Source organism: Heterodontus francisci, chromosome 15, assembly GCF_036365525.1.
Source record: "Heterodontus francisci isolate sHetFra1 chromosome 15, sHetFra1.hap1, whole genome shotgun sequence".
In the NCBI taxonomy this organism is placed as follows: domain Eukaryota; kingdom Metazoa; phylum Chordata; class Chondrichthyes; order Heterodontiformes; family Heterodontidae; genus Heterodontus; species Heterodontus francisci.
Window position 1 is genome coordinate 1604668 of NC_090385.1, and position 132440 is coordinate 1737107.

Genomic DNA, 132440 nt, shown 5'->3' on the forward strand with positions numbered 1-132440 from the left:
GGCTTGGGGATTTATCCACTTTTAAGCCCGCTAAAACAGCTAATATTTCCTCCCTTTCAATGCTAATATGTTCAAGTATATCACAATCCCCCTCCCTGATCTCTACACCTACATCGTCTTTCTCTATAGTGAACACCGATGAAAAATAATCATTTAAAACCTCACCAATGTGTTCCGGCTCCACACACGCATTGCCACTTTGGTCCCTAACGGGCCCCACTCTTTCCCTAGTTATCCTCTTGCCCTTAATATACTTTAAAGGTTAAGTAAGTGGGCAAAAATTTGGCAGATGGAGCATAATGTGGGAAAATGCGAAGTCGTTCACTTTGGCAGGAAGAATAAAAAGCAAAATATTTAAATGGAGAGAGATTACAGAATGCTGCGGTCAAGGTGCCTTCGTACATAACACATAAAAAATTAGCATAATAAAGGCAAAATACTGTGGATACTGGAAATCTGAAATAAAAACACCGTGCTGGAAATACTCAGCAGGTCTGGCAGCATTTGTGGACAGAGAAACAGAGTTGTTTCAGGACGACCTGAATTTAATACAAGTATGAGGTGATGTATTTTGGTAGAAGGAATAGGGAGAGGCAATATATACTTAATGGCACAGTTCTAAAGAGTGTGCAGGAACAGAGGGGCCTAGGGTGCATGTGCATCGATCTTTGAAGGTGGCAGGACATATTGAGAGAATGGTTAGTAAAGCATGTGGGATCTTGAGCTTAATAAATACAGGCATTGATTCCAAAAGCAGGGAAGTTATGCTGAACCTTTATAAATCTCTGGTTAGGCACCAACTGGAGTATTGCATCCAGTTCTGGTCACCACACTTCAGGAAGGATGTGAGGGTCTTTGGGAGGGTGCAGAGGAGATTTACCAGAATGGTTCCAGGGATGGAGGATTTTAGTTACAAGATTAGACTGGAAAAGCTGGGTTTGTTCTTAGAACAAAGGAGATTGAGGGGAGATTTAATAGAAATGTACAAGATTATGACAAGATTAGATATTTTTGACAAGGAAAAACTGTTCCCATTAACAAATGGTACAAGGTCTAGAGGACACAGTTTGAAGGTTTTGGGTAAGAGTTGCAGGGGGAATGTGAGGAAGCACTTTTTTCCACAGCAGGTAGTAATGACCTGGAACTCGCTGCCCACAAGGGTGGTGGAGCAAAGACAATCAATGACTTCAAAAGAAAATTGGTTGACCACTTGAAGGAAATAAACTTGCAGGTCTATGGGAATGGATTGAGTGAATGAGCCTGACTGGATAGCTCCGTGGAGAGCCAGCATGGACTCAATGAGTCCATGGCGTAACTGACTGTACAGGGCGTTGGTGAAACTGCACCTAGGGTACCTCGGACAGTTTTGGTCTCCTTATTTAAGGAGGGATATACCTGCATTGGAGGCAATTCAGCGAAGGTTCCCTCGGCTGATTCCTGGGATGAAGTGGATGGCTTATGAGGAAAAGTTGAGTAGGTTGGGCCTATACTGATTGGAGTTTAGAAGAATGAGAGGTGATCTTATTGAAACAGAAAATTCTTAGGGGGCTTAACAGAATAGATGCTGAGAAGATGTTTCCCCTCATGGGGGAAATCTAGAACTAGGGGCATAGTTTCAGAATAAGGGGTCTCCCATTTAAGACAGATGAGGAATTTCTTCTCTCAGAGGGTCGTGAATCTTTGGAATTCTCTAGCCCAAGAGAGCAGTGGAGGCTGGGTCATTGAATATATTCAAGGCTGAATTAGACAGATTTTTGAACTATAGGTGAGTCGAGAGTTATGGGTAACCAGCAGGATCATCAGCCATGATCATATTGAATGGCAGAGCAGGCTCGAGGGGTCGAATGGCCTACTCCTGCTCCTATTTCTAAGCCAGGGCAGATAGGGCCTCTTAGCCACTGCTTCTCCACTTCTCCTCCTCCTGCACTTGTTGGTTTGCAATTAAGGGTGGTGGCATTGTGGAACAAGCAGCAGACCACCACAAATCTGGATCTTGTTCTGTAACTGTGCGCAGGTTCTTGTCCGGAATCATGAGCCGCAGCGGATAGATTGCCATTGTCACCCAATAGCCAGCCTGTAACTTGGCAGTTTGGAATAAAGGTGACACAGTGGGCTCACACAGATGGAAGAGTTGCGACTGCTGCCTGGATAGTGGGCACAGACCTGCCTGTGGCCACAAACTCGCTGCATATTGAGGGAGTGGAATCCCTTGCATTTGATAAATATACCAGGATGCTGATGTGTGTCCAGTCAGTGGCACCATGGGGAAGTCTGCCATGTGAGTTAAATTATGAGGACAGGTTGCATACTTGTATTCCCTCACGTTTAGGAGGCTCGAGGGGCTGAATGGTCTCCTTCTGGCCCTATTTTCCTGGGGGAGTGCAATTCTTTGTAACACTGCATTAGTAATTCATTTTAACAGTAGGAATCTTTTATTAAAATTTGACTTATTCACAAATATTTTCAGCAGATCACTGACTTGGCAATACAGCAAACCAATTCCGGGCATTAAATCAGCTGATGCCCATTTGGTGCTGTAAGAGATGGAATTTGGTGTCTATAACTTCAGAGATTGTTTTGATTTTTCCTTTTGTATTTAGACTAACAAAGTATCTGTTCTTTAAAGGATTTTATATTTCCTTAATCAGATTGAAAATCTCGGCCTGTACATTTTGTTGGGAAGGTCTCCATCTCGTGGTAAAGTTTGGTGGTGCAAGTCTCAGTCAAATAAACATGGGTTTTAGTGAGGTTTTTTTTCCATTCATTTCAGGATCAAACATTTATAATTTGCATTTACTGAATATACAATGTGAATGCCTCAGAATGCCCTTGATATAAAAGGATGGGTTGATTCTGGACAAAATGCATAATGCGGAGCAGGAAATTGTGGGTGTCACTCGTATTTTTCCCACTAATTATATTTACAAGGCACATTAATATTAAATTGACTGTTTCAGCATTTTAAAATGCTCTTAAATTTAAGAAACAGAAGAATATTTATGGGAGCTGATGAAGTTGTACAGAAACCAGGATCCCAACTTGGTGTAAAAACAGAAAGTGCTGGAAATACTCAGCAGGTCAGGCAACATCTGTGAGAGAAACAGAGTTAACGTTTCAGGTCAGTGACCCTTCATCAAAACTGGCTCAAAGCTCATTACATTTATAACCTTTGCCAGTTTTGATGAAGGGTCACAGACCTGAAACATTAACTCTGTTTCTCTCACAGATGCTGCCAGACCTGCTGAGTATTTCCAGCACTTTCTGTTTTGATTTCAGATTTCCAGCATCTGCAGTATTTTGGTTTTATCCCAACTTGTTGTAAGGATCAGCAATCATATTAACAGTGAAAGGCTGTCAAAGAAGTGGTGATGCTGATTAGGAACCAAAATGGAGGTTTATTGGCAGAAGGCATGGCTGAGATACTAAATGAGTACTTTGTATTGGTGTTTACCAAGGAAGAGGACTTTGCCAAAGCTGAGATAAATGAAGAGTTTGCTGGGATGCTGGACAAGATAAAAATAGATGGTGATGATGGCAGATTCTTTGCAGGCGAAGATCATGGGAAGGCTTGTCTCTGTGGGAGTTGGCATGTTCATTAGTGACTGAAGATACCAATTCTTGATCTGCAGGCTCTTGTGTAGTTGGGGCACAAGGACTTCTGGTTTGGAGGGGTTCTGGTATACGCAGACTCCTTCTATTGTCTGTGCCTTTCTTCAGCAGCCTCGTGTCGGTCTGTTTCAAGCGTGTAGGCTGCTTTCCTGGTTGTTGTGTGCCAGCTGTCTCTGTCGGTAACCTCCTGCTCCCACGCCTGTTGATCAATGTCAGCTAGAGAGAGCTGTCTTTTCAGCTTGTCTTTGTAGCGTTTGTAAGGTGCACCTTGATCTTGATTACTGGAGCACAATTCACCATAAAGCACTGCTTTAGGCATTCTGGAATCCTCCATGCGTGACACGCTGAGTGCAACTGACATTGTACAAGAATGCATTTAATGCTGGGCAGATTGACTCTAGTTATAGTCACGCGGAGAGATTTGGGCGGTTCCCACTTTTTAACTCCCACCTGACAGCAGGAAGTGTGATTTCTTATGAGGGTTTAAAGCCTTTGGTGTTTTACTTCTATCTAAAGTCTAGTTTTTCTCCAATTTCACAGTTAACTAAAAATTACTCCTTAAATTAAGAGAAGTTAAGTTTTATTCCAGCCTTAAAACAAGCTCTCTGGGAGCAGCTCCAGCTAGTTACTTAGGTACCTGGCTTAAACTGGTTTTCAGAAGCTTGAATCAGTTGTTTTTCAGAAAGTATAAAAGCAGAGCTTCCTCAGAATTACTTTGTCTGCATTGAGTGCATAGAGTGTAACGTGGGAATTTGGTGAGTGTGGAAGGTCAATGAGGGAGGTTCTCCTTTCTTTTTCTACCCTTTTCAGTCTCCAGTAGCCGGCCCTTTCTTTGGTACAGGGGAAGAAGCTGATGTTATTCGACTTATTCTAATGGTAATAAAAAGTTTTTAAAGTTACGATATGGCAGGTCAGCTCGGGCAAGTGGAATGTGCGTCCTGCGGTATGTGGGAAGTCATTGACGTACCACGTGTCCGAGACAAACACATCTGCAGGAAGTGTCACCGGCTGCAGAAGCTTGAGCTCAGGGTTTCAGAACTTGAGCGGCGGCTGGAGTCATTGTTGTGCATCCACAAGGCGGAGGACTACATGGATAGCACATTTAGGGAGGTGGTCACACCGCAGGTTAGGAGCATGCAGGCAGAGAGGGAATGGGTGACCACCAGGCAGTGTAAGAGAACCAGGCAGGTAGTGCAGGAGTCCCCTGAGTCTATCTTGGTTGCTAATCAGTTTTCCATTTCGGATACTGGTGAGAGTGATGGTTCCTCAGGGGAATGCAGCCAGAGCAAAGTCCATGGCACCATGGGTGGCTCAGCTGCACAGGAGGGGAGTAAAAAGAGTGGAAGAGTAATAGTGATAAGGGATTTGATAGGGGATCAGACAGGTGTTTCTGTGGCAGTAAATGTGACTCCAGGATGGTGTGTTGCCTCCCTGGTGCCAGGGTCAAGGATGTCACGGAGTGGCTGCAGGACATCCTTCTGGGGGAGAGTGAACAGACAGAGGTCATGGTCCACATTGGTACCAATGACATTGGTAGGAAGAGGGATGAGGTCCTGAAAGCAGATTTTAGGGAGTTAGGAAGGAAATTAAAAAGCAGGACCTCAAGAGCAGTAATCTCAGGATTACTCCCAGTGCCACGTGCTAGTGAGCATAGGAATAGGAGGATTGATCGATTGAACACGTGGCTGGAGAATTGATGTAGGAGGGAGGGCATCAGATTTTAGAGGTGGGACCTGTATAAGATGGACGGGTTAGACCTTAACAGGACCGAAACTAATGACCTCGCAGGGAAATTTGCTAGTGCTGTTGGAGAGGGTTTAAACTAGCTTGTCAGGGGGGGTGGGAACCTGAGGGGGAGCTCAAATTGGAAAGAAGTAAAGCTGGTAAGTAGAAATGTAATGAGTGACATCAGAAGGCAGACGAAACAAAGGCATCAACTCGGCTTAGAATGCAGAATAATGTCAAGAAGACAAGGTTAAGGACACTCTACCTGAATGCATGCAGCATTTGCAACAAATTTGTAACAAGTTAAAGGCACAAATAGAGGTAAATGGGTTTGATCTAATTGCCAGAATGGAAACATGGCTACAGGGTGACCAAGACTGGGAACTAAATATTAAAGGATATTCGACATTTAGGAAGGACAGGGAAAAAGGAAAAGGAGGTTAAAAGCAAAATACTGCAGATGCTGGAAATCTGAAATAAAAACAAGAAATGCTGGAACCACTCAGCAGGTCTGGCAGCATCTATGGAAAGAGAAGCAGAGTTAACGTTTTAGGTCAGTGACCCTTCTTCAGAAGGAAAAGGAGGTGGTGTTGCGCTGATAATAAGGGATGGAATCAGTACATTAGTAAGGGAGGATCTCAGATCGGAAGAACAAAATGTGGAATCTGTTTGGGTGGAGCTAAGAAACAACAAAGGGCAGCAAACATTGGTAGGAGTTGTTTATAGGCCACCAAACAGTAGTGGTAGTGTGCGGCATGGTATTAATCAGGAGATTAAAGAAGCAAGTAGCATGGGTAATACAGTAATCATGGTTGACTTCAATCTGCATATAGATTGGGTAAACCTAATGAGCACTAATGCTGTGGAGGATGAGTTTCTGGAGTGTGTTAGGGATGGTTTTCTAGAGCAGTATGTTGAGGAACTGACTGGAGAACAGGTTATTTTAGATCTAGTATTGTGTAATGAGAAAGGGTCCATTAATAATCTTGTTGTAAAAGAACCTTGAGGAATGAGTGACCATAATATGATAGAATTTTACTTTATGTTTGAAAGTGCGATAGTTCAATCTGAAGCCAGGGTGTTAAATTTGAACAAAGGAAATTATGAAGCTATGAGGGACAAATTGGCTGAGGTGGATTGGGAAAATACTTGAAAAGGTATGACAGTACATAACAGGACAAGTCCAACGCGGCCAATTACCACTCCATCAGTCTACTCTCAATCATCACTGAAGTGATGGAAGGTGTCATCAACAGTGCCATCAAGCAGCACTTGCTTAGCAATAACCTGCTCAGTGACGCTCAGTTAGGGTTCCGCCAGGGCCACTCAGCTCTTGACCTCATTACAGCCTTGGTTCAAACACGGACAAAAGAGCTGAACTCAAGAGGTGAGGTGAGAGTGACTGCCCTTAACATCAAGGCAGCATCTGACTAAGTAAGGCATCAAGGAGCCCTAGCAAAACTGAAGTCAATGGGAATCAGGGGAATGCTCTCCACTGGTTGGAGTCATACCTAGCGCAAACAAAGATAGTTGTGTGTGTTGGAGGTCAATCATTTGAGCTCCAGGACATCATTGCAGGAGTTCCTCAGGCCCAACCACCTTCAGCTGCTTCATCAATGGCCTTCCTTCAATCATAAGGTCAGAAGTGGGGATGTTTGCTGATGATTGCACAATGTTCAGCACCATTCGTGATTCCTCAGATACTGAAGCAGTCCGTGTAGAAATGTAGCAAGACCTGGACAATATCCAAGCTTGGGCTGATAAGTAGCAAGTAACATTCACGCCACACAAGTGCCAGGCAATGACCATCTCCAACAAGAGAGAATCTAACCATCTCCCCCTGACATTCAATGGCATTATCATCGCTGAATCCCCCACTATCAACATCCTAGGGGCTACCATTGACCAGAAACTGAACTGGAGCAGCCACAAAATACCGTGGCTACAAGAGCAGGTCAGAGGCTAGGAATCCTGCGCCGAGTAACTCACCTCCTGACTCCCCAAAGCCTGTCCACCATCTACAAGGCACAAGTCAGGAGTGTGATGGAATACTCTCCACTTGCCTGGATGGGTGCAGCTCCAACAACACTCAAGAAGCTCGACACCATCCAGGACAAAGCAACCCGCTTGATTGGCACCCCATCCACAAACATTCACTCCCTCCACCACTGACGCACAGTGGCAGCAATGTGTACCATCTACAAGATGTACTGCAGCAACACACCAAGGCTCCTTCGACAGCACCTTCCAAACCTGCGACCTCTACCAACTAGAAGGACAAGAGCAGCAAATGCATGGGAACACCATCACCTGCAAGTTCCCCTCCAAGTCACACACCATCCTGACTTGGAACTATATCACCGTTCCTTCACTGTCGCTGGGTCAAAATCCTGGAACTCCCTTCCTAACAGCACTGTGGGTGTACCTACCCCACATGGACTGCAGCGGTTCAAGAAGGCAGCTCACCACCACCTTCTCAAGGGCAATTAGGGATGGGCAATAAATGCTGGCCTGGCCAGTGACGCCCACATCCCATGAATGAATATTTTTTAAAAAGCAATAGATACTCTTTAAAGAAATATTACATAGTTTACAGCAACTATACATTCCTTCAAGGCTCAAAAACCCCGAAAGAAAAGGCAGTCAACCATGGCTAACAAAGTTAAGGATTGTATAAAAGAAAAGGCCTACAAAGTTGCCAGAAATAGTAGTAAACCTGAGGATTGGGAGGATTTTAGAATACAGCAAAAGCGGATGAAGAAACTGATCAAGAAAGGGAGAATAGAATATGAATGTAAGCTAGTAAAAAAACATAAAAACGGACTAAAAGCTTCCATAGGTACATAAAAAGGAAACGTTTGGCTAAGACAAATGTGGATCCATCACAGGCAGAGTCAGAAGAATTTATAATGGTGACTCACGAAATGGTAGAGAAGCTAAATGATTACCTTGTGTCTGTCTTCACTGAGGAAGATACAAGAAATCTCCCAGAATTAGAGATCCAAGGGATTGCAAAGCATTAAGGTAGATAAGTCCCCAGGGCCTGATGGGATCTACCCCAGAATACTGAGGGAGGCAAGGGAAGAAATTGCTGGGGCCTTGACAGAAATCTTTGCATCCTCATTGGCTACAGATGAGGTCCCAGAGGACTGGAGAATAGCCAATGTTGTTCCTTTGTTAAAGAAGGGTGGCAAGGATAATCCAGGAAATTATAGGCCGGTGAGCCTTACGTCAGTGGTAGGGAAACTATTAGAGAGGATTCTTCGGGACAGGATTTACTCCCATTTGGAAACAAACGAACTTATTAGCGAGAGACAGCATGGTTTTGTGAAGGGGAGGTTGTGTCTCACTAACTTGATTGAGTTGTTTGAGGAAGTGACAAAGATGATTGATGAAGGAAGGGCAGTGGATGTTATCTATATGGACTTCAGTAAAGCCTTTGACGAGGTCCCCCATGGCAGACTGGTACAAAAGGTGAAGTCACATGGGATCAGAGGTGAGCTGGCAAGATGGATACAGAACTGGCTCAGTCATAGAAGACAGAGGGTAGCAGTGGAAGGGTGCTTTTCTGAATGGAGGGATGTGACTAGTGGTGTTCCGTAGGGTTCAGTGCTGGGTCCTTTACTCTTTGTAGTATATATAAATGATTTGGAGGAAAATGTAGCTGGTCTGATTCGTAAGTTTGCAGACGACACAAAGGTTGGTGGAGTTGCAGATAATGATGAGGATTGTCAGAGGATACAGCAGGATATAGATCGGTTGGCGACTTCGGCGGAGAAATGGCAGATGGAGTTTAATCCGGACAAATGTGAGGTAATGCATTTTGGAAGGTCTAATGCAGGTGGGAGGTATACAGTAAATGGCAGAACCCTTCGGAGTATTGACAGGCAGAGAGATCTGGGCGTACAGGTCTACAGGTCACTGAAAGTGGCAACGCAGGTGGATAAGGTAGTCAAGAAGGCATACGGCACGTTTGCCTTCATTGGTCGGGGCATAGAGTATAAAAATTGGCAAGTCATGCTGCAGCTGCACAGAACTTTAGTTAGGCCACACTTAGAATATTGCGTGCAATTCTGGTCGCCACACTACCAGAAGGACGTGGAGGCTTTGGAGAGGGTACAGAAGAGGTTTACCAGGATGTTGCCTGGTCTGGAGGGCATTAGCTATGAGGAGAGGTTGGATAAACTCGGATTGTTTTCACTGGAACGACGGAGGTGGAGGGGCGACATGATCGAGGTTTACAAAGTTATGAGTGGCATGGACAGAGTGGATAGTCAGAAGCTTGTTCCCAGGGTGGAAGAGTCAGTTACTAGGGGACATAGGTTTACGGTGAGAGGGGTAAAGTTTAGAGGGGATGTGCGAGGCAAGTTCTTTACACAGAGGGTGGTGAGTGCCTGGAACTTGCTGCTGGGGGAGGTGGTGGAAGCAGGTACGATAGCGACGTTTAAGAGGCATCTTGACAAATATATGAATAGGAAGGGAATAGAGGGATACGGACCCCGGAAGTGCAGAAGGTTTTAGTTTAGGCAGGCATCAAGATCGGCGCAGGCTTGGAGGGCCGAATGGCCTGTTCCTGTGCTGTACTGTTCTTTGTTCTTTATTTGTTCTTTGTTTGGATTAGGGGGAATGAGGAATTGAAGGAAATTAGTATTCGTAAGAAGGTTGTATTAGAGAAATTAATGGGGCTGAAGGTTGATAAATCCCCAGGACCTGATATTCTACATCCCAGAGTGTTGAAAGAGGTAGCTATGGAGATAGTGGATGCATTGGTGATCATCTTCCAAAATTCTATAGATTCTGGAGCGGTTCCTGCAGATTGGAAGGTAACAAATGTCATCCCACGATTTAAGAAGGGAGGGAGAGAGAAAACAGGGAATTACAGACCTGTTAGCCTTACATCAGTCATTGAGAAAATGCTAGAATCCATTCTAAAGGATGTGATAAATGGACACTTGGATAATAATGATCTGATTGGGTATAGTCAACATGGATTTATGAATGGGAAATCATGTTTGATGAACCTGTTGGAGTTTTTTTGAGGATGTTACTAACAGAATTGATAAAGGGGAGTCGGTGGATGTGGTATACTTGGATTTTCAGAAGACTTTTGATAAAGTTCCCCACAGGAGGTTGGTTAGCAAAATTAAAGCACATGGGATAGGAGGTAATATACTGGCATGGATTAAGGATTGGTTAACAGGCAGAAAGCAGAAAGTAGGAATAAACGGGTCATTCTTGCATTGGCAGGCTGTGACTAGTGGGGTACCGCAAGAATCAGTGCTTGGGCCCCAGCTGTTCACATTACATATCAATGATTTGGATGTGGGAACCAAATGTAATATTTCCAAGTTTGCGGATGACACAAAACTAGATGGGAATGTGTGTTGTGAGGAAGATGCAAAGCGGCTTCAAGGGGGATTTGGAAAGACTTAGTGAGTGGGCAGGAATGTGGCAGATGGAATATAATGTAGAAAAATGTGAGGTTATCCACTTTGGCAGGAGGAATAAATGTGCAGAGTATTTCTTAAATGGTAGGAGATTAGAAAGTGTAGATGTACAAAGGGATCTGGGTGACCTTGTCAATAAGTCACTGAAAGCTAACATGCAGGCGCAGCAAGCAATTAGGAAATTTATCGCAAGAGGATTTGAGTCCAGGAGTAGTGAAGTCTTGCTTCAATTGTATAGAACATAGGTTAGACCGCACCTGGAGTACTATGTGCAGTTTTGGTCCCCTTACCTTAGGAAGGATATTTTTGCCATAGAGGGAGTGCAACCAGACATATTCCTGGGATGGTGGGACTGTCCTATAAAAAGAGATTGGGGAAACTGTGCCTGTATTCTCCAGAGTTACAAAGAATGAGAGGTGGTCTCATTGAAACCTACAAAATACTTAAAGGGACAGACAGGGTAGATGCAGGTAAGATGTTTCCCCTGGTTGGTGAGTCTAGAACCAGGGGACACAATTTCAAAATAGGGGGGAAGCCACTTAGGACAGAGATGAGGAGAAATTTCCTTACTTAGAGGGTTGAGTTTTACATCCAGTTTGAAAGAGAGAAGAGTGGATCTAAGACTAGTATCTTAACCTTAAATAAGGGTAACTACGTGGGCATGAAAGCTGAGCTAGCTGAAGTGAACTGGGTGACCAGGCTTGGAGATAGATCAATAGAGAAGCAGTGGCAGCCATTTAAGGGGATATTTCAGAAAAGTCAGGATAAGTACATTCCTACTATAAAGAAAAATTCTAAGGAGAGGACCCACCTTCCATAGTTAACTAAAGAAGTTAAGGAAAGCATCAAACTTAAGGAAAAAGCATATAATTGCACAAAGATGAGTGACAGGTCATACGATTGGTCAGAATATAAAGAACGGCAGAGAATGACTAAAATGTTAACCAGGAGAAAGAAATTAGAGTATGAGAGGAAGCTAGCTAGAAATGTAAAAACAGAGAGCAAGAGTTTCTACAGGTATTTAAAAAAGAAAAGAGTAAGTAAAGTGAATGTTGGTCCTCTAGAGTGAGAATGGGGAGTTAATAGTAAATAAGGAAATGGCAGATGAAATGAACAAATATTTTGCTTCTATCTTCACTATGGAAGATACAAAAAACATTCCAGTAATAGCTGTAAATCAGGAGGTAGAAGGAAGAGAGGAACTTGGTGAAATTACAATCACCAGGGAAGCGGTACTGACCAAACTGATGGAGCTGTGGGCTGACAAGTCCCCGGGTCCTGATGGGCTTCATCCTAGGGTCTTAAAAGAGGTGGCTAATGAGGTAGTAGATGCGTTGGTGTTAATTTTTCAAAATTCGCTAGATTCTGGAAAGGTTCCATCAGACTGGAAAGTAGCAAATATAACCCTTCTATTCAAGAAGTGGGGGAGGCAGAAAACAGGTAATGTAGGCCAGTCAGCTTCTGTCTGTCGTGGGGAAGGTGATAGAATCGATCAATAAGGAGGCGAGAGCTGGGCACTTAGAAAAGCTCAAGGTAATTGGGAATAGTTAGTATGGTTTTGTGAAAGGGAGATCATGTTTAATCAATTTATTGGAGTTCTTTGAAGGAGTCACATGCGCTGTAGATAAAGGGGAGCCCGTTGACGTACTGTACTTGGATTTCCAAAAGGCATTTGACAAGGTGCCACATAAAAGGTTACTGCACAAAGTAGGAGCTCATGGTGTAGGGAGTAATATATTAGCATGAATAGAAGATTGGCTGGCTGGCAGAAAACAGAGAGTATGCATAAATAGGTTGTTTTCTGATTGGCAGGATGTGATGAGTGGATTCCCGCAGGGGTCTGTGCTGGGGTCTCAACTTTTTCTAATTTATATCAATGATTTAGATGAAGGGAGCGATGGCATGGTAGCTAAATTTGCAGATGACACAAAGATAGGTAGGAAAGTATGTTGCGAAGAGGACATAAGGAGGTTACAGACTGATATAGAGAGGTTGAGTGAGTGGGCAAAAATCTGGCAGATGGAGTATAATGTGGGAAAATGTGAAATTGTTCACTTTGGCAGGAAGAATAAAAAAGCAGAGTATTACTTAAACAGAGAACGACTGCAGAACTACGAGGTGCAGAGGGACCTAAGTGTTCTAGTGCATGAGTCACAAAAGGTTAGTATGCAGGTACAGCAAGTAATAAAGAAGACTAATAGAATACTATCCTTTATTACGAGAGGAATTGAAAATAAAAGTAAGGATGTTATGCTTCAGTTATACAGGACATTGGTGAGACCACATCTCGAATATTGTGTGCAGTTCTGGTCTCCTTATTTAAGGAAGGATGTGAATGTATTGGAGGTGGTTCAGAGGAGGTTTACTAGATTGATAGCTGGAATGAGTGGGTTGTCTTACGAGGAAAGGTTGGACAGACTGGGCATGTTTTCACTGGAGTTTAGAAGAATGAGGGGAGACTTGATTGAAGTTTATAAGATCCTGAATGGTCTTGACAAGGTGGATGTGGAAAGGATGTTTCCTCTTGTGGGAGTCCAGAACTAGGAGGCACTGTTTTAAAATTAGGGGTCGCCCTTTTAGGACACAGATGATGGGAAATTTTTTCTCTCAGTAGGTTGTGCAACTTTGGAATTCTCTGCCTCAGAAGGTGGTGGAGGCGGGGTCACTGAATATTTTTAAGGTGGAGGTAGATAGATTCTTGTTAGGCAAGGGAATCAAAGGTTATCGGGGGTAGATGGGAGTATGGAATTCGAGACACAAACAGATCAGCCATGATCGTATTGAATGGCAGAGCAGGCTCGAGGGGCTGAATGGCCTACTCTTGCTCCTATGTTCCAATGTTCCTATTAGCCTGGTCTCTGGATTACTATTGCAGTGACATTACCACCAAGCCATCACCTCCCCACAACTGCATTCACTCACACATTCACTCATGTGTGCATACACACAAGAGATGGATAGAGCGGACAAAGGGGTAAGCGATTATAAGTAGTGGAGGGTGGGGTGGGGTCACGGTAAGCCTGTCGAATCCTCTTGGAAGTCAAGCTCCTATTGGTTGCCTGAGGTGTTTGTAGATTACTCTCTTGGGGGAGGGGGTGGGGGAGGGGTTGGGGGAGCGGTTGTGGGGAGGGGTTGGGGGGGAGGGGTTGTGGGGAGGGGTTAGGGGGGAGTGGGGGGGTTGTGGGGGAGGGGTTGTGGGGAGGGGTTGGGGGGAGTGGGGGGGTTGTGGGGAGGGGTTGGGGGAGGGATTGTGGGGAGGGGTTGGGGGAGAGTGGGGGGGTTGGGGGAGAGGTTGTGGGGAGGGGTTGGGGGGGAGTGGGGGGTTGGGGGAGGGGTTGTGGGGAGGGGTTGGGGGGGAGTGGGGGGGTTGGGGGAGAGTGGGGGGGTTGGGGGAGGGGTTGTGGGGAGGGGTTGGGAGGGAGTGGGGGGTTGGGGGAGGGGTTGGGGGGAAGTGGGGGGGTTGGAGGAGAGTGGGGGGGTTGGGGGAGGGGTTGTGGGGAGTGTGCAGCAGGAGGGAAAAAATGCAAAGTGACATCAGAGTGAGAATGCAAGCAGGGAAAGAGGAAGCCGCCGGGGTGAATATACTGGTGAGCTTTTAATTTAATCTAAATCAAATATGAAATAAAGACTTGATCAATTCATTGGTATATAAACTAAGGTGGATTTTAAAATTTAACATAGAGAGTGAGAGAGAGATCAGCAGGGAGTGTATTGGTTCAAATTAGGACCTGGGAAATTAAAAATATTCAATTGGGTAGTGAACAGTAAGTGTTTTAATAAGACTATAAACACAGAGAAGGACTAGATGTATTAATTAAAATTAATAGTTTAAACAGGTTACTAATTAGATGGTTAAAAAAGGGACTGAGAGTGACTTGAACAGATTGCTGGGGGTCAGGGGAGTTGGGTGAGGAGGGGAAGCAGGTTTTAGTTTTAGTTTTAGAGATACAGCACTGAAACAGGCCCTTCGGCCCACCGAGTCTGTGCCGACCATCAACCACCCATTTATACTAATCCTACACTAATTCCATATTCCTACCACATCCTCACCTGTCCCTATATATTTCCCTACCACCTACCTATACTAGGGGCAATTTATAATGGCCAAATTACCTATCAACCTGCAAGTCTTTGGAGGTGGGAGGAAACTGGAGCACCTGGAGGAAACCCACACAGACACAGGGAGAACTTGCAAACTCCACACAGGCAGTACCCAGAATTGAACCCGGGTCCCTGGAGCTGTGAGGCTGCAGTGCTAACCACTGCGCCACTGTGCCACTTTGCTTTTTCTAACTTTTTCACCTGTAAGATTTGGTTCTTACTACAGGGGAAGAAGCTCGACGTCTGGTGAGCCTCTGGTAAGTGGTTAAGGTCTATTCTATTCCTAAGGTTTAAGATAGCACAGTGGTTCAAGAAGGCAGCTCACCACCACCTTCTCAAGGGCAATTAGGGATGGGCAATAAATGCTGGCCTGGCCAGCGACGCCCACGTCCCATGAATGATTAAAAAAAACAGTGGTAAGGTTAATAAAATATATAAAAAAGGAAAATAAATCATTGAATAAAATAATTAAGTATTTAATTAAAACACATTAAGGATGGCAGGACAGGTGATGTGTCACAGTTGCAGCATGTGGGAGCTCCTGGATCCCAGTGTGATCCAAGGCAAACACGTCTGCAGTAAGTGTTTGCGGCTCGAGGAGCTTCGGCTCAGAGTCACTGGGCCAGAGGCCGAGCTGCAGACACTGCGATACATCAGGGAGGGGGAAAGTTACCTGGGCAATTTGTGCCAAGAGGCGGTCACACCGGATAGGATCCAGTCATCATGGCCCATGTAGGTATCAATGACATAGGTAGGACAAGGAAAGAGGTTCTGCATAGTCAGTATGAGGAACTAGGCATCAAATTAGAAGCAGAACCTCAAAGGTAATAATCTCATGGGTGGCAGGTCAGAAAATTGGACAGAATATTGAAAACAGCAAAGAATGAGGCCATTCGGCCCATCATCTCCACACTGGCTCTCTGAAAGACCAATTCCCTCAGTTCCATTCCCCCGCCTTCTCCCCATAACCCTGCACATTCTTCCTTTTCATATAACTGTCCAATTCCCTTTTGAATGCTTCAATTGAACCTGCCTCCACCACATTCTCAGGCAGCGCATTCCAGACCTTAACCACTCGCTGTGTGAAAAAGTTTTTCCTCATGTCACTTTTGCTTCTCTTCCCAAATACTTTAAATCTGTGCCCTCTCGTTCTCGATCCTTTCACGAGTGGGAACAGTTTCTCTCTATCTACTCTGTCCAGACCCCTCATGATTTTGAATACCTCTATTAAATCACCTCTCAGCCTTCTCTTCTCCAATGAAAACAGCCTTAACTTCTCTAATCTATCTTCATAACTGAAATTCCTCATCCCTAGAACCATTCTCCTGAATCTTTTCTGCACTCTCTCCAATGCCCTCACGTCTTTCCTCAACTGCGGTGCCCAGAATTGGACACAATACTCCAGCTGAGGCCGAACTAGTGTCTTATACAAGTTCAACATAACTTCCTTGCTCTTGTACTCTGCTCCTATTAATAAAGCCAAGGATACCGTATGCTTTATTAACCGCTGTCTCAACCTGTCCTGCCAACCTCAATGACTTATGTACATATATACCTAGGTCCCTCTGCTCCTGCACCCCCTTTAGAATTGTACCCTTTATTTTATATTGTCTCTCCATGTTCTTCCTACCAAAATAAATCATTTCACATTTCTCTGCATTGAACATTATCTGCCACCTGTCTGCCCATTCAACCAACTTGTCTATTTCCTTTTGAAGTTCTACACTATCCTCCTCACAGTTCACAATGCTTCCAAGTTTCATATCATCTGGAAACTTTGAAATAGTGTCCTGTACACCAAGGTCTAGGTCATTAATATATATCAGGAAAAGAAAGGATCCCAACACTGACCCCTGGGGAACTCCACTACAAACCTTCCTCCAGCCCAAAAAACATCCCTCAATCACTATTCTTTGTTCAGCCAATTTCGTATCCATGTTGCTACCGTCCCTTTTATTCCATGAGTTACATGTTTGCTCACAAATCTGTTGTGTGGCACTGTATCAAAACCCTTTTGAAAGTCCATGTTCACCACATCAACAGCATTGCCCTCATCAACCCTCTCTGTTACCTCCTCAAAAAGCTCCAGCTAGTTAGTTAAACATGATTTTCCCTTAAGAAATCCATGTTGGCTTTCCTTAATTAACTCACATTTGTCCATGTGACTATAGATTTTGTCCCAAATTATTTTTTCCAGAAGTTTTCCTACCAACAAAATTAAACTGACTGGCCTGTAGTTGCTGGGCTTATCTGTACACCCTTTTTTGAACAAGGGTGTAACGTTTGCAATTCTCCAGTCCTCTGACACCACCCCCAAGTCTAAAGACTGAAAAATTATGGCCAGTGCCTCTGCGATTTCAACCCTCACTTCCCGCAGTATCCTTGGATGCATCTCATCCGGCCGTGGTGCTTTATCCACTTTAAGCACAGACAGCCTATCTAATAATTCTTCTTCATCAATTTTAAACCCCTCTAATGGCTGACTTACCTCCTCTTTCACTATTGCTTGGGTTGCATCTTCTTCCTTGGTAAAGACAGATGCAAAGAATTCATTTAATACCTCAGCTTTGCCCTCTGTCTCCATGTGTAAATCCCCTTTCTGGTCCCTAATCTGCCCCACTCCTCCTTTTACCTCTTCTTCTTCTTCTTTGGCCTCCTTGTCTCGGGAGACAATGAGTAAGCGCCTAGAGGTGGTCAGTGGTTTGTGAAGCAGCACCTGGAGTGGCTATAAAGGCCAATTCCAGAGTGACAGACTTTTCCACAGGTGCTGCAGATAAAATTGGTTGTCGGGGCTGTTACACAGTTGGTTCTCTCCTTACACTTCTGTCTCTTTTCCTGCCAACTGCTAAGTCTCTTCGACTCGCCACACTTTGGCCCCGCCTTTATGGCTGCCCGCCAGCTCTGGTGATCGCTGGCAACTGACTCCCACGACTTGTGATCAATGTCACAGGACTTCATGTCGCGTTTGCAAACATCTTTAAGGCAGAGACATGGACGGCCGGTGGGTCTGATACCAGTGACGAGCTCGCTGTACAATGTGTCCTTGGGGATCCTGCCATCTTCCATGCGGCTCACATGGCCTTTTACCACCCTCTTACTATTTATATGCTGATAGAAAACTTTGGGATTTCCTTGTATGCTAGCTGTCAGTCTCTTTTCATGCTCTCTCTTTGCTTCTCTTATTTGCTTTTTCACTTCCCCTCTGGACCTCCTATATTCAGCCTGGTTCTCAATGGTATTTTCTACCTGGCATCTGTCATAACACACTTTTTCTTCTTTATCTTAATCTCTACCTCTTTTGTCACCCAGGGAGCTCTGGATTTGTTTGCTCTACTTTTCCCCTTCGAGGGAACATACCTTGACTGTGCCCGAACTGTCTCCTCTTTGAAGGTAGCCCATTGTTCATCTACCGGTTTTCCTGCCAACTTTTGACTCCAATTTATTCACCCCAGCTCCATTCTTACCCCATTGAAGTTGGCCTTCCCTCAGTTAATTATTCTTACTCTGGATTGTTTTTTGTCCTTTTCCATAGTCAGCCTAAACCTTATGATACAATGATCACTGTCCCCTAACTTCTCTCCTACTGACACTTGATCCACTTGGCCCATCTCATTCCCAAGAACCAGGTCTAGCAGTGCCTCTTTTCTCATTGGACTAGCAACATACTACTGTAGAAGATTTTCCTGAACACACTCTAGGAACTCTTGCCCCTCACTGCCCTTTACACTACTATTATCCCAGTCTATGTTTGGATAATTAAAATCACCCATTATAACTACCATATAATTTTTGCACCTCTCTGTAATTTCCTTGCAAATTTGTTCCTCCACGTCCTTCCCACTAGCTGGTGCCCTATAGACAACACTAAACAATGTAACTGCACCTTTTTTGTTCCTTCGCTCGAGCCAAATTGATTCTGTCCTCGACCCCTCTGGAACATCCTTTCTTTCCAGCACTGCAATGCTCTCCTTAATCAATACTGCCACCCCTCGCCCTTGTATCCAGGAATATTTAACACCCAGTCCTGCCCTTCTTTGAGCCAGGTCTCTGTTATAGCCAAAACATCATATTTCCACATGGTAATCTGCACCTGTACCTCACCAGTCTTACTAACCACGTTCCGTGCATTCACATACATGCACATTAACCCTGATTCAGGCTTTATTGCTCTCTCGCTTACACTGACCCCACCTAATAATGTACTATTCCCTACACTCGTGCTATCTATCTCCCCCAGTATTCTGTGCACCTTGGTATTCCTCTCTAATACTTGCTCCTGGTTCCCACACCCCAGACAAATTACCAGTTTTGCTTCCCTCCAATCTGAGCTCCCTCTCAGGTTCCCACCCCCCTGACAATTTAGTTTAAATCCTCCCCAAGAGCACTAGCAAATCTCCCTGCGAGGATATTCGTCCCAGTCCTGCTAAGATACAACCCTTCCATCTTGTACAGGTCCCACCTGTCCCAGAACCAGTCCCAATGTCTCAGAAATCTGATGCCCTCCCTCCAACACCAGTTCTCCAGCCACCTGTTCAATGGCTCAATTCTCCTATTCCTTTGCTCACTTGCACGTGGGACTGGGAGTAATCCTGAGATTACTGTTTTTGAGGTCCTGCTTTTCAATCTCCTTCCTAGCTCCCTAAAATCCGCTTTCAGGACCTCATCCCCCTTCTTACCTATGTCATTGATACCAATGTGGACCGCGACCTCTGACTGTTCACCCTCCCCCAGCCTCTCCATGACATCCTTGACCCTGGCACCAGGGAGGCAACACACCATCCTGGAGTCACGTTTACTGCCGCAGAAACGCCTGTCTGTTCTGCTAACTAACAAATCCCCTGTCACTACTATAATAAAAGCAAAATACTGCGGATGCTGGAAATCTGAAATAAAAACAAGAAATGTTGGAAATACTCAGCAGGTCTGGCAGCATCTGTGGAGAGAGAAGCAGAGTTAACATTTCAGGTCAGTGACCCTTCATCAGAACTGGCAAATATTAGAAATGTGAAAGGTTCTAAGCAAGTAAAGCAGGGGGTGGGGCAAGAGAATAACAAAGGAGAAGGTGTTGATAGGACAAGGCCACAGAATAGCTGACCAGAAGGTCATGGAGCAAAGGCAAACAATATGTTGATGGTGTGTTGAAAGACAAAGCATTAGTACAGATAGGGTGTTAACGGACTGAAAATTGAACAGCCACATGAAAAAAAACCAGTGGGTAAGCAAACTGAACAAACTAAGATGAAATGAAATAAACATACAAAAAAAATGTTAAAAATGTAAAAAAGAAAAAATAACTAAAAATAAAAGTAAAATGGGTGGCCCGTCATGCTCTGAAATTATTGAACTCAATGTTCAGTCCGGCAGGCTGTAGTGTGCCTAATCGGTAAATGAGATGCTGTTCCTCGAGCTTGCGTTGATGTTCACTGGAACACTGTAGCAATCCCAGGACAGAGATGTGAGCATGAGAGCAGGGGGGAGTGTTGAAATGGCAAGCAACCGGAAGCTCAGGGTCATGCTTGCGGACTGAGCGGAGGTATTCCGCAAAGCGGTCACCCAGTCTGCGTTTGGTCTCCCCAATGTAGAGGAGACCACATTGTGAGCAGCGAATACAGTATACTACATTGAAAGAAGTACAAGTAAATCGCTGCTTCACCTGAAAGGAGTGTTTGGAGCCTGGGATAGTGAGGAGAGAGGAGGTAAATGGGCAGGTATTACACCTCCTGCGATTGCAGGGGAAGGTGCTGTGGGACGGGGACGAGGTGGTGGGGGTAATGGAGGAGTGGACCAGGGTGTCGCAGAGAGAACGATCCCTTCGGAATGCTGACAGGGGAAGGGAGGGGAAGATGCGTTTGGTAGTGGCATCACGCTGGAGGTGGCGGAAATGGCGGAGGATGATCCTTTGGATATGGAGGCTGATGGGATGGAAAGTGAGGACAAGGGGAACCCTGTCACGGTTCTGGGAGGGAGGGGAAGGGGTGAGGGTAGAGGTACGGAAAATGGGTCGGACACGGTTGAGGGCCCTGTCAACAACAGTGGGGGCGGAATCCTCAGTTGAGGAAAAAGGAGGTCATATCAGAAGCACCGTCATGGAAGGTAGCATCATCAGAGCAGATGCGTCGGAGACAGAGAAACTGGGAGAATGGAATGGAGTCCTTACAGGAGGCAGGGTGTGAAGAAGTGTAGTCGAGGTAGCTGTGGGAGTCGGTGGGCTTATAATGGATATTAGTAGACAACCTATCCCCAGAGATAGAGAAGTCGAGGAAGGGAAGGAAAGTGTCGGAGATGGACCATGTAAAGGTGAGAGAAGGGTGGAAATAGAAAGCAAAGTTGATAAAGTTTTCCAGTTCGGGGCAGGAGCAGGAAAGGGCACCAATACAGTCATCAATGTACCGGAAAAAGAGTTGGGGGATGGGGCCTGAGTAGGACTGGAACAAAAAATGCTCGACATATCCCACAAAAAGACAGGCATAACTAGGACCCATGCAGGTACCCATACCTTTTACTTGAAGGAAGTGAGTGGAGTTGAAGGGGAAGTTGTCCAATGTGAGAACAAGTTCAGCCAGGCGGAGGAGGGTGGTGGAGGATGGGGACTGGTTGGGCCTCTGTTCAAGGAAGAACCGGAGAGCCCTCAAACCATCCTGGTGGGGGATGGAGGTGCAGAGAGATTGGACGTCCATAGTGAAGAGGAAGTGGTTGGGGCCAGGAAACTGGAAATTGTAAAAATGATGTCGGGCATCAGAAGAGTCACGGATGTAGGTGGGAAGAGACTGGACCAGTGGAGAAAAGATAGAGTCAAGATAGGAAGAAATAAGTTCAGTGGGGCAGGAGCAGGCTGACACAATGTGTTTGCCGGGACAGTCCTGTTTGTGGATTTTGGGAAGGAGGTAGAAGCGGGCTGTCTGGGGTTGCAGGACTATGAGGGTGGAAGCTGTAGAGGAAAGATCTCCAGAGGAGATGAGGTCAGTGACAGTCCTGTGGACAGTAGCTTGATGTTCGGTGGTGGAATCATGGTCCAGAGGGAGGTAGGAAGAAGTGTCTGTGAGTTGGCGTTGAGCTTCTGCAAGGTAGAGGTCGGTACGCCAGACAACAACAGCACCATCTTTGTCTGCAGGTTTGATGACCCTGTCGGGGTTAGATCTGAGAGAACGGAGTGCCTCAAGTTCAGAGGGGGACAGGTTAGAGTGAGTGAGGGGGGCAAAGAAATTGAGATGACCACTGTCTCGCCGACAGTTTTCAATGAAAAGATCAAGAGCGGGTAAGAGGCCAGGGGGAGGGGTCCAGGGAGAGGGAGAATGCTGGAGACGGGTGAATGGGTCTGCTGGTCGGGGGGAAGACTCCTGGTCAAAGAAGCGAGCCCGGAGGTGAAGGCAACGGAAGAAGAGCTCAACGTCATGCCGAGCGCGAAATTCATTGAGGTGGGGACGTAAGGGAATAAAAGTGAGACCTTTGCTGAGTACAGAACGTTCAGCATCAGAGAGGGGGAGGTCCGAGGGTATAGTGAATACACGGCAAGGGGTCAGATCAGAAGTGGTGAGGTCAGAGGGAAGTGAAGGGGAAGAAGGATCTGGAGGGGCATTAGACCCCATCAGCTGCTGGAGCTTGCGTTCCTTAACACCTGAAAGGAAGAAAAAAAGTTTTTTGCTAATGCGTCGGATGAAACAAAGACTGAAATGAAACTGCGGAGTAGAACAGCTTTGAGATAAGGTGAGGCCGTGCTGCTGGAGAGAGAGGTTCAGTGTGTGCATGTGGTGGCACATGGCACTAAGTGTGGATCTCAGGATGCGGCGAGAGTAGCAGTCCCCTGTCACTACTGCTCTTCCACTCCTCTTCCTCCTCTCCTGTGTAGCTGAGCCACCTGTGGTTCTACAAGCTCAGCTCTGACTGCACTCCTCTGAGGAACCATCCCCCTCACCATTATCCAGCAATGAAAACTGATTAGCGAGTGAGATCACATCAAGGGACTCCTGCACTACCTGCCTGGTTCTCTTAGACTGCCTGGCAGTCACCCATTCCCTATCTGCCTGCATGCTCCTAAGCTGCGGTGTGACCACCTCCCTAAATGTGCTATCCACGTAGTCCTCCACTAAAAGATTGATAAGGAGGGAAAAATTAGAATACGAGAGAAAGTTAGCTAGAAATATAAAAACAGATAGCAAGAGTTTCTATAGATATTTAAAAAAGAAAAGAGTTAACAAAGTTAACATTGGTCCTATAGAAAGTGAGTCTGGGGAATTAATAATGGAAAATAAGGAGATGGCAGATGAATTGAACAGGTATTTTGCATCAGTCTTCACCATAGAGGATACAAGTAACATCCCAAGTAGCTGTAAATCAGGAAATGGAAGGGAGGGAGGAACTCAAGAAAATTACAATCACCAGGGAAGTGGTACTGAACAAATTGTTGGAGCTGCAGGCTGACAAGTCCCCGGGTCCTGATGGACTTCATTCTAGGGTCCTAAAAGAAGTGGCTAGTGAGATAGTTGATGCGTTGGTTTTAATTTTCCAAACTTCCCTAGATTCGGGGAAGGTTCCATTAGATTGGAAAACAACGAATGTAACTCCTTTATCCAAAAAGGGAGGGAGACAGAAGCAGGAAACTACAGGCCAGTTAGCTTAACATCTGCTTTGGGGAAAATGTTAGAAGCTATTATTAAAGACATTATAGCAGGGCACTTAGAAAAATTCAAGGTAATCAGGCATAGTCAACATGGTTTTGTGAAAGGGAAATCATGTTTAACTAATTTATTGGAGCTCTTTGAAGATGTAATTTGTGCTGTGGATAAAGGGGAACCAGTGGATGTACTGCACTTAGATTTCCAGAAGGCATTTGATAAGGTGGCACATCAAAGGTTATTGCAGGAAATAAAAGCTCATGGTGTATGGGGTAACATTGGCATGGATAGAAGATTGGCTAGCTAACAGGAAACAGAGAGTAGGCATAAATGGGTCATTTTCTGTTGGCAAGATGTAACGAGTGGTGTGCCACAGGGATCTGTGCTGGGACCTCAACTTTTTACAATTTATATAAATGACTTAGATGAAGGGACTGAAGGTATGGTTGCTAAATTTGCTGATGACACAAAGATAGGTAGGAAAGTAAGTTGTGATGAGGACATGAGGCTACAAAGGGATGTAGATAGGTTAAGTGAGTGGGCAAAGATCTGGCAAATGGAGTATAATGTGGGAAAATGTGAAATTGTCCATTTTGGCAGGAAGAATAAAAAAACATATTATCTAAATGGCGAGAGATTGCAGAGCTCTGAGATACAGAGGGATCTGGGTATCCTAGTGCATGAATCACAAAAGGTTAGTATGCAGGTATAGCATGTAATTAGGAAAGCTAATAGAATGTTATTGTTTATTACAAGGGGGATTGAATACAAAAGTAGGGTGGTTATGCTTCAGTCATACAGGGCATTGGTGAGACCACATCTGGAGTACTGTGTACAGTACTGGTCTCCTTATTTAAGGAAAGATGTAAATACATTAGAAGCAGTTCAGAGAAGGTTTACTGGACAAATACCTGGAATAGGCAGGTTGTCTTATGAGGAAAGATTGTACAGGTTAGGCTTGTATCCACTGGAATTTAGAAGAGTAAGAGGTGAATTGATTGAAACATAAAAGATCCTGAGGGGTCTTGACAGGGTGTTTCTGGAAAGGATGGTTCCCCTCGTGGGAGAATCTAGAACTAGGGGTCACTGTTTAAAAATACAAAGTGATTCCTGACAACGCAGCCTGCCACTGAAGTCATCAGGCTGTGCCGCGGTGCGCACATGCGCAGACGGTCTCCTGCTCTCTGCGCATACGCTGCGTTCCGGCTTGCCAGGACTGGTTAGCGCATGTGCCGATGACGTCATCGCGTGATGTGTGCATCTTCGGGCAACGCCTGGTTGGCCTCTGCAGGCATTCACGCATGCGTCAAGCTTCGGCGCGAGTTTCTGAAAGTGGAAGGAGGAGAGGGTTTCGTCGGGCATTTTCTCGCAATTATTTAGTTGTTCTGGAGATTTCAGTCTGCTTCATTTTTATTAGAAAGAGGAGATTGCTCCAAGGTAAGTTGCTCTGAAAACATTTCCATTGTCTGGGGCACTACATGTGCTCCAGTCCACTGCACTGCACTAAAATCTTTTCCATTGTCTGGGCCTGTGTGCAATCCAGCAAACAGCTTTCCAGCTAAACGGTCACTTTCATTTCTGTATAGTTTCAATGGAGTGCATTCTGTATTTCTTATCTCATCTCATGTTTCCCTTAATAGCCTTCCTGAACTGCAAACGTCGATGATGGCAACTTCAGTAGATTCCACAGAGCAGTTCTTTGCCACCTTCACAACCAAGGAGTTCGAGTGTTTTGACAACTTCAGCAGTAAACTGGAGATGTTTCAACAGCTAGCATGGTCTGCAGGCACATCCTGTGATGTGCCTTTTTTAAATAAAATTTATTATTTAGAGTTGCAGCACTGAAACAGGCCCTTCGGCCCACTGAGTCTGTGCTGACCATCAACCACCCATTTATACTAATCCTACATTAATCCCATATTCCTATCACATCCCCTCAATTCCCCTACCTACACTAGGTACAATTTACAATGGCTAATTTACCTATCAACCTGCAAGACTTTGGCTGTGGGAGGAAACTGGAGCACCCGGCAGAAACCCACACAGTCACAGGAAGAACTTGCAAACTCCACACAGGCAGCACCCAGAATCGAACCCAGGTCACTGGAGCTGTGAGGCTGCAGTGCTAACCACTGCGCCACTGTGCCGCCCTATGTTATGTTATGTTTTACTGTGTTAACAATGCTGTTTAAATGCGATTTGCTGTTGTGCTTACAGGCAACGGGGAGTCTATTTAAAAAAGTGAGCACCCATACGCTTGAGAAGGAGAACAAGAGAAAGCAAATCGAAATTCCCATCATTTTAAGTATGCCTCAGTGAGGCTGTGCTGTGTACACTATGGGCAGCCAAGCATCCGTTCTACTGGGGTGAGACCGAATCAGAGGTAGGTGCTGCGGTCATTACATTTCCACTTGTGTAGCGTGTCAGTCCTGTAAAGCTGTTCCTTGATGCGCATCGAACCAAGATTAGATTTGCAGAATCAATACAGCTCGCCAGTGAGATCCTGTGCCCACAAAGCCACGTGTATGCACCCCCCCCACCCCCCCCACCCCCGGTCTGTTTAAGTGTCTACGGACTGCCTTCATTGTGGTTTCCTGGATGGAGCAATGGCTGGTCGACCACCTCTGCACAACCTCCTCCGCAATGCGAAACAGGTGTGCACCAGCTTTAGGGACCTTGTCATGGTGCGCATGTAAACTGCTGCCAACAACACACCTGGGGATGGCTGATGTTTTGGTGAGGGCACGAGGAACTTGGGCATGCTCATTGAATGTCTGTGTAACTTTTCAGGTATCTCGCCCTGGGCTGTGAGGTCTTCATCAGTGTGAAATTCAATACGAGCAAGAACAATCTGTGTGTCAGCTCCTACCATCTTGTACATACTGGTCATGTTTTGGATCCAGAATGTTTACACTTCTATGCAAGGAGACGACAACTGAACCAGGATGAAAGGCAGAAGGTAGAAGAGTTGGTCAAACTGCAGGCTGGGAACAAACAGCTGAAGGATTCTATCGAGCGTTCATTCAATAAGACCGTGACCCTTAGTGACATTAGAAATGTAAAATCCCGGCTCAAAACAGGGGATGACAGCATGGATGCACTGTGTGATACGCTGGAGAAGATTCAGCAGGACGGAGCTGCAGTGCGGGTTGGCCTGCAGGGAAGCAACATCCTCTACATTGCCTTCATGACACCAGCCATGAAGGCCCACATGCAGGCCTTTCCTGAACTGCTGTTCATGGACGGAACGTACAAAGTGAACAAATGCAGCTACCCTCTGCACCAGGTGATGGTGCAGGACAATGTTGGTAGGGGCAGGGCTGTGTTCTATGCCATGGTGAGGAATGAGACGGCTCAGATGCTGGACGAGATTGTGGGTGTTTTTGTTGATTTCATGGGATCCAGAGCCTGCCGTGTGAGATCAGCCATTGTGGATAAAGACATCAATGAGATCAATGCGATCAGGAAGCATCTCCCAGCTGCAACGGTTCTCCTCTGTCAGTTCCATGTGATGCAGAGAATGAGCAGGAAGATCAGCAGCTACCCACTGAATGGTGAACTGAGGGATCAGTTGTTTATGATCTGCAAGGAAATGGTTCATGAACCTTTGGAGGACAAGATCACAAGTTGTGTAGAAAGGATTGGACACCTCTACCCACCCCTGCAGGACTACCTGCTTACAAACTGGATTCCACAGAAGGAGATGTGGGCAGCATGTTCACGCAGTAAAGTCCTAACATTTGGGAACAACACCAACAATCGCATTGAGTCAGAGAATGGCAAGATAAAGCACCTGCTCCACTCCTCCTCATCCATGAAGGAATGCATCTCAGCGCTGATCTTCCACAATAGTGTCCTGGATCGGGAGCGTGCCTATTCCACATTCCTGCAAGGAGCCTCTTTCAAGCGCATCGCAGAGGCGCCAGCAGACCTACAATCATTTTACACGGGATTCACCGTCATGCTATGAAGCTGATGCATCAGGATCATAGCCACATTCATCGAGTACATGTCAAGACGCAGGATGAAGGCACAGTGACTGTGATTTCTGGTGCCAAACAGTACACACTGCAGATACATGATGGCCAGGCTACCTGCAGCTGCATCTTCTCCATTCAGACTTTGTTACCCTGCAAACATGCTATTGTTGTGCAGAGGCATCCCGGTCTGTCTTTGGAGAGGCTTGCCCCCAACTGCCGCTGGCGTGCATCTCAGACACCCACGAGGACAGGATTGGCTGATGCCATTGTGATTACAGAGGAACAGCCAAGGCCCCTCAGCTACAATGAAAAATACCGCTTGCTTTCAGATCAATTGTATAAGCTACAACAGGCCGTTCTGCAGAGTGGAACGGCAGCATTCATGCAGAAGCTGGACTGGCTGCGGCAACAGACTCTCCACTGGCAGCAAGGACTGGCCGATGAGATGGAGCCAATTAATTTGCCCAACAATTGCCCGGAGGCATCTTTGAATGGAGGTGGCCAAGAGTTGGACATCAGTCACGTGCCACAGTCCATGGATGCTGAACGTTTCACCTCCTGGCCTAATGAGCTGATGGACCAAACGTACGCCTGCCTGATCACAGCTCCACTTCCCCCACCTGCGGTACCCTCTCCTTGCTGTTCAGTTACACAGCCGCCTGTTCCTGCACCCATCCGAGCAGTGCACATGGACACACAGTCACCTGTTCCTGCACCCATCCGAGCAGTGCACATGGACACACAGTCACCTGTTCCTGCACCCATCCGAGCAGTGCACATGGACACACAGTCACCTGTTCCTGCACCCATCAGAGCAGTGCACGTGGACACACGGTCACCTGTTCCTGTACCCATCAGAGCAGTGCACGCGGACACACGGTCACCTGTTCCTGCACCCATCAGAGCAGTGCACGCGGACACACAGTTACCTGCTCCTACACCCATCAGAGCAGTGCACGTGGACACACAGTTACCTGTTTCTGCACCCATCCGAGCAGTGCACATGGACACAGAGCCGCCTGTTCCTGCACCCATCAGAGCAGTGCACGTGGACACACAGCCACCTGTTCCTACACCCATCCGAGCAGTGCACATGGACACAGAGCCGCCTGTTCCTGCACCCATCAGAGCAGTGCACATGGACACACAGCCACCTGTTCCTGCACCCATCCGAGCAGTGCACATGGACACAGAGCCGCCTGTTCCTGCACCCATCAGAGCAGTGCACATGGACACACAGTCACCTGTTCCTGTACCCATCAGAGCAGTGCACATGGACACAGAGCCGCCTGCTCCTGCACCCATCAGAGCAGTGCACATGGACACACAGTCACCTGTTCCTGCACCCATCAGAGCAGTGCACGTGGACACACAGTTACCTGTTTCTGCACCCATCAGAGCAGTGCACATGGACACACAGCCACCTGTTCCTGCACCCATCCGAGCAGTGCACATGGACACAGAGCCGCCTGTTCCTGCACCCATCAGAGCAGTGCACATGGACACACAGCCACCTGTTCCTGCACCCATCAGAGCAGTGCACGTGGACACACAGCCACCTGTTCCTGTACCCATCAGAGCAGTGCACATGGACACAGAGCCGCCTGTTCCTGCACCCATCAGAGCAGTGCACATGGACACACAGCCACCTGTTCCTGCACCCATCAGAGCAGTGCACATGGACACACAGCCACCTGTTCCTGCACCCATCAGAGCAGTGCACATGGACACACAGTCACCTGTTCCTGCACCCATCAGAGCAGTGCACATGGACACACAGCCACCTGTTCCTGCACCCATCAGAGCAGTGCACGTGGACACACAGCCACCTGTTCCTGTACCCATCAGAGCAGTGCACATGGACACACAGTCGCCTGTTCCTGTACACATCAGAGCAGTGCACGTGGACACACAGTTACCTGTTCCTGCACCCATCCGAGCAGTGCACATAGACACAGTCACCTGTTCCTGCACCCATCAGAGCAGTGCACATGGACACACAGCCACCTGTTCCTGTACCCATCAGAGCAGTGCACATGGACACACAGCCGCCTGTTCCTGTACACATCCGAGCAGTGCACATGGACACACAGTCACCTGTTCCTGCACACATCAGAGCAGTGTACGTGGACACACAGCCGCCTGTTCCTGTACACATCCGAGCAGTGCACATGGACACACAGTCACCTGTTCCTGCACACATCAGAGCAGTGCACATGGACATACAGCCACCTGTTCCTGCACACATCCGAGCAGTGCACATGGACACACAGTTACCTGTTCCTGTACCCATCAGAGCAGTGCACATGGACACACAGCCACCTGTTCCCGCACCCATCAGAGCAGTGCACATGGACATACAGCCACCTGTTCCTACACCCATCAGAGCAGTGCACATGGACATACAGCCACCTGTTCCTGTACCCATCAGAGCAGTGCACATGGACATACAGCCGCCTGTTCCTGTACACATCAGAGCAGTGCACGCGGACACACAGTCACCTGTTCCTGCACCCAATCGAGCAGTGCACGTGGACACACAGTCACCTGTTCCTGCACCCATCAGAGCAGTGCACATGGACACACAGCCACCTGTTCCTGCACCCATCCGAGCAGTGCACATGGACACACAGTCACCTGTTCCTGCACCCATCAGAGCAGTGCACATGGACACACAGCCACCTGTTCCTGCACCCATCCGAGCAGTGCACATGGACACACAGCCACCTGTTCCTGCACCCATCCGAGCAGTGCACATGGACACACAGCCACCTGTTCCTGCACCCATCAGAGCAGTGCACATGGACACACAGCCACCTGTTCCTGTACCCATCAGAGCAGTGCACATGGACACACAGCCACCTGTTCCTGTACCCATCAGAGCAGTGCACATGGACATACAGCCACCTGTTCCTGCACCCATCCGAGCAGTGCACGTGGACACACAGCCGCCTGTTCCTGTACACATCAGAGCAGTGCACATGGACACACAGTCACCTGTTCCTGCACCCAATCGAGCAGTGCACGTGGACACACAGTCACCTGTTCCTGCACCATCCGAGCAGTGCACATGGACACACAGCCACCTGTTCCTGCACCCATCCGAGCAGTGCACGTGGACACACAGTCACCTGTTCCTGTACACATCAGAGCAGTGCACATGGGCACACAGTCGCCTGTTCCTGTACACATCCGAGCAGTGCACATGGACACACAGCCACCTGTTCCTGCACCCATCCGAGCAGTGCACATGGACACACAGTCACCTGTTCCTGCACCCATCAGAGCAATGCACATGGACACACAGTCACCTGTTCCTGTACCCATCCGAGCAGTGCACATGGACACACAGTCACCTGTTCCTGTACCCATCAGAGCAGTGCACATGGACACACAGCCACCTGTTCCTGTACACATCAGAGCAGTGCACATGGACACACAGTCACCTGTTCCTGCACCCATCCGAGCAGTGCACGTGGACACACAGTCACCTGTTCCTGCACCCATCCGAGCAATGCACATGGACACACAGTCACCTGTTCCTGTACCCATCCGAGCAGTGCACATGGACACACAGTCACCTGTTCCTGTACCCATCAGAGCAGTGCACATGGACACACAGCCACCTGTTCCTGTACACATCAGAGCAGTGCACATGGACACACAGTCACCTGTTCCTGCACCCATCCGAGCAGTGCACGTGGACACACAGTCACCTGTTCCTGCACCCATCCGAGCAATGCACATGGACACACAGTCACCTGTTCCTGTACCCATCCGAGCAGTGCACATGGACACACAGTCACCTGTTCCTGTACCCATCAGAGCAGTGCACATGGACACACAGCCACCTGTTCCTGTACACATCAGAGCAGTGCACATGGACACACAGTCACCTGTTCCTGCACCCATCAGAGCAGTGCACATGGATACACAGCCACCTGTTCCTGTACACATCAGAGCAGTGCACATGGGCACACAGCCACCTGTTCCTGCATCCATCAGAGCAGTGCACATGGACACAGTCTGCTGTTCCTGTACCCATCAGAGCAGTGCACATGGACACACAGCCACCTGTTCCTGTACCCATCAGAGCAGTGCACATGGACACACAGCCACCTGTTCCTGTACCCATCAGAGCAGTGCACATGGACACACAGTCACCTGTTCCTGTACCCATCAGAGCAGTGCACGTGGACACACAGTCACCTGTTCCTGCACACATCAGAGCAGTGCACGTGGACACACAGCCGCCTGTTCCTGTACACATCAGAGCAGTGCACATGGACACAGTCTGCTGTTCCTGTACCCATCAGAGCAGTGCACATGGACGCACAGTCACCTGTTCCTACACCCATCAGAGCAGTGCACGTGGACACACAGTCACCTGTTCCTGCACACATCAGAGCAGTGCACGTGGACACACAGTCACCTGTTCCTGCACACATCAGAGCAGTGCACATGGACATACAGCCACCTGTTCCTGTACCCATCAGAGCAGTGCACATGGACACACAGCCACCTGTTCCTGTACACATCAGAGCAGTGCACATGGGCACACAGCCACCTGTTCCTGTACCCATCAGAGCAGTGCACATGGACACACAGCCGCCTGTTCTTGTACACATCAGAGCAGTGCACATGGACACACAGTCACCTGTTCCTGCACACATCAGAGCAGTGCACGTGGACACACAGTCACCTGTTCCTGCACACATCAGAGCAGTGCACGTGGACACACAGCCGCCTGTTCCTGTACACATCAGAGCAGTGCACATGGACACACAGTCACCTGTTCCTACACCCATCAGAGCAGTGCACGTGGACACACAGTCACCTGTTCCTGCACACATCAGAGCAGTGCACGTGGACACACAGCCGCCTGTTCCTGTACACATCAGAGCAGTGCACATGGACACACAGCCACCTGTTCCTGTACACATCAGAGCAGTGCACATGGACACACAGTCACCTGTTCCTACACCCATCAGAGCAGTGCACGTGGACACACAGTCACCTGTTCCTGTACCCATCAGAGCAGTGCACATGGACACACAGTCACCTGTTCCTGCACCCATCAGAGCAGTGCACATGGACACACAGTCACCTGTTCCTACACCCATCAGAGCAGTGCACGTGGACACACAGTCACCTGTTCCTGCACACATCAGAGCAGTGCACGTGGACACACAGCCGCCTGTTCCTGTACACATCAGAGCAGTGCACATGGACACACAGCCACCTGTTCCTGTACACATCAGAGCAGTGCACATGGACACACAGTCACCTGTTCCTACACCCATCAGAGCAGTGCACGTGGACACACAGTCACCTGTTCCTGTACCCATCAGAGCAGTGCACATGGACATACAGCCACCTGTTCCTACACCCATCAGAGCAGTGCACATGGACACACAGCCACCTGTTCCTGCACACATCAGAGCAGTGCACGTGGACACACAGCCGCCTGTTCCTGTACACATCAGAGCAGTGCACATGGGCACACAGCCACCTGTTCCTACACCCATCAGAGCAGTGCACATGGCCCCACAGTCACCTGTTCCTGTACACATCAGAGCAGTGCACATGGACACACAGCCACCTGTTCCTGCACACATCAGAGCAGTGCACATGGACACACAGCCACCTGTTCCTGCACCCATCAGAGCAGTGCACGTGGACACACAGCCGCCTGTTCCTGTACACATCAGAGCAGTGCACATGGGCACACAGCCACCTGTTCCTACACCCATCAGAGCAGTGCACATGGGCACATAGTTACCTGCTCCTACACCCATCAGAGCAGTGCACATGGACACACAGCCACCTGTTCCTGCACCCATCAGAGCAGTGCACATGGGCACACAGCCACCTGTTCCTCCACCCATCAGAGCAGTGCACATGGGCACATAGTTACCTGCTCCTACACCCATCAGAGCAGTGCACATGGATACACAGCCACCTGTTCCTGCACCCATCAGAGCAGTGCACATGGACACACAGCCACCTGTTCCTGCACACATCAGAGCAGTGCACGTGGACACACAGCCGCCTGTTCCTGCACCCATCAGAGCAGTGCACATGGGCACACAGCCACCTGTTCCTACACCCATCAGAGCAATGCACATGGGCACATAGTTACCTGCTCCTACACCCATCAGAGCAGTGCACGTGGACACACAGTCACCTGTTCCTGCACACATCAGAGCAGTGCACATGGGCACATAGTTACCTGCTCCTACACCCATCAGAGCAGTGCACATGGGCATACAGCCACCTGTTTCCCCATCTGCCCTTGAAACAACCATGCAGAGCCTTGTGAGACTCCGCAATTGCCAGCTGCTGCCTGTCAAGCAGAGAGGGCATCCAAAGGGGTCAAGCACTTGGGGAACATTCAGCAAGAAGAGACTGAGCACTAAAGGAAACAAGCATGCCGTGTCCAGTGGTAGCACAAATGTGAATGCTCTTGCTGCGTACACAACTGGCGAGGTGGGAGTGCAGCCACACCATTCTCCATCTTCAGTGTTGCTTTAAGGCAAAGATAGATAAGAGTGAAAGAAATGGAAGATGATGCTGATAGTAGTAGGCAGGATTAAATGGGAGTGGATGGGAAGGCGCACGAGTAGCATAACCACTAGCAGGGAACAGCTGGGCTAAATGGCCTGCTTTATGTTCATAGTACAAAGGAAATGTGCTTCTTTTTCCAGCACCCTCACATCATTCATGTTTTCCCTGAGAGCAGCATTGAACCATCACGAGATAGGGGCAGTAACATCATCCTGCCTCCTACAGCTGAGGTGGGTACTAAGTGATTCATTGGCGGTGTTATCAGTACATGCCTTTACTGCAGAGCATAAAGCATGTTAAACAGTAATTTCATTAGAGGGAGGGAAGCTCTGACACTGATGTTCTTACCTTATTTCTTTTCATGTAAAACATGCCCTCGAGAAAACAATCCTTGAGACTTAAGGACGGCATTCCAGCAAAGGAGGCAGTACAGGAGAGGACGCAAGGATGTGCTGATTCCTGCATCTGAGGTGGGTAATAAGTGCTTCATTGGCGACGTTATCAATTGGTGCCTTCACTGCAGAACTTAAAAAGATGTGCACAACAGTAATTTCAGTGGATGGAGGGAGGGAAGCTCTGATACTGATTTGCTTTATTTCTTTTCATGTAAAACATGCTGTCGAGAAACCAATCCTTGAGACTTAAGGTCAGCATTCAAGCAACGAAGGCAACTGGATCATGCTGCGGAGCTTGTCACGATGTGGAAAGGAACCTTGCATTTATGGATGAAGTGGGAGCGCACATTGGGATGCGTTTGGGGAACATTCACCAAGAATAGACTGAGCTCAGACTCTTGTGACTTTGCCTTCTTCACATGGACAATACAGTAGTGCAATAGAGAGCCAAGCGTTCATTCACAAGGCTCTCCAGGAACAATCTCTTTAGTTCTGCATAGCAGAGACTCGACCTGTCTGTTTCAGGGGAATGCTGGCAACACAACACTCATGTATCCATGCACAGCAGTGCCTCGAATGTTTAATGTACTTAACAACATTTCTCAATAATTAAACCTGAAATTGTTGAGGTTTTTGATGCTATTTGCAACTGCACATCAGATATTCAACTGTGGTGTGGTCCTTGGTGGGGAGGTAGAGGGGGTGGGGGAGAGGGGGGTAGGGGCGAGAGGGGGAGGAGGGGGTGGGGGGTAGATGGGGGTGGAGGGAGAGGGCGAGGTGGGGGGGAGAGAGGGGGTGGGGGCTGGGGGTGTAGTGGGAGGGAGTTAAATTCAGAAATGCCTGAAGAGGGGGATGCAAAAGGCAGGGAGCAGAGAGCTGCAATGCCTGAAGTACAGTTGAGAAGTAGGAGAGAAAGCGGCTGGATGGGGAATCTGCAGCTGGAGGGAATGGCTGGATGGAGGGGGCCGGAAGCGAGAGGCCGTTAGAGAGCCACGGGGAGCGAGCAGCTGAAGACCCTGGTGTCGCCGGGTGCGGGGACCGGCCGGTACGTCTTTTGCTGTTGCAAGTTTATGGCGCATGCGCAGAAAAACGCACTCCTCCTCCCTCCCCCCACCTCCTGCCGCTCCGCTTCGCTCCCCCCCGTCCCTGGCCCGTTAGCGCGCCCACTCCCCAGCCCCTCCGCTCCCCCCAGGCCCGCTCCGCTCCCCCCCCCCGTCCCCGGCCCGCTCTGCTGCCCCGGCCCCTGCCTGCTCTATGCCTCCGGCCATTGTGTGCTGCCAGGTGTTTAGGTTCGGTTGTGTACATGTGATTATTTGAGCAGCGCCATCTTTAGTCCTGGCAGCTGCCTGAAGTCGCAGACTGTGACGTTTTAGTGGCACAGGCTGCATTTGCGCATGTGCCACTGCAGGGCCACCTAGCGGTAGCATTGTCAGCAAATGCAGCCTTAAAAATAAGGAGTCACCCATTTAAGACAGAGATGAGAAGAAATTTTTTCTCAGAGGGTCGTGAGCCTTTGGAATTCTCTTCTTCAAAAGACGGTGGAAGCAGAGCCTTTGAATATTTTTAAGGCAGAGGTAGATAGATTCTTGATAAGCAAGGGGGTGAAAGGTTATCGGGGGTAGGTGGTAAAGTGGAGTCGAGGCTACAATGAGATCAGCCATGATCTTATTAAATGGCGGAGCAGGTTCAAGGGGCCGTGTGGCCTACTCCTGCTTCTAATTCATAAGTTCATAGAAAATTAACAGTCACTTGGACAAGCATGGACTTCTTAAAGGAGAGCCAGCATGGAGTTGTTGAGGGCAAATCATATTTGACTAACTTGATTGAGGTTTTTGATGAGGTGACAGAGAGGATGGATGAGGGCATTATAGTTGATGTTGTGTAAATTGAAGCCCATGGGATAAAAGGGGCAGTAGCAGCATGGACACAAAATTGGCTATGGGATAGAAAACACGATAAAAGCAAATTACTGCAGATACTGGAAATCAGAAACACAAACAACAAATGCTGGAAATACTCAGCAGGTCTGGCAGCATCTGTGGAGAGAGAAGCAGAGTTAACGTTTCAGGTCAGTGACCCTTCTTCAGGTTCTGGTAAATGGTACAATATTAAAGGGGGGGGGGGGCAAGAACAGAGAGAACTGGGGGTGTTTGTACACAAATCTTTGAAGGTGGCAGGACAGGTTAACAAAGTAGTTAATAAAGCATATGGGAACTTGGGCTATATAAATAGAGACATAGAATACAAAAGCCAGGAAGTAATGCTAAACCTTTATGAAAACACTAGTTCGGCCCCAGCTGGAGTATTGTGTCCAATTCTGGGCACCACTCTTTAAAATTAACATGAAAGCTTTTAGACAGGGTACAGAAGAGTTACTAAAACAGTTCCAGGGATGTGGGATTATAGCTACATGGATAGACTGGAGAAGCTGGGGTTGTTCTCCATAGAGCAGAGAAAGACCAAGAGGGGATCTGATAGAGGCAAAATCATGGCGGGTTTAGATGGAGTAAATGAAGAGAAACTGCTTCTGATGGCTGAAGACCAGAAAATCCAAACTTAAGGAGATTGGCAAAGGAACCAGTGGCACCATGAGAAAAAACTTTCTTCCACAGTGAGTGGTTAGGATTTATGATGCACTGCCTGATAGGGCAGTGGATACAGTTTCAACAGTAGCCTTCAAAAGGGATTGGCTAAATACATGAAGGAGATAGTCATTTGGTAGTACAGAACTTGAGTATTGCTGAAAATAGAGACATGTTGTCGAAGCTTTTCATCTTGCACTCATCAGGACAATCCACAAGAATACCAATGTAAGGGAAAACAGCTTTATACTGTATGAAAAGAGAGTGCTGATTGGTTGACAAGTGAACTCTGATTAGTAGAGGCATTGCCATGGAGAATGCATCAGTTTACAATGACTGACAGTTAACTGCCAAGCTTTGCTTGACATGGAGCTTTTAGTGGTGTAAATACCTTCTGTACATAAACTACAGAATCTGTGCAGTTTTATTTCATTTGTGACACTGAGTACTGACCATTAGTGTGTTGACCATACACAACGATTAATAATAGGAGGAGGCAGGCATCCAGCAGCTCAAGCCTGTTCTGTCATTTAATGAAATCATGGCTGATCTGTACCTCATCCCCATTTACCCACCTTTGCTCCACATCCCTTATTACTATTATTTAACAAGAATCTACTGATTTCAGTCCTGAAAATGTTAATTGAACCCCAGCCGCCATAGCCCTTTGGGAAGAGAATTCTGGATTTCCACTAACATTTTGTGATAAGAAATGCTTCCTGATTTCACCCCTGAATGGCCAAGCTCTAATGTTAAGGCTATACCCCCTTGTTCTGGATTCCCCACATCAGAGGAAATAGACTCTCTGGATTGACCATACTGTAACCTTTTAACATTGTAAAGAGACAAAAACCAGCTATACTCAAGAGAACCTGTCTGCATAATTTAACTCTTTTTTCATCAGCATCATTCTGGAGAATCTGGGCTGCCAGTATATCGTTCTTGAGGTGTGGTGCCCAGACTGAATGCAGTACTCCAGATGGGCTCTGACCAAGGCTTCATATGGTTGTAACATAACTTCCACACCCTTAAGATAAAGGTCAACATTCCATTAGCTTTTTAAATTATTTTTTGTACCGTTGTCTTAAACCCCTCTCCCCTCACCTCCAACAATAAGTGCGAGGAGCTCATGGACTTCTTTGTCATTAAGATCGAGACCATCCAATCAGCTGCCTCTGCCGGGTCCCTTTCTTCCACTACCCCATCTGGTCAAACTTCCTGTAAAGTTCCCCCTGCCCTCGCCCTAAATTCACATCTTACTGCAGTTTCTCTCCTGTCTCCCCTCCTGCCGTCTGAGCTCATCTTGTTCATGAGACCCCCCTCCTGCTCCCTTGATCCTATTCCCACTAAACTGCAGACCACCCAACTTCCCCTCCTAGACCTCATGTTAGCTGATATGCTAATAGTCCTTTCTCTTAAGGTGTTGGCCCTCTCTCCTTTAAATCTGCTGTCATCACCCATCTCCTCAAAAAAAAACTAACTCTTGTGCCCAGCTTCTCCAGAACTCCATTTGAATCCCTCCAATCTGGTTTCCGCCCCTGCCACAGTACTGCAACAGCTCTTACCAAAATTACAACTAACATCCTCTGTGACTGTGATAAAGGTAAACTTTCCCTCCTCATCCTTCTCCATCTGTTTGCAGCCTTTGATATAGTTGACCACACCATCCTCCTCCAACACCTCTCCATCGTCATCCAGCTGGGTGGGACTGCTCTCACCTGGTTCCATTTTTATCTATCGAATCGTAGCCACAGTATCGCCTACAAAGTCTTCTCTTCCTGCTCCCGCACCATTACCTCTGGTGTCCCCCAAGGATCTATCCTTGGCCCCCTCCTATTTCTCATCTACATGCTGGCCCTCGCTGACATCATCTGAAAGCACAGCATTAGTTTTCACATGTATGCTGATGACACCCAGCTCTACCTCACCACCACATATCCTACATCCTGAAGTGGATGAGCAGAAATTTCCGATTAAATATTGAGAAGACAAACCATTGTTTTCATTGCATTGGAGGCAGTTCAGAGGAGGTTCACTAGATTGATTCCAGAGATGAGGGGTTTGTCTTATGAAGAGAGATTGAGCAGTTTCGGCCTTTTCTCTCTAGAGTTTATAAGATTGAGAGGAGATCTAATTGAGGTATATAAGATGGTTAAGGGGATTGACAAAGTAGACGTAGAGAGGATGTTTCCTCTTGTGGGCCAATCTAGAACAAGAGGTCATGGTTTTAGGATAAGGGGTAGCAGATCGAAAACAGAGATGAGGAGAAATTACTTCTCTCAAAGGGTCGTGAGTCTGTGGAATTCACTACCCCAGATGCCGGGACATTGAGTAAATTTAAGGAGATAGACAGATTTTTAATTAGTAATGGGTTGAAGGGTTATGCAGAACAGGCAGGAAAGTGGAGTTGAGGCCGAGATGAGATCAGCCATGATCGTATTGAATGGCAGAGGAGGCTCGAGGGGCTGAATTGCCTCCTCCTGCTCCTTGTTCTTATAAGCTTCCGACCTCATATTTGCGCCATCACTAAACCATCTCCATAACATCGCCTGTCTTTGCCCATTTCAACTCATCTCCTGCTGAAATCCTCATTAATGCCTTCACTACCTCTAGGCTTGACTATTCCAATGCACTCCTGGCTGGTTTCCCACATTCTACCCATTGTAAACTTGAGGTCACCCAAAACTGCTGCCTGTGTCTTAACTCGCACCAAGTCTTGCTCACTTATCACCCTCTGCTCACTGACCTACTGTTCCCAGTCAAGTAACGTCCTGGTTTTAAAATTCTCATCCTGGTTTTCAAATCCCTCCATGGTCTCACCCCTCCCTATCTCTGTAATCTTCTCCAGCCCCAAAACCCTCTGAGATATCTGCGTTCCTCTAATTCTAGCCTGTTGAACATCCCTAATTTTAATTGCTCCACCATTGGTGGCTTGCACCTTCAGTTGCCTAGGCCCTAAGCTCTGGAATACCCTTCCTGCATCGCTTTCCTCCTTTCAGACGCTCCTTTAGACCTACCTCTTTGACCAAGCTTTTGGTCATTGGACTTAATATCTCCTTATGTGGCTAGTGTCATATTATGTTTTATAATGTTCCTGTGAAGCACCTTGGGATGTTTTACTATGTTGAAGGCACTATATAAATACAAGTTGTTGTTGTCCACAGTGATTTCTGCACTTGGACCCCTAAATCTCTGCTTCTCCACAGTGTTAAGCTGCTGAACATTTTGAAAATACTCTGATCCAACTTTCTTCAGTTCAAAGTGGATAACTTCACACTGAACATCAACTGCCCGTTTTGTAAACTTGGATCTCTATTCCTTCATCCAAATAATTACTAAAAATATTGAAAAGCAGAGCTCCCAGAACAGATAATCAGTGGGGAAGCTCAGTCATCCATCACTTTCTAGTCCGACACATACTAGTCACTCTCTAGCACCTCACGTAAGTAACCACCACCATCATCTGAACTTGACTGAGTGATGATCCAGTTTGTGAGGTAGGAATGAGAGTCTGTATATATTTAATTGCTTATTAGCTGCATGTCCTCCATTTGTTGATTTTTGTAACAATTATTTGGTTCTGAAGAATCATGTAGAGTAATGGAATCATACGGGATTGTTACAACAGTGTGGAGACACAATAGTTACAAACACACATCAGTTAAAGGAGTCAGAAATTGCAAAGCACCATTCTCACTTTGACAGTTAAAAAAAAGATGTTCTCAAAAATAACTTTATTAAAATGTTTAAATAAATTGTATAAATCATGATGTAAACATTTACAAATTGTCATACTGGTACTTGTCAAAAAAAACATGAATGACCTTTAAACACACAAAGCCTGCAGAATGTAAGTTTACACAGCACAGCTCCCTTGCCTATGAGTTCTCGAAGGGGCAGTGTGTCTCACTGCTTGTAGTTTGCCTCCCTAGTTTATTTCCAGACACTCAGTGGTCACAATCTGCTTGCTGTCTTCATAACAGTTTATAACACAATTTAGCTCACATTCAGTAACTCAGAATTTTAATCAGTTTTTTTTTTACAGAAGACCTGACAATTGTTTGAAATGATTTCTTTTTAAATACGTTTATTGCGTTGTGGAGAAGCCTTCAACAACAGAGCAGCCTTGGCACACAGGTAGTTTCCTTTTGACACAGATCGGAAATTACTCTGGTTAACCTGCTCAGGGACAGCAGTTAAAGGTTTAGACACAGGCCCATGCAGGAAGGGTGGGCAAATCACCGCACATCTCCTTCCCCAACAACTCGCCGTTCAACTCCTTCCCCCAACAAATCACCGTTCAACTCCTTCCCCCAACAAATCACCGTTCAACTCCTTCCCCCAACAAATCACCGTTCAACTCCTTCCCCCAACAAATCACCGTTCAACTCCTTCCCCCAACAAATCACCGTTCAACTCCTTCCCCCAACAAATCACCGTTCAACTCCTTCCCCCAACAAATCACCGTTCAACTCCTTCCCCCAACAAATCACCGTTCAACTCCTTCCCCCAACAAATCACCGTTCAACTCCTTCCCCCAACAAATCACCGTCAACTCTTCCCCCAACAAATCACCGTCAACTACTTCCTCAACAAATCACCGTCAACCCCTTCCCCCAACAAATCACCGTTCAACTCCTTCCCCCAACAAATCACCGTTCAACTCCTTCCCCCAACAAATCACCGTTCAACTCCTTCCCCCAACAAATCACCGTTCAACTCCTTCCCCCAACAAATCACCGTTCAACTCCTTCCCCCAACAAATCACCGTTCAACTCCTTCCCCCAACAAATCACCGTTCAACTCCTTCCCCCAACAAATCACCGTTCAACTCCTTCCCCCAACAAATCACCGTTCAACTCCATCCCCCAACAAATCACCGTTCAACTCCATCCACCAACAAATCACCGTTCAACTCCTTCCCCCAACAAATCACCGTTCAACTCCTTCCCCCAACAAATCACCGTTCAACTCCTTCCCCCAACAAATCACCGTTCAACTCCTTCCCCCAACAAATCACCGTTCAACTCCTTCCCCCAACAAATCACCGTTCAACTCCTTCCCCCAACAAATCACCGTTCAACTCCTTCCCCCAACAAATCACCGTTCAACTCCTTCCCCCAACAAATCACCGTTCAACTCCTTCCCCCAACAAATCACCGTTCAACTCCTTCCCCCAACAAATCACCGTTCAACTCCTTCCCCCAACAAATCACCGTTCAACTCCTTCCCCCAACAAATCACCGTTCAACTCCTTCCCCCAACAAATCACCGTTCAACTCCTTCCCCCAACAAATCACCGTCAACTCCTTCCCCCAACAAATCACCGTTCAACTCCTTCCCCCAACAAATCACCGTCAACTCCTTCCCCCAAATCACCGTTCAACTCCTTCCCCCAACAAATCACCGTTCAACTCCTTCCCCCAACAAATCACCGTTCAACTCCTTCCCCCAACAAATCACCGTCAACTCCTTCCCCCAACAAATCACCGTCAACTCCTTCCCCCAAATCACCGTTCAACTCCTTCCCCCAACAAATCACCGTTCAACTCCTTCCCCCAACAAATCACCATCAACTCTTCCCCCAACAAATCACCGTCAACTCCTCCCCCAACAAATCACCGTCAACTCCTCCCCCAACAAATCACCGTCAACTCCTCCCCCAACAAGTCATCGTCATCTCCTCCCCCAACAAGTCATCGTCAACTCCTCCCCCAACAAGTCATCGTCAACTCCTTCCCCAACAAATCACCGTCAACTCTTCCCCCAACAAATCACCGTCAACCCCTTCCCCCAACAAATCACCGTTCAACTCCTTCCCCAACAAATCACCGTCAACTCTTCCCCCAACAAATCACCGTCAACTCCTCCCCCAACAAATCACCGTTCAACTCCTTCCCCCAACAAATCACCGTCAACTCCTTCCCCCAACAAATCAGCGTCAACTCCTTCCCCCAACAAATCACTGTCAACCCCTTCCCCCAACAAATCACCATCAACTACTTCCCCCAACAAATCACCGTTCAACTCCTTCCCCAACAAATCATCAACTCTTCCCCCAACAAATCACCGTCAACTCCTCCCCCAACAAATCACCGTCAACTCCTTCCCCCAACAAATCACCGTCAACTACTTCCTCAACAAATCACTGTCAACCCCTTCCCCCAACAAATCACCGTCAACTCCTTCCCCAACAAATCACCATCAACTCTTCCCCCAACAAATCACCATCAACTCCTTCCCCAACAAATCACCGTCAACTCTTCCCCCAACAAATCACCGTCAACTCCTCCCCCAACAAATCACCGTCAACTCCTCCCCCAACAAATCACCGTCAACTCCTCCCCCAACAAGTCATCGTCAACTCCTTCCCCAACAAATCACCGTCAACTCTTCCCCCAACAAATCACCGTCAACTCCTCCCCCAACAAATCACCGTTCAACTCCTTCCCCCAACAAATCACCGTCAACTCCTTCCCCCAACAAATCACCGTCAACTCCTTCCCCCAACAAATCACTGTCAACCCCTTCCCCCAACAAATCACCATCAACTACTTCCCCCAACAAATCACCGTTCAACTCCTTCCCCAACAAATCACCATCAACTCTTCCCCCAACAAATCACCATCAACTCCTCCCCCAACAAATCACCGTCAACTCCTCCCCCAACAAATCACCGTTCAACTCCTCCCCCAACAAATCACCGTCAACTCTTCCCCCAACAAATCACCGTCAACTACTTCCTCAACAAATCACCGTCAACCCCTTCCCCCAACAAATCACCGTCAACTCCTTCCTCAACAAATCACCATCAACTCCTTCCCCAACAAATCACCATCAACTACTTCCCCCAACAAATCACCGTTCAACTCCTTCCCCAACAAATCACCGTCAACTCTTCCCCCAACAAATCACCGTCAACTCTTCCCCCAACAAATCACCGTCAACTCCTCCCCCAACAAATCACCGTCAACTCTTCCCCCAACAAATCACCGTCAACTCCTCCCCCAACAAATCACCGTCAACTCCTCCCCCAACAAATCACCGTTCAACCCCTTCCCCCAACAAATCACCATCAACTACTTCCCCCAACAAATCACCGTTCAACTCCTTCCCCAACAAATCATCATCAACTCTTCCCCCAACAAATCACCGTCAACTCCTCCCCCAACAAATCACCGTCAACTCCTTCCCCCAACAAATCACCGTCAACTACTTCCTCAACAAATCACTGTCAACCCCTTCCCCCAACAAATCACCGTCAACTCCTTCCCCAACAAATCACCGTCAACTCTTCCCCCAACAAATCACCATCAACTCCTTCCCCAACAAATCACCGTCAACTCTTCCCCCAACAAATCACCGTCAACTCCTCCCCCAACAAATCACCGTCAACTCCTCCCCCAACAAATCACCGTCAACTCCTCCCCCAACAAGTCATCGTCAACTCCTTCCCCAACAAATCACCGTCAACTCTTCCCCCAACAAATCACCGTCAACTCCTCCCCCAACAAATCACCGTTCAACTCCTTCCCCAACAAATCACCGTCAACTCTTCCCCCAACAAATCACCGTCAACTCCTCCCCCAACAAATCACCGTTCAACTCCTTCCCCCAACAAATCACCGTCAACTCCTTCCCCCAACAAATCACCGTCAACTCCTTCCCCCAACAAATCACCGTTCAACTCCTTCCCCAACAAATCACCATCAACTCTTCCCCCAACAAATCACCGTCAACTCCTCCCCCAACAAATCACCGTCAACTCCTCCCCCAACAAATCACCGTTCAACTCCTCCCCCAACAAATCACCGTCAACTCTTCCCCCAACAAATCACCGTCAACTACTTCCTCAACAAATCACCGTCAACCCCTTCCCCCAACAAATCACCGTCAACTCCTTCCTCAACAAATCACCATCAACTCCTTCCCCAACAAATCACCATCAACTACTTCCCCCAACAAATCACCGTTCAACTCCTTCCCCAACAAATCACCGTCAACTCTTCCCCCAACAAATCACCGTCAACTCTTCCCCCAACAAATCACCGTCAACTCCTCCCCCAACAAATCACCGTCAACTCTTCCCCCAACAAATCACCGTCAACTCCTCCCCCAACAAATCACCGTCAACTCCTCCCCCAACAAATCACCGTTCAACTCCTTCCCCAACAAATCACCGTCAACTCTTCCCCCAACAAATCACTGTCAACTCCTTCCCCCAACAAATCACCGTCAACTCCTTCCCCCAACAAATCACCGTCAACTCCTTCCCCCAACAAATCACCGTCAACTCCTTCCCCAACAAATCACCATCAACTCCTTCTCCCAACAAATCACCGTCAACTCCTCCCCCAACAAATCACCATCAACTCATTCCCCAACAAATCACCATCAACTCATTCCCCAACAAATCACCGTCAACTTCTTCCCCCAACAAATCACCATCAACTCATTCCCCAACACACAAACCAGCAGGTGGGAGGGGAAGACTAAATGAGTTATAAACTAAATTTATGACCCCGGTTTTCTCACTTTATTTGATGTGCTGATCGTTCTGATATTGGCAACATTAACCCCTGCCCCCCACCCCTATATCTCAACCAAGTGACCATACACTGTGTGCATCCAGACGGTGGCAGTTGACATGCTATTTGACTATGGAAGGCATCACAATTGCTGCCGATACTCTGAATCCAGCTTTCCTTTGGTTGGGACCCTGAATAGAAATCGTAGATGCCTGGCATTTCCCCAGCTGAGGGGGACTGACGCCCAGTTGTTGCATCTAAATCAAAGGACCTCGGTGCAGGGAAAGGAGAGCAGACTGACCCCCTTTGGAGAGCATTGGCCAATGTGAATGCCATTCACTGATATCTCTGTATGACCCTAGGAAGGGGATAGCATGCAAGAGATCGGTGACCCCTCTTGTAACCTGTTTTATGATCCTGATCATTGCTGAGTTTCATCAACTTGGAAGGCATCTTGTGCATGGCTCCAGAACCCCCTGGGACAGTCATTGACACAGACATGTCTGTGCCCAAGTCTTCAAGCCAGATTCCTTTTCAGCTACTTAAGCCTATTCTATGAGCAGGTGTAGCGCACTGTGCTAATCTTATACTCAGTACTGGCTCTTACAAAACTAAATGCACATTAAACCTAATCTCAAAATCAACTAAATAAGGTGGAACTATTTCAATAACCTATGAGGAAAATTAATGTTCCCTTTAAAACAACCTGCGTCTTCTACTTGTATTCTGTATGGTGAGGGAGGGCTGGCTGTTGTATTAACCTGTCAGACAATTATACAGTGCAGACACATTGGTTCCAAAAGGAGGAAACATCACAAAGTGCTTTACAACTAGTGAAGTAATTTTGAAGTGTAGTCACTGTTGTAATGTAGCAAACACGGCAGTCAATCGATGCACAGCAGGAGCCCACAAACAGCAATGAGACAAATGACCAGATAATCGTTTTTGGTGAGGTGATTCAAGGACAAATAATGGCCAGGACACCAGGGAGAACTCCCCTAATCTACTTTGAATGATGCCATGGGATCTTTACGTCCACCTCATCAGGCAGGTTAACATTTCAACTGAAAGACCGATCTTCCGACAGCGCAGAGCTCCCTCAGTACTGCCCCTCCGACAGTGTAGTGCTCCCTCAGTACTGCCCCTCCGACAGTGTAGTGCTCCCTCAGTACTGACCCTCCGACAGTGCAGTCTCCCTCAGTACTGACCCTCCAACAGTGCAGTCTCCCTCAGTACTGACCCTCCAACAGTGCAGCACTCCCTCAGTGCAGTCTCCCTCAGTACTGACCCTCCGACAGTGCAGTCTCCCTCAGTACTGACCCTCCGACAGTGCAGTCTCCCTCAGTACTGACCCTCCGACAGTGCAGTACTCCCTCAGTACTGACCCTCCGACAGTGCAGTCTCCCTCAGTACTGACCCTCCGACAGTGCAGTCTCCCTCAGTACTGATCCTACGATAGTGCAGTACTCCCTCAGTACTGACCCTCCGACAGTGCAGTACTCCCTCAGTACTGACCCTCCGACAGTGCAGCACTCCCTCAGCAGTGACCCTCCGACAGTGCAGTGCTCCCTCAATACTGACCCTCCCAGCAGTGCAGTACTCCCTCAGTAATGCATTGGGAGTGTCACCTTGGATTATGTGCTCAGGCCTCTGGAGTGTGGCTTGAATCCATGACATTGTAACTCAGTAGGGAGAGTTCTGCCCACTGAGCCAAGACTGGCACTGTGGTTTCAAGTAGAAATTTAGGCTTTTTGATAACCATCCTAATTAAAATTTGACAAGTGCACTTAATGAAGTAAAAACAGAAAATGCTGGAATTACACAGCAGATTTGCTAGAATCTGTGGAGAGAAGAGTCAGGTTACAGTTTCAGGTGTGTGTACACCCATTGTCACAACAGCATATAGTGCTTTGCACTGCTGAAGTGCTTGTTTTTAAAATCAATTTCAGCACAGTACACTTTACTGGGTACTGCCAATCCTTGGCAGCGTTACATGTGCTGTTGTTCAGGAATACTCACTAGTTTTGCTCAAGGGATCAAAGCTTTTCCTCAGGATCTCACCTGCTATGGAGCACACATTATTACATGATTACATAGCAAAGCTGAACAAGGAGTAAAAAGTAACAAATAATGTTCCATTTAATAAAAGTTCTATACACGAATGAAACCGTTTATCCAAACTTATTCAGAGCAATTAAAACAAAGAAAGCTTATTGACTTGGTGTTTTGAGACAATGAGACTCTACAGTATTACAGCTGAAAGTCTTGTCTCAAAGTCTTGCGTAAACATTAAAATACACAAAATTCTGATAAATCCATGCCGTTTGCAACAAGTGCTTCTGCTGATTGCCTTCAGATTGTGAAAATGGTAACAGGCCCCCAGGGGAGCAGCCTGTGCCCCGAATTAACAAATGGATCAGTCCATGCTCTCCCTCCTTCATTTCACCTTTTCATGTTCGTAGGATAACCATGGTCACAAGACCTGAAATAAACAACATTCTGTTTTTGTTCAGAAAGGAGAACATGCATCCCAAAGGACTTTGCATCCAACGAAGTGCTTTTCAGATACAGTCAATGTTATGTAGGAAAATGGCTGCCAATGTGTGCACAGCAAGATCCCACAAACAACAAATGAAACAACTGATCATAATCTGTTTAGGTGCAGTTGAGGGAGAATGTGTTTCCAAAACCAGAGCAAACGCTCTATTCCTCTCCGAATACTACAACAGGATCTCCTCGTTCAATCTGGACAGGCAGACCAGGTCTCAGTTGAACATCTCATTTGAAAGAAAACTCTCCTGACAAAAATAGTTTAACTTTGTATTGTCCCCTTTAATTCAGTAACAGTACAGAAGGAGATTAAAATTCAGCTCATTCTCTAGCTTATGTTTCAGAGTAGTTAGCTGTCTCGATGCAATCTGGATGAAACAATTAAACATGCTGTGTGATTAGTTAAGTGATGGGTTTGACTTGCAGCTGTTTGGATTTAAAATTCGGTTGGCAATTGATGGTTTAGTGTTTTATCATCTCAATGCTGTGTGGGACAGGACCAGTAGCTAAAGCAACTCTTAAGCAGATGTTTCTGTTTGTTTTCCAAGGTACCATGGCAAGTCTGAACAATCTCAAGTCCCACCAACTAAGCCAAGTATTTCACCACATCAATGAATGAATTAAAACATGATATTCACTGTCATACTGTGAATAGCACATGAATTGGGACCAATTGGTGACCGGACAGGTAACTGGATGGTATATTTATCTTGGGCTGATATCAGATATACGACACCTGAAAGATGTTAATGACCATCACACCCTGTATCTCACTGGCTGAATGCCTGAAGTACAAGTCTTATTTACTTTGTCTGCCAAACTGTGAAATGATTTAGAATTCAGGCTATTGAACATCTCTCAATTTCTATTACTTGCTTTCAGATCTTATTATAAAACAGCTGTGGACAGTAGCAGGTTGTTACCATTCATACCTTGAAGTACTGAAGTCTCTAAAGTAGGAAGAGGCTGAGAAAGTTTTGTAAAGTTGTACTGTGGGTGGAGATCAATGAGGGAAGACGTGATCACTGCTAACAATGGCTTAGATGAGCACAGAATCACAGAAACAGCTCAGAGGGATTCCATTCAACCCATTACATGAATATAGGTGCTAGTTCTTCAACTTGCACTGTCCCATTAACCTGCTCTTCCCCATGCCCTTTTATATCTTACAGGGACTGAATGTTAGCATAGATCTTACAGCATAGAAGCAACCTGTTTGGCACATCCTGCCAGTGCTAGCTCTTCATCTGGACCCAAGTACTCCAAACCCATTTCCCAGCTCTTCCCTGTATCCTTTTCTGATCCATATCCAATTCCCTTTGATATATTACAGTTTCTGCCTTAATAACTTATTCATTATCCTTCTCCTTAGTCCCTAAATCGTCTGTACAGGTAGAGGATTGGTGTTTGCTGGAGAGAGGATTTTGGCAGAGGTTTCTAAGAATGGAATAATATATTGAGGAAATTTGATCATAGCAAGTATTAACTTTATTGTTATGCACAGAGGGAGCAGTGATGAAATAAACAGTGAAATAGAAGAATTATGAATGTAAAAAAAAGCCAACTGCTAAACAAAACCACAGGAACATGAACACTTATACAACAGTCAAAATGGAGCACTAGTCATGTGACCCCTCCTGTACTGAAATCTACAAACTTGTCTGCAACAATGGAACTCGCTAAACTGTTTGAAAAAGCTCTGGGGAGAAACTTTTGAAATTGAAAAGAATACTATTGCATATTGGTGACTTCTATCTACATGAATTAACTAACAAAGGGTTCTGGAGACAGACTGACTCACAGCCCAAACCAAAAATGAACAGGTATGAAGTAGCCACATAACAGAATTGTACCCCATCCAGACATCAATAGATAGCCATGGATTCCGCATCCTGGCCCATTGTGTCATACCAGGGGAGAAGGCCATGTGCCAACTAACAAACTCCGTGATGGATTTTGACATTAAAACGTAGCCCTCTGGCGGGAGAGTGAGATAGATGGATATCAAACGAACATCACAGAAAGCAATCCAGCCAGAGGCTGTGAAAGAGATCCAGCCAAGCAAGAGGCAGCCCTGCTGCTAATCCTACACTCCAACCTGCTGCAGCAGAGAACTGAAAGTGACCAGCACCTCTAGTCTGAAGTCTGAATCACCAGAAAAGCAACATCACCTCAACAAGTTCAAACCGATAAACACCTAGGCCTGTGCCTTTAAGAGAGACAGTCCTCCTGAGAAAATTCAACAGGTTTACTGTAAACCATAAAGATCTACCTCACTTTGAACTTGAAACCACTTACCTTTTTCCTCTCTATTTAACTATTCTTGTGTATGTGCGTGAGTGAATGTGTGTGTGGGTGAGGTTGCAACCAGTTTGGGAATTGTGTAGAAATAGTTATTTTTTTAACCTATGAGAAAACCTGTCATTTGTCTGTTTATTTGACCCTAGAAAAACACTTAAGGGCTTACTCAAAATTTTTTAACAAAACACGATTGCAGTAAGTTGGGAGGTGGACAGTGGGACCCCCCCCCACACCCCTTATCACCTGTTCATAACACTATCATTTGTGACAAAAATAGTTATTGGATTGTTGTTTTGCCACAAGTTTGCAGGAAGTTCCAGGCATTTGTAAGTATATTCCTTTAACAGGACTAAATGGATGGTTCTTTCAAAGGGCCGAAAGAATTGTGATGGACCAAACGGCCTGAATGCATGCTGTAAAATTCTAGGATCACATGCCATCAAAGGCAAACATACAACAATCGCACCTTTGTGCAAACTATTGCAAAATTAGTGAAGTGTTGGTGTTTATAGCACAGCACTGGATAAACATTTTCAGGCACTTCTCCACAAGAACACAAGAAATAGGAGCAGGAGTGGACCATACGGCCAATCAAGCCTACTCCGCCATTCAATACCATCATGGCTGATCTTAGGCATCAATTCCACTTTCCTGCCAGATTGCCATATCTCTCGATTCCCAGAGAGACCAAAAATCTATCTATCTCAGCCTTAAGTGTCTTCAATGATGGATCATCCACAACCCTCTGGGGTAGAGAATTCCAAAGATTTACAACCTTTTGAGTGAAGTAATTTCTCCTCATCTCAGTCCTAAATGATTGGCCTTTTATCCTAAGACTGTGCCCCCGTGTTTCGGATCAGCGGAAACAATCTCTCAACGTCTACCCTACCCCTTCAGAATCGTCTATGTTTCAATGAGATTGCCTCTCAATCTTTTAAACTCCAAAGAATATCAGCCCAATTTACTCAGCCTCTCATCATAGGACAACCCCCTCATCCCAAGAACTAATCTTGTTAAACTTCCCTGTACCACCTCCAATAAAAGTATATCCTTTCTTAAATGTGGAGACCAAAACTGCACACAGTATTCCAGATGTGTTCTCACCAAAACCCTGTACAATTGTAGCAATACCTCTTTATTCCTGTACTCCAATCCCCTTGCAATAAAGGCCAACATGCCATTTGCCTTCCTAATTGCTTGCTGTACCTGCATGCTAACTTTCTGCGTTCCTTGTTCAAGCACACCCAAGTCTCTTTGAACATCAACATTTACAAGTTTACACCTTTTAAAAAATATTCTGCTTTTCTGTTCTTATGACCAAAGTGAATAACTTCACATTTCCCTACATTATACACCATCTGCCATCTTGTTGCCCACTAACTTAACCTGTCTATATCTCTTTGCAGCCTCTGTATCCTCCTCACAGTTTACCTTTCCACCTACCTTTGTATCATCAGCAAACTTAGAGACATTACTATAATAAAAGCAAAATACTGCGGATGTTCCGAAGAAGGGTCGCTGACCCGAAACGTTAACTCTGCTTCTCTTTCCACAGATGCTGCCAGACCTGCTGAGTGATTCCAGCATTTCTTGTTTTTGTGTTAGAGACATTACTCTCTGTCTCTTCATCTAAGTCATTGATATAGAGTGTAAATAGCTGAGGCCCCAGCACTGATCCTTACAGCGCTCCACTATTCACTGCCTGCCATCTTGAAAATGTCCATATATGCCCTCTCTTTGCTTCCTGTTCGTTAAATTATCAAGGGGTTAGGAAGCTAAGAGGGAGTGCAGATTGGAGAGAAACAAAACTGTTACAGGAAGTAAAGAAGTAATAAATGAAATTGGAAGACAGATGAGATGAGTGTAAACATCAAATAGGATCGGAATGAAGAATAATGTTAAGACAAGGTTAAAGGCACTCTATCCGAATGCACACAGCATTCGCAACAAGGTAGATGATTGAGTATGATTTAATTGCCATTACGGAGATGTGATTACAAGGTGACCAGGACGGGGAACTGAATATTCAGGGATATTCGTCGTTTAGGAGAGATAGGTGGAGGGGAAAAGGAGGTGGGGCAGTGCTGTTAATAAGGGACGAGATCAGTAAATTAGTGACAAAGGATCTTAGATCAAAGGAGCAAGATGTGGAATCAGTTTGGGTGGAGCTAACAAACAGAAACGGGCAGCAAACATTGGTGGGAGTTGTTTATAGGCCACCAAACTGTAGTGGTAATGTTGGGCACTCTATAAATCAGGAAATTAGAGCTGCATGTAGTATGGGCAATACAGTAATAATTTAAGTATAGATTGGGTAAACCTAATTAGCACTAATGCTGTGGAGTATGCATTCCTGGAGTGTGTACGAGATGGGTTTCTGGAGCAGGATGTTGAAGAACCAACTAGGGATCGGACTATTTTAGATTTAGTATTTTGCAATGAGAAAGGGCTAATTAATAATCTTGCTGTAAAGGAGCCATTAAGAAATAGTGACCACAGTATGACAGGATTCTACATTAAGTTTGAAAGTGATATAGTTCATTCTGAAACAAGGGTCTTAAATCTGAACAAAGGAAACTATGAAGGTATGAGGGGCATGTTGGCTATGGTGGATTGGGAAAATACATTAAAAGATTTGATCATAGACAGGCAATGGCTAGTATTTAAAGAAGTATTACACAGTTTACAATAAATATACATTCCTCCAAGACACAAAAACCCAACAAGAAAGGTGAATCAACCGTGGCTAAAAAAAGTTAAAGATTGCATTAGATTGAAGGAAGCAGCTTATAAGGTCGCCAGAAAAGTGGTAAGCCCGAGGATTGGGAGCAATTTAGAATCTAACAAAGGAGGACCAAGAAACTGATAAAGAAAGGGAAAAGAGATTATGAATGCAAGCTAGCTAGAAACATAAAGGCAGACTGTAAAAGCTTCTTTAGGTACGTGAAAGGGAAACAATTAGCAAGGACAAATGTGGGTCCATTAGAGGTGGAGACAGAATGTATAATGGAGAAAAGGGAAGTGAGAGAGAAACTAAACAATTACTTTGTGTCTGTCTTCACAGAGGAAGATACAGAAAATCGCCCAGAAATACTAGGGAACCAAGGGATTTGTAAAAAGGAGGAACTGAAAGTAAGTACTATCAATAAAGAGGAAGTTAGAGTCATAGAGTCGTACAGCATAGAAACAGGCCCTTCGGCCCACCACGTCCATGCCGACCATAATGCCTATCTATACTAATCCCACCTGCCTGCATTAATTCCATATCCCTCTATGCCTTGCTCATTCAAGTACCTGTCCAGATGCCTCTTAAATGTCGCTACTGTCCCTGCCTCCACCACCTCCTCAGGCAGCTCATTCCAGATACCCATTATTCTTTGTGTGAAAAATTTACCCCTTTGATCCCCTTTAAACCTCCTCCCTCTCACCTTAATCTATGCCCTCCAGTTTTAGTCACCCCTACCATGGGAAACAGAGTATAAAAATTGGCAAGTCATGTTGCAGCTGTACAGAAACTTAGTTAGGCCACACTTAGAATATTGCGTGCAATTCTGGTCGCCACACTACCAGAAGGACGTGGAGGCTTTGGAGAGGGTACAGAGGAGGTTTACCAGGATGTTGCCTGGTCTGGAGGGCATTAGCTATGAGGAGAGGTTGGAAAAACTCGGATTGTTTTCACTGGAACGACGGAGGTGGAGGGGCGACATGATAGAGGTTTACAAAGTTATGAGTGGCATGGACAGAGTGGATAGTCAGAAGCTTTTTCCCAGGGTGGAAGAGTCAGTTACTAGGGGACATAGGTTTAAGGTGCGAGGGGCAAAGTTTAGAGGGGATGTGCGAGGCAGGTTTTTTACACAGAGGGTGGTGAGTGCCTGGAACTTGCTGTCGGGGGAGGCGGTGGAAGCAGATACGATAGCGACGTTTAAGAGACATCTTGACAAATATATGAATAGGAAGGGAATAGAGGGATATGGGCCCCGGAAGTGCAGAAGGTGTTAGTTTCGGCAGGCATCAAGATCGGCGCAGGCTTGGAGGGCCGAATGGCCTGTTCCTGTGCTGTACTGTTCTTTGTTCTTGTTCTATCTACCCTATCTATGCCTCTCATCATTTTATATACCTCTATCATGTCCCCTCCCAGCCTCCTTCGCTCCAGGGAAAACAGACCCTGCCTATCCAATCTCTCTTTATAACTCAAGCCCTCCACACCAGGCAACATCCTTGTGAATCTTTTCTGCACCCTCTCTAATTTAATCACATCTTTCCTGTTGTGCGGCGACCAGAACTGCACACAGTAATCCAAATGCGGCCTAACCAACATTATGTACAACTGTAACATGATGTCCCAACTCTTGTACTCAATGCCTTGGCCGATGAAGGCAAGCATGCCATACGCCTTCTTCACCACCCGGTCTACCCTGTGTTGCCACTTTCAGGGAACTCTGTACTTGCACCTCAAGGTCTCTCTGCTCAATAACACTCCCCAGGGCCCTGCCATTCACTGTATATATCCTGCCGTGCCCTGGTTTAACTTCCCAAAATGCATCACTTCGCACTTGTCTGCATTAAATTCCATTTGCTAATCCCTTGCCCACTTGATCTATATCCTGTTGTAACCTTACACAACCTTCTTCACTGTCCACTATACCACCAGTTTTGGTGTCATCTGCAAACTTACTAATCATGCCCCCTACATTCGCATCCATGTCATTAATATATATGACAAACAACAGAGGGCCCAGCAGCAATCCCTGTGGCACACCACTGGTCACCGGTCTCCAATCTGAAAAACAACCCTCCACTACCACCCTCTGCCTCCTATCACCAAGCCAATTTTGTATCCAATTGGCTAGCTCACCCTGGATCCCATGTGTTCGAACCTTCTGGACCAGCCATACCATGCGGGACCTTGTCAAAGGCCTTGCTAAAGTCCATGTGGACAACGTCCACCACCCTGCCCTCGTCAATCCTCTTGGTCACCTCCTCAAAAATCTCAATCAAATTCGTGAGACATGATTTCCCACACACAAAGCCGTGCTGACTATCCTTAATCAGACCTTGCCTTTCCAAATGCATACAAGTCCTGTCTCTCAGAATTCCTTCCGATAACTTTCCCACCACTGATGTAAGGCACACCGGCCTGTAGTTCCCTGGTTTATCCCTGCTGCCCTTCTTAAATAAAGGCACAGCATTAGCTATCCTCCAGTCTTCCGGTATCTCACCCATGGCTAACGATGATACAAAAATCTCTGCCAGGGCCCCAGCAATCTCCTCCCTTGCTTCCCATAGGATACACCTGGTCAGGCCCTGGGGATTTATCCACCTTAATGTGCTTCAAAACCTCCAACACCTCCTTTGTAATGTTGATATGCTCCAGGATATCGCTGTTACCTCCCTTGAACTCACTAGCTTCCATGACCTTCTCCACGGTAAATACAGACGAGAAGTATTCATTTAAGACCTCGCCCATTTCCCGTGGCTCCACACATAGATTACCACACTGATCCTTAAGGGGCACTACTCTCTCCCTAGCTACCCTTTTACTCTTAATATACTTATAGAATCTTTTAGGATTCTCCTTTATCTTACCTGCCAGGGAAATCTCATGGCCCCTTTTCCCCCTCCTAATTTCCTTCTTAAGTGTACTCCTACATCCCTTATACTCCTCGAGGGACTCGCTTGATCCCAGCTGCCTATACCTGACATATGCCTCCTTCTTTGTCCTGTCCAGACCCTCAATATCCCTCGTCAACCAAGGTTCCCTAAACTTGCCAGCCTTGCCCTTCCATCTAACAGGAACATGCTGGCCCTGAACTCTTCCTATCTCACTTTTAAAAGCCTCCCACTTGCCAGACGTCCCTTTACCTGTAAACAGCCTCTCCCAGTCAACTTTTGAGAGTTCCTGTCTGATGCCATCGAAATTAGCCTTCCCCCAATTTAGGACTTCAACCTGAGGACCAGTCCTATCCTTTTCCATAACTATCTTGAAGCTAATAGAGTTATGGTCACTGGTCCCAAAGTGCTCCCCCACTGACACATCAACCACCTGCCCATCCTCATTTCCTAAGAGGAGGTCGAGTGTAGCCCCTTCTCTAGTGGGGCCATCCACATACTGCTTCAGAAAACTATCCTGGACACACTTAACAAATTCTTCCCCATCTGATCCCTTAGCACTTAGGCAGTCCCAGTCAATATTAGGGAAGTTAAAATCACCTACTATTACAACCCTATAATTGCTACACCTATCTGTGATTTCCCTACATATATGCTCCTCCAATTCTCTCTAACCATTGGGGGGCCTATAGTAAAATCCCATCAAAGTGATCACCCCTTTCTTATTTCTAAGTTCTACTCATATGGCCTCGCTGGACGTTCCCCCCGGAACATCCTCTCTAAGTACTGCCGTGATGTCCTCCCTAAACAATAGTGCAACTCCCCCTCCTGTCTTACCTCCACCTCTGTCACGCCGGAAGCATCGGTACCCCGGAACATTGAACTGCCAGTCCTGCCCATCCCTCAACCACGTTTCCATAACAGCTATAGTATCACAATCCCATGTACCGATCCATGCTCTGAGTTCATCTGCCTTACCTGTAAGGCTTCTTGTATTAAAGTAAATGCAGTTTAGCCTACCAGATCTTCCACGCTCCCTGTCCTGCCCCTGCCCGGCATGCCTACTGGACTTGCTTGCTTTAACCTCTACATTTGCCTCAACTACCTCATTAGAGAGACTGCTACTTAGGGTCCCACTCCCCTGCCAGACTAGTTTAAACCCTCCTGAGTAGTACTAGCAAACCTCCCGCAAGGATATTGGTCCCCTTCCAGTTCAAATGCAACAGGTCACCTCTGCACCAGAAGAGATCCCATTGATCCAAATGGCTGAAGCCCTCCCGCCTACACCAGCTCTTCAGACACGCATTCATTTGCCTTATCCTCCTATTCCTACCCTCACTAGCATGTGGCACAGGCAATAATCCTGAGATTACAACCCTAGTTCTCGAAGAATTAATTGGATTGAAAATTTATAAATCCCCTGGACCAGATAAGCTGCATCCCAGAGGTTGTATGGAGATAGTGGATGCATTGGTGGTCATCTTTCAAAATTCTACAGATTCTGGAAGGATTCATAGATACTGGAAAGTTGCAAATGTTACCCCACTATTTAAGAAGGGAGTGAGAGAGAAAAACGGAGAACTACAGATCTGGTAGTTTGGCATCAGTAGTAGGGAAAATTTTAGAATCTATTATAAAGGATGAGATAACTGGACACTTGGAAAATAATGATATGATTGGGCAGAGTCAATATGGATTTGTGAAAGGGAAATCATGTTTGACAAACCTGTTGGAGTTTTTTGAGGATGTTACTTGTAGCATAGATGAAGGAGAACCAGTGGATGTGGTGCATTTGGATTTTCAGAAGGCTTTTGATCAGGTCCCAAACAGGAAGTTAGTAAACAAAATTAGAGCACATGGATTGGGGGTAATATACTGCAATGGAATGAGATTTGGTGAACAGACAGAAAGCAGAGAGTAGAAATAAATGGGTTATTCTCAGGATGGCAGGCTGTTACTAGTGGGGGTACCGCAAGGATCAGTGCTTGGGCCATGGCTGTTCACAATCTATATAAATGATTTGGATATGGGGACCAATTGTAATATTTCCAAATCTGCTGATGACACAAAGCGAGGAGGGAATGTAAGTTGTGAGGAGGATGCAAGGAGGCTTCAAGGGGATTTGGATAGGCTAAGTGAATGGGCAAGAACATGGCAGATGGGATATAATGTGAATGAGTGGCTGAACAGCTGGTGTAGAAGGGAGGGTTTCAGGTATCTGGACCATTGGGATCTCTTCAGGGACAGAGGGGACCTGTACAAGAAGACGGGTTGCATCCAAACTGGAGGGGCACAAATATCCTGGCTGCGAGGTTTGCTAGCGTCACTCGGGAGGGTTTAAACTAGTGTGGCAGGGGGGTGGGAACCAGAGCAGTAGGACAGCAAGTGAAATAAATGAGGGGGAACTAGTAAATAAGGCCAGGAAGACTGAGAGGAAGAGCAGGCAGGGAGATGTTGCGGAGCACAACAGGACTGGTGGTCTGAAGTGCATTTGTTTCAATGCGAGAAGTATAACAGGTAAGGCAGATGAACGTAGAGCTTGGATTAGTACTTGGAACTATGATGTTGTTGCTATTACAGAGACTTGGTTGAGGGAAGGACAGGATTGGCAGCTAAATGTTCCAGGATTTAGAAGCTTCAGGCAGGATAGAGGGGGATGTAAAAGGGGTGGGGGAGTTGCATTACTTGTTAAGGAGAATATCACAGCTGTACTGTGGTAGGACACCTCGGAGGGGTCGTGCAGCAAGGCAATATGGTTGGAGCTCAGGAATAGGAAGGGTGCAGTCACGATGTTGGGGGTTTACTACAGGCCTCCCAACAGCCAGCGGGAGGTAGAGGAGCAGATATGTAGACAGATTTTGGAAATATGTAAAGGTAACAGGGTTGTAGTGGTGGGTGATTTTAACTTCCCCTACATTGACTGGGACGCACTTAGTACTAGGGGCTTGGATGGGGCAGAATTTGTAAGGAGCATCCAGGAGGGCTTCTTGAAACAATATGTAGATAGTCCAACTAGGGATGGGGCTGTAATGGACCTGGTATTGGGGAATGAGCCCGGCCAGGTGGTCGAAGTTTCAGTGGGGGAGCATTTCGGGAACAGTGACCATAATTAGGGAACCATGGATGACAGGTGAAATTGTGAGACTAGCTAAGAGGAAAAAGGAAGCAGACATAAGGTCTAGGAGGCTGAAGAAAGACGAAGCTTTGAAAGAATATCGGGAATGTAGGACCAATCTGAAACGAGGAATTAAGAGGGCTAAAAGGGGTCATGAAATATCTTTAGCAAACAGGGTTAAGGAAAATCCCAAAGCCTTTTATTCATATATAAGGAGCAAGAGGGTAACTAGAGAAAGGATTGGCCCACTCAAGGACAAAGGAGGAAAGTTATGCGTGGAGTCAGAGAAAATGGGTGAGATTCTAAACGAGTACTTTGCATCGGTATTCACCGAGGAGAGGGACATGAAGGATGTTGAGGTTAGGGACAGATGTTTGATTACTCTAGGTCAAGTCGGCATAAGGAGGGAGGAAGTGTTGGGTATTCTAAAAGGCATGAAGGTGGACAAGTCCCCAGGTCCGGATGGGATCTATCCCAGGTTACTGAGGGAAGCGAGAGAGGAAATAGCTGGGGCCTTAACAGATATCTTTGCAGCATCCTTAAATACGGGTGAGGTCCCGGAGGACTGGAGAATTGCTAATGTTGTCCCCTTGTTTAAGAAGGGTAGCAGGGATAATCCAGGTAATTATAGACCGGTGAGCCTGGCGTCAGTGGTAGGGAAGCTGCTGGAGAAGATACTGAGGGATAGGATCTATTCCCATTTGGAAGAAAATGGGCTGATCAGTGATAGGCAACATGGTTTTGTGCAGGGAAGGTCATGTCTTACCAACTTAATAGAATTCTTTGAGGAAGTGACAAAGTTGATTGATGAGGGAAGGGCTGTAGATGTCATATACATGGACTTCAGTAAGGCGTTTGATAAGGTTCCCCATGGTAGGCTGATGGAGAAAGTGAAGTCGCATGGGGTCCAGGGTGTACTAGCTAGATGGATAAAGAACTGGCTGGGCAACAGGAGACAGAGAGTAGCAGTGGAAGGGAGTTTCTCAAAATGGAGACGTGTGACCAGTGGTGTTCCACAGGGATCCGTGCTGGGACCACTGTTGTTTGTGATATACATAAATGATTTGGAGGAAAGTATAGGTGGTCTGATTAGCAAGTTTGCAGACGACACTAAGATTGGTGGAGTAGCAGATAGTGAAGGGGACTGTCAGAGAATACAGCAGAATATAAATAGATTGGAGAGTTGGGCAGAGAAATGGCAGATGGAGTTCAATCAGGGCAAATGCGAGGTGATGCATTTTGGAAGATCCAATTCAAGAGTGAATTATACAGTAAATGGAAAAGTCCTGGGGAAAATTGATGTACAGAGAGATTTGGGTGTTCAGGTCCATTGTTCCCTGAAGGTGGCAACGCAGGTCAATAGAGTGGTCAAGAAGGCATACGGCATGCTTTCCTTCATCGGACGGGGTATTGAGTACAAGAGTTGGCAGGTCATGTTACAGTTGTATAGGACTTTGGTTCGGCCACATTTGGAATACTGCGTGCAGTTCTGGTCGCCACATTACCAAAAGGATGTAGATGCTTTGGAGAGGGTGCAGAGGAGGTTCACCAGGATGTTGCCTGGTATAGAGGTCGCTAGCTATGAAGAGAGGTTGAGCAGATTAGGATTATTTTCATTAGAAAGACGGAGGTTGAGGGGGAACCTGATTGAGGTGTACAAACTCATGAGAGGTATAGACAGGTTGGATAGCAAGAAGCTTTTTCCCAGAGTGGGGGATTCAATTACTAGGGGTCACGAGTTCAAAGTGAGAGGGGAAAAGTTTAGGGGGGATATGCGTGGAAAGTTCTTTATGCAGAGGGTGGTGGGTGCCTGGAACGCGTTGCCAGCGGAGGTGGTAGGCGCGGGCACGATAGCGTCTTTTAAGATGTATCGAGACAGATACATGAATGGGCAGGAAGTAAAGAGATACAGACCCTTAGAAAATAGGCGACATGTTTAGATAGAGGATCTGGATCGGCGCAGGCTTGGAGGGTCGAAGGGCCTGTTCCTGTGCTGTAACTTTCTTTGTTCTTCTTTGTTTTTAGTTTTAGAGATACAGCACTGAAACAGGCCCTTCGGCCCACCGAGTCTGTGCCAACCATCAACCACCCATTTATACTAATCCTACACTAATCCCCTATTCCTATCACATCCCCACCTGTCCCTATATATTTCCCTACCACCTACCTATACTAGGGGCAATTTATAATGGCCAATTAACCTATCAACCTGCAAGTCTTTGGCTTGTGGGAGGAAACCGGAGCACCCGGAGGAAACCCACGCAGACACAGGGAGAACTTGAAAACTCCGCACAGGCAGTACCCAGAATCGAACCCGGGTCCCTGGAGCTGTGAGGCTGCGGTGCTAACCACTGCGCCGCCCCACAGAATTGTTCTATAATTCCATAAGTTTTAAGGTACTTGTGGATAAGGATAAGAGTAGTCCTTGGGTGAAGGTGTTAAATTGGGGGAATGCAAATTATAACAATATTAGGCAGGAACTGAAGAATTTAGATTGGGGGCGGCTGTTTGAGGGTAAATCAACATCTGACATGTGGGAGTCTTTCAAACATCAGTTGATTAGAACCCAGGACCAGCATGTTCCTGTGAGGAAGAAGGATAAGTTTGCCAAGTTTCGGGAACCTTGGATAATGCGGGATATTGTGAGCCCAGTCAAAATGAAAAAGGAAGCATTCGTAAGGGCTGGAAGGCTAGGAACAGATGAATCCCTTGAGGAATATAAAGACAGTAGGAAGGAACTTAAGCAAGGAGTCAGGAGGGCTAAAAGGGGTCATGAAAAGTCATTGGCAAACAGATCCCAAGGCTTTTTATGCGTATATAAAGAGCAAGAGGGTAACTAGGGAAAGGGTTGGCCCACTCAAGGACAGAGAAGGGAATCTACGTGTGGAGCCGGAGGAAATGGGCAAGGTACTAAATGAGTACTTTGCATCAGTATTTACCAAAGAGAAGGACTTGGTGGATGATGAGCCTAGGGAAGGGAGTGCAGATGGTCTCAGTCATCTCATTATCAAAAAGGATGAGGTGTTGGGTGTCTTGCAAAGCATTAAGGTAGATAAGTCCCCAGGGCCTGATGGGATCTACCCCAGAATACTGAGGGAGGCAAGGGAAGAAATTGCTGGGGCCTTGACAGAAATCTTTGCATCCTCATTGGCTACAGGTGAGGTCCCAGAGGACTGGAGAATAGCCAATGTTGTTCCTTTGTTTCAGAAGGGTAGCAAGGATACCTTACGTCAGTGGTAGGGAAATTATTAGAGAGGATTCTTCGGGACAGGATTTACTCCCATTTGGAAACAAACGAACTTATTAGCGAGAGGCAGCATGGTTTTGTGAAGGGGAGGTAGTGTCTCACTAATTTGATTGAGTTTTTTGAGGAAGTGACAAAGATGATTGATGAAGGAAGGGCAGTGGATGTTATCTATATGGACTTCAGTAAAGCCTTTGACGAGGTCCCTCATGGCAGACTGGTACAAAAGGTGAAGTCACATGGGATCAGAGGTGAGCTGGCAAGATGGATACAGAACTGGCTCAGCCATAGAAGAGAGAGGGTAGCAGTGGAAGGGTGCTTTTCTGAATGGAGGGATGTGACTTGTGGTGTTCCGTAGGGTTCAGTGCTGGGACCTTTGCTCTTTGTAGTATCTATAAATGATTTGGAGGAAAATGTAGCTGGTCTGATTAGTAAGTTTGCGGAACGCACAAAGGTTGGTGGAGTTGCTGATAGTGTTGAGGATTGTCAGAGGACACAGCAGGATATAGATCGGTTGGAGACTTGGGCGGAGAAATGGCAGATGGAGTTTAATCCAGACAAATGTGAGGTAATGCATTTTGGAAGGTCTAATGCAGGTGGGAAGTATACAGTAAATGGCAGAACCCTTAGGAGTATTGACAGGCAGAGAAATCTGGGCGTACAGGTCCACAGGTCACTGAAAGTGGCAACGCAGGTGGATAAGGTAGTCAAGAAGGTATATGGCATGCTTGCCTTCATCGGTCGGGGCATAGAGTATAAAAATTGGCAAGTCATGTTGCAGCTGTACAGAACTTTAGTTAGGCCACACTTAGAATATTGCGTGCAATTCTGGTCGCCACACTACCAGAAGGACATGGAGGCTTTGGAGAAGGTACAGAAGAGGTTAACCAGGATGTTGCCTGGTCCTGAGGGCATTAGCTATGAGGAGAGGTTGGATAAACTCGGATTGTTTTCACTGGAACGACGGAAGTGGAGGGGCGACATGATAGAGGTTTACAAAGTTATGAGCGGCATGGACAGAGTGGATAGTCAGAAACTTTTTCCCAGGGTGGAAGAGTCAGTTACTAGGGGACATAGGTTTAAGGTGAGAGGGGCAAAGTTTAGAGGGGATGTGCGAGGCAAGTTCTTTACACAGAGGGTGGTGAGTGCCTGGAACCTGCTGTCGGGGGAGGTGGTGGAAGCAGGTACAATAGCGACGTTTAAGAGGCATCTTGACAAATACATGAATAGGATGGGAATAGAGGGATACGGTCCCCGGAAGTGCAGAAGGTTTTAGTTTAGGCAGGCATCAAGATCGGCGCAGGCTTGGAGGGCCGAATGGCCTGTTCCTGTGCTGTACTGTTCATTGTTTGAGTGTGAAGTGATCCAGTTTGTTAGAAAAAACAGAAAGGTAGAGTATTTCTTAAATGGTGAGGTTGATTTCCAAAGAAACCTGGGTGTCCTTGTTCATGAGTCACTAAAAACTAGTATGCAGGTGTAGCAAGCAATTAAGAAGGCAAATGGTATGTTGGCCTTCATTGCAAGGGGATTTGAGTACAGGAGTAAAGATGTATTGCTTCAATTGTATAAAGCCTTGGTGAGACTGCACCTGGAGAATTGTGTACAGTTTTGGTCTCCTTACCTAAGGAAGGATATACTTGCCATAGAGTGAGTTCATCAGAGGTTCACCAAACTAATGAGAAGAGATTGCAGAAACTGGGCCTGTATTCTCTAGAGTTTCGAAAAATGAGAGATGATCTATCAAAACTTACTAAATTCTGACAGGGCATGACAGGGTAGATGTGGATAGGATGTTTCCTTTGGCTGGTGAGTCTAGAACCAGGGGACACAGTCTCAGAATAAGGGCAGGCCATTTAAGACTGAGATAAGGAGCAATTTCTTCACTCAGAGGGTGGTGAATCTGTGGAATTCTCTACCCCAGGGGGCCGTGGAAGCTCAAACATTTAGCACGTTCAAGACAGAAATCGATAGATTTTTGGATACTAATGACATCAAGGGATATGGGGTATTGGGGAAAAAAGTAGAGGTAGATGATCACCAACGATCTGTTTGAATGGCGGAGCAGGCTCGATGAGCCGAATGGCCTACCCAGCTCCTATTTCCTATGATGCTTGGATAACCAATCCTCTCTCCATGCTAATATATCACCCCCAACTCCATGAGTCCTTTATCTTGCCTATTAACCGTTTATGTGGCACTTTATCGAATGCCTTTTGGAAATCCAGGTATACTACATCTACTGGCTCCCTCCCCTTTATCTACCCTACTAGTTACATCCTGAAAAAACTCTAATAAATTTGTCAAACAGGATTTCCCTTTAATAAAACAATGTTGATTTGTTCTAATCATGCAGCCAGAACCAAGAATCCTGTGGTGTTTAATGGTTTCCCAAGTTTATGCAAATCTCTTTATAAAGACAAATGAAAGTAACATTTGTAGTGTACATTAATGACTTAGACGTGAATATAGGAGGTATGATCACTAAGTTCGCAGATGAGACGAAAACTGGTGGTGTTGTAAATAGTGAGGAGGAAAGCCTTAGATTACAGGATGATATAGATGGGCTGGTAAGATGGGCGGAGCAGTGGCAAATGGAATTTAATCCTGAGAAGTGTGATGTGTTGCATTTTGGGAGGACTAACAAGGCAAGGGAATATACAATGGATGGTAGGACCTTCGGAAGTACAGAAGGACCTTGGTGTACTTGTCTATACATCATTGAAGACAGCAGCACAGGTAGATAAGGTGGTTCAGAAGACATATGGGATACTTGCCTTTATTAGCCAAGGCATAGAATATAAGAGCAGGGAGATTTTAATGGAGCTGTATAAAATGCTAGTTAGGCCACAGCTGGAGTACTGTGTACATTTCTGGTCACCGCACTATAGGAAGGATGTGATTGCACTGGAGAGGGTGCAGAGGAGATTCACCAGGATGTTGGCTGGGCTGGAGCATTTCAGCTATGAAGAAAGACTGGATAGACTAGGGTTGTTTTCCTTACAGCAAAGAAGGCTGAGGGGGGACCTGATTGAGGTATACAAAATTATGAGGGGCACTGATAGGGTAGATAGGAAGAAACGTTTTCCCTTAGCGGAGCGATCAATAACCAGGGGGCATAGATTTAAGGTAAGGGGCAGGAAGTTTAGAAGGGATTTGAGGAAAAGTTTTTTCACCCAGAAGGTGATTGGAATCTGAAACACACTACCTGAAGGGGTGGTAGACGCAGGAACCCTCACCACATTTAAGAAGTATGGCTGGCACAGAGACGATGGGCCGAAGGGCCTTTATCTGTGCTGTATAACTCTATGTCGAAGAGACTTAGTAGTTGGCAGGAAAAAAGACAGAGGCGCAAGGGGAGAGCCAACTGTGCAACAGCCCCAACAAACAAATTTCTCTGCAGCACCTGTGGAAGAGCCTGTCACTCCAGAATTGGCCTTTATAGCCACTCCAGGCGCTGCTTCACAAACCACTGACCACCTCCAGGCGCGTATCCATTGTCTCTCGAGATAAGGAGGCCCAAAAGAAAGATAACTCTATGACTCTATGAACATACTGCATTTCTGGACATAGAAACAAGTGTTGCCAGAGTTTCCCAGTTATTGAAATAGAGGGTGTTCATGCTTACTGCTACTCTAAAGATGGGGAAAGATTTAGTGTAGAACCATAGATGTTGGAGCCTCCTCGATTGAATCTCTGCCCTTAAACTTCCAGTATCATTCAGCACTCAATTCAATTTACTCCTCTATGTTAATGTAAAATGTGCTTACCTAAAACATAAGCAGCAACTAACTTCTGATTGACACTTAAGTGGAGGTAGACAGGCACCAGAGATTCTGCTTCTCCAAGTGTCGGTAACATTAATGCTGCGATGCAGATGATTCCCAGGAAGACAGTAAGTAAACTAGGTCCCGAAGAGGCAGTTCTGGATTCTGAAAATTAATTAGATGTTATGAGTGATGTATAGAGTCATCCAGGAGCAACTATCTATACAGCAGAGGCAGAAAGAGGTAAAACATTGATATTGTGCTAGGACTTTAATCTTTTCACTGGAAAACTAGCCGGTGGGTCTGAAATGGTTTCATACTCACTGGTATCAAACATAATTGGTATATTCCACAAGCACAGCGCTTAAAGTCACTCCTATTTTTCTTGAAATGCTCTGTTGGTGCAGAGAAAAGCCAAAGGGCTCCCCTGATGGAGCATTACATTCACTTACTGAGCATCAGTCTTGGCCAAACTTTTATCACCCTTTGTGTGCAGAAATGTTTCCTGGAATCATAGAATGGTTACAGCACAGGAGGCGGCCATTTGGCCCATCATGTCTGTGTCAGCTCTCTGCAAGAGCAACTCAGATAGTTCCACTCGTCTGCCTTTCCCCATAGCCCTACAAATTTTTCCTCTCCAAGTGCTTATCCAATTCCCTTTTGAATGCCTCGATTGAATCTGCCTCCCCGATACTCTTAGGCAGTGCATTCCAGATCCTAACTGCTTGATATGGAAAAAGATTTTCCTCATGTCACCAATGGTTCTTTTGCTAATTAGCCTCTGGGTCTGGATCCTTCCGCCAATGACAACAGTTTCTCTCTATCTACTCTGTCCAGACCCCTCATGATTTTGAACACCTCTGTGAAATCTCCCCTCAACTTTCTATTCTTGAAGAACAGCCCCAGCTTCTCCAATCTATCCATGTAACTGAAGTCCCTCACCCCGGAACAATTCTTGTGAATCTTTTCTGCACCCTCTCTAAAGCCTTCATGTCCTTTCTAAAGTGCGGTGCTCAGAACTGGACACATAAATGATTCAGAGGAAGGTATAGGTGGTCTGATTAGCAAGTTTGCAGACGACACTAAGATTTGTGGAGTAGCAGATAGTGAAGGGGACTGTCAGAGAATACAGCAGAATATAGATAGATTGGAGAGTTGGGCAGAGAAATGGCAGATGGAGTTCAATCAGGGCAAATGCGAGGTGATGCATTTTGGAAGATCCAATTCAAGAGTGAACTAGACAGTAAATGGAAAAGTCCTGGGGAAAATTGACGTACAGAGAGATTTGGGTGTTCAGGTCCATTGTTCCCTGAAGGTGGCAACGCAGGTCAATAGAGTAGTCAAGAAGGCATACGGCATGCTTTCCTTCATCGGACGGGGTATTGAGTACAAGGGTTGGCAGGTCATGTTACAGTTGTATCGGACTTTGGTTCGGCCACATTTGGAATACTGCGTGCAGTTCTGGTCGCCACATTACCAAAAGGATGTAGATGCTTTGGAGAGGGTGCAGAAGAGGTTCACCAGGATGTTGCCTGGTATGGAGGTCGCTAGCTATGAAGAGAGGTTGAGTAGATTAGGATTATTTTCATTAGAAAGACGGAGGTTGAGGGGGAACCTGATTGAGGTGTACAAAATCATGAGAGGTATGGACAGGGTGGATAGCAAGAAGCTTTTTCCCCAGAGTGGGGGATTCAATTACTAGGGATCACGAGTTCAAAGTGAGAGGGGAAAAGTTTAGGGGGGATATGCGTGGAAAGTTCTTTACGCAGAGGGTGGTGGGTGCCTGGAACGCGTTGCCAGCGGAGGTGGTAGACGCGGGCACGATAGCGTCTTTTAAGATGTATCTAGACAGATACATGAATGGGCAGGACAAAAGAGATACAGACCCTTAGAAAATAGGCGACATGTTTAGATAGAGGATCTGGATCGGCGCAGGCTTGGAGGGCCGAAGGGCCTGTTCCTGTGCTGTAATTTTCTTTGTTCTTTGTAATACTCCAGTTGAGGCCAAACCAATGTTTTATAAAGGTTCGCCATAACTTCCTTGCTATCGTACTCTATGCATCCATTTATAAAGTCCCTGATCCCGTATACCTTATTAACCACTTTATCAACCTGCCCCGCCACCTTCAACAATTTGTGCACATATACCCTCAGGTCCCTCTGCTCCTACATCCTCTTCAGAAATGTACCTTTCCTCATTCTTCCTACCAAAATATATTACGTCACACTTCTCTTCATTAAATTTCATCTGCCACATGTCTGCCCACTCCACCAGCCTATCTATGTCTTCTTGAAGTCGATCACTATCTTCCTCACAGTTCACAATACTTCCAAGTTTTGTGTTATCTGCAAATGTTGAAATTGAGTCCTGTAATCTTCAAATTTGCTGGCAAGACTATTATACGACACTTTATCAAACACTTTTTGGAAGACCGTGTACACCATATCAACCGCATTACCCTCATCAACCCACTCTGTTACCTCAGCAAAAAACACAATCAAATTAGTTAAACACGATTTGTGCTTGACCAATCCATCCTGGCTTTCCTTAATGAAGCCACATTTGTCCAAGTGACATATAATTTTATCTCTGGATTATCATTTCTAAAAACTTTCCCACCACCGAGGTTAAACTGACTGGCCTGTAGTTACTGGGCTTGTCCTTGTACCCTTTTTTTTATTCATTCATGGGATGTGGGCGTCACTGGCTAGGCCAGCATTTATTGCCCATCCCTAATTGCCGTCGAGAAGGTGGTAGTGAGCTGCCTTCGTGAACCGCTGCAGCCCATGTGGGGTAGGTACACCCACAGTGTTGTTAGGAAGGGAGTTCCAAGATTTTGACCCAGCGACAGTGAAGGAACGGCGATATAATTCCAAGTCAGGATGGTGTGCGACTTGGAGGGGAACTTGCAGGTGGTGATGTTCCCATGCATCTGCTGCTCTTGTCCTTCGAGGTGGTAGAGGTCACGGGTTTGGAAGGTGCTGTCTAAGGAGCCTTGGTGCATTGCTGCTGTGCATCTTGTAGATGGTACACACTGCTGCCACTGTGCGTCGGTGGTGGAGGGAGTGAATGTTTGTGGATGGGGTGCCAATCAAGCGGGCTGCTTTGTCCTGGATGGTGTTGAGCTTCTTGAGTGTTGTTGGAGCTGCACCCATCCAGGCAAGTGGAGAGTATTCCATCACACTCCTGACTTGTGCCTTGTAGATGGTGGACAGACTTTGGGGAGTCAGGAGGCGAGTTACTCGCAGCAGGATTCCTATCCTCTGACCTGCTCTTGTAGCCACGGTATTTATATGGCTACTCTAGTTCAGTTTCTGGTCAATGGTAGCCCCTAGGATGTTTATAGTGGGGGATTCAGCGATGGTAATGTCATTGAATGTCAAGGGGAGATGGTTAGATTCTCTCTTGTTGGAGATGATCATTGCCTGGCACTTGTGTGGCGCAAACATTACTTGCCACTTATCAGCCCAAGCCTGGATATTGTCCAGGTCTTGCTGCATTTCTATTAGGACTGCTTCAGTATTTGAGGAGTCACGAATCGTGCTGAACATTGTGCAATCACCAGCGAACATCCCCACTTCTGACCTTATGATTGAAGGAAGGTCATTGATGAAGCAGCTGAAGGCGGTTGGGCCTAGGACACTACCCTGAGGAACTCCTGCAGTGATGTCCTGGAGCTCAGATGATGGACCTCCAACAACCACAGCTATCTTATTTTGCACTAGGTATGACTCCAACCAGCAGAGAGTTTTCCCTGATTCCCATTGTCTTCAGTTTTGCTAGGGCTCCTTGAGCCATACTCGGTCAAATGCTGCCTTGATGTCAAGGGCAGTCACTCTCACCTCACCTCTTGAGTTCAGTTCTTTTGTCCATGTTTGAACTAAGGCTGTAATGAGGTCAGGAGCTGAGTGGCCCTGGTGAAACCCAAACTGAGCATCACCGAGCAGGTAATTGCTAAGCAAGTGCTGCTTGATGGCACTGTTGATGACACCTTCCATCACTTTGCTGATGACTGCGAGTAGACTGATAGGGCAGTCATTGGCCGGGTTGGACTTGTCCTGCTTTTTGTGTACAGGACAGACCTGGGCAATTTTCCACATTGCCGGGTAGATGCCAGTGGTGTAGCTATACTGGAACAGCTTGGGTAGGGGTGCAGCAAGTTCTGGAGCATAGGTCTTCAGTACTATTGCCAGAATATTGTCAGGACCCATAGCCTTTGCAGTAACCAGTGCCTTCAGTCGTTTCTTGATATCACGCAGAGTGAATCTAATTGGTTGAAGTCTGGCATCTGTAATGCTGGGGATTTCAGGAGAGGGCCGAGATGGATCATCAACTCGACACTTCTGGCTGAAGATTGTTGCAAATGCTTCAGCCTTATCTTTCGCACTGATGTGCTGGGCTCCCCCATCATTGAGGATGGGGATATTTGTGCAGCCACCTCCTCCAGTTAGTTGTTTAATTGTCCACCACCATTCACAGCTGGATGTGGCAGGACTCCAGAGCTTAGATCTGATCCGTTGGTTATGGAATCGCTTAGCTCTGTCTATTGCATGCTGCTTATGCAGTTTGGCATGCAAGTAGTCCTGGGTTGTAGCTTCACCAGGTTGACACCTCATTTTGAGGTATGCCTGGTGCTGCTCCTGGCATGCCCTCCTGCACTCTTCATTGAACCAGGGTTGGTCTCCTGGCTTGATGGTAATGGTAGAGTGGGGGATATGCTGGGCCATGAGGTTACAGATTGTGGTTGAGTTCAATTCTGCTCCTGCTGATGGCCCACAGCACCTCATGGATGTCCAGTTTTGCATTGCTAGATCTGTTCAAGGGTGTAACGTTTGCAATTCTCCTCCGGCACCATCCCTATATCTAAGGAAGATTGGAAGATTATGGCCAGCGACTCCACAATATCCACCCTTATTTCCCTCAGTATCCTTGGATACATCTCCAACCGGTCCTGGTGGCTTACCAACTTTAAGTTCAGTCAGCCTAATATCTCCTCTTTATCAATTTTTAGCCCATCCAGTATCGTCTTTTATTGTGACTTTGACAGCATCTTCCTTGGTAAATACAGATACAAAGTAATAAAAGCAAAAATACTGCAGATGCTGGAAATCTGAAATTAAAACCAAGTGCTTGAAAATACTCAGCAGTCTGGCAGCATCTGTGGAGAGAGCAGAGTTAACATTTCAGGTCAGTGACCTTTCATTAAAACTGCAAAGGTTAGAAATGTGAAACAAAAACAAGAAATGCTGGATTCACTCAGCAGGTCTGGCAGCATCTGTGGAAAGAGAAGCAGAGTTAACGTTTCGGGTCAGTTCCGAAGAAGGGTCACTGACCCGAAACGTTAACTCTGCTTCTCTTTCCACAGATGCTGCCAGACCTGCTGAGTGAATCCAGCATTTCTTGTTTTTGTTTCAGATTTCCAGCATCCGCAGTATTTTGCTTTTATTTAAGGTTAGAAATGTAACAGGTTTTAAGCAAATAAAGTGGGCATGGGAGAAAAGACAACAAAAGGGAAGGTGTTGATAGGACATAGGGTCAGAGATAACTGACAAGGAGGTCATGGGGCAAAGGCAAAGAGTGTGCTAATAGTGTGGTGAAAGACAAAATGTTAGTGCAAAGAGGGTGTTAAATGGCAGAATAATGAAAGCCCTAGCTAAAAGCACAAAATGAGAAAAAAAGTGGTCAGGGTGTCGCGGAGGGAACAATCCCTTCGGAATGCTGACGGGGAGGGGAGGGAAAGATGCATTTGGTAGTGGCATCACGCTGGACGTGGCGGAAATGGCAGAGGATGATCCTTTGGATGTGAAGGCTGATGGGATGGAAAGTGAGGACAAGGAGAACCCTGTCGAAGTTCTGGGAGGGAGGGGAAGGGATGAGGGCAGAGGTGTGGGAGATGTGCTGGACATGGTTGAGGGCCTTGTCAACAGTGGGGAAGAATCCTCGGTTAAGGAAAAAAGAAGACATATCAGATACAAAGTACTCACTTAGTACCTAAGGCATGCCCTCTGCCTCCATGCGTCGATTCCCTTTTTGGTCCCTAATTGACCCCAACCCTCCTCTTACTACCTTTTTACTGTCCATATGCTTATAGAGGACTTCTGGATTCCCTTTTATGTTGGCTGTTAGTTTCTTCTCATACTCTCTGCTTATCTTTTACATTTTTCCTCTGAACTTTCTATATTCAGGTTGGTTCTAACTTGTATTATCAACTTGACATCGGTCATACGCACCCTTTTTCTGCTTCATCTTACTTTCTATCTCTTTCATCAGTCAGGGAGCTCTGGCTTTGGTTGCCCTACCTTTCCCCATCATGGGAATGTGCCTCAACTGTACTTGAGCCATCTCCTCTTTAAAAGGCAGCCCATTGTTCTGGTACAGTTTTGCCTGCCAATCTCTGATTCCAGTTTACCTGGGACAGACCTGTTCTTACCGCACTGAAACTGGCCCTCTTCCAATTAGGCATTTTACTCTGGATTTCTCATGCTTTTCCATAGCTACCTAAATCTTATGATGCTGTGGTCACTGTCCCCTTACTGAAACGTGATCCACTTGACCCACCTCATTCCTCAGAACCAGATCCATCAATACCTCCTTCCTCAATGGACTAAAAACATACTGATCAAGAAAATTCTCTTGAACACACTTAAACTCTCCCCATTCTCTATCCTTTACACTATTGCTGACCCACTCAATATTAGGATAATTAAAGTTCCCAATTATAACTACTCTATAATTTTGGCACCTCTCTAATTTCCCCGCCGATTTGCTCCCCTCTATCTTTCCCACTATTTGTTGCTCTATAGAATACATCCAGTACTGTAACGGTACCGCTTTTGTTTCTTAACAATAACCAAAGAGATCTGTCCCTGACCCCTCCAGCACTGTAATATTTTCCTTAGTTAATACTGCCGCCCCTCCTCCTTTCTTTCCTTCCCTACCTTTTCTGAACACATTGTACCCAAGAATATTTAGTACCCAGTCCTGCCCTTTTTTGAGCCAGGTCTCTGTTAGCGCCATGATATCATATTGCCATGTAGATATGTATCCGCTGGAATTTAGAAGAGTAAGAGGCGACTTGATTGAAACATATAAGATCCTGAGGGGTCTGGACAGGGTGGACAGGATGTTTCCTCTTGTGGGAGAATCTAGAATTAGGGGTCATTGTTTAAAAATAAGGGTCACCTATTTAAGACAGAGATGAGGAGAATTTTTGAGTGTCTTTGGAACTCTCTTCCTCAAAAAGGCAGTGGAAGCAGAGTTTAGTTTAGTTCAGTTTAGAGATACAGCACTGAAACAGGCCCTTCGGCCCACCGAGTCTGTGCCGACCTTCAACCACCCATTTATACTAATCCTACACTAATTCCATATTCCTACCACATCCCCACCTGTCCCTATATTTCCCTACCACCTACCTATACTAGGGGCAATTTATAATGGCCAATTTACCTATCAACCTGCAAGTTTTTGGCATTCTTTGAATATTTTTAAGGCAGAGGTAGATAGATTCTTGATAAGCAAGGGGGTGAAAGGTTTTTGGGGTAGGCGAGAAAGTGGATTTGAGGTTACTATCAGATCAGCCATGATCTTGTTGAATGACAGAGTAAGCTCGAGGGATCGAGTGGCCTACTCCTGTTCCTAATGCCTATATTCATATGTATGTATGTATTTGTGCCTGCAGCTCACTAACCTTATTTACCATACCGTGTATTAACATACATGCACTGTAAACCTAATTTAGACCTTATTACATTCCCCCTTAATCTGACCCCACCTAATACTTTTACTATTTCTCTCATACCTTACTATTTCTTACTCTAGTGCCATCCTGTCTCTTCCAAACCTTTGTGCACCTTATTTCTCCTTTATAATGATACATCCTGGTTCCCATCCCCTCTACCATATCTGTTCCCCTTAATAGCTTGAAAGCTTCGATCAAATCACCCTTTAATCTTCTAAATTCCAGGGAACTTAACCCTAGTTTGTGTAATCTCTCCTAATAATTCAACTCTTGTCCAGGTACCATTCTGGTAAATCTATGCTGCACTCCCTCCAAGGCCAATATATCTTTCCTGAGGCGTGGTGCCCTGAACTGCTCACAGTAACTCCAGGTGTGGTCTAACTAGGGCTTTGTACAGCAGAAGCATGACTTTTACCCCTTTGTATTTGAGTCCTCCAGAAATAAAGGTCAGCATTCCATTAGTCTTTTTGATTACTTTCTCTACCTGTTCATGACAATTTAATGAGGTCTGTACCTAGGCACCTCTTTGGACCATCACTGTTCTATCCCTTTTAGGTCTAAAGTGGATGACCTCATATTTGCCTACATTGAAATCTATTTGTCCCAGTTTTGCCCATTCACTTCATCTATCAAGAATACAAGAATTAGGAGCAGGAGTAGGCCATTCAACCCTTCGAGCCTGCTCCACCATTCAATAAGAACATGACCGATCTGATTGTGGTCTCAACTCCACTTTCTTGCCAGCCCTCCATAACCCTTAATTTCCTTGTTGCTCAAAATTCTATCTATTTCAGCCTTGAACAAATTCAATGACCCAGCCTTCACAGCTCTCTAGGGAAGAGAATTCCACAGTCTAATGACCTCTGAGAGGAAAAGCTTCTCCCCATCTCCATCTTAAATGGGAGACCCCTGACTTTTAACCCCTGACCTCTAGTCTCCTCAGGATCTTATATGTTTCATTATGATCACCCTTCAATCTCCTAAATTCCAAGGGATATAAGCCCAACTTGCTCAACCTTTCCTCATAGGATAAGCCCTTCATCCCAGGAATCAGTTGAGTGAACCTTCTCTGAACTTCTTTGGCCTCCTTGTCTCGAGATACAATGGGTAAGCGCCTGGAGGTGGTCAGTGGTTTGTGAAGCAGCGCCTGGAGTGGCTATAAAGGCCAATTCTAGAGTGACATGCTCTTCCACAGGTGCTGCAGATAAAATTGGTAGTCGGGGCTGTTACACAGTTGGCTCTCTCCTTGCGCTTCTGTCTTTTTTCCTGCCAACTGCTAAGTCTCTTCAACTCGCCACGCTTTAGCCCCGCCTTTATGGTTGCCCGCCAACTCTGGCGATCGCTGACAACTGACTCCCATGACTTGTGATCAATGTCACAGGACTTCATGTCGCGTTTGCAAACATCTTTAAGGCAGAGACATGGACGGCCGGTGGGTCTGATACCAGTGACGAGCTCGCTGTACAATGTGTCCTTGGGGATCCTGCCATCTTCCATGCGGCTCACATGGCCAAGCCATCTCAGGCGCCGCTGGCTTAGTAGGGTGTATATGCTGGGGATGTTGGCCGCCTCGAGGACTTCTGTGTTGAAGATACGGTCCTGCCAACTGATGCCAAGGATTCTCCGGAGGCAGCGAAGATGGAATGAATTGAGACGTCGCTCTTGGCTGACGTACATTGTCCAGGCCAGCCAGTGAACCTTCTCTGAACTATTTCTAATGTAATTATATCCTTTAAGTAAAGATACCAAAACAGTATACAGTCGTCCAGATGCAGTCTCACTAAGGCCTCTTACAGACTTAGCAACTGTCATGCTTACAAGAAGTGCGACGATGAAAAAATACAGATTAAGGCTGAAGTTATAGAAATTGACTTTGCCTTTTTTTAAAATGGACAATGCTGCAAAAGATGGCTGCATGTGTATTTGAACACTGTCAAACTATCTGTTTAGAACAGGCTTATCCAACATACGGCCCGTGGGCCAGGATCTGGCCTGCCAAACGTTTCCACCCGGCCCGCAGATGTGAACGTAGCCAGCCGTTGCTCATCCTCACCAGGGGTCCGTGACTGGTAATTTCAGAGATGAGAAATTTCCCACAGGCTTCTTCTTTCCCCAGACTGGCTTTTAAAAAAAATAAATCTCACTGTCTATTTCACAGCTGAATTGGAACATAAGGCGCTGAAGACATAAGGAGGGTACAAAGGGATATAGATAGGTGAAATGAGAGGGCAAAGATCTGGCAAATGGAGTACAATGTGGCAAAATGAGAAATTGTCCATCTTGGCAGGAAGAATGAAAAAGAATATTATCTAAATGGCGAGAGATTGTAGAGCTCTGAGATGCAGAGGGATCTGGATGTCCTAGTGCATGAATCGCAAAAGGTTAGTATGCAGGTTCAGCAAGTAATTAGGAAAACTAATAGAATGTTATTGTTTATTGCGAGGGGAATTGAATGGAAGAGGAGGGAAGTTATGCTTCAGTTATACAGGGCATTGGTGAGACCACATCTGGAGTACTGTGTACAGTATTGTTCTCCTTATTTAAGGAAGGATGTAAATGCGTTGGAAGCAGTTCAGAGAAGGTTTACTAAACTAATACCTGGAATGGGTGGGTTGTTTTATGAGGAAAGGTTGTACAGGATAGGCCTGTATCCACTGGAGTTTAGAAGAGTAAGAGGCAACTTGATTGAAACATATAAGATCCTGAGGGGTCTTGACAGGGTGGATGTGGAAAGGATGTTTCCTCTTGTGGGAGAATCTAGAACTAGGGGTCACTGTTTAAAAATAAGCGGTCACCCATTTAAGACAGAGATGAGGAGAAATTTTTTCTCTCAGACGGTTGAGTGTCTTTGGAATTCTCTTCCTCAAAAGGCAGTGGAAACAGAGTCTTTGAATATTTTTAAGGCAGAGATAGATAGATTCTGGATAAGCAAGGGGGTGAAAAGTTATTGTGGGTAGGCGGGAATGTGGAGTTGAGGTTACAATCAGATCAGCCATGATCTTGTTGAATGGCGACGCAGGCTCGAGGGGCCAAGAGGCTTACTCCCGCTCCTAATTTGTATGTTCTAAGCTCAGATCTTTATCTAATGCTCATTAACACTCCTTTCCATATTCACAGCTGACAGGTGCTGATAGTGGGATTGGCAGTTTCTGAACTTAGGACAGATTCGTGGTTTTCCAATGGGCTTTTAATATTTAAAAAATCAGAACCTGCTGGAAAACCACGAATCTGTCCGAAGTTTGGAAACCACTGTTTCTGCTTTCAGCATCACAGAGAGGGAAAGAGGAGAGAGACAGAAGGTGGGAGAGAGAGAGACAGAGAGGGAGGCGGGAGAGAGAGCCAGAGAGGAAGGGGAGGAGGGAGAGAGAGAGAGACAGAGAGGAAGGGGAGGAGGGTGAGAGAGAGACAGAGAGGAATGAGGGGAGAGAGAGAGACAGAGAGGAAGGAGAGGAGAGAGACAGACAGAGAGGAAGGGGAGGAGGGAGAGAGAGACAGAGAGGAAGGGGAGGAGGGAGACAGAGACAGAGAGGAAGGGGAGAAGGAGAGAGAGACAGAGAGGAAGGGGAGGAGGGAGAGAGAGACAGAGAGGAAGGGGAGAAGGAGAGAGAGACAGAGAGGAAGGGAGGGAGAGAGAGACAGAGAGGAAGGGGAGGAGGGCAGAGAGACAGAGAGGAAGGGGAGGAGGAGAGAGAGACAGAGAGGAAGGGGAGGAGGAGAGAGAGACAGAGAGGAAGGGGAGGAGGAGAGAGAGACAGAGAGGAAGGGAGGGAGAGAGAGAGAGACAGAGAGGAAGGGGAGGAGAGAGAGAGAGACAAAGAGGAAGGGGAGAAGGAGAGAGAGACAGAGAGGAAGGGAGGGAGAGAGAGACAGAGAGGAAGGGAGGGAGAGAGAGACAGAGAGGAAGGGAGGGAGAGAGAGAGACAAAGAGGAAGGGGAGGAGAGAGAGAGAGACAAAGAGGAAGGGAGGGAGAGAGAGACAGAGAGAAAGGGAGGGAGAGAGACAGAGAGGAAGGGGGAGAGAGAGACAGAGAGGAAGGGGGAGAGAGAGACAGAGAGGAAGGGGGAGAGAGAGAGGCAGAGAGGAAGGGGAGGAGGGAGAGAGAGACAGAGAGGAAGGGGAGAAGGAGAGAGAGAGAGACAGAGAGGAAGACGAGAGAGAGAGACAGAGAGGAAGGGGAGGAGGGAGAGAGAGACAGAGGAAGGGGAGAGGGAGAGAGAGACAGAGGAAGGGGAGGAGGGAGAGAGAGGGAGAGAGAGACAGAGAGGAAGGGGAGGAGGGAGAGAGAGACAGAGGAAGGGGAGAAGGAGAGAGAGACAGAGAGGAAGGGGAGGAGGGAGAGAGAGACAGAGAGGAAGGGGAGAAGGAGAGAGAGAGAGACAGAGGAAGACGAGAGAGAGAGACAGAGAGGAAGGGGAGGAGGGAGAGAGAGACAGAGGAAGGGGAGGAGGGAGAGAGAGACAGAGAGGAAGGGGAGGAGGGAGAGAGAGACAGAGAGGAAGGGGAGGAGGGAGAGAGAGAGAGGAAGGGGAGAAGGAGAGGGAGACAGAGAGGAAGGAGAGGAGAGAGAGAGAGAGAGGAAGGGGGAGGAGGGAGAGAGAGACAGAGGAAGGGGAGGAGGGAGAGAGAGACAGAGGAAGGGGAGAAGGAGAGAGAGACAGAGGAAGGGGAGGAGGGAGAGAGAGACAGAGAGGATAGGGAAGAAGGAGAGAGAGACAGAGAGGAAGGGAGGGAGAGAGAGACAGAGAGGAAGGGGAGGAGGAGAGAGAGACAGAGGAAGGGGAGGAGGGAGAGAGAGACAGAGGAAGGGGAGAAGGAGAGAGAGACAGAGAGGAAGGAGAGGAGAGAGAGAGAGACAGAGGAAGGGGAGGAGGGAGAGAGAGACAGAGAGGAAGGGGAGGAGGGAGAGAGAGACAGAGAGGAAGGGGAGGAGGGAGAGAGAGACAGAGGAAGGGGAGAAGGAGAGAGAGACAGAGAGGAAGGGGAGGAGAGAGAGACAGAGAGGAAGGGGAGGAGGGAGAGAGAGACAGAGAGGAAGGGGAGGAGGGAGAGAGAGACAGAGGAAGGGGAGAAGGAGAGAGAGACAGAGAGGAAGGGGAGGAGGGAGAGAGAGACAGAGGAAGGGGAGAAGGAGAGAGAGACAGAGAGGAAGGGAGGGAGAGAGAGACAGAGAGGAAGGGGAGGAGGAGAGAGAGACAGAGGAAGGGGAGGAGGAGAGAGAGACAGAGAGGAAGGGAGGGAGAGAGAGACAGAGAGGAAGGGGAGGAGGGAGAGAGAGACAAAGAGGAAGGGGAGAAGGGGAGAGAGACAGAGAGGAAGGGAGGGAGAGAGAGACAGAGAGGAAGGGAGGGAGAGAGAGAGACAGAGAGGAAGGGGAAGAGAGAGAGAGAGACAGAGAGGAAGGGGAGAAGGAGAGAGGAAGGGGAGAAGGAGAGAGGGAGAGACAGAGAGGAAGGGGAGGAGGGAGAGACAGAGGAAGGGGAGAAGGAGAGAGAGAGACAGAGAAGAAGGGAGGGAGAGAGAGACAGAGAGGAAGGGAGGGAGAGAGAGACAGAGAGAAAGGGGGAGAGAGAGAGTCAGAGAGGAAGGGGAGGAGGGAGAGAGAGACAGAGAGGAAGGGGAGAAGGAGAGAGGGAGAGACAGAGAGGAAGGGGAGGAGGGAGAGACAGAGGAAGGGGAGAAGGAGAGAGAGACAGAGGAAGGGGAGGAGGGAGAGAGAGACAGAGAGGAAGGGGAGGAGGGAGAGAGAGACAGAGGAAGGGGAGAAGGAGAGAGAGACAGAGAGGAAGGGGAGGAGGGAGAGAGAGACAGAGAGGAAGGGGAGAAGGAGAGAGAGAGAGAGACAGAGACAGAGAGGAAGACGAGAGAGAGAGACAGAGAGGAAGGGGAGGAGGGAGAGAGAGAGAGAGGAAGGGGAGGAGGGAGAGAGAGACAGAGGAAGGGGAGGAGGGAGAGAGAGACAGAGGAAGGGGAGGAGGGAGAGAGAGACAGAGAGGAAGGGGAGGAGGGAGAGAGAGACAGAGAGGAAGGGGAGGAGGGAGAGAGAGACAGAGAGGAAGCGGAGGAGGGAGAGAGAGAGACAGAGGAAGGGGAGAAGGAGAGAGAGACAGAGAGGAAGGGGAGAAGGAGAGACAGAGAGGAAGGGAGGGAGAGAGAGACAGAGAGCAAGGGAGAGAGAGAGATAGAGGAAGGAGAGGAGGGAGAGAGAGAGACAGAGAAGAAGGGGGAGAAGGAGAGAGAGAGACAGAGAAGAAGGGAGGGAGAGACAGACATAGAGTAAGAGGGAGAAGGAGAGAGAGACAGAGAGGAAGGGGAGAAGGAGAGAGAGACAGAAAGGAAGGGAGGGAGAGAGAGAGAGAGAGGAAGGGGGAGAAAGAGGCAGAGAGGAAGGGGGGGAGAGAGAGGCAGAGAGGAAGGGGAGGAGGGAGAGAGAGACAGAGAGGAAGGGGAGGAGGGAGAGAGAGACAGAGAGGAAGGGGAGGAGGGAGAGAGAGACAGAGAGGAATGGGAGGAGGGAGAGAGAGAGAGAGACAGAGAGAAAGGGGAGAAGGAGAGAGAGACAGAAAGGAAGGGAGGGAGAGAGAGACAGAGGAAGGGGAGGAGGGAGAGAGAGACAGAGAGGAAGGGGAGGAGGGAGAGAGAGACAGAGAGGAAGGGGAGGAGGGAGAGAGAGACAGAGAGGAAGCGGAGGAGGGAGAGAGAGACAGAGAGGAAGGGGAGAAGGAGAGAGAGACAGAGAGGAAGGGGAGAAGGAGAGACAGAGAGGAAGGGAGGGAGAGAGAGACAGAGAGCAAGGGAGAGAGAGAGATAGAGGAAGGAGAGGAGGGAGAGAGAGAGACAGAGAAGAAGGGGGAGAAGGAGAGAGAGAGACAGAGATGAAGGGAGGGAGAGACAGACATAGAGTAAGAGGGAGAAGGAGAGAGAGACAGAGAGGAAGGGGAGAAGGAGAGAGAGACAGAAAGGAAGGGAGGGAGAGAGAGAGAGAGAGGAAGGGGGAGAAAGAGGCAGAGAGGAAGGGGGGGAGAGAGAGGCAGAGAGGAAGGGGAGGAGGGAGAGAGAGACAGAGAGGAAGGGGAGGAGGGAGAGAGAGACAGAGAGGAAGGGGAGGAGGGAGAGAGAGACAGAGAGGAATGGGAGGAGGGAGAGAGAGAGAGAGACAGAGAGAAAGGGGAGAAGGAGAGAGAGACAGAAAGGAAGGGAGGGAGAGAGAGAGAGAGGAAGGGGGAGAGAGAGAGAGAGAAAGACAGGAAGGGGGAGAAAGAGACGGAGAGGGAGACAGGAGAGAAAGAGACAGAGAGGAAGGGGGAGGAAAGAGAGAGGGAGGGAGGAGGGAGAGAGAGAAGGAGGGAGGCAGGGAGAGAGAGAGAGAGAGAGAGAGAGAGAGAGAGAGAGAGAGGGAGAGAGAGAGGCAGGAAGGGAGAGAGAGAGAGAGAGGGAGAGAGAGGGGGGAGGGAGAGAGAGGCAAGAAGGGGGAGAGAGAGAGAGAGGCAGGAAGAGGGGGAGAGAGAGAGAGATGGGGGGAGAGAAACACAGAGAGGGGAGGGAGAGAGGGAAGAGAAAGAGATCAAGAACTTTCCTGACAGATGGGCAGCTATCTGAAATACTCCGCATCGGTACAGCACATTTGCGGGCAGAGATTGAGTACTAATACAAGAAAAAAACAATACCAGCTATGTCATTAAATCAGTGTTCAACATAATGACGAGAAAGTAAGACAATAAATTAGTTTTCTCATTTAATGCTTCTTCACAAAAATGCACATTTGTTGTTTTGATAGATAAATATTTAATGTCCTTTTCTTTCCGAAATTTTCTCACCAGCACCCTATGTAGGACAAAAATTGCAATGTGGACCCCACGCAAAATGGTTCGACAGCCATGGTTTAGAAAAAAGGATGCCTAACCAGGTTGAAAGGTGTCAAATACATCCATCCTGAAACATTCCTGAATTGAATGGGTTCTACTGAAACAACGAAGATATGAAGTGGAAACATCGTAACCAGATTATTCTCATCCTAGACCATTGTGCGATCACCATGAGGAAGAGACCAAAGTATCTCCTGCCAGAATATGATGCAACAAACTTCTACTTTAAAGAGGTAGCCCGAGAGAGACACAGATACCCAAAAAGAAGCATCACCAAGAAGCTTGTCCAGCGAAGAGCTGGGGCAAAAATCCAGCAAGCCAGAAGGGAAGCGGTCTGCTGTGAATTCTACATTTTTAAACTTATGCAGCAGTGATGTTGGAAGTGATCCTCTGTCTTCAAACTGAACTTTCCCCGCCAAGAGAAAACCTACAAACACCTCAGGCCTGCAACCAACGAGAACTTGACTTTCAAGAAAATTCAACAGATTTACTGTGAACCCCGAAACCCGAACTCACCTGAAAACCACTTATCCCTTTTCCTCTCTATCATGGGATCATAGGAAATAGGAGGAGTAGGCCATTCCGCCCATCGAGCCTGCTGCGCCATTCAAACAGATCTGCGTCTATGCCATTTTTCCCCAATTTCCCCATATCCCTTGATGTCGTTAGTATTCAGAAATCTATTGATTTCTGTCTTGAACATGCTCAACATTTCAGCTTCCACAGCCCTCTGGGGTACAGAATTCCACAGATTCACCACCCTCTGAGTGAAGAAATTCCTCCTTATCTCAGTCTTAAATGGCCTGCCCATTATTCAGAGACTGTGTCCCCTTTATTCTAGACTCACCAGCCAGAGGAAACATTCTATCAACATCCACCCTGTCATGCCCTGTACGAATGTTGTAAGTTTCAACAAGATCACCTCCCATTCTTCGAAACTCTAGAGAATACTGGTCCAGTTTCTGCAATTTTTCCTCATAAGGCAATCCCGCCATCCCGGGGATTAATCTGGTGAACCTCCGTTGTACTCCCTCTATGGCAAGTATATCCTTCCTTAGATAAGGAGACCAAAACTGTACACAATACTTCAGGTGCGATCTCACCAAGGCTTTATACGATTGAAGCAATACATCTTTGTATTGTGCTTGTACTCAAATCCCCTCCGAATGAAGGCCAACATACCATTTACCTTCTTAACTGCTTGCTGCACCTGCATACTAGCTTTTAGTGACTCATGAACAAGGACACCCAGGTCTCTTTGGACATCAACACTTCCCAACTTCTCACCATTTGAGAAATACTCTGCCTTAGTGTTTTTTTTAATATAGAGATACAGCACTGAAACAGGCCCTTCGGCCCACCAAGTCTGTGCCGACCATCAACTACCCATTTATACTAATCCTACACTAATTCCATATTCCTACCACATCCCCACCTGTCCCTATATTTCCCTACCACCTACCTATACAAGGGGCAATTGCTAATGGCCAATTTACCTATCAACCTGCAAGTCTTTGGCATGTTGGAGGAAACCGGAGCACCCGGAGGAAACCCACGCAGACACAGGGAGAACTTGCAAACTCCACACAGGCAGTACCCAGAATTGAACCCGGGTCGCTGGAGCTGTGTGAGGCTGCGGTGCTAACCACTGCGCCACTCTGCCGCCCCTATCAAAGTGGATCACTTCACACTCATTCACATTAGATTCCATCTGCCCTGTTCTTGCCCATTCACTTAGCCTGTCCAAATCCCCATGAATCCTCCTTGCATCCTCCTCACAACTTACATTCCCTCCTAGTTTTATATCAACCGCAAATTTGGAAATGTTTTATTTTTTTATTCATTCATGGGATGTGGGCGTCGTTGGTTAGGCCAGCATTTATTGCCCAACCCTAATTGCCCTTGAGAAGGTGGTGGTGAGCTGCCTTCTTGAACCGCTGCAGTCCATGGGAGGTAGGTACACCCACAGTGCTGTTAGGAAGGGAGTTCCAGGATTTTGACCCAGCGACAGTGAAGGAACAGCGATATCGTTCCAAGTCAGGATGGTGTGTGACTTAGAGGGGAACTTGCAGGTGGTGATGTTCCCATGCATTTACTGCCCTTGTCCTTCTAGTTGGTAGAGGTCGTGGGTTTGGAAGGTGCTGTCTAAGGAGCTTTGGTGTGTTGCTGCAGTGTATCTTGTAGATGGTACACACTGCTGCCACTGTGCGTCGGTGGTGGTGGGAGTGAATGTTTGTGGATGGGGTGCCAATCAAGCGGGCTGCTTTGTCCTGGATGGTGTCGAGCTTCTTGAGTGTTGTTGGAGCTGCACCCATCCAGGCAAGTGGAGAGTATTCCATCACACTCCTGACTTGTGCCTTGCAGATGGTGGACAGGCTTTGAAGAGTCAGGAGGTGAGTTACTCGCCGCAGGATTTCTAGCCTCTGACCTGCTCTTGTGGCCACGGTATTTATATGGCTACTCCAGTTCAGTTTCTGGTCAATGGTAGCCCCTAGAATGTTGATAGTGGGGGATTCAGCAATGGTAATGCCATTGAATGTCAAAGGGAGATGGTTAGATTCTCTCTTGTTGGAGATGGTCATTGCCTGGCACTTGTGTGGCATAAATGTTACTTGCCACTTATCAGCCCAAGCCTGGATATTGTCCAGGTCTTGCTGCATTTCTATTAGGACTGCTTCAGTACCCGAGTCGTCGCAAATGGTCTGAACATTGTGCAATCAACAGCAAACATCCCCACTTCTGACCTTATGATTGAAGGAAGGTCCTTGATGAAGCAGCGGAAGATGGTTGGGCCTAGGACACTACCCTGAGGAACTCCTGCAGTGATGTCCTGGAGCTGAGATGATTGACCTCCAACAACCACAACCATCTTCCTTTGTGCTAGGTATGACTCGAACCAGCCGAGAGTTTTCCCCCGATTCCCATTGACTCCATTTTTGCAAGGGCTCCTTGATACCATACTGGGTCAAATGCTGCTTTGATGTGAAGGGCAGTCACTCTTGAATTCAGCTCTTTTGTCCATGTTTGAATCAGGGCTGGGATGAGGTCAGGAGCTGAGTGGCCCTGGCAGAACCCAAACTGAGCGTCACTGAGCAGGTTATTGCTGAGCAAGTGCTGTTTGATGGCACTGTTGATGACACCTTCAATCACTTTACTGATGATTGACAGTAGACTGATGGGCCGGTAATTGGCCAGGTTGGACTTGTCCTGCTTTTTGCGTACAGGACATACCTGGGCAATTTTCCACATTGCCAGGTAAATGCCAGTGTTGTAGCTGTATTGGAACAGCTTGGCTAGGGGCACGGCCCCTATTGGTCCCCATATCCAAGTCATTTATATAGATTGTAAACAGATATCTGTCTCTTCTTGCACGTGTGTGTGCAGGTGAACGCATGTGTGGATGCGGGATAAGGCATATTGCTCAATAAATAATTAATCTTCTGTTTTAAACCTACAAGAAAACCTGTCGCTGTCTGTTTATTTGACAAATTGGGCAGCACAGTGGTTAGCACCGCAGCCTCACAGCTCCAGCGACCCGGGTTCAATTCTGGGTTCTGCCTGTGTGGAGTTTGCAAGTTCTCCATGTGTCTGCGTGGGTTTTCTCCGGGTGCTCCGGTTTCCGCCCACAAGCCAAAAGACTTGCAGGTTGGTAGGTAAATTGGCCATTATAAATTGCCCCTAGTATAGGTAGGTGGTAGGGAAATATAGGGTCAGGTGGGGATGTGGTAGGAATTTGGGATTAGTGTAGGATTAGTATAAATGGGTGGTTGATGGTCGGCACAGACTCAGTGGGCCGAAGGGCCTGTTTCAGTGCTGTATCTCTAAAAAAAACTAAAACAAAGTGGTTAAACCCTAATGACAAAAAACATTTGTTGCGGACAGATGGGAGTTGAATAGTGAGAATCACACTCACCACTCACTGTGTTGCCGTAACACAACAATTCCCTACTTTTATACTTGGTTTCACTTGCAATAAAACGTCAACATTCCATTTGCCTTCCTAATCACTTGCTGTACCTGCATACTAATTTTGTGACTCCTGTTCCAGGACACCCAGATCCCTCTGTACCATATAGTTTTGCAGTCTTGCTCCATTTAAATAATATATTGCTTTCTTATTCTTCCTGCCTCTTTATAATTTTATGCCTCCATCTATAGTGCTACAATGCCACTTATCCTTGTATCATCAGCAAATTTGGAGATGTAGCTTTCTATCACATCTTCTAAGTGGTCAATAAATACAGCGAATAGTTGAGACCCAACACGGATCCTTGTTGAACATCATTTGTCACATCCGGCCAATTAGAGTAGCTGCCCATTATCTCGACTCTCTGTATCCTGATGCTCAGCCAATTTCCTAACCAGTTCAATAATTTGCCTTCAATTCCATGAGCTTCAACTTAATTTAACCATCTCTAATGAGGAACTTTATCAAATGCCTTCTGGAAGTCCATATGAATAACATCCACAGACATTCCCCTATCCACTACTTCAGTCACCTCTTTAAAACAAAATCAATCAGATTCATCAGGTCTGACGTACCCTTCACAAACCTATGCTGGTTCTCCCTGATCAGCTGAAAATGTTTAAGGTGCTCAGTCACCCTATTCTTAATTGTAGATTCTGGTAATTTCCCAACAGATATTAGGCTAACTGGTCAATAATTCCTTGGTTTCCCTCTCACTTTTCTTGAATAGCGGAGTGACATGCACAATTTTCCAATGTAAAGGAGCTGTCTCTGAATCTAGAGAGCTTTGCAAGAGTATAGTTACAGCATCTGCAATGTTCTCACCTACTTTCCTTAAACCCTGGGATGGAACCCATCTGGCCCTGGGGATTTGTCGCTCTTTAATGCCATTATGTCCTTCATTACTGTTATTTTGCTTGTGTTAATTTTGATGAATCCTTGTCCCTGATTCAATGTTAGAACATAAGAAACAGGAGCAGGAGTCAGCCATTTGGCCTTCGAACTTGCTCCGCCATTGATTAAGATCGTGGCTGATCTTCTACCTCAACTACACCTTCCTGTCCTATCCCCATAGCCCTTAATTCCCTGAGTACCCAAAAGGCTATCGACCTCTGTCTTGAATATGCTCAATGACTGAGCATCCATAGCTCTCTGGAGTAGACAATTCCAAAGATTCACAACCCTTTGAAGAAATTTCTCCTCACTTCAGTCCTAAATAGCAGACTCCTTATTCTGAGACTGTGACCCCATGTTCCAGATTCCCTAGCCAGGGGAATCATATTCTCAGCATGCACTTTAAAAAAAACATTTTCATGGGACATTAGTGCCACTGGCAAGGCCAGCATTTATTGCCCATTCCTAATTTGTAGATGGTACACACTGCTGCCACTGTGCGCCAGTAGTGGAAGGAGTGAATGTTTAAGGTGGTTGATGGGGTGCCAATCAAGCGAGCTATTTTGTCTTGGATGGTGTTGAGCTTCTTGAGTGTCGTTGGAGATGCATTCATCCAGGCAAGAGGAGAGTATTCCATCACACTCCTGACTTGTGCCTTGTAGATGGTGTACAAGCATTGGGGAGACAGGAGATGAGTTACCACAGAATTCCTAGCCTCTGACCTGCTCTTTTAGCCACAGTATTTATATGGCTGGTCCAGTGAAGTTTCTGGTCAATGGTAACTTCAGGATGTTGATGGTGGGAGACTCAGTGATGGTAATACCATTGAATCAAGGGGAAATGGTTAGATCCTCTCTTGTTGGAGATGGTCATTGCCCGGCACTTATGTGGAACAAATGTTACTTTCCATTTATCAGCCCCACCTCAAATGTTGTCCAGAACTTGCTGCATATGGACATGGACTACTTCAGTGTCTGAGGAGTTGCGAATGGTTCTGAACACTGTGCAATGATCAGTGAACATCCCCACTTCTGACCTTATGATTGAAGGAAGGTCAGTGATGAAGCAACTGTAAATGGTTGGGCCTAGGACACTACCCTGAGGAACTCCTGCACTAATGTCCTGGGGCTCAGATTTTTGGCCTCCAACAACCACACCATTCTTCTTTTGTGCTAGTATGACTCCAACCACTGGAGTGGTTTCCCCCTGTTGTCCACTGACTGTCAAGCCCCTTAATAATCTTATATGTTTTTCCTTATTTTAACTGACAATATCACAAACCAGTTTTCAAGGGACCCATCTTGCTTCTGACCAATTAATTAATTACAAAAAATTGTATTGATTTTGATATCTCTTGTGAGTTTATTTTCTTTCTTATGCCCTGTGCTTTTACTACCTGTTTTGCCACCCTTTGCTGCTCTTTGTATCTTTTCCATTTGTGCTATTTTTTCCATTCTTGGATATTTTTTCTTTTAGTTTTATGTTGTCTCTTACCTCTTTAGAAGTTCATGGCTCTTTTCTGCCAAGTAGAGCTCTGACCTGTTAAGGGTTTAAATTGGGTCTGTATCACATTAAATACTTTCCTGAACACCTCCAACTTAACCTTCTAACCTTTTACCAATTGACAGATTTGCCCAGTATGGACAGTCTGTCTCATCCCATTGAACAATAACTTGTATTTGCACAATGTTTTATTACGTTAAAGGCACTATTAAAATGCTAGTGGCAATGCTTCACATGAGCCTCCTCCCACCCTGTCAGCATAACCTTCTATTCCTTTCTCCCTCATGTGTTTGTTTACCTTCCTCTTAAATACAACTCTCAACGTACCCAACCACTCCCCCTGGTACTGAGTTCAACATAATGACAAATGAAGCTACAGTAAGATACACCTACCCTGCTGGAATGAGGTCTGTTCAAAAAACACAGCTTCTGCCAGGTGCTCTTTGATGTGTTTGTCCTCCTCCTCCTTTTGCTGTTGCTCCTTTGTAGATGGGAGGAGAACAGAAATCACCTCCTTTTTACCCAATGCTTTCCGTTGGCTTTGTTCCGACACCTGCAGTCGGAATTTGTCTATGACACCATAATGACAAGGCCGCACATCTCTATGGCGAATAACGCTAGAGGGAAAGAGAGAACAGTTCTTGCATTTCATTGAATAATACACCCCGAACAGCTCTCGTAACTAGAGAATCTGAGCATCCATCAAAAAACCAGCACTACACTGGGGTCAACTGTGAGTTAAAGGCTTCCACCTCCCATAACACCTGGGGGAGGCAGTGACGTAGTGGTATTGTCACTGGACTAGTGACCCAGAGACCCAAGGTATTGCTCTGGGGACATGGGTTCAAATCCAACCACAACAGAAGGTGGAACTTGAATTCAATTAATAAATCTGGAATTAAAAAGCTAGTCTAATGATGGCCATGAAACCATTGTCAATTGTTACAAAAACCCATCTGGTTCACTAATGTCCTTTAGGGAAGGAAATCTGCTGTCCTTACCTGGTCTGGCCTACATGTGACTCCAGACCCACAGCAACGTGGTTGACTCTTGCATGCCCTCTGAAATGGCCTAGCAAGCCACTCAGTTGTATCGAACCGCTACGAAGTCAATAAAAAAGAATGAAATCGACCTCAGCACCGGAAACGACAACGGCAAACCCAGCCCTGTCGACTCTGCAAAGTCCTCCTTACTAACATCTGGGGGCTTGCCTCAAAGTTGGGAGAGCTGTCCCACAGACTAGTCAAGCAACAGCCTGACATAGTCATACTCACGGAATCATAACTGACAATGTCCCAGACACTGCCATCACCATCCCCGGGTATGTCCTGTCCCACCGGCAGGACAGACCCAGCAGAGGTGGCGGCACAGTGGTATACAGTAGTAAGGGAGTTGCCCTGGGAGTCCGCAACATCGACTCCAGACCACATAAAGTCTCATGGCATCAGGTTAAACATGGACAAGGAAACCTCCTGCTGATTACCATCTACCGCCCTCCCTCAGCTGATGACTCAGTACTCCTCCATGTTGAACAGCACTTGCAGGAAGCACTGAGGGTGGCAAGGGTACAGAATGTACTCTCGGTGGGGGACTTCAATGTCCATCACCAAGAATGGCTTGGCAGCACCACTACTGACCGAGCTGGCCAAGTCCTAAAGGACACAGCTGCTAGGCTGGGTATGTGGCAGGTGGTGCGGGAACCAACAAGAGAGAAAAACATACTTGACCTCATCCTCACCAATCTGCCTGCTGCAGATGCATCTGTCCATGACAGTATTGGCAGGAGTGACCACTGCACAGTTCTTGTGGAGATGAAGGTCCGCCTTCACATTGAGGATATCCCCCATCGTGCTGTGTGGCACTACCACCGTGCGAAATGGGATAGATTTCAAACAGATCTAGCAATGCAAAACTGGGCATCCATAAGGTGCTGTAGGTCATCAGGAGAAGCAGAATTGTACACCACAATCTGTAACCTCATGGCCCAGCATATCCCCCACTCTACCATTACCATCAAGCCAGGAGACCAACCCTGGTTCAATGAAAAGTGCAGGAGGGCATGCCAGGAGCAGCACCAGGCATACCTCAAAATGAGGTGTCAACCTGGTGAAGCTACAACACAGGACTATCTGCGTGCCAAACTGCGTAAGCAGCATGCGATAGACAGAGCTAAGCGATCCCATAACCAACGGATCAGATCTAAGCTCTGCAGTCCTGCCACATCCAGCTGTGAATGGTGATGGACAATTAAACAACTAACTGGAGGAGGTGGCTCCACAAATATCACCATCCTCAATGATGGGGGAGCCCAGCACATCAATGCAAAAGATAAGGCTGAAGCATTTGCAATAATCTTCAGCCAGAAGTGCCGAGTTGATGATCCATCTCGGCCTCCTCCTGAAGCCCCCAGCATCACAGACTTCAACCAATTTGATTCACTCCGAGTGATATCAAGAAAACGACTGAAGGCACTGGATACTGCAAAGACTAGGGGCCCTGACAATATTCCGGCAATAGTACTGAAGACCTGTGCTCCAGAACTTGCCGTGCCCCTAGCCAAGCTGTTCCAGTACAGCTACAACACAGGCATCTACCCTGCAATGTGGAAAATTGCCCAGGTCTGTCCTGTACACAAAAAGCAGGACAAGTCCAACCCTGCCTACTCTCTATCATCAGTAAAGTAATGGAAAGTGTCATCAACAGTGCCATCAAGCGGCACTTGCTTAGCAATAACCTGCTCAGTGGCGCTCAGTTTGGGTTCCGCCAGGGCCATTCAGCTCCTGACCTCATTACAGCCTTGGTTCATACATGGACAAAAGAGCTGAACTCAAGAGTGAGGTGAGAGTGACTACCCTTGACATCAAGGCAGCATTTGACCGAGTATGGCATCAAGGAGCCCTAGCAAAACTGAAGTCAATGGGATTCAGGGGGAAAACTCTCCGCTGGTTGGAGTCATACCTAGCGCAAAGGAAGATGGTTGCGATTGTTGGAGGTCAATCATCTGAGCTCCAGGACATCACTGCAGGAGTTCCTCAGGGTAGTGTCCGAGGCCCAACCATCTTCAGCTGCTTCATCAAGGACCTTCCTTCAATCATAAGGTCAGAAGTGGAGATGTTCGCTGATGATTGCACAATGTTCAGCACCATTCGCGACTCCTCAGATACTGAATCAGTCCTAATAGAAATGCAGCAAGACTTGGACAATATCCAGGCTTGGGCTGATAAGTAGCAAGTAACATTCGCGCCACACACGTGCCAGGCAATGACCAGCTCCAACAAGAGAGAATCTAACCATCTCCCCTTGACGTTCAATGGCATTCCCATCGCTGAATCCCCCACTATCAACATCCTAGGGGCTACCATTGACCAGAAACTGAACTGGAGTAGCCATATAAATACCGTGGCTACAAGAGCAGGTCAGAGAATAGGAATCCTGAGGCGAGTAACTCACCTCCTGACTCCCCAAAGCCTGTCCACCATCTGCAAGGCACAAGTCAGGAGTGTGATGGAATAATGCCCACTTGCCCGGATGGGTTCAGCTCCAACAACACTCAAGAAGCTCAGCACCATCCAGGACAAAGCAGCCCGCTTGATTGGCACCCCATCTACAAACATTCACTCCCTCCAACACCGACGCACAATGGCAGCAGTGTGTAACATCTACAAGATGCACTGCAGCGATGCACCAAGGCTCCTTAGACATCACCTTCCAAACCCATGACCTCTACCAACTAGAAGGACAAGAGCAGCAAATGCATGGGAACACCACCACCTGCAAGTTCCCCTCCAAGTCACACACCATCCTGACTTGGAACTATATTGCCGTTCCTTCACGGTCGCTGGGTCAAAATCCTGGAACTCCCTTCCTAACAGCACTGTGGGTGTACCTACCCCACATGGACTGCAGTGGTTCAAGAAGGCAGCTCACCACCACCTTCTCAAGGGCAATTAGGGAGGGGCAATAAATGCTGGCCTGGCCAGCGTCACCCACATCCCATGAATGAATTTAAAAAACCTTAAAATGTCATCGACTGCAGGCTATCACTATCTCTGTTTCTGCTCTTTTCAATGTGATTGCTCTTATTAGACGTTACAAATGGAGAAAAAAGGGAGACATTTATTTATCTAGCACATTTAATGTGTAACACATCCCAAGGTACTTCACAGGAGCATTATAAAACAAAATGTGACATCAAGGCACAGAAGGAGATTAGGTTAGTCACCTATAGCTTGGTGAGAGGGGTAGGTTTTAAGGAGTGTCTTAAAGTATGAAAGTGAGTTGGAGAGGTGTAGAGAGGGTATTTCAGAGCTTTAGGGCCCAGGCAACTGAAGGCGCAGCCACCAGTGATGGAGCAATTAAAATCAGGGATGCTCAAGAGGCCAGTATTAAAGGAGCACAGATAACTGAGAGGGTTGTGAGGCTTGAGGAGGTTACAGAGATAGGAAGGGGCGGAGGCCATGGAGGAATTTGAAAACAAAGGATGAGAATTTTAAAATCAAGACATTGCTTGACTGGGAGCACAGGGGTGATAGGTGAATGGGATTTGGTGTGAGTTAAGACAAGGGCAGTTTTGGATGACCTCAGGTTTACGGAGATTAGAATGTAGGAGACCAGCCAGAAATGCATTGGAATAGTCAAGTCTGGAGGTAACAAAGTCATGATTGAGGATTTCAGCAGGAGATGAACTGAGACAGGGGTGAAGTCGGGCAATGTTACGGAGACAGAAACACGAGGAGGAAACAAACAAATGCTAGTTCAGGAGTTCAAGCCCCACTCTGGCACCTGGGCATATAACTTAGACTGATACTTTAGTGCAGCACTGAGGGAGCGTCGCACCGTTGGGTGAGCAGCACTGAGGGAGCACCGCACCATTGGGTGAGCAGCACTGAGGGAGCGCTGCACCGTCGGGTGAGCAGCACTGAGGGAGCGCCGCACCGTCGGAGAGGCAGCATTGAGGGAGCACCACACCATTGGGTGAGCAGCACTGAGGGAGCGCTGCACTGTAGGGTGAGCAGCACTGAGGGAGCACTGCACCATCGGGTGAGCAGCACTGAGGGAGTGCACTTAGGCATATCTTGAATAAGTAATAGGCAATTCTGTATAGACTTATGTCATGGTCATTGATAACCGTAAAAAAATTGCACTCCTTCTGTCTCTGCCATGATGCCTCCACGGCAACTGTTACAGTTTTGGAACACTCACCCACCCAACCTTAATACCTACCCAAAGCTAGAAACAAAGGAAAGGTTACCCCAGTACCATAGGAAAATAACAGTTTAATGTGACACTCTTCACTTACATGTCGACACAGCACTGAGGCTTCACTGCACCTGCAGCATCAACAACAACATATTTGTTTGGGGCTGTGCACAGAACTGAAAGCACAAAAAAGGAAATGTTAGCATGTTAACAGAACCTTACCACTAAAAGGTGTTTACTGTAAGTCAATGTAAAGGTGCAGGTATACCTTTGAATTTTAAGGCAAACTCGTAAGGGTTGTAAAGAGTCAACACTTGCTTATGTGTTGACTGATCATCTGCATAAAATATCAGTTCTGTTGGGAATACAAAGACAGGAAGATTTCCTTCCACTAATTCTGGCTGTCGCCTATGTTGCTGCATTGGCACTGAATATTTTGGATGTTCTTGTTCACTTAAACTCTTAGAACACTTCACTCTTTTTATAGTCCTTTGAGCATTTTGACATACCTGCAAAGACAAATAAAAATGATTGCTTTAAGAGAGTGATATTCACCAAAGGCATTTGTTATAAGATTGCTTGATGAATTTGCTGATAAATTTGCTCTGCCTTTTGATGTAGTTCCAGAGCACCAACTCATGAATGAACTGACATTCTAACCATCCGATCGCTCTCAAACAAGCAGCCCTTCTACTTCAGATCCACCAAAGAGCCCATGTTGAAAATACAGTATTCTCTCTTACATTCTTCGTGGTCCATTAAATTAAGAGAAAGTCTAGGTAGAGAAAGGGCTATTAGATTGATCCACGCTTATTCCCCTTAGTACTCTTAACTCATCTAACTTGGCAGCAACTGAATTCTATGTCTTTTGACTGATCTGGTAGATCATTTCAAACATAGTACCCTTTGAGTAACAAACTTTCTAATACTCATTACTTCCTGTGACATTGTTTTCTCTTCTTAGGCAGTCCCTCAGGATCGAGGATGACTTGCTTCCACTTGGGTTCTGAGATGGCTGGTAAGTCCAATGTGTGACATTGTACAGGGTGAGTCAAGACCAGATTAGAAGGCAGGGGATAATTGCAGCAAGGAAAACAAGAACACGGGGAGGCCATTCAGCTCTTCCATTCACTCTCTCCCCATAGCCCTGTATCAATTCCCAAACTAATCCCACTGCCCCGCTCTCTCCCATAGCCCTGTATCAATCCCCAAACTAATCCCACTGCGCCGCTCTCTCCCCATAGCCTTGTATCAATTCCCAAACTAATCCCACTGCCCCGCTCTCTCCCATAGCCCTGTATCAATCCCCAAACTAATCCCACTGCCCAACTCTCTCCCCATAGCCTTGTATCAATTCCCAAACTAATCCCACTGCCCAACTCTCTCCCCATAGCCTTGTATCAATTCCCAAACTAATCCCACTGCCCAACTCTCTCCCCATAGCCTTGTATTAATTCCCAAACTAATCCCACTGCCTCACTCTCTCCCCATAGCCCTGTATCAATCCCCAAACTAATCCCACTGCCTCACTCTCTCCCCATAGCCTTGTATTAATTCCCAAACTAATCCCACTGCCTCACTCTCTCCCCATAGCCCTGTATCAATCCCCAAACTAATCCCACTGCCCAACTCTCTCCCCATAGCCATGTATTAATTCCCAAACTAATCCCACTGCCTCACTCTCTCCCCATAGCCTTGTATCAATTCCCAAACTAATCCCACTGCCCAACTCTCTCCCCATAGCCTTGTATTAATTCCCAAACTAATCCCACTGCCTCACTCTCTCCCCATAGCCCTGTATCAATCCCCAAACTAATCCCACTGCCCAACTCTCTCCCCATAGCCTTGTATTAATTCCCAAACTAATCCCACTGCCTCACTCTCTCCCCATAGCCCTGTATCAATTCCCAAACTAATCCCACTGCCCAACTCTCTCCCCATAGCCTTGTATTAATTCCCAAACTAATCCCACTGCCTCACTCTCTCCCCATAGCCCTGTATCAATTCCCAAACTAATCCCACTGCCCCGCTCTCTCCCATAGCCCTGTATCAATCCCCAAACTAATCCCACTGCCCAACTCTCTCCCCATAGCCTTGTATCAATTCCCAAACTAATCCCACTGCCCAACTCTCTCCCCATAGCCTTGTATTAATTCCCAAACTAATCCCACTGCCCCGCTCTCTCCCCATAGCCCTGTATCAATCCCCAAAGTAATCTCACTGTCCCAATTTCTCCCCATAGCCCAGTATCAATCGCCAAACTAATCCCACTGCCCCGCTCTCTCCCCATAGCCCTGTATCAATACCAAATAAAGGTCACTGCCCTGCTCATGGAATGGGCTCTATGCTCATGCTCCAGCAGAATCTACTTTGGTGTCAGAGATATTGTAAACAGAAAAGAATATTTAAAAATAATTTTCCCGCTCAAAGTTAACACAGGTAAAACCAACGGTAATCAGCCAAGCAGCAACAACCTGGGTTACAGAAGTATCCGCTCCAGGGCCCAGGGTCTAATTTTCTCCCCTGCAATTTCTCACTCTAGCCATGTTGGGCCTGTACCCTGCCCATTTCCTTTTTGAATGCCCCCCACTGCTCTTCTGTAGATTTCCCGACAAGTAACTCTTTCCAGTCTACCTTGATCAGATCCTGCCTTATTTTACTGAAATTCGCTCTCCCCCAATCAAAAACCTTTTTTTGCAACTTGTCTATTTCTGTCTCCAAAACGAGCTTAAATTGTACCATGTTGGGGTCGCTATCACCAAAATGCTCTCCCACCAACACATCAACAACCTGTCCAGCTTCATTCCACAGAATTAGGTCCAGCACTGCACCCTCCCTTGTTGGATCCTCGACATATTGAGCTAAAAGGTTCTCCTGTATACATTTTAAGAACTCCACTCCATCTAAGCCCTTAACACGATGACTATCCCAATTAATGTTGGGAAAGTTGAAATCACCTAATATAATTACCCTATTATTATTTATACACACCTCTACGAATTGCGCACATATTTGCTCCTCAATTTCCTGCTGACTATCTGGGGGTCTATAATAAACACCTAGCAATGTGGCTGTCCCTTTTTTATTGCTAAACTCTACCCATAAAGCTTCATTTGATGCCCCCTCCAAGATATCATCTCTCCTTACTGCAGTAACTGACTCCTTAACTAATATTGCAATGCCCCCTCCTCTTTTACCCCCTCCTCTGTCTCGCCTGAAGATTCTATATCCCGGGATATTGAGCTGCCAATCCTGCCCTTCCCTCAACCATGTCACCGTGATGGCTACTATATCACAATTCCACATGTCAATCATTGCCCTTAACTCATCCGTTTTACCTGTCATACTCCTGGCATTAAAGTAGAGGCCATCCATCCTGGTCTTACTCCCTTGAAACTTACTTCTGCTGTATTCCCTCTGACTTGTTTGCTTTCCTGTGTTTAACTGTGTCCCTATTCTGCTAGTGGTCTGCGTCGCCTCCCCCTGCCAAATTAGTTTAAACTCCTCCCAACAGCACTAGCAAACCCGCCAGCAAGGATGTTAGTCCCCCTCTGGTTCAGATGTAGACTGTCCCGCGTGTACAGGTCCCACCTTCCCCAGAAACGGTCACAGTGGTCCAGGAATCTAAAACCCTCCCTCCTGCACCAACTCTTAAGCCACGCATTCATCTGTGCTATTCTCCTATTTCTATACTCGCTAGCACGTGGCACTGGCAGTAATCCAGAGATTACAACCCGAGAGGTCCTGCTTTTTAAGTCTACTGCCTAACTCCCTGAATTCTTGATGCAAGACCTCATCCCTCTTTCTACCTATGTCATTGGTACCAACATGTACCATTACCTCTGCCTTATCACCCTCCCCTTTCAGGATGCCCTGCAGCCGTTCAGTGACATCCTGGACCCTGGCACCAGGGAGGCAACACACCATCCTGGAGTCACGTTGACGGCCACAGTAGCGCCTATCTGTTCCCCTGACTATAGAATCCCCTATTACGATTGCTCTTCCTCTCTTTCCCCCTTCCTGTGCAGACAGGCTGCTTGTGGTGCCAGAAGCTTGGCTCTGTCCGCACTCCCTGGAAGAACCAGCCTCATCAGCCTCCAAAATGGAATACCGATTTGCAAGCGGGACCCCAGGGGACTCCTGAACTACCTGCCTGTTTCTCTTGGACTGCCTGGTGGTCACCCATTCCCTTCCTTCCTCAAGTCCCTTCAGCTGCGGTGTGACCACCTCTCTATACGTGCTATCCACGATGCCCTCAGACTCGTGGATGCTCCACAGTGTTTCCAGCCACCGTTCCAGCTCTGAAACCCGAGCTTCCAGGAGCTGCAGCTGGACACACTTCCTGCACACATGCTGGTCCCGGGGACTGGAAATGTTCCCGGATTCCCACATGCAGCAAGAGGAGCAAACCACGGCCTTAAGCTCTCCTGCCATGACTAAACCCTTTAAATTTAAAACTTTAGAAGACTATTATAATAAAAAAATAAATCAACTAAGTCTTGCTAAAACAAAGACTTACAATTCAATCCAGTTTGAAAACTACCTACCAGGACTTACTCACCAGTCAGCTGTGCTCTTTGGAAACTCTTGGCTCCCCTCACGCTCTTTGAGGACAGGTAGGAAATGAAAGGAGCTCCTCGCTCCCTCCTCACCGAGCTCCCTCAGTTACAAAACTCCCACTTTAGCACTCTAATGCAGCCCCAAGTCAGCACTCCAGTGCAAACAAAGTCAGCACTGTAAGATTGTCCACTTTTATACTGTCTGACTCTAGCCTCTGAAAACTGGTTTGAGCCAGTTATCTAATTAACAAGGTGCAGCTGCAAGCAGAGCCTGAGTGAACTCTTTTTAAAGCAGGTCAAAAACTCACCTTCTCCAAACCAAACAACAACTGTTAAGTTAATCTGCTAAATAAAAGACTCGACTTTAGATAAAACTAACCCTTAATTACCCTCAGTCACAAAACTCCCACTTTAGCACTCTAATGCAGCCCCAAGTCAGCACTCCAGTGCAAACTGATGCCAAGGATTCTCCAGAGGCAGCGAAGGTGGAATGAATTGAGACGTCGCTCTTGGCTGACATGCGTTGTCCAGGCCTAGCTGCCATAGAGCAAGGTACTGAGGACACAGGCTTGATACACTCGGACTTTTGTGTTCCGTGTCAGTGCGCCATTTTCCCACACTCTCTTGGCCAGTCTGGACATAGCAGTAGAAGCCTTTCCCATGCGCTTGTTGATTTCTGCATCAAGAGACAGGTTACTGGTGATAGTTGAGCCTAGGTAGGTGAACTCTTGAACCACTTCCAGAGCGTGGTCGCCGATGTTGATGGATGGAGCATTTCTGACGTCCTGTCCCATGAAGTTCATTTTCTTGAGGCTGATGGTTAGGCCAAATTCGTTGTAGGCAGCCGCAATCCTGTTGATGAGTCTCTGCAGACACTCTTCAGTGTGAGATGTTAATGTAGCATCGTCAGCAAAGAGGAGTTGAGTTCCCTGATGAGTACTCTAGTCTTTGCTCTTAGACGGGCAAGGTTGAACAACCTGCCACCTGATCTTGTGTGGAGGAAAATTCCTTCTTCTGAAGACTTGAACGCATGTGAGAGCAGCAGTGAGAAAAAGATCCCAAACAGTGTAGGTGCGAGAACACAGCCCTGTTTCACGCCACTCGGGATAGGAAAGGGGTCTGATGAGCGCTGCTATGCTGAATTGTGCCTTTCATATTGTCATGGAATGAGGTGATGATACTTAGTAGCTTTGATGGACATCCGATCTTTTCTAGTAGTCTGAAGAGACCACGTCTGCTAACGAGGTCAAAGGCTTTGGTGAGATCAATGAAAGCAATGTAGAGGGGCATCTGTTGTTCGCGGCATTTCTCCTGTAGCTGGCGAAGGGAGAACAGCATGTCAACGGTGGATCTCTCTGCTCGAAAACCACACTGTGCCTCAGGGTAGACACGCTCAGCCGGCTTCTGGAGCCTGTTTAAAGAGACTCGAGTGAAGACTTTCCCCACTAAGCTGAGCAGGGAGATTCCACGGTAGTTGTTGCAGTCACCGCGGTCACCCTTGTCCTTATAGAGGGTGATGATATTGGCATCTATTATAAAGGACCAGCCACTTAGAAAATATGATTGGGCAGACTCAACATGGATTTATGAAAGGGAAATCATGTTCGACAAACCTGTTGGAATTTCTTTTGAGCATGTTACTTGTAGCAGAGATAAAGGAGAACCAGTGGATGTGGTGTATTTGGATTTTCAGAAGGTTTTTGATAAGGTTCCACACAGCAGGTTAGTAAACACAATTAGAGCACATGGGATTGGGGCAATATACTGGTATGGATCGAGAATTGGTGAACAGACAGAAGGCAGAGAGTAGGAACAAACAGGTCATTCTCAGGATGGCAGTGGGGTACTGCAAGGATCAGTGCTGGGGCCACCGTTGTTCACAATCTATATAAATGATTTGGATATGGGGACCAAATGTAATATTTTCAAATTTGCTGATGACGCAAATAGGTGGGAATGTAAGTTGTGAGGAAGATGCAAGGAGGCTTCAAGGGTATCTGGACAGGCTAAGTGAATGGACAAGAACATGGCAGATGGAATATAATGTGAATAAGTGTGAAGTGATCCAAGTTGGTAGGAAAAAAAAAGGACAGAGTATTTCTTAAACGGTAAGAGATTGGGAAGTGTTGATGTCCAAAGGGACCTGGGTGCCCTTGTTCATGAGTCACTAAAAGCTAGCATGCTGATGCAGCAAGCAATTAGGAAGGCAAATGGTATATTTGCCTTCAACGCAAGGGGTTTCAAGTACATAAGTAAACAAGTCTTGCTGCAATTGTATAGAACTTTGCTGAGAGCGCACTTGGAATATTGTGTACAGTTTTGGTCTCTTCATCTAAGGAAGGAGTGCAATGGAGGTTCACCAGATAAATCCCTGGGATGGCAGGATTGTCTTGAGGAGAGATTGAGGAAACTGGGCCTGTATTCTCGAGAGTTTCGAGGAATGAGAGGTGATCTCATTGAAACTTACAAAATTCTTACAGGGTGCAACAGAGTGGATGTAGATAGGATGTTTCCCCTGGCTGGTGAGTCAAGAACCAGGGACATAGTCTCAGAATAAGGTGTAGGCCATTTAAAACTGAGTTGAGGGGGAATTTCTTCACTCAGAGGGTGGTGAATCTTTGGAATTCTCTACCCCAGAGGGCCGTGGAAGCTCAATCATTGAGCATGTTCAAGACAGAAATTGATTGATAACTGGATACGAATGACATCAAAAGATATGGGAATAGTGCGGGAAAGTGGCATTGAGGTAGATGATCAGCCATGATCTAATTGAATAGCAGAGCAGGCTCGATTGGCTGAATGACCTACTCCTGTTCCTATGTTCTCTGCCTCTCTTCTCCTTTAAGAGGCTTCTTAAAGCCAACCTTTTTGACCAAGCATTTGGTCACCTGTCCTTATATCTCTTTGAGGCTCAGTGTCAAATATTGTTTGACAATGTTCCTGTAAATTGCCTTGAAAAAGTTTACTGTGTTAAAGGTGCTATATAAATGCAAGTTGTTGTATTTCTAGATGAATGAACCCTAAAGCTCTTCTACTGCAGCATCTTAAATAATTCCACAGGTTTAATTTGCAATGCACTATCTGGAAATAAAATCCATTTATTTGTCAGTTTTAGTGTGAAAATGCCATCAGTTCTAAATATTCCTTCAACCTGTGTCCCCTCATCCTATTGATGCAATTTAAAATGATCCATATTTTCTCTCTCCACACTATTATCCATCTCATAAACCTCTACAGAATCATCTCTCAGACATCTCCTCTCAGAGCTAAATAGCCCAATTCTCTCTAGTCTTTATCCATAACTCAAATCCTGACATCAGGAACTAGCCTTGTGGCTCCTCACTGCTCTGCTCCAGTGTTAGAACCTCTCCCTGGTATTTCAGTGACCAGAACTGGACACAGTACTCAAGATGGGTCTGGCCAGAGCAGAACACAGGGCTCAAGGCGTGGGTGAATTAAAGCTCTAAAATGTTGTGTGACTTTGTCCAACTTGTATCATGCTGTGGCTGTATAGTTTAACATTCCATTGGCTTTATTGCATGCAGTTCTGCACTGGTTGGATGCGTTGGGTCTGAGGTGCTATTCAGCCAGTTATCTTTGGTTGAGCTATCCAATTAGTCCCGCTCTTTCTCCTTAACCTAGTCATTTTCTTGCTCCAAATATTTATCCAATTCTTCTTTGAATGTTCCTCATAGAATCATAGAAATGCAGAGCACAGGAGGAGGTCATCTGGCCCATTGTTTGTGGTGGCCAAAAAAGAGCTATCCAGTGTAATTCCACTTCCCAGCTCTTGGTCCGTAGCCCTGCAGATTACGGCACCTCAGTTACTATTTAATCTGCTTGCACCATCCTTTCAGGCAGTACATTCGGGATAGAACTCGCTGTGTAAACAAAAACGTCTCCTCATGTTACCTCTGAACATATTACTCAAGGTGGGTCATGACATAAGAAATGGGAGCTGGAGTAGGCCATTTGGCCCCTTGAGCCTGCTCCACCTTTCAATAAGATCATGGCTGATCTGCTACCTCAATTCCTCTTTCATGCCCTATCCCCATAATTTCGATTCCTTCAGTATTCAAAGATCTATCGATCTCAGCCTTGAACATACTCAACGTCTAAGCATCCGCAGCTCTCTAGATTAGAGAATTCCAAAGATCAGCAACCCTTACAGTGAAGAAATATCTCTGAAATTGGTGATCCCTTATTCTGAGACTGTGACCCCGTGTTATAGATTCCCCAGCCAGCAGAAACATCCTCCCAGCATCTACCCTGCCAAGCCCATCAAGAATTTTATGTCTCAATGAGATCACTCATTTTTCAAATTCTAGGGTATATAAGCCTAGTTTACTCCATCTCTCTTTATATGATAATCTCATCTCAGGAATCTGTCTACAACAACAAATTGCATTTATATAATGCAATTACCATTGTAAAATGTCCCAATGTGCTTCAAAGGAACATCAATCAAGTCTGATACTAAGCCATATTTGAGCAGAGAGGTACAAAGAACAAAGAACAGTACAGCACAGGAACAGGCCATTTGGCCCTCCAAGCCTGCGCCGATCTTGATGCCTGCCGAAACTAAAACCTTCTGCACTTCCAGGGACTGTATCCCTCTATTCCCATCCTAATCATGTATTTGTCAAGATGCCTCTTAAACGTCGCTATCGTACCTGCTTTCACCACCTCCCCCGGCAGCAAGTTCCAGGCACTCACCACCCTCTGTGTAATGAACTTGCCTCGCACATCCCCTCTAAACTTTGCCCCTCTCACCTTAAACCTATGTCCCCTAGTAACTGATTCTTGCACCCTGGGAAAAAGCTTCTGACTATCCACTCTGTCCATGCCACTCATAACTTTGTAAACCTCGATCATGTCGCCCCTCCACTTCCATCATTCCAGTGAAAACAATCTGAGTTTATCCAACCGCTTCTCATAGCTAATGCCCTCCAGACCAGGCAACATCCTGGTTAACCTCTTCTGTACCCTCTCCAAAGCCTCCACGTCCTTCTGGTAGTGTGGCGACCAGAATTGCACGCAATATTCTAAGTGTGGCCTAACTAAAGTTCTGTACAGCTGCAGCATGACTTGCCAATTTTTATACTCTATGCCCCGACCGATGAAGGCAAGCATGCCGTATGCCTTCTTGACTACCTTATCCACCTGCGTTGCCACTTTCAGTGACCTGTGGACCTGTACGCCCAGATCTCTCTGCCTGTCAATATTCCTAAGGGTTCTGCCATTTACTGTAGACTTCCCACCTGCATTAGACCTTCCAAAATGCATTACCTCACATTTGTCCGGATTAAACTCCATCTGCCATTTCTCCGCCCAAGTCTCCAACCGATCTATATCCTGCTGTATCCTCTGACAATCCTCATCACTATCCGCAACTCCTCCAACCTTTGTGTCGTCCGCAAACTTACTAATCAGACCAGCTACATTTTCCTCCAAATCATTTATATATACTACAAAGAGCAAAGGTCCCAGCACTGAACCCTGCGGGACACCACTAGTCACATCCCTCCATTCAGAAAAGCACCCTTCCACTGCTACCCTCTGTCTTCTATGACAGAGCCAGGTAGGTCTGAAGGAACATCTTACTGGAGGGAAGAGATGTAGATAGGTTTAGGGAGGAATTCCAGTTTAGAGCCTTGCCAGCCAACGGCAGAATGATTAAAATTGGGGAGGCTTAAGAGACCAGAAATGGAGGAGTGCAGATATCTCAAAAGGTTCTTGGGCTGGTGGAAATTACAGAGATAGGGAAAGGCAATTCCATGGAGGGATTTGAAAACAATGATGACAATTTTATAGATAAGTGAACATTCATTGTACTTTAAGACAAGTATACTCTTCCTCAGGTTAGGAGAACAAATCTGTATGCAACAAAACTGGGAGGCAGTGGCGTCGTGGTTATGTCTGTAAGGTATGATTCCGTGAGTATGACTATGTCAGGCTGTTGCTTGACTAGTCTGTGGGACAACTCTCCCAACTTTGGCACAAGCCCCCAGATGTTAGTATCGATGACTTTGCAGCGCAACAGAGCTGGGTTTGCCGTTGTCATTTCCGCTGCCTAGGTCAATGTCGGGTGGTCCGTGCGGTTTCATTCCTTTTCTTAGAGTTTGTAGCGGTTTGATACAACTGAGTGGCTTGCTAGGCCGATTCACTACACATAATATCAAGAAACAGCTGAAGGTACTGGATACTGCAAATGCTATGGGCTCTGATAACATTCCAGCAATAGTACTGAAGACCTGTGCTCCAAAACTAGCCGCACCCCTAGCTAAGCTGTTCCAGTACAGCTACAACACTGGCATCCACACAACAATATGGAAAATTGCCCAGGTATGTCCTGTGCACAAAAAGCAAGACAAATCCGACCCGGCCAATTACCACCCTATCAGTCTACTCCCGATCATCAGAAAAGTGATGGAAGAGGTCGTCGACAGTGCTATCAAGCGGCACTTACTCAGCAATAACCTGCTCAGTTTGGGTTCTGTCAGGGCCACTCAGCTCCAGACCTCATTACAGCTTTGGTCCAAACATGGACAAAAGAGCTGAACTCCAGAGGTGAGGTCAGAGTGACTGCCCTTGACATCAAGGCAGCATTTGACCGAGGATGGCATCAAGGAACCCTAGCAAAATTGGAGTCATTGGGAAAACTCTCTGCCTGTTGGAGGCATACCCAGCACAAAGGAAGATGGTCATGGTTGCTGGAGGTCAATCATCTCAGTCCCAGGACATCACTGCAGGAGTTCCTCAGAGTAGTGTCCTAGGCTCAACCATCTTCAGCTGCTTCATCAATAACCTTCCCTCCATCATATAGTCAGAAGTGGGTTGTTCGCTAATGACTGCACAATGATCAGCACCATTCGCGATTCCTGAGATACTGAAGCAGCCCGTGTCCATATGCAGCAAGACCGAGACATCATCCAGGCTTGGGCTGATAAGTGGCAAGTAACATTCATGCCACATAAGTGCCAGGCAATGACCATCTCAAACAAGAGAGAACCTAACCATCTTCTCTTGACATTCAACGGCATTACCATCGCTGAATCCCCCACTATCAACATCCTAGGGGTCACCATTGACCAGCAACTGAACTGGACCAGCCACATAAATGCTGTGGCATTTTTTAAAAATTCATTCATGGGATGTGGGCGTTGCTGGCTAGGCCAGAATTTATTGTCCATCCCTAATTGCCCTTGAGAAGGTTACAAGAGCAGGTCCGAGGCTGTGAATTCTGCGACGAGTAACTCACCTCCAGATTCCCCAATGCCTGACCATTATCTACCATACACAAGTCAGGAGTGTGATGGAATACTCTCCACTTGCCTGGATGGGTGCAGCTCCAACAACACTCAAGAAGCTCAACACCATCCAGGACAAAGCAGCCTGCTTGATTGGCACCCCATGCACCACCTTCAACATTCACTCCCTCCACAAGTGACGCACAGTGGCAGCAGTGTGTACCATCTACAAGTTGCAGTGCAGCAACTCACCAAGACTCATTCGACAGCACCTTCCAAACCCACAACCTCTACCACCTCGAAGGACAAGGGCAGCAGTTGCATGGTTGTACCATCCTGACTTGGAACTAGATCTCCGTCCCTTCACTGTCGCTGGGTCAAAATTCTGGAACTCCCGTCCTAACAACACTGTTGGTGTATCTACACCCCGAGGACTGCAGTGGTTCAAGAAGGCAGCTCACCACCACCTTCTCAAGGGAAATTAGGGATGGGCAATAAATACTGGCATAACCAGCAATGCTCACATCCCCCAAATAAATAAAAAAAAGTACTGCAGGTGTGGTCTTATCAGGGCCCTATATAATTGCAGTAAGACTTAACTCTTATACTCCAATCCTCTTGTAATTAGGCCAACACACCATCTGCTTTCCTAATTGCTTGCTATTCCTGCATGTTGAATTTCTGAGATCCATATACAAGAACACCTACATTTCCCAATCTCTCACCTTCTTAAAAATATTCTGCTTTTTTGTTCTTCCTATCAAAGTGGATATCTTCACATTTCATTCCATCTGCCATGTTTTTGATTACTCACTTAACCTGCCCATATCATTTTACAGCTTCTTTGCATCCTTGAGTTTACATTCCCCACATAGCTTAGTATCGTCAGCAAACTTGGAGACATTACACTCAATCGCTTCATCTAAGTCAGTGACATAGATTGAGACCCAAGCACTGATTCTTGCGGTAACTCATTAGTTACAGTGTGCCAACCTGAAAATGATCCATTTATTCGTGTGCTGTTTTCTGTCTGTTAAGCAATCCTCAGTCTACTCTATTATCCCCAATTCCATGAACCCTATTTTTGTGTAATAACTTCTGTGCAGCAATTTATTGAATGTCCTTGGAAAATCCAAATGTACTACACCCACTGGTTCCCCTCTATCTACCCTGCTAGTTACACTTCAAAAAACTAACAGATTTATTAGACATGATAACCCTTTCACAAATCCATGCTGACTTTGCCCAATCAGGCGTTAGTAAGGAGGTGAGGTGAGAGTGACTGCCCTTGATATCAAGGCAGCATTTGACCAAATGTGGCATCAAGGAACGCTAGCAAAATTGAAGTCCATGGGAATCAGGGGGAAAACTCTCCACTGGTTGGAGTCATACCTAACACAAAGGAAGATGGTTGTGGTTGTTGAAGGCCAATTATCTGAGCTCCAGGACATCACTGCAGGAGTTCCTCAGGGTAGTGTCCTAGGCCCAACCATCTTCATCATGACCTTCCCTCCGTCATAAGGAGAAGGTGGGGGATTGGCACTTGGTGAACTGCTCATTCAGAGAACCGGTGCAACACGAAGGGCCAAATGGCCTCCTTCTGTGCTGTAGCGATTCTGTGGTAAGGTCAGAAGTGGGGATGTTTGCTGATGATTGCACAATGTTCAGTACCATTCACAACTCCTCAGAAGCAATCCGTGCCTGAATGCAATGAGACCAGGACAACATCCAAGTTTAAGCTGATGTGTCAAATAATTTTCATGCCACATAATTGGCCCAACCATCTTCAGCTGCTTCATCAATGACCTTCCATCAATCATAAGGTCAGAAGGGGGGATGTTCGCTGATGATTGCGCAATGTTCAGCACCATTCGCAGATACTGAACCAGTCAGTGTAGAAATCCAGCAAGAGCTGGACAATATCGAGGCTTGGTGGCAAGTAGCATTCGCGCCACATAAGTGCCGGGCAACGACCATCTCAAACAAGAGAGAATCTAACCATCTCCTCTTGACATTCAATGACATTACCATTGCTGAATTTCCCTGCTATCAACATCCTGGGGGGTTACCATTGACCAGGAACTGAACTGGAGTAGCCATATAAATACCGTGGCTACAAGAGCAGGTCAGAGGCTAGGAATCCTGCGGCGAGTAACTCACCTCCTGACTCCCCAAAGCCTGTCCACTATCTACAAGGCACAAGTCAGGAGTGCAATTTTTTTATTTTTTTTATTCATTTATGGGATGTGGGCGTCACTGGCTATGCCAGCATTTATTGCCCCTCCCTAATTGCCCTTGAGAAGGTGGTAGTGAGCTGCCTTCTTGAACGCTGCAGTCCATGTGGGGTAGGTACACCCACAGTGCTGTTAGGAAGGGAGTTCCAGGATTTTGACCCAGCGACAGTGAAGGAATGGCGATATAGTTCCAAGTCAGGATGGTGTGTGACTTGGAGGGGAACTTGCAGGTGGTGGTGTTCCCATGCATTTGCTGCCCTTGTCCTTCTAGTTGGTAGAGGTCGCGGGTTTGGAAGGTGCTGTCGAAGGAGCCTTGGTGCATTGCTGCAGTGCATCTTGTAGATGGTACACACTGCTGCCACTGTGCCGGGAGATAAAAGGAGCCGAGGCCCGAGACCAGATCAGGGGCAAGAGTAGCGGCAGTGAGCGACGTTCTGTTCATTGGACCTGCTTGACCAGCAAAAATCGAAGTGTGACGTCACAGGAGAGCTGGTAAGTGATTGGTGGGTATTTCTTTCTTCCGTGTCTCTTTTTTTTGTAGTTTTGGCCAAGTGATTTAAATCAGGCGACGTCGTTACAGGTTAAGAGTACACTTTAGATTAGATTAGATTAGATTAGAGATACAGCACTGAAACAGGCCCTTCGGCCCACTGAGTCCGTGCTGAACATCAACCACCCATTTTATACTAATCCTTAAATTCATTTTTTTTTAAAATACTGAGATCCAAATTAATTAATGAAATTGAATAGAGATGGCTGGGCAGGCGATGTGTTGCAGCTGTAGTATGTGGGAGCTGGTGGACGCCGGTGTGATCCGTGGTGACCACATCTGCAGCAAGTATTGGCTGCTCAAGGACCTTCGGCTCTGAGTTGATGAGCTGGAGTCCGAGCTGCGGACAATGCGACACATCAGGGAGGGGGAGAGTTACCTGGACACTGTGTTGCAGGAGACAGTCACACCCCTTAGATTAATTACATCCAATCTGGACCATGGTCAGGGACAGGAGGGTGTGACTGTGAGTGAGGCAGATATGGGGATCCAAAATTTAGTTTTGGAGGAGCCTCACCCAGTGCCCTTATCCAATCGGTATGAGGTTCTTGCTCCCATTGTGGACGAGGGCAGAGACTACAGGGAGGATGAGCGAACTGACCACAGCACCATGGTTCAGAGCGCCATTCAAGTGGGGGGAGAAAAGAGAAATGTAATTGTAGTAGGGGATAACACAGTTAGGGGAGTAGATACTGTTCTCTGCAGCAAAGATAGAGAGTCCCGAAGGCTGTGTTGCCTACCTGGTGTCAAGGTTAAGGACATGTCTTCAGGGCTGGAGAGGAACTTGGAGTGGGAGGGAAAGGATCCAGTTGTCGTGGTCCACGTAAGTACCAATGACATAGGTAGGACTAGGAAAGAGGTTCTGCTGAGGGACTATGAGCAGCTCAGGGCCAAATTAAAAAGCATGAACCACAAAGGTAATAATCTCCGGATTACTACCTGAGCCACGTGCAAATTGGCGTAGGGTAAATAAGATCAGAGATAAATGTGTGTCTCAAAGATTGGTGTGGGAGAAATGGGTTCCGATTCATGGGACACTGGCACCAGTACTGGACAGAGAACTGTTCCGTTGGGATGGCGATTCACCAGTGTCCTGGCGAATCGTATAACTAGGGTTGTAGATAAGGCTTGAAACTAAATAGTGGGGGGGGAGGGTTCAATTGAAAGGAAGTTTAAAAAATCAAAAAGTAACAAGAGAGCAGAGGTGCAGGATAGTGAAGGAGCATAAATTAATCAGAGAGTGACAGGAAGGGACAGACAGTACAAGCATAAGAGTACAGCAGAAATTAGAACCAGAGTAAATAAAAATGGTAAAACGTCAAAGCTTAAGGCTCTTTATCTGAATGCACGCAGTATTTGTAACAAGATAGATGAGCTGACGGCACAGATAGAAATAAATGAATATGATTTGATAGCTATCACAGAGACGTGGTTGCAGGATGACCAGGACTGGAATCTTAATGTTCAAGGATATACCTTGAAGAATAGGCAGAAAGGAAAAGGAGGTGGGGTAGCTTTGTTATTAAAGGAAGGGATCAGTGCAGTTGTGAGTAATGATATAGGTGTAATAGATCATGATGTGGAATCAGTTTGGGTGGAAATAAGGAATAGCAAGGGAAAGAAATCATGGGTGGGAGTGGTCTATAGGCCCCTGAGGAGTTGCCTCTCTCTGTAGGACAAAATATTAATCAGGAAATAACGGAGGCGTGTAAGAAGGGCACTGCAATTATCATGGGTGATTTTAATCTGCATATAGACTGGACAAATCAAATTGGCATGGGTAGCATGGAAGAGAAATTTGTAGAGTACCTCAGAGATTGTTACTTAGAGCAATACGTTGCAGAACCTACCCGGGAACAGGCTATTTTAGATTTGGTAATGTGTAATGAGGTAGGATTAATAAGAGATCTCGTAGTTAAGGATCCTTTCGATGGGAGTGATCATAACATGGTAGAATTTCAAATTCAGTTTGAGGGCGAGCAACTCGGGTTTCAAACCAGTGTCTTCAACTTAAACAAGGGCAATTACAGAGGTATGAAGACAGAGTTGTCTAAAGTGGGATGGGAAGATAGACTACAGGGGAAGTCAGTAGATGAGCAGTGGCAGACTTTTAAGCAGATATTTCATAATACTCAGCAAACATTTATTCCAGTAAGAAGGAAGGATTCGAAGAGAATGAAGAACAACCCGTGGATAACAAAGGAAGTTAAGGAGAGTATCAAATCAAAAACAAAGGCGTACAATGCGGTGAAAACGAGTGGTAGGCCAGAGAATAGGGAATTTTTTAGAAACCAGCAGCAGATGACTAAAAAATTAATAAAGAGGGAGAAAATTGATTTTGAGAGTAAATTGGAAAGAAATATAAAAACAAACAGTAAGAGCTTCTACAGGTATATTAGAAGGATGAGAGTAGCTGAAGTGAGTGTGGGACCCTTAGAGGATGAGAATTAATAATTAGAGGGGAATTAATAACAGGAAACAGGGAAATGGCAGGTTATTTAAACCAATATTTTGCATCTGTCTTCACGGTGGAGGACACTATAAACATCCCAACAATAATAGATGAGCAAGGTGTAAATGGGAGGGAGGAACTTGTAACAATCTCTATCACGAGGGAAAAGGTGCTGGACAAAATGATGGGACTAAAGGCAGACAAGTTGCCAGGACCTGATGGCCTGCATCCAAGGGTTTTAAAAGAAGTGGCTGCAGAGATAGTGGAGGCATTGGTCATAATATACCAAAACTCACTGGATTCCGGTAGGGTACCAGCGGATTGGAAAACCGCGAATGTGACACCCCTGTTCAAGAAAGGAGGGAGACAGAAAGCAGGAAACTATAGACCACTTAGCTGAACATCAGTCATTGGGAAAATGCTAGAGTCCATGATGAAGGAATAAATAGCAGGACATTTAGAAAAACATAATGCAATCAAACAGAGTCAACATGGTTTTATGAAAGGAAAATCATGTTTGACAAATTTGTTTGACAAAAATAAATAAATAAATAAATTTGTTAGAGTTCTTTGAAGATATAACAAGCAGAGTGGATAAAAGGGAACCAGTAGATGTAGTGTATTTGGATTTTCAGAAGGGGTTTGATGAGGTGCCACATCAAAGGTTACTGCACAAAATAGGAGCTCAGGGTATTGGGGGTAATGTGTTGGCATGGATTGAGGATTGGCTAACACACAGAAGGCAGAGAGTCGGGATCAATGGGTCTATTTCAGGTTGGAAAGCCGTAACTAGTGGAGTGCCACAAGGATCGGTCCTAGGGCCTCAACTATTTACTATCTATATTAATGACTAGGAGGAACGGACAGAGTGTAGTGTATCCAAATTTGTTGACGAAACAAAAATAAGTGGGAAGGCATGTTGTGATGAGGACACAAAGAATCTGTAAAGGGATATAGATAGGTTAAGTGAGTGGGCAAAAACTTGGCAGATGGTGTTCAATGTGGGAAAATGTGAGGTAATCCACTTTGGTAGGAAGAATAAAAAGGCAGATTATTATTTAGATGGAGAAAGACTGCGGCACAGTGGCGCAGTGGTTAGCACCGCAGCCTCACAGCTCTAGCGACCCGGGTTCAATTCTGGGTACTGCCTGTGTGGAGTTTGCAAGTTCTCCCTGTGTCTGCGTGGGTTTCCTCCGGGTGCTCCGGTTTCCTCCCACATGCCAAAAGACTTGCAGGTTGATAGGTAAATTGGCCATTATAAATTGCCCCTAGTATAGGTAGGTGGTAGGGAATATAGGGACAGGTGAGGATGTGGTAGGAATGTTGGATTAGTATAAATGGGTGGTTAATGGTCAGCACAGACTCAGTGGGCCGAAGGGCCTGTTTCAGTGCTGTATATCTAAATAAAAAATAAAATACTGCAGTACAGAGGGATCTGGGTGTTCTTGTACAGGAAACACAAATAGTCAGCATGCAGGTGAAGCAGGTAATTAGGAAGGTAAATGGAATTTTGGTCTTTATTGCTGGGGGGGTTAGAGTTTAAAAATAGGGAAGTCTTGTTACAACTGTATACGATGTTGGTGAGGCCACACCTGGAGTACTGCGTACAGTTTTGGTCCCCGTATTTAAGGAAGGATATATTAGCGTTGGAGGCAGTTCAGAAAAGGTTCACTAGGCTCATTACTGGGATGAAGGGGTTGTTTTATCAAGAATGACTAAACAGGTTAGCCTTTATTCATTGGAGCTTAGAAGAATGAGAGGTGATCTTATTGAAACATATAACATTTGAAAGGGGCTTGACAGGGGGTAGATGTTGAGAATATGTTTCCACTGGTGGGGGAATCTCAAACTTGGGGACGTGGTTACAGAATAAGGGGGCACACATTTAAAACTGAGATGCGAAGGAATTTCTTCTCTCAGAAGGTGGTGAATCTCTGGAATTCTCTGCCTCAGAGTTGTGGAGGCTAGGTCACTCAATGTATTTAAGGAGGAGGTAGATAGATTTTTGAAATCTCAGGGAGTCGAGAGTTATGCGAAGCAGGCCCGAAAGAGGAGCTGAGGTCTGGGCCAGATCAGCCATGATCTTATTGAATGGCGGGGCAGGCTTGAGCAGCTGAATGGCCTACTCCTGCTCCTATTTCTTAAGTTCTTATGTAACTCTCTTGATCGGCACCCCATCGATTACCTTAAACATTGACTCCCTTCACCACCAGAGCTTTGGGGCAGCAATGTGTACCATCTACAAGATGCACTGTAACTTGCCAAACCTCATTCAACAGCACCTTCCAAACCTGCGACCTCTACCACCTGGAAGGACAAGGGCAGCCGATGTATGGGAACATCACCATCTGCAAGTTCTCCTCCAAGCCACACACCATCTTGACTTGGAACCATATCGCCGTTCCTTCACTGCTGCTGGATCAAAATCCTGGAACTCCCTAACAGCACAGTCGATGTACCCACACCAGATGGACAGCTGTAGTTCAAGGAACCAGCTCAACACCACTTTCTCAAGGGCAATTAGGGATAGGCAATAAATTCTGGCCTTCCAGCAATGCCCAAATCCCATGAAAGAATTTTTAAAAAATGATTTAGCTGGTTTGTTACCACAGTGCTCAAGGTGCAGTCTGACCAGAACTGGACACAGTGCTCAAGGTGCAGTCTGACCAGAACTGGACACAGTGCTCAAGGTGCAGTCTGACCAGAACTGGACACAGTGCTCAAGGTGCAGTCTGACCAGAACTGGACACAGTGCTCAAGGTGCAGTCTGACCAGAACTGGACACAGTGCTCAAGGTGCAGTCAGAACAGAACTGGACACAGTGCTCAAGGTGCAGTCTGAACAGAACTGGACACAGTGCTCGAGGTGCAGTCTGAACAGAACTGGACACAGTGCTCGAGGTGCAGTCAGAACAGAACTGGACACAGTGTTCGAGGTGCAGTCAGAACAGAACTGGACACAGTGCTCGAGGTGCAGTCTGACCAGAACTGGACACAGTGCTCGAGGTGCAGTCAGAACAGAACTGGACACAGTGTTCGAGGTGCAGTCAGAACAGAACTGGACACAGTGCTCGAGGTGCAGTCTGAACAGAACTGGACACAGTGCTCGAGGTGCAGTCTGAACAGAACTGGACACAGTGCTCGAGGTGCAGTCTGAACAGAACTGGACACAGTGCTCGAGGTGCAGTCTGAACAGAACTGGACACAGTGCTCGAGGTGCAGTCTGAACAGAACTGGACACAGTGCTCGAGGTGCAGTCTGAACAGAACTGGACACAGTGCTCGAGGTGCAGTCTGAACAGAACTGGACACAGTGCTCGAGGTGCAGTCTGAACAGAACTGGACACAGTGCTCGAGGTGCAGTCTGAACAGAACTGGACACAGTGCTCGAGGTGCAGTCTGAACAGAACTGGACACAGTGCTCGAGGTGCAGTCTGAACAGAACTGGACACAGTGCTCGAGGTGCAGTCTGAACAGAACTGGACACAGTGCTCGAGGTGCAGTCTGAACAGAACTGGACACAGTGCTCGAGGTGCAGTCTGAACAGAACTGGACACAGTGCTCGAGGTGCAGTCTGAACAGAACTGGACACAGTGTTCGAGGTGCAGTCTGACCAGAACTGGACACACTGCTCGAGGTGCAGTCTGACCAGAACTGGACACAGTGCTCGAGGTGCAGTCTGACCAGAACTGGACACAGTGCTCGAGGTGCAGTCTGACCAGAACTGGACACAGTGCTCGAGGTGCAGTCTGACCAGAACTGGACACAGTGCTCAAGGTGCAGTCTGACCAGAACTGGACACAGTGCTCAAGGTGCAGTCTGACCAGAACTGGACACAGTGCTCAAGGTGCAGTCTGACCAGAACTGGACACAGTGCTCAAGGTGCAGTCTGACCAGAACTGGACACAGTGCTCAAGGTGCAGTCTGACCAGAACTGGACACAGTGCTCAAGGTGCAGTCTGACCAGAACTGGACACAGTGCTCAAGGTGCAGTCTGACCAGAACTGGACACAGTGCTCAAGGTGCAGTCTGACCAGAACTGGACACAGTGCTCAAGGTGCAGTCTGACCAGAACTGGACACAGTGCTCAAGGTGCAGTCTGACCAGAACTGGACACAGTGCTCAAGGTGCAGTCTGACCAGAACTGGACACAGTGCTCAAGGTGCAGTCTGACCAGAACTGGACACAGTGCTCAAGGTGCAGTCTGACCAGAACTGGACACAGTGCTCAAGGTGCAGTCTGACCAGAACTGGACACAGTGCTCAAGGTGCAGTCTGACCAGAACTGGACACAGTGCTCAAGGTGCAGTCTGACCAGAACTGGACACAGTGCTCAAGGTGCAGTCTGACCAGAACTGGACACAGTGCTCAAGGTGCAGTCTGACCAGAACTGGACACAGTGCTCAAGGTGCAGTCTGACCAGAACTGGACACAGTGCTCAAGGTGCAGTCTGACCAGAACTGGACACAGTGCTCAAGGTGCAGTCTGACCAGAACTGGACACAGTGCTCAAGGTGCAGTCTGACCAGAACTGGACACAGTGCTCAAGGTGCAGTCTGACCAGAACTGGACACAGTGCTCAAGGTGCAGTCTGACCAGAACTGGACACAGTGCTCAAGGTGCAGTCTGACCAGAACTGGACACAGTGTTCAAGGTGCAGTCTGACCAGAACTGGACACAGTGTTCAAGGTGCAGTCTGACCAGAACTGGACACAGTGTTCAAGGTGCAGTCCGACCAGAACCCTGTAAAGTTTGGTCATGGCTTGCTCTGGCTCAAATTACACGGTTTTCTGTTCTACATTGGTTGGGCAGAGTCAGAAGAATGGAGGGTGCAAGTTGCGACATCAGTCTGAGGAGACTGCAAAGGTTGGCTTAAGCAAAACAGAGGGGAGGGATTTCAGAACGAGAAGGTTTTCAAGTTATGTGCTGGGTCTGAGTAGGGGTCGTATTCTGGGCGTTGGGAGTTTACATTTATAGAACTTTTCCAATTCCTTCAAGATCCTACACACAAGAGCGCAGCTGGGTAAGATGGTTGGTGGACCATTCCTAACCCTCCAAGCCACTTTGTGTATCACTCCTCAGATGCCCAGATTGTCAGTACCGAGGGAGCACTGCACTGTCGAAGACCTGACTCCAGAATGGCATGTTGCCTCCCTGGTGCTCGGGTCAAGGATGTCACGAAGCGGCTGCGGGACATTCTGAAGGGGCAGGGTGAACAGTCAGTGGCCGTGGTTCACAATGGTATCAACAACATAGATAGAAAGAGGGATGACGTTCCACAACAAAAATTTAGGGAGCTAGATAGCAGATTAAAAAGCAGGACCTCAAAGATTATAATCTCTGGATTACTCCTGGTACCATGTGCTAGTGAGTATAGGAATAGGAGGATCGAACAGATGAATACGTGGCTGAAGACATGGTGCAGGAGGGCGGGCTTCAGTTTCCTGGATCACTGGGTCTGTTTCTGGTGAAGGTGGGACCTGTACAAGTCGGACAGGTTGCACCTGACCCGGGATGGGACCAACATCCTTGCTGGGAGATTTGCTTGTGCTGTTGGTGGGGGCTTAAACTAATTCGGCAGGTGGGTGGGATACAGAGTGGAGGTACAGTAGGGGTGATGCGCAGCCAAATATAGAAGAGAAATTAAGTCAGTCTGGAAGGAAGAGCAAATATAGACCTGTTAAGGCGCAAGCGAATATGCAAGGCTGAATTCCATCTATTTTAACACAAGGAGTCTTACTAGTAAAGCAAATGAATTGAGGGCGTTGATTAACACATTGGAATATGATATTATTGCTATCACAGAAACATGGTTGAGGGAAGGGCAGGACTGGCAGCTCAATATTCCAAAATATAGAATCTTCAGGCGTGACAGGGGAGGGGATAAAAGAGGAGGTGGCATTGCACTGTTGATCAAGGAGTCAATTACTGCAGTAAGGAGGGATGATATCTTAGATGGTTCCTCAAATGAGGCCTTATGGGTAGAACTTGAAAACAAGGGGGCAATCAATTGGCTGGGAGTGTACTACAGGTCTCCAAACAGTCAGCAAGAGATAGAGGAGCAGATATGTAGGCAAATCTCAGAGAGGTGTAAAAATAATAGGGTAATCTTTGTAGCGGATTTCAACGTCCCCAATATTAACTGGAATAGTCTTAGTGCAAAAGGCTTAAAGGCAGTGGAATTCTTAAAATGCACAGAGGAGAGCTTTCTGAGCCAGCACGTAGAAAGTCCAACAAGAGAAGGGGCAGTACTGGACCTCATCTTAGGGAATGAAGCCAGCCAAGTGGTAGAAGTGTCAGTGGGGGAGCATTTCAGTGATAGTGACTGTAACTCTGTAAGATTTAAGGTAATTATGGAAAAGGACAAAGATGGACCAGAAATAAAGGTACTGAATTGGGGAAGGCCAATTTCAATATGATAAAACAGGATCTGGCCAAAGTGGACTGGGAGCAGCTACTTGTAGGAAAGTCTACATCAGACCAGTGGGAGTCATTCAAAAAGGAAACAGTGAGAGTTCAGGACCAACATGTTCCCGTTAAGGTGAAGGGTATGACCAACAAGTCCAAGGAAACCTGGATGTCAAGGGACATAGAGGATTGGATAAGGAAAAAAAAGGATACTTATGGCAGACTCAGAGCGCTGAAAACAGCGGAGGCAATAGAGGAGTATAGAAAGTGTAGGTGGGTTACTTAAAAAAGTAATTAGGAGAGCGAAGAGAGGGTATGAAAAAACACTGGTGGGCAAGATAAAAGAAAATTCCAAGACATTTTATAAGTATATTACGGGCAAGAGGATAACCAGGTAAAGAGTAGGGCCCATTAGCAACCGAAGTGGCCATGTGTGAGTGGAGCCAGAGGACGTAGGTGAGGTTTTAAATGATTACTTTTCATCTGTGTTCACTATGGAAAAGGACGATGCCGGTGTAGAGATCAGGGAGGAGGATTATGATATGATTGAACAAAATACCATTGAAAGGGAGGATGTATTAGCGGTTTTAGTGGGCTTAAAAGTGGATAAATCCCCAGGCCCAGATGAGATGTATCCCAGGCTGTTATGTGAAGCAAGAGAGGAGACAGCAGGGGCTTTGACACAAATTTTCAAATCTTCTCTAGCCACTGGAGAGGTACCAGAGGACAGCGAATGTGGTACCATTATTCGGGCGGCACAGTGGCGCAGTGGTTAGCACCGCAGCCTCACAGCTCCAGCGACCCGGGTTCAATTCCGGATACTGCCTGTGTGGAGTTTGCAAGTTCTCCTGTGTCTGCGTGGGTTTCCTCCGGGTGCTCCGGTTTCCTCCCACAGCCAAAAGACTTGCAGGTTGATAGGTAAATTGGCCATTATAAATTGCCCCTAGTATAGGTAGGTGGTAGGGAAATATAGGGACAGGTGGGGATGTGGTAGGAATATGGAATTAGTGTAGGATTAGTATAAATAGGTGGTTGATGGTCGGCACAGACTCGGTGGGCCGAAGGGCCTGTTTCAGTGCTGTATCACTAAACTAAACTAAAGGGTAGTAGGGATAAATCAGGTAATTACAGGCCGGTGAGTCTAACATCAGTGGTATGGAAATAATTGGAAAAAATTCTGAGGGACAGGATTAATCTCCACTTGGAGAGGCAGGAATTAATCAGGGATAGTCAGGATGGCTTTGTCAGGGGGAGATCATGTCTAATAAACTTGATTGAATTTTTCGAGGAGGTGACTAGATGTGTCGATGAGGGTAAAGCAGTTGATATAGTGAACATGGATTTCAGTAAGGCTTTTGATAAGGTCCCGCATGGAGTACTGTGTACAGTTCTGGGCACCACACTATAGGAAGGATGTGAGTTAACATCCGCAGCACTTAAAGCAGCCAGAAGCACTGCACAAAGAACAGCCAGGCGCTGCGCAAACGACTACTGGCAACACCTATGCAGTCATATTCAGCTGGCCTCAGACACCGGAGACATCAGAGGAATGTATGATGGCATTAAGAGAGCTCTTGGGCCAACCATCAAGAAGATCACCCCCCTCAAATCTAAATCAGGGGACATAATCACTGACCAACGCAAACAAATGGACCGCTGGGTTGAGCACTACTTAGAACTGTACTCCAGGGAGAATGTTGTCACTGAGACTGCCCTCAATGCAGCCCAGCCTCTACCAGTCATGGATGAGCTGGACGTACAGCCAACAAAATCGGAACTCAGTGATGCCATTGATTCTCTAGCCAGTGGAAAAGCCCCTGGGAAGGACAGCATTACCCCTGAAATAATCAAGAGTGCCAAGCCTGCTATACTCTCAGCACTACATGAACTGCTATGCCTGTGCTGGGACGAGGGAGCAGTACCCCAGGACATGCGCGATGCCAATATCATCACCCTCTATAAAAACAAAGGTGACCGCAGTGACTGCAACAACTACTGTGGAATCTCCCTGCTCAGCATAGTGTGGAAAGTCTTTGCTCGAGTCGCTCTAAACAGGCTCCAGAAGCTGGACGAGCACGTCTACCCTGAGGCACAGTGTGGCTTTCGTGCAGAGAGATCGACCGTTGACATGCTGTTCTCCCTTCGTCAGATACAGGAGAAATGCCGTGAACAACAGATGCCCCTCTACATTGCTTTCATTGAACTCACCAAAGCCTTTGACCTCGTCAGCAGATGTGGTCTCCTCACAGTACTAGAAAAGATTGGATGCCCACCAAAGCCACTAAGTATCATCACCTCATTCCATGACAATATGAAAGGCACAATTCAACATGGTGGCTCCTCATCAGAGCCCTTTCCTATCCTGAGTGGCGTGAAACAGGGCTGTTTTCTCGCACCCACACTTTTTGGGATTTTCTTCTCCCTGCTGCTTTCACATGCGTTCAAGTCCTCTGAAGAAGGAATTTTCCTCCACACAAGATCAGGGGGCAGGTTGTTCAACCTTGCCCGTCTAAGAGCGAAGTCCAAAGTACGGAAAGTCCTCATCAGGGAACTCCTCTTTGCTGATGATGCTGCATTAACATCTCACACTGAAGAGTGCCTGCAGAGTCTCATCGACAGGTTTGTGGCTGCCTGCAATGAATTTGGCCTAACCATCAGCCTCAAGAAAACGAACATCATGGGGCAGGACCTCAGAAATGCTCCATCCATCAATATTGGCGACCACGCTCTGGAAGTGGTTCAAGAGTTCACCTACCTAGGCTCAACTATCACCAGTAACCTGTCTCTTGATGCAGAAATCAACAAGCACATGGGAAAGGCTTCCACTGCTATGTCCAGACTGGCCAATAGAGTGTGGGAAAATGGCGCACTGACACGGAACACAAAAGTCCGAGTGTATCAAGCCTGTGTCCTCAGTACCTTGCTCTATGGCAGCGAGGCCTGGACAACGTATGTCAGCCAAGAGCGACGTCTCAATTCATTCCATCTTCGCTGCCTCCGGAGAATACGTGGCATCAGGTGGCAGGACCGTATCTCCAACACAGAAGTCCTCGAGGCGGCAAACATCCCCAGCTTATACACACTACTGAGTCAGCGGCACTTGAGATGGCTTGGCCATGTGAGCCGCCTGGAAGATGGCAGGATCCCCAAAGACACATTGTACAGCGAGCTCGCCACTGGTATCAGACCCACCGGCCGGCCATGTCTCCGCTTTAAAGACGTCTGCAAACGTGACATGAAATCCTGTGACATTGATCACAAGTCGTGGGAGTCAGTTGCCAGCGTTCGCCAGAGCTGGCGGGCAGCCATAAAGACGGGGCTAAAATGTGGCGAGTCGAAGAGACTTAGCAGTTGGCAGGAAAAAAGACAGAAGCGCAAGGGGAGAGCCAACTGTGTAACAGCCCCGACAACCAATTTTATCTGCAGCACCTGTGGAAGAGTCTGTCACTCTAGAATTGGCCTTTATAGCCACTCCAGGCGCTGCTTCACAAACCACTGACCACCTCCAGGCGCTTACCCATTGTCTCTCGAGACAAGGAGGCTAAAGATTGCACTGGAGAGGGTGCAGAGGAGATTCACCAGGATGTTGCCTGGGCTGGAGCATTTCAGCTATGAAGAGAGACTGAAAAGGCTCGGGTTATTTTCCTTAGAGCAGAGAAGGCTGAGGGGGGACATGATTGAGGTATATAAAACTATGAGGGGCACTGATAGGTTAGATAGGAAGAAACTTTTTCCCTTATTGGAGGGGTTAATAACCAGGGGGCATCAATTTAAGGTAAGGGGCAGGAGATTTAGAGGGGAATTGTGGAAAAAATTCACCTAGAGGGTGGTTGGAATCTGGAACACACTGCCTGAAGGGGTGGTAGAGACAGGAACCCTCACAACATTTAAGAAGTATTTAGATGAGCACTTGAAACGCCAGAGCATACAAGACTACGGGCCAATTGCTGGAATAAGGGATTAGAGTAGATAGGTGCTGTATATCCGGCACAGACACGATGGGCCTGTTTCTCTGCTGTATAACTCCATGAGTCTGAGGGAGCGCCGCACTGTCGGAGGGACTGCCCCATTGCCGATGTTTACTGTTTGATTGATAGGAAGCGGCCTCCAGAACCGGGCCTGACTCACCCTACCCCAATCCCGCTCTTCACCCGTCGCTGTTGTTAATGGCGCTTCCACTGCGAAGGCCTCCTCGGCTCTGCCCCGGGGCCCAGTCTGCCGGACAGCCCGCAATTCTCCTCACTCAGGATCCGCCGCCGAGTCCACTCAACTGCCGCGGGGCCGTCGGGATACTGGAGGACCAGCCGCTGGTCCATCACTGACGTCACCGAGGGAGGGAGGGGAGAGCGGGAGCGGGGGGAGAGGCGGAGGGGGGGGGAGAGAGAGAGAGAGAGGGGGGGAGAGAGAGAGAGAGAGGGGGGAGAGAGAGAGAGAGAGAGAGGGGGGGGAGAGAGAGAGAGAGGGGGGGGAGAGAGAGAGAGAGGGGGGGAGAGAGAGAGAGAGAGAGAGAGGAGGGGGAGAGAGAGAGAGAGAGAGAGGGGGGAGAGAGAGAGAGGGGGAGAGAGAGAGAGGGGGGAGAGAGAGAGAGAGAGAGAGGGGGGGAGAGAGAGGAGGAGAGGGGGGGAGAGGAGGAGAGGGGGGGAGAGGAGGAGTGGGGGGGAGGGAGAGGAGGAGTGGGGAGGGGGGGAGGGAGAGGAGGAGTGGGGAGGTGCGGGGGGGAGGTGGAGTGGGGGGGGGAGTGGGGAGGTGGAGTGGGGAGGTGTGGGGGGGGGAGGGGGCGGAGAGGGGTGGAGTGGGGGGGGAGGGGCGGAGAGGGGTGGGGGGCGGAGGAGTGGGGGGAGAGGAGTGGGAGGGGAGTGGCGGGATAGGAGTGGGGGAGGAGGAATTGGGAGGTGGGGGATGGGGGAGATGTGGGGCTGGAGGAGTGGAGTGGGGTGGGGTGGGGGGGAGGGGAGAAGTGGGCGGGAGTGCGGCGGGGAGGAGTGGGTGGGGGGGAACAGTGGGGCGGAGGGGGCAGGAGTGGGGTGGAGGAGGCGGGGAGCAGAGTGGGGGGGAGTGGGTGGGGGGGAACAGTGGGGCGGAGGGGGCAGGAGTGGGGTGGAGGAGGCGGGGAGCAGAGTGGGGGGGAGTGGGTGGGGAGGGGTTGGGAGGCGTGGGGTGGAGTGGGGGGGTGAGTAGTAGGGGAGGAATTGGGAGGTGGGGTGGAGTGGAGTGGGGGGGAGGGAGTAGGAGGGAGGAGGGGGAAGGGGAAGAGGGAGGAGGGGCAGTTGGGAGGGGGCGAGAGAGGGGGGAGGGGAGGAGGGGGCGAGAAAGGGGGGAGAGGAGGTGGGAAGGAGAGGGGGGAGGGGTGGGGAGGTGGGGAAGAGAGGGGGAGGGGCGGGGAAAGGGGGAGGAGGGGAGGGGATGGGTTGAGGGGAGGCGAGGGGGGGAGGGGGAGAGGAAGGACGGGGAGAAGGGGGAAGAAGGAAGGGAGAAGGGGAAGGATGGAGGGGGGAAGGGGAGGAAGGAGGGGGAGAAGGGGGAGGAAGGAGGGGTGGAAGGGGGAGGAAGGAGGGGGAGAAGGGGAGGAAGGAGGGGTGGAAGAGGGGGAGAAGGGGAAGGATGGAGGGGGGAAGGGGAAGGAGGGGGAGAAGGGGGAGGAAGGAGGGGTGGAAGAGGGAGGAAGGAGGGGGAGAAGGGGAAGGATGGAGGGGGGAAGGGGAGGAAGGAGGGGGAGAAGGGGAGGAAGGAGGGGTGGAAGGGGGAGGAAGGAGGGGGAGAAGGGGGAGGAAGGAGGGGAGGAAGGAGGGGGAGAAGGGGAAGGATAGAGCGGGGGGTAGGAATGAGGGGGAAGGGGTAGGAAGGAGGGGGGAAGGGGAGGAAGGAGGGGTGGGGGAGGAAGGAGTGGGGGAGGAAGGGGGAGGAAGGAGGGGGAGAAGGGGGAGGAAGGAGGGGAGAAGGGTGAGGAAGGAGGGGGAAGGGGTAGGAAGGAGGGGGCAAGAGGGGAGGAAGGAGGGGGAGAAGGGCAAGGAAGGAGGGGGAGAAGGGCGAGGATGGGGAGGCGGGGAGAAGGGGGACGATGGAGGGGGAGAAAGGGGAGGATGGAGGGGGCAAGAAAGAGGGGGGAGGGGAGGAAGGACAGAGGAAGGAGGGAGCAGGGAGTGTGTGAAGGGGGAGGGAAGGGGACGAGGGGAGGGAAGTAGGGGAGGGAAGCGGCTGGAGGGGAGGGCTGGGGGAGGATGGGCGGGAAAGAGGCGAGGTAGGGGGGGTGGAGCAGGAGAATGGAGAGGGGGATGGAGGGGGAGGAAGGAGAGGTGGGAGGGGGAGGAAGGAGAACGGGAGTGGGAGGTAGGAGGGGGGAGGGTCGATAGGAGAGGGGTGAGGAAGCATGGTGGGGAGGAATAATAGGGGGGAGGGGGCGGAAGGAGAGGGGGGAAGGAAGGAGCGGGGAAGGGGGTGGAAGGGGGGGTAGGGGGAGGAAGGAGGGGTGAAAGGGGATGAAGAAGCGGGTAGGGGAGGACTGGGAGGGCAAGCTGGAGGAAGGAGGGGGGAAGGGGAAGGAAGGGGGCGGAAGGAGAGGGATGAGGGTGGATGGAGGGGGATGGGGGAAGGGAAGGGGAGGGGGAGGAAGGAGGGAAGGGACGTGGCGGGGGGATGGAAGGGTGTGGAGGGGAGGGGGAGGATGGAGGAAAGAGGAGGGATGGGGTTGAAGGGGGGGGAGGGTGAGGAAGGAGAGCGGGGAGTGGTTAGAAGGAGAGCGGGGAGCGGTTGGAAGGGGAGGGGGATCAAGGAAGGGGAGGAGGAGGATGGAGGAAGGTGAAGGGAGGGGGAAGGAGAGGGGTCAGAAAGGAGGGGGGAGGGGAGGAAGCAGAAGTGAGGGGGAAGGGGAGGGAAGTGGGGGGAGGGGTTAAGGATGGGCGAGAGTGGAGAGAGGGGGGAAGTGAATGGGGTCAGGTGGAGGAGAGCGGCAAGGGGTCCTGGGGGTTGGGTGAAGTGTGGGTGAGAGGGGCGTCAGTGGGTGGGGGTTGGTGTAGGGGAGGGAGTGGCGAGGGAAGGTGGTCAGGGGAGGTGTGAAATGTTGGAACATGGGACCAAGAGTAGGCCATTCAGCCCATCGAGCCTGCTCTGCCATTCAATATGATCATGGCTGATCATCCACTTCAATGCCTTTTTCCCACACTATCCCCATATCCCCTTATGTCATTTGTATTTGGAAATCTGTCAATCTCTGCTTTAAACATACTCAATGACTGAGTTTCCACAGCCCTCTGGGTAGAGAATTCCAAAGATTCACAACCCTCTGAGTAAAGAAATTTCTCCTCATCTCTGTCCTAAGTGGCTTCCCCCTTTCTTTGAAATTGTGTCCCCTGGTTCTGTTGAAATCAGTTCTGATGAAGGGTCATGGACCTGAAACGTTAACTCTGCCTCTGTCTCCACAGATGCTGCCAGACCTGCTGAGTGTTCCCAGCATTTTCTGTTTTTATTTCACATTTTCAGCATCTGCAGTATTTTGCTGTTATCCTTAAGAATTGCAAAGACTCCTCTGCATCTGGGCAAGTAGTCCTTCTGTGTGAGAAAGTAAAGAATGCTCTACTAGGAATCATGTATGAGGAGCACCAACAGTCATCAGCCACAGTTGACCAAATTTCCTGGAGGACATCTCCCTCTATGCTGGTAGGAAACACCTCGGCTCTTCCTTTCTTCTAATGATAGCAAAAATCAGGAAGGACTCGATGGCTGTACAGGGAATTGTGTCTGTGGTTGTGCTGCTCTCACCAGGTGCACTGAGAAAGGAGGATCCCTGCCTCACCCACTGGAGCTCAACAAACAGAGCCTTATTTTACAAAAGCAAAGCGTTTGCCTTCTGCACTGAATACTATCACACTAATGCATCACAACTTAGCACTGTCACTGTAACTGACCACCGGTGCTTTTGATTCATAAAAGTACAGTATTTTTGGAACAGCTTAAGTCGGCCCGTCGATTGTTAAGTGCCTCTTTAAGAATACATACTGCTAAGCTTGGAGGATTCAGTTTTGATATGGCCAGACATGGACTCTGAATATTGTAAAAGGAAAACGACTATTGACTTTTGATTCTGGATAAGTTCAACAGACTTTACCATGTCTGACAGGCTGTATGGAAGAAAGGAAGACTCAAAGAAACCAACAGGAGCTGCACAGTCTCAGAAAAGAGACAGACAAAAAACTGTTCTTCGAACACTGATACAGTGAAAGGCTGCTAAGATTTGAACCCAGATCGAAGGTTCATGGTTTGCGGAGGAGAAAAGTCCAACAGGGTCACCAGAGATTGCCTTAGTAACAGTAGACCAGTCAAGTGTGCTCAGAAGTGAGTGAGTGATTGAGTGAAGAGGACATTGCCTTTGTTAAGGACACTGAAAGATCCAACCCATTGCAACTGGGAGGAGTTTGGTACTCCTAACTGCAAGGATACCTTTTTGCTGAGAAAATTGTGTTATGTATAAATGTGGGTGTGGGATTTTCGAGTATGTTAATAAGTTAATGGAAAATATCTTTCTCTGTAGTTTATTGCATTAGATACCTACAATATGCGGTTTAGTTAATGTTGATTTTAGTTTAGGTGTTATAATAAAAATCTTAAAGTATTAAATCTTGTTGTGTAATTCTTTAATCGATCTGGGAGTTCATATCTCTTGTTTTAAAGTTAACGGTCTCTGTTGAGGTTGTAACAAATTGGGGCTTGGGTCCGGGTTAGAACATAGAACATAGAAAAATACAGCACAGAACAGGCCCTTCGGCCCACGATGTTGTGCCGATCCTTTGTCCTCTGTCAAGGACAATTTAATCTATACCCCATCATTCTCCTTTATCCATATACCTATCTAAAAGCCGTTTGAAAGTCCCTAAAGTTTCTGACTCAACAACTTCCCCAGGCAAGGCATTCCATGCCCCGACCACTCTCTGGGTAAAGAACCTTCCCCTGACATCCCCCTTATATCTCCCACCCTTCACCTTAAATTTATGACCCCTTGTAACGCTTTGCTCCACCCGGGGAAAAAGTTTCTGACTGTCTACCCTATCTATTCCCCTGATCATCTTATAAACCTCTATCATGTCACCCCTCATCCTTCTCCGTTCTAATGAGAAGAGGCCTAGAATGTTCAGCCTTTCCTCGTAAGACTTATTCTCCATTCCAGGCAACATCCTGGTAAATCTCCTCTGCACCCTCTCCAAGGCTTCCACATCCTTCCTAAAATGAGGCGACCAGAACTGCACACAGTACTCCAAATGAGGCCTTACCAAGGTCCTGTACAGCTGCATCATCACCTCACGGCTCTTAAATTCAATCCCTCTGCTAATGAACGCTAACACCCCATATGCCTTCTTCACAGCCCTATCCACTTGAGTTGCAACTTTCAACGATCTATGCACATAGACCCCAAGGTCTCTCTGCTCCTCCACATGCCCAAGAACCCTACCGTTAACCCAGTATTTTGCATTCGTGTTTGTCCTTCCAAAATGGACGACCTCACACTTTTCAGGGTTAAACTCCATCTGCCACTTTTCAGCCCAGCACTGCAACCTATCCAAGTCCCTTTGCAGACGACAATAGCCCTCCTCGGTATCCACAACTCCACCAACCTTTGTATCATCTGCAAATTTACTGACCCACCCTTCGACTTCCTCATCCAAGTCGTTAATAAAAATCACAAACAGGAGAGGACCCAGAACTGATCCCTGTGGCACGCCACTGGTAACTGGGCTCCAGGCTGAGTATTTACCATCTAAGACCACTCTCTGCCTTCTATCAGTTAGCCAATTCTTAATCCAACTGGCCACATTCCCCACTATCCCATGCCTCCTGACTTTCTCCATAAGTCTACCATGGGGGACCTTATCAAATGCCTTACTAAAATCCATGTACACCACATCCACTGGTTTACCCTCATCCACTTGCTTGGTCACCTGCTCAAAGAATTCAATCAGGCTTGTGAGGCAAGACCTACCCCTCACAAAACCGTGCTGACTGTCCCGAATCAAGCAGTGTCTTTCCAGATGCTCAGAAATCCTATCCCTCAGCACCTTTTCCATCAACTTGCCTACCACCGAACTGGCCTGTAATTCCCAGGGTTGTTCCTATTCCCTTTCTTGAACAGGGGCACAACATTTGCCACCCTCCAATCACCTGGTACCACCCCCGTCAACAGAGAAGATGAAAAGATCATTGCCAGCGGCTCTGCAATTTCATCCCTTGCTTCCCATAACATCCTTGGATATACCCCGTCAGGCCCGGGAGACTTGTCTATCTTCAAGTTATTCAAAAACCCCAACACATCTTCCCTCCTAACGAGCACTTCCTCGAGCTTACCAGTCTGTTTCACACCGTCCTCTTCAGTAATACACCCCTTCTCATTCGTAAATACCGAAGAGAAGTACTCATTCAAAACCTCACTTATCTCTTCCGGCTCAACACACAGTCTCCCGCTATTGTCCTTGACCGGACCTACGGTCCCCCTAGTCATCCTCATATTTCTGACATACGCGTAAAAGGCCTTGGGGTTTTCTTTTATCCTGTAAAATGGGTTCGCTGGAATTTTCCAGAGTTTAAGTAAACAAAATCTCACATTTACTTTGGCTGTGTTCAGTGAGAAAGCAACATGAGTACTATTAATGTGCAAGAATTTGTGAAGAGAGAAGATTTGACTCTCAATATATTGCAGCAGTTGAGAAAGGTCCATTTGGTTGCAACGTCAGCACACGTGGCGGCTAGTGTAAGCAGGGGCCAGGAAAGCAGAGATATTCCAAGAATTGATTCCTTGCTTGAAGCTAGTGAAAGAAGAGGATGTTTCCGCTAATATTCAAGTGGAACTAGCCAAAATTGAGTTAAAAGCTGAGATTGGAAAAGGAAGAAAAGGAAAGAGAAAGACAATTACAACTTGAAATGAGAAAGCTTGAATTCAAAGGGAAGGAAAAAGAGAGGGAAAAAGAGCGACAACAAAGGGAAAGAGAAAGACAGAAAATTACAACTTGAAATCAGAAAAATTGAAGTTGAAAGGGAAGAAAAAGGAAGAGACTTACAGAGAGAAAGAGAAACCAGGAAATTTGCTTTGGACAAGGAAAAGTTTAACTTACAGTTTAAGTGGCAGGATGGCTTGAGGATGAATTCGATTTAACTCCCGGTTTTGATTTGGCTTGGAATATTCGGTTAGTGCCTAAATTCAGTGAGGAAGGAATTGAAATGTACTTTGTGTCCTTTAAAATATTGCTATGAAGTTGCAGTGGGTGAAAGTTGGACAATTTTATTGCAAAGTGTGTGAGTGGGAAAAGCATTGGATGTATATTCAACACTTCTGGAGGAACTGTCAAGTGATTATGAAATGGTAAAGATGGCTGTTCTCAATGCCTATGAGTTGGTACCAGCAGCTTACAGTCAAAAATTCAGGAATTTTAAAAAGCAACAGCCATACATTTATGGAATTTGCTGGAGAGAAGGAGAAGGTGTTTGATTGGTAGTATAGGTCAATGAAGCTTTGAGAGCCTTGGAGAAGTAGTCCTAATGGAAGAATTTAAAAATAGTATCTGTGCAGGAATAAGGTCCCATTTGAAAGAACATAAAGTTGGTAAAAAATAAGGAAATGCTGCAGCAATGCCAGATGATTATGAATTGACCCACAAAAGCAATGGTTACAGGCCCCAGTTTGGAAGCTTTCAGAGAAGTTGGAGAGATAGGAAGGTCAATAATGAAAAGAGATTTGGTTTTAGTAAGTGAAAGGGTAAAGCAGGGGATACATGAAATCCTCAGAGTAGAAAGAAAGATAATCTGGGGGCTAGGGTTGTGTCAAAAAGAACAATGTGTTATTTTTGTAATAAAAGAGGGCATATAAAATCTGAATGCTGGAAGTGTGTGCTGATGAATTAAGTTAGGTCCCTGAACATTATGGAATTTTTGTGTTCAAGGATAAGGTGTCTCCATATCTGTCTGGTGAGGCAGGCAAGTCAGTTGTTCTGCTTAGAGATACAGGGACAACCCAGTCTTTAATGGTGGCAAGGGATGTGAATTTTCAAAGAATGAGAGGTGATTTCATTGAAACTTACAAAATTCTTACAGGACCTGATAGGGTGGATGCAGATAGGATGTTTCCCCAGGCTGGTGAGTCTAGAACCAGAGGATACAGTCTCAGAATAATGGCGGGCCAATTAAGACTGAGATGAGGAGGAATTTCTTCACTCAAAGGGTAGTGAATCTTTGGAATTCTCTAACTCAGAGGACAGTGGAAGCTCAATCATTGAGCATGCTCAGGACAGAAATCAATAGATCTCAGGATACCATTGACATCAAGGGATATGGGGATAGTACAGGTAAGTGTCGTTGAGGTAGATGATCAGCCAATGAGTACCCCATGACTAGGACAAAGGGCTGGGATTTCTTCTGTTTGCTACCAGGCACTCGCCCAATGAGTCCATTGGCTTTAGTCCCTTTGAATTAGTTTATGGACATGAGGTGAGAGGTCCTCTTAAACTAATCAAAGAGAGGTTTTTGGGACACAGGGATGAATCTTCCCTGTTAGGCTACATCTCCGTGTTCCGAGAACGGCTCACGAGAGCCTGTGCGTTGGTTCTCCTAAAACACCTAAAAACCTCCAAACAGCTATGAAAAGGCAGGCGGATAAAGATTGCCAAGGTTAGAACATTTTAGCCTGGAGACAATATGTTAGTGCTTTTACCAATACAGGGTGAACTATTGAAAGCCCAGTTCAGTGGCCCGTACAGAGTAATAAAGAAAATTAGCCAGGTGAATTATATAATTGAGACCCCAGCTCATAGGAAAAAGCAAAGGCTGTGCCACATCAATAGTGTCACAAAAGGTTTTATTTTTGTACTAAAATCTCTATGCGTTTAAAAAAACTGAAAAAAAGGATTTTGTTCAGTGAAAGACACCTGCAAAATAATTGGAATTCCTGCAATGTTTTGAAAGGAAGTTCAGAACAAGAGTTGAACTTTATGGGTGTTTTGATTTGATTTAGAGATACAGCACTGAAACAGGCCCTTCGGCCCACCGAGTCTGTGCCGACCATTAACCACCCATTTATACTAATGCTACACTAATCCCATATTCCTACCACATCCTCACCTGTCTCTATATTCCCCTACCACCTACCTATACTAGGGGCAATTTATAATGGCCAATTTACCTATCAACCTGCAAGTCTTTGACAGGAAACCGGAGCACCCGACGAAAACCCATGCAGACACAGGGAGAACTTGCGAACTCCACACAGGCAGTACCCAGAATTGAACCCGGGTCGCTGGAGCTGTGAGGCTGCGGTGCTAACCACTGCGCCGCCCATAAAATAACAATTGACAAAGGTTTCATGGCACCATTAGGCCAACTTTTTAAATTCCAGATTTTATTAATTGAATTCAAATTTCACTATCTGTAGTGGTGGGATTCGAACTCGTGTCACCAGAGCACTAGTCTGGTCCTCTGGATTACTACGCCAGTGACATTACCACTGCGCCAACATCTTTCTTCTAAGCTAGTTTTGAACCAGGGGGAAGCACTGTGTCTGGATATGTGACCACGTTCAGGAAGGTTCTTTTTCACTTTGGACCCTTTAAAAAGACTGTCATTTCATTAAAGTGCAGGCATTTGAAATATTTGCTGGACCTGCCTGTAGCAAGAGAGAAAAGACCCAGAAAAGTGCTACCTCTCTCTGTAAAGGAGACTTGCATCTCTTGAAAAGGAATCCTGTATTTGAAAGGTGGCAGATTCCTGTTGCCTCCGGTCTCTGAAGAATTTCTGCACCCAATGAGATTCCTGCTGCCTCCTGTGCTAAGAAATCCTGAAATCTGAAGAAGTCTTCTACTGCCAGACTGCTGCTTCAAAACCCCACGCAGACCTGTTGCTACACCCCTGTTGCTAGACCAATGTGATGCCTGCTGCACTTAAATTGCTGTGAATGCCTACCCATCACAGACTATTCATCAACCTCGCCTGGAGAGACTTTGGGTAGTAGCGAGTATTTGACTCTGGGACACATCACCATACCGAAAACATCCTACCAGAATGTGAACCTCAACTATTTTTATTTTTCCGTCTATTCTAAAGAAACAGCTGTAAACCAAAAATCCTTTTCCCCAGTAAACCGGTTTCTTTTTGAATGTGTGCATGAGGGTTAAGGAAAAAAGTTTTTTCATATGTATAGATTTATCTCGTTAGTAGTTAAGACCAATTATTTCTTTTCTAATAAATAGTTAATGTTGTTGTTTAAAGAAACAGGTATGTTAGGTAATGGGGACTGTTGAGAAGGAAAAGGATAGTGAGGATGAGGCAGAAGGAGGTCTAGACAATTCTCAGATTGAACCTCCTACTATCCGGGTAACTAATACAGAATGGCGAGGAAAATTGGAAACATGCTTTTGTAATTAGATACAGAACAATGAAAGGACCCAACAAAGCTACTCACAGCATTTAAAGGAGTCTGTAGGGATAAGCCAGGATGTACAACCTTAGCCACACATGATGTGGATGTAGGGGAATCCGTTCCTTTAAAACAGCATCCTTACTGCTTAAGTCCAGGCAAACCAAGTAAAAGCAGAAATCCAATACATGCTGGAAAACAACTTAATTGAACCAAGTCAAAGCAGCTGGAGTTCACCAATAATATTAGTGCCTAAACCTGACGGGTCAGCCCGACTTTGCATAGACGACAGAAAAGTGGATGCAGTAACGGAGGCAGACTCCTACCCAACTCCTCACTTAGAAGACTGTGTTTACAGAGTGCCATGTGTCTTACAGAGATAAATTTGTTAAAGGGACACTAGCAAATTCCTTTGACACCCCAAGCTAAGGAAGAATCAGCTTTTGTCACACTGGATGGGGTTTTCTAGTGACAAACTGATACCACACAGGATAATGGATTCTCGAACAACTTCTCAGAGGCTATAGTGGCCAGTGTTTCTAATTGTGCAATTCACCATGCTGAGGTGCTGGTCTATAGGGACACCTGGAAGGAACACATGAAACAACTGGGAGACTATGTTTGGAAGGTTGCGATTGGGAACAACCTTCGTAGAAAAATTTAAAACCAAATGCCAGAATATTCAGATGGAGTTTATTGTTGCAGCCTTACCACTTGAAAATTGTACACATTTTAGGAAAAAACAATGTTTTTGCAAATGCTTTATCACAAATTTAACTTTATTGAGTTACATAAATAACCATGCTACAAAGAAAAATTGTGTTAACTACCAGTAGAGTGAATGAGGGGCATGAGTGCAAAAAATGTTTAAAATGGTTTCAATTTCTGTTTTACATTGTAATAAAACGCTTGCAAGAATGGTGTTTCATTTCACCAAGGGCGAAGGTGTCACAAAATGTTTTGTAGGTGTCTATGTGTTTAAAAAAAATGAAAAAAAGGATTTTGCTCGGTGAAAGACACCTGCAAAATAATTGGAATTCCTGCAATGTTTTGAAGGAAGTTCAGAACAAGAGTTGAACTTTATGGGTGTTTTGAAAGGAAATTAAACTTGTAAAAGGACAGGAAGGCCAGCAGTTTCAAGGAAACCACAGGGTTTGACCTTTCTTCAGAGCTGGTTTTGAATCGGGGGAGACACTGTGTCTGGACATGTGACCGTGTTCAGGAAGGTTCTTTTTTTCACTTTGGACCCTTTAAAAAGCCTGTTATTTGGACAAAGTGCAGGCATTTGAAATCTTTGCTAGATCTGCCTGTAA

General features: G+C 46.8%; 1 protein-coding gene across 4 annotated transcripts; it reads right to left on the reverse strand.

The window, feature by feature from the left end:
- Nucleotides 1–44760: 44760 nt before the first annotated feature.
- On the reverse strand, nucleotides 44761–121054 carry mospd1 (motile sperm domain containing 1). 4 transcript variants are annotated; one of them, XM_068047061.1, is made up of 7 exons: nucleotides 120878–121051; nucleotides 93564–93804; nucleotides 93396–93471; nucleotides 89098–89196; nucleotides 88490–88713; nucleotides 66134–66295; nucleotides 44763–48028 (listed from the first exon to the last, which is right to left on the reverse strand). In XM_068047061.1, exons 2-7 carry the CDS (start codon nucleotides 93715–93717, stop codon nucleotides 47997–47999), a joined length of 747 nt encoding a protein of 248 aa, XP_067903162.1. In that variant the 5' UTR covers nucleotides 93718–93804; nucleotides 120878–121051; the 3' UTR covers nucleotides 44763–47996. The 4 variants fall into 4 exon arrangements, with proteins under 4 accessions (XP_067903165.1, XP_067903162.1, XP_067903161.1 ...); XM_068047060.1 differs by having other exon boundaries at nucleotides 120873–121051; XM_068047064.1 differs by lacking the exon at nucleotides 66134–66295 and having other exon boundaries at nucleotides 44761–48028; nucleotides 120873–121054.
- Nucleotides 121055–132440: the final 11386 nt, after the last annotated feature.

Excerpts from the sequence above, each read along its gene's own strand:
- mospd1 (XM_068047061.1), bottom strand. The coding sequence starts at position 93,717 with ATGCAGCAACATAGGCGACAGCCAGAATTAGTGGAAGGAAATCTTCCT. Across the intron at positions 89,197-93,395 it reads CCTCAGTGCTGTGTCGACAT|CGGTTCGATACAACTGAGTG; the intron begins GTAAGTGAAGAG and ends TTGACTTCGTAG. Across the intron at positions 66,296-88,489 it reads ACAGACCTCATTCCAGCAGG|AATCCAGAACTGCCTCTTCG; the intron begins GTAGGTGTATCT and ends ATTAATTTTCAG.